Source organism: Gymnoscopelus microlampas (genome assembly GCF_963454915.1).
Source record: "Gymnoscopelus microlampas genome assembly, chromosome: 7".
In the NCBI taxonomy this organism is placed as follows: Eukaryota; Metazoa; Chordata; class Actinopteri; order Myctophiformes; family Myctophidae; genus Gymnoscopelus; species Gymnoscopelus microlampas.
Window position 1 is genome coordinate 24,221,809 of NC_139944.1, and position 122,997 is coordinate 24,344,805.

General features: G+C 41.9%; 4 protein-coding genes across 5 annotated transcripts; 3 read left to right on the forward strand and 1 right to left on the reverse strand.

Annotated features, from left to right (window-relative positions):
• Positions 1-16,020: 16,020 nt before the first annotated feature.
• pax7a (paired box 7a) lies at positions 16,021-70,111 on the reverse strand (the record flags this gene model as incomplete). 2 transcript variants are annotated; one of them, XM_084063575.1, is made up of 9 exons in its annotated part: positions 16,021-16,136; positions 18,889-19,138; positions 33,593-33,789; positions 34,352-34,514; positions 44,035-44,234; positions 66,690-66,818; positions 67,361-67,490; positions 68,246-68,481; positions 70,027-70,111. In XM_084063575.1, 9 exons carry the CDS (start codon positions 70,109-70,111, stop codon positions 16,021-16,023), a joined length of 1,506 nt encoding a protein of 501 aa, XP_083919701.1. The 2 variants fall into 2 exon arrangements, with proteins under 2 accessions (XP_083919701.1, XP_083919700.1); XM_084063574.1 differs by having other exon boundaries at positions 67,346-67,490.
• A 15,434-nt stretch (positions 70,112-85,545) lies between these two features.
• On the forward strand, positions 85,546-90,805 carry mrps16 (mitochondrial ribosomal protein S16). The gene is made up of 4 exons (XM_084063583.1): positions 85,546-85,684; positions 87,215-87,247; positions 88,243-88,509; positions 89,327-90,805. The coding sequence occupies exons 2-4, from the start codon at positions 87,235-87,237 to the stop codon at positions 89,458-89,460; spliced, it is 414 nt and encodes a 137-aa protein (XP_083919709.1). The 5' UTR covers positions 85,546-85,684; positions 87,215-87,234; the 3' UTR covers positions 89,461-90,805.
• Positions 90,806-98,273: 7,468 nt separating this feature from the next.
• shisa4 (shisa family member 4) lies at positions 98,274-108,787 on the forward strand. The gene is made up of 5 exons (XM_084063581.1): positions 98,274-98,485; positions 102,205-102,382; positions 104,537-104,673; positions 105,584-105,778; positions 105,962-108,787. The coding sequence occupies exons 1-5, from the start codon at positions 98,404-98,406 to the stop codon at positions 106,000-106,002; spliced, it is 633 nt and encodes a 210-aa protein (XP_083919707.1). The 5' UTR covers positions 98,274-98,403; the 3' UTR covers positions 106,003-108,787.
• Positions 108,788-109,486: 699 nt separating this feature from the next.
• Positions 109,487-120,933, forward strand: lmod1b (leiomodin 1b (smooth muscle)). The gene is made up of 6 exons (XM_084061768.1): positions 109,487-110,035; positions 111,881-113,620; positions 115,387-115,411; positions 115,742-116,052; positions 118,237-119,688; positions 119,790-120,933. The coding sequence occupies exons 1-6, from the start codon at positions 109,748-109,750 to the stop codon at positions 119,814-119,816; spliced, it is 3,843 nt and encodes a 1,280-aa protein (XP_083917894.1). The 5' UTR covers positions 109,487-109,747; the 3' UTR covers positions 119,817-120,933.
• Positions 120,934-122,997: the final 2,064 nt, after the last annotated feature.

A 122,997-nucleotide genomic window follows, 5' to 3' on the forward strand; every position in this document is an offset into this window, starting at 1 on the left:
GGTGCAGGGACTCAGGTGTGTGTTATCTCCTTTTGTGCCCCTGGGAACTTTCCACAGATATGCCAGTCAGCCGGGGCTGAACTGCTCTTGTAAATTACTCACTAAACAGCCCTGCCCTGGATTCTGCATTCGGGGGAAAAATCAATTATTTGACCCCCCCCCCCCCCTACCCTTACATTTCACAGTCCATTTTCTGCATGCTGGGGCCAATTACACCCCAGCAGAAAGACCACTCTTTAAGTCATTCCCACGATGACCTCCATCTTGCAGCTCCACACGGAGCACTGTTACTGCACTGGCTACAAGCACTTATGCCACAAACTCACGAAGGAGCGTATTAATGCACTGGTTACCCACACTTTAGCCACAGAGAGAACGCAAATGAAGTAGCTCAGAGTCAGGACCATAGCAGCCGCACATGGGCGGTTTGCGGCATCTTTCCGACTTGGGATGTGATCCTCCTGTGTCCGGTGCAGTAAAAGTGCTCCACCGCTGATGGCTTGACAGCCCTAATGAAAGCTGATTACCAGGAGGCGTCTATTAATTTGTCCTTAATCACGACAAAGAGGGTCTGTGGCTAACAGCTGTGAAATGGCAGCCGCCGCGCGGAAATGAGGCTCGGGGAGAGGCCGGGGACGAGGGGTTAGGGCCTCCACTGTCATTAACTGCCTGCTATTGTGTGTGCTTGCTCAGAGCTTAGCTACAGGTAACTCAATAAGTGAACACGGAAAGGGCTCTGGCCCGGCCTTTGTGAAGGGACTTCGGCTGAGGATCCTGGGGTGGCTGGTTGAAGAATAGAAGGATATTGGTTTGCATGCGTTGAGCAGGAGTCGTTTTGATCCAGGTGAGAAGCTGACAGTAACAAGGTTAAAGCCCTCTTCTTTTATCTGTTGAGAGGGAGGGATTGGTCATGGAATCTCTCTCGACTGCCTGCTAAGCGGAAGTCAATCATTGGACAGGTCAGTGAATACGCAATTCAGCTTGAGGAAAGGGAGGCCGAGTGCAACAGCTACAGTAGCCCAATCTCTAAAATGAAAAAAATATAAACGTTTAAAATGTGTAATGTACATGACATTTTAACTACATAAAAAAGGAAATACACAGATGTCCTGCAGAGATGTCACGTTGTTAATACAGTCATCACATTTGGAAATATCTGTATTTGTGTCAAATCCAAGTCATTGTGTCTTCTTCAATCTCAGAATAAATCCATGCACAACCTCGAACCATCACTCACTCTGCCTTGGTGGATTGGCAGTGGTGTTCAGGGGAAGCCCCTCTCATAAGCCAAATGAACTGCCTGGCTAGAGTGGTTAATGTGGTTTATAGGGCCCAAGGGAAGCACTGGGAGGGAAGACGATTATTGTGGCTGTCACAAGGTCTGTGATCTAACAACACCATGGAGTATTTAACCAATGCAAATAATGTATCATACCACTAAATAGCACACACACATGCATGCACGAACACACACACAGACACACACAATTTCAACATTTTTGGAAACAGTTTGTAAATAATTACAACAATTATTTGCAGAGTGGATAATGGCCTTGAATAGTACCAATGTACTATGTCAACTCAATGTTAGGTAGAACTAATCCTCCAGGACTGTATTGGCAAGAATGGCTATGGAATGCATTTACATTTCTGCTATGGAATATAATGCACAGATCTTATGAATATTTTAAGCCAGAACAGTTTTAGTAGCTTTTGTAGCTTCTGTGTGGAATATGAACGTTACAGAATATCACTACCTATTTGATAAACCCCAGCCCAGTCTCATATTGGACTTGACATAAATTTAAAATATATATATTTTAATTATAATTATTACTTTTAATCAAATAATAAAAAAAGGAATATATATATATATATTTTATCAAATGTAACAAAATTATAACATAATACTCAAACATTAAAAACATTATAATATTCAGAGATGACAATACTGATTTACTCTTTATATCTGGATGTAAATATATGCTAATATTTTATTATCACAATATTGATAATCAACACAATGTAATCTTTCTCAGGACTTTCTGCCTCTCTGTCTCTCTTTTTTCACTTTTGACCTCGAATAGTCATAGAGGGCGTCAGCGTAGTGTATATTGTGGGGAAAAGACATCTGAATATTGCCATATATTAGAACATAATTATTAAACAATATAATTATTGACATACGTATTTTAGAGCAGCAAAATGAAGCTCACTTGTGTCAAATGCTGTAAGGCACAATGTTCTTACATTTTGGACATATTTAGGGACCTGAGGGGTCAGGAGAAAGAAGCTTTTGACGTTGTTCCTTTTGGCTGTATCAAAATTGGGTTGGGGAGATAATTTAAGAAGGGAACCTTATAATCAGAAAAGTACCAAAATTATATTTTTTTCTTTTAAATGTGAGAAAACCAAAACCCTAGTATAATGATTTAATTTAACTTGATGTGTGTCTTGATAATACAGACACCTGACAAAGACCGTTGTGTTGTATAATAATACATTTTTCTGAGCTTTAAAGTACGGTAAGAGGATATCTTTTCTCAAGTCTCTTTTTTATCCAGCACCCGTCGCAAATTTTGGAATATGCGTGCAGTGCACCACCTGCTTTGTGTCTTGTACATAGTACATAGACTACTTTGCTTTTGCAAAGATTTTACTTCTTTACACACTTTATTTCCTCCTTTCAAATTGTTTGCAAAAGTTTAGGCTATAAATGATTGGTAAAGAAATTAAATCTCTCCTTTTTGAACAAGCATTGTCAAAAACTGAAAGTACGAGCTCCCTCTCATTTGTGATCTGGGCTGGTGAATTGAACTCTAAAATTAATTAAATGTAGTTTGTTTTATACAAAATGTGTTCTAGTTAAATAATATACTGTATACATGCATGGAAGCAACAGGTAAACAACAGGGATTAAACATAATTGACATGAAAACATTTAAATAAAGAAAATCACTGAATTGCTGCATTCTAGAGCCTTGTTTTGCCTAATAATATAAAAGCATTGCTACATCCTGTCACTTTATAGGTAAACACTCTGTTTGAATTTAAGAAGTTGCCTTGTAAACAATATAACACTGACCATGAGATAATGGAAAGCATTACTTTTCTGTGTTGACAAAACTTGACATGTGGGAAACCAGAATCTGGGCCATTTGTAGGCCTACTGCTGACTGTCTACAGTATGAGGGAATGATTGCCACAGAAGCTTTTCAACAATGGGAATTCAGTCAGTCAGTCAGTCAGTCAGTCAGTCAGTCAGTCAGTCAGTCAGTCAGTCAGTCAGATATTGTCAATTAGGCTTGCCCAAAGATCCAGTAGAAATATTACAAATATTAGTGTTATTTATGGGATGTGGTTGTTGTTGTTGTTGTTGTTGTTGTTTTGTTATTATTAGAAACATAATTCTGATTTGGGTGGCATGTTGTGTATTTGCATTTCACGACTCCAATTGCCCGGTAGCTTTCATAGATGCTGAATGTGAGATGCTGAGTAACTTTTTGAGCCAATTTGAAAATTCTTCGAGGTAGTGTACCATTGATAAGGCATTAGCCCGAGAACATTCAATTTGGAGGCAGGGCATGGGAAGGAGTGTCGAGCCGGGATGTAGTAATATGACAAACAAGGCAGAACATTTCGTTTGGCTTCATGTGAATTAATCAGTCAAAATGAGCAGACATGTTGAGCAAACAGTCATTTAAGTCTCTGTTGAGACACTGATGGGAGCTATGATTCAATTAGATACTCTCTCTCACTCCTCCTGAAGACAGTCTTTTAACACGCAGCACGTCTTTTAGCCTGAGAAGGAGGACAACGATCACTGCCGGCTTTCAGCAGAAACCCAGTGCTTACTGTCACTGACAGCCAGCCACGCTTCAGAGCACTCTTTAAATGTACTGGCTGATGAGTAGCATTAACAGTAGGAATCAATAGGAACAGAAAATGTGGTAATGTGTTGAAAAGAAGAAATGAAGCCTTTATAGATTTGCTTATGTAGAATATGTCTTGGATTTATTATTCCAAGGATTCGTAAACTAAATTGCTCAGTCAGGATATTACAGTCTTTAGCATAAGACGTTATCAGTCAGGGAATCATTTTGTGCTGCATTTGACAGAGGGGTCTTCTCACTGCCAAAGTTTAGTGCTAATTAGATTTTCACTGAATTGCAGAACATATTGAAGTAATTATGGGTTTCAGGGAATTGCAATCAAAATCTGTGGAATCGGTGAGGAGGACGTTTTATTTTTAATTTTTATTGAATGTTATTCTTGCTGACGGATGCACCATTTCACCCAAGGGCAGAGACCTTGTCAGTGCAATTGTGTTGCCAGGTAACAGCGTGGGTCTTGAGTTTAATTCCTGTCAGCTATTGACATTCTCAAACACTGCAAGGAAATAAACATAGACCCATGTTGATGTTGTCCAGTGTGAAAAGGTCTAGAGCCAAAGAGTCCTGTTATTACCATGAGAGCCTTATTCACCCAGACCCAATTTTAACTGAAATTTGAGCACACATTTAACTTTATTAATCAGATCATTTCCAAAGCAAACTTGTTAATATAGTGTTACTGTAAAGCCTATTTACATAACTGTCTGAATGTACGTGATCAAGTGGCATATCATTTACTCAGTGTAACTTTTGAAATTGGAATAAGCAATACATACTTTTAGTGATTTAGCAATCAATTTAAGCATTATTGCATGAGAGGGAGTGCTATTATACTGTATTAGCACGCCTGTGATTCAACTGTTCACCCTGATGATAACAAGGTCAAATTGAAACTCCACAATTGGAATCCACTGAATTTCCACAATGTATAATGATGATAAGCCACTGATATGCTAGGTTTAGGTTAGCAACTAACGTTTTTTAGTTCAAATAGAAGGTGAATCTTGTTGCTAATTGCTGGTAACTGTATAGCGATAATACACTCAAGGCCGCTATATTGTCTCATACCACGCATTGTGCCAACAACACCCATAGCTGTGACATTATCACGATACCATGGCCTGTGCCGGTGGTATTGATTAAATATGATATCTTTCTGAGGAATCTACTAATGAATTGGCTAATAAGGGTTTCATTAAATCATTACAGAATTGGAACGTTTGGAAAGTCGGCTGGGATAACGAAATGCAGGTTCAGGTTCTATTGCTGTTTGATGTTGGGCGAGTGTTGTCAATTTGAGGTTGAGACCAGCGGGGGGAGGGAGACAGTGATGCCGAGTGCCTCATGCTGAGACCCCCCCCCCATACCCCCCCGGTGATGCCCCCTCTCATCTACGAGAAGAGGCTCTTCTCCCCTGCTAAGTTCGCAAAGTCCAATTTTCAGGCTAATACGGAGGTCGTAACAGTGGGCGCAGAGGGCGTAGTAGGACATAATGGCTACGGGATTGTAAATATTGGTTTTAGAGAGACACAATTGGAGGGCAGGCGAGGAAGAAATTTCCATAAGAGTACGCTCTAGCACCACTGGAGGCCTTCGGAGCGGCGGAATAGATTTTCCATTCCAGTGTGTCACATTAGATTTTCGGAGGTGCTCGGTGGCAGGTACATGTCATTAGTAACACTTTAGCGCAGTAATGAACCTTTTTATTTATCCGGTGTGCCTCTCATGAATGAATAAGGAGCCGCTCTCCAGCTGTGCCCAGCCGTGAGGAGCAGACAGAGGGAAAAGGGGTTTGGGGGCATGGAGCGCCGTGGAGGGGCTAGGGGGGCCCGGGGCCCCGGGGAATGCTGAGGAGGGTTAAACAGTCATTATTGTGACACTCACGTGTGCACACACCAGTACACACATAAACATATGCATGGGTGAACTAAACAGCGCGCACATTCACGTGCACAAAATACACATAAACATTCTTGGACAAACAGACATACAAACACAGACGTGCACGTGCACACGCATACACACACACACACACACACACACACACACACACACACACACACACAAACACACACACACACACACACACACACACACACACACACACACACACACACACACTCCCCACCTCCGTTCCCTGGGGTCCTGATCTGACACTCTATTTACACACACATTTACACAGTCTACACCCTCCTTTATAAAGCTGACAGGTACTTAAGCGGTACATTACTCTGAGGAGCTCAAGCCTCACGGCGGTGGAACCAAAATGTCCATTCATAGCCATCATTGTCTCAGTGCTCATTCAATAATGGCCTTCCTTTCCAGAAAGGCAGCGGTTCACATGGGTGGAACTTGTGTGTGTGTAGACCTGATGTTCTGACGTTAAACATTCACAGCCCTTTAAAGGTGGACCAACTTAATTTACGGGGGGTTAAAAAAATAAATTTGTCAGCGTTCAATGCCGCACAGATCGCTCCACATTCTCTCTCTCTCTCTCTCTCTCTCTCTCTCTCTCTCTCTCTCTCTCTCTCTCTCTTTCTCTCTCTCTCTTTCTCTCTCTCTCTCTCTTTCTCTCTCTCTCTTTCTCTCACTCTCTCTCTCTCTCAGCCTGCCATTGCTGATGCACCAGAGCAGTGGGCTGAACTGATGTGTTCGAACTCGGTTGTGAAATTGGCTGTGCAATTTATCATAGTGGTATCCATGCAGCAAAGCAGTCATGACATGTCAGCGTTTTGGTCAGCCAACGTGTCGTATGACGTGTCGCATGCTGGAAAATAGCCGATCTACAAGCTTGCAACGCGCCGCGGTTCGGTGCGTTGCAAGCTTGTAGATCAGCTATTTTCGCTGCGCAACACCGTCGTACGACGGAGTTGCATTACTCCCTCCTCCTCGGCTCATCTCAGGTCCGAGCTCGGTGCAGTGAAGCGGTTAGCGTGGCGATGGCCAGCATGGTCAGGGCCCCCATGTCACCCCCAGCATCCTCAGTGTTCATTTCCCTTTCATCTTGAGTGTGAAATCGCTGCCGGTGCAACGCTGACCCCAGCATTAAGAGGTCAACTATTGAAATCTGATGTGCACCTCTCTGGCTGAGGGACTCCAACAGATGGAGGGAAAGAGAGGGAAAGTATGGAATGGTAGGAGAAGGGGGAGAGAGAGGTTTACAAGACATCACTGTCTGAGCTTGAACTGCTCTCGACTGGACTGGAAACAATTGTGGTGACGGGATGAATTGACCATTATAGCCTGAGCATTCGAAAGTTATTGTCATTGTAAATCTCCTTTAGTTTATCAACGACATTGGGCGTGCCAGGTTTACTTCTCTCTTTTTTGCTTATTTTGAATCTTTTTGTATTTGAATACAAATTCATAAACATGAATTAAAATCAATAGTTTGTTTTTTTTCTCCATCAAGACACTAATTTACCATATTTCATTTATCTCATTCTAACCTGAAACTTTGCAGCTTTTGGCAGCTTTCCTTCAAATTACATGAGCGAGTTTCCTCCTGCCATATGTTTCGGACACAAGGTTCTGCATTTAAAGTCAATTCAACACCTCTTCTCAGGATGAACCCCAGCAAGCAAGCACATGTGATATAAAGCTCCAGTGAAGTTTGAGGTCTTGTCTCATATATTTCCCATGGGCTACACTTTCATCCCTCTTTCCCTAGCAGACCACCCCCAGCACTGCTGGCCAAACACAGTGCTCTGGCTTCAATGCACGCCTCTCTAAAGAATCTCAAGAGTTCAGAATCTGCCCAAACTTTGGACCTCAAACACAAACATCTTTTATTCAAAGGGTGTCTGTAATCACAAATAAATAGCATTCTGGCGATGAGCACAGGGCTGGGGGAAAGAAAGAGAGGGAAGGGAAGCCTATCTCAGGAGTAGATAACCAGTAGATATGATTTCCTAGATAAGGAGCAGTAATTTGGCTTTTAGAGATAGCTCCGGGGGTCGCTGTGCTGAGCTGCGCTGATTTACTGTGTGTACGGGAGGTTGTTTTTTCCCCACATTTTTATCTCTCCTGTTGAAGAGCTTTTCATCTCTGATGATTCTCTCTCTCTTTTTTATGTATTTCCCCCCAGAAGGTGAGATCACAAACCCACAGAAGGCAAGAGTGGCATGTTTTAAAGCGATGGACAAAATACAAATATTTGAAAATGTATTTCATGGTAATTATGTCAAGTTTCATGGCCCTGGCACAGTACTGAGGCACAGCCTGGATGCCTTAATTTGTATAGAAATTGTAATCATTTGTTCATTTCAAGGTGAAAATTGCATTTTTTAATTTAAATTGTATCCTGCATGATAGGCTATTATCTAGAAAAATTGTCTCTGTGTATGGCAGTCTATGCCCTGGCGTCACGCCTGTTTGAGAGCCCACTTCTCCTGAGAAAGGGCTTATGTATGTATCTCCTGACTGAATGCACCCAGTTTGTTCTTCACTTAGGGCCGCCACTGTGCTCATTTCCATTTTTGTTATTAATATTAATTAGTTGGAGAGCGCAGCTCAGATTTTAAATGTAAATCAAGCCAGGCTTCACAGCGATTTTTATCTCACTCCAATCTCTTAGATTTACAACTTCACTTGGCTTTTTTCCTCTCGCCCCTTTATCCTTCAGGGGAGGTGTGTAATGATGTGTGTGTGTGTGTGTGTGTGTGTGTGTGTGTGTGTGTGTGTGTGTGTGTGTGTGTGTGTGTGTGTGTGTGTGTGTGTGTGTGTGTGTGTGTGTGCGTGCGTGCGTGCGTGCGTGCGTGCGTGCGTGCGTGCGTGCGTGCGTGCGTGCGTGCGTGCGTGCGTGCGTGCGTGCGTGTGCGTGTGTGCGTGCGTGCGTGCATGAATGTGTGTGCGTGCGCATCGTGAAATCCTCAGTGTTCATTTAACTCGAGTGTAAAAAATGGACCCTCCATTTGAGTCAATGTTTACACTTACAAAAACTTTAAGAATTTCATTCTGTAGGTATACAGTATAAATAATATAATAATATATTATGAGCTAAGACTAAATATAGGTGAACTTGAGCGTGTTTATTTAACATCTGAGATACTGATTCTGGCACATCACAGTTTTTTAAGCTATGACAATACCCTATTTCAGACTTAGCATTTTTGCTTATACGTGACAGATTAGCTATCTACAGTATAATACCCGAGAGGGGCAACCGTGAAATTCAAAGTATCCAAAATATTCCTAAAATACGTTTTCTTTCCTCCCCAGTCCCCATGCAAAACACAAAGTTGAGTGGGAGATAATACATGTGTGTTCCCAGCTGTGTGTGTGTGTGTGTGTGTGTGTGTGTGTGTGTGTGTGTGTGTGTGTGTGTGTGTGTGTGTGTGTGTGTGCGAGCGCGTGTCCGTGCGTGTGCTTGTGTACTGTGCTTGCGTGTGTGTGTGTGTGTGTGTGTGTGTGTGTGTGTGTGTGTGTGTGTGTGTGTGTGTGTGTGTGTGTGTGTGTGTGTGTGTGTGTGTGTGTGTGTGTGTGTGTGTGTGTGTGTGTGTGTGTGTGCGTGCGTGCCTGTGTGCATGTGTGCATGTGTGTCAGTGGGATCCTTGAGGTGGTGAGTACAAAGCTGAGGCTCAGGTACATGGCGTATGTTGGCATAATTACCGGATTTGGGGGATTATTATACTGTAAGGGCTTTCATGGCGACAGCTGGGAGCTTTTTAGGCCCAGTGACACGTAATCTGGAAGAATAAAACCAAGACCCCCAGAGCGTCACTTAATCAATCCGCAGCATACCTGCACACGTCTCCCAACTCTCTCTGAGGACAGAATTATAACATTGAAATACAATTACCATATCTTTTATAAATCATCAACCATTTCTAGACTTTTTTTTCTTCTTGTATTTAAATACAAACTGATATTTTAGCAAAAATTCTGACATTGAAATTTAGGCCCAGCAGCCACCTAGACTGAGAGCTCATTGTGGCTGTTGGCCGACGTCCTACCTTCTCATTCTCCATGGCTGCACTGGCTCTTCAATAGCAGGTTATTTATGACGGCATGGCTAGCTTCAGGGTCCCTGGTCCTAAATGAGATCTGAATCAGAGCTTCTATTCCATGGATGATTGTGTGCAGTGAATATGAGCAGGCTGAGGCAGGGACTCCTCCATCCCTGCCTCGTGAGCGATACGGAGGCCTCCTGGTCTCAACAAGCGAGGCTCAGGAGTTCCATTTCCATCCCTGTGATCTAAACAAACCCATTACCGCCAGCCACGTATATGCACAGGGGCAGGACGCGGGGCCCTGGGCCCGGGGACACAGCCCCACAGCTAAGCTACCGTGGCACACAGCCACCTTCAATGACCGTACGTCCATTCAGTGCGGGGGTGGCGGTGGGGGATGGGTGCCCGGGCCTCTGCACTTTATCTAAACCACTCCAGAGAGGCGAGTGGAATCGGCTCTTGTGGGTTCTGTTTATCCTCCGCTCCTGTAGTCAATCAATTAGGGGATCAAAGGGGGAGAAGAGTGAAGTGTCACAAATGCTCTCCCACATTGCGCCGTACTGTCTGAGTGACGGGGAGTGCTGAGGAGGACCTGCTGGACCTCTGGGAGAAGAAGTGGTGCAGAGAGGGCACAACCAGAGCCCATGGCCCAGGTCTAATCTGGACAACCAGAACACATGACCCAGCTCTAATCTGGATAGGAACAAAAAACTTTTAGCAGAGTATTAAGACATACACCAAGCAGAGAAACACATACTTTTAAAATGTACAGTGCTACTATTTTACTGGACAGAGCTACTGTATGAACAACACATAGCCTACTACACATTCACATGAACAACAGTCTCTTTCCATTGGAATTGGTTTTCTAATTGACCATATTTTCTCCTCATTGATATTCGTCTCCTGACCACAAAAAAAACTCCTTTTAATGTTTGGTTTTGTAATTGGGCGCTGAATAAAAATCTACATTAGCATTTTCCATTAAATTGAAATGAGCCTTGATATAATGTAGTGATTACCGTATGTTGTTTTCGGAGCTGACTGGAATCGGTAATAGGCCTAGAATACACTTTGTTCTGTATCTTTTAGTTTAAAGATTCTTCAAAGATCACCAAGTTTATACAGACAAGTATTTATTGTATGTCATAAATGTATTTATTATTACAATGTGAGGCTAATTAGTTAGTGACACACAGTTAGGGTCTGCAGGGCTCAGGAATCGAACTTGGGACTCACTGTCAGGCTGCATCAGAGCCTACAGTATGTGGTATGTGCCTTAACCAAGCTCGTCTAAAGATGCTCATTTGTTGTTAGACAAAACATCACAATACTGGCAGCATAGTGATGCTTGAAAAAGAGAGGAAGGCGGGCGCTCGTCAATTGAGTGGTTAACAGTTCATCGGGTGTATCGGGTGCGCGGTTCTGGCAGAAACAGTATCTTTTCAAAGTTTAACGATACTTAACAGCACTCAGCACTGAATGACTATAATAACTGCTTCACATACCTCTGACCCAGCACTGACGCCGTGCTCATCACACCTTCCTGTTCTACACTGAGCAGCTGATGCCTCCAAAGCCACACTGGATACTTCCCCTGCATTCACAGCATACCACTGAGATCTGCTGTGAGTGCGTGTGCAACCATTAACACCCACACACACACACCATTCCAAAAGTCCATGGATGTGGGCCCCAGCCAGGTCCTAGCTGGCCCAGCCGGCGGTGGAGAGGAGAGCCTCGCTGGACACCGGACACAATGAATGACTTCCTACAGCTGTGCTCAGCCGAAGTCCAGTCCAACAACCCCCCCCCACACACACACACACACACACACACACACACACACACACACACACACACACACACACACACACACATACACACAGTCAGACAGACTCTCACTCTCTCCAGAGTGTGTCTGGGACGCCTTAGCTCTCATAATGCCCTAGTCTCGAGACACACTCTTGGCTCGCACAATTTTCAAATGCTTCCGCCTGACAGTCTGTGCATCGGAAGTGCTGAAATTAGTAGAAAATGAAGTGGATGACCCCCCCCCCCCCCCCCAACCCCCCACAGTTCTGTTTTTGCCTTTGCAGTCGCGTAAATATGTCCTACTGGAAACCAAATTCAAAGCCTATACCTACTGTACGTACCTTCCTGGCAGACATGGAGATTCAAGAATATACTTTACGAGGTGGAGCTACAGACTGTCTGTAGGGTCCCTTGAAATAGCCTACGGAATCGTCCCTTATTTGGAAACTAAAATATGTGTTTTGGGAATCAATCAATGACACACATTGTTCAAGTTCAAGCAGCTTGTATACTGTACTAGCTATAATACAGGTTGTTTTCCACTTAAACCCTCTAGACTTAGTAAACTGGACCCGAGTTTGTCTCTGTACTTTGACCACTTTTTTCTGTCTACACCATCTCTTTGCCAAAAATAGCAGATCTACTAGCTCACAACGCACTGTGAGCTTGTAGATCTTACATTTTTGGCTAATGTTCCCCCCAGAATATGGATGCTCAAGTTCAAGTGGTTAATATAATATACAAAAACTGTACATACAGTATATATAGTGAGGTATCTTTTTCTGGACGTCGCTTATTTTTGTTGGAAATAAGGGACGCGCACATCTGCACATGCACATCTAAAACATTCATTAGGTATGCTCACATCCAAACGTACACACAAGCATAGCCACTGTAAGGTCGGCACACACCAGGGGCGTTTGTTTCGTGTGATTAATTCGCCCCAAAACAACACAAAGTTGTTTGTGTCATGAGTACATTCACACAGAACGTGTATATTACACTGTAATAAAGTGACACAATTTGTATTCTGAATAAAGTTGAATATTCTGAGCTTCCACATCACAAATAAAAACCTTCATTAAATGTCCGGAAAGTGTCAGATGAAAGATTTTTTTTAGCATATGCTATGTATTTGCTAAGCAAGTTGAGACTTCAATTTTGCGTTAAAAATGCATATGAAAACGTCACGATGAAAGAGACAAGCAGCAGGATCAGTTTTAGATCTTTAATTGATAACAGTTACGCCAGTGTTACAGTAAACACACCAACAGGCTGAAGGTAGTAAATACCAATACAAGTTTCCCACTACTCTAATACTTCATACAGCAGAATAAATTATACCATGATAATATACACACATGCGGAACAGAAAGGGAATAAAGCAAAACACAGATGTCAGAAAAGCAAGTAAACAGGTTAGGGGGTCAGAGGGAAGGGGTGGGGTTGGGTGAGGGGTGTAGGGTGGACGGGATAAGCAGTCATATGCTTTAAATATCCAAATGTTGTTTGACGCAAGTGTTAGAAATGGATTTGATACACTAGAGGCAATTCTAAAATTCTTTCTTTTTTTTAAATATACACAAGAGGGAGGCTTTTAAAGCAGGGCATTTGGAACCGCTCTAATTCAGTGCAGAGTCAGCGGTACTTTTAAGCAAGACTTTCTCCCAAAGTCTGCGGGAGTTGTATTGGTCCTTTGAATCAAATGTGACTGTATTCAATTTCCCAGAGGAGAAAGGCTGGTCTTCACTGGCATCAACAAACAGCTGAATTTCCAGCAGCATCCAACACTCAGCGACCCAGAGGTTAGGGTGTGAATATTATGGTTCACAGTCTGTACGAGTTATCAGTCTAAGTGCTTGTTGCTCAAAACACCCTCAAATGCTCTGACACTTGAACATGCTTCCTCCGGTCACCTTTCAAATATACAACAGTCCGAGAAGAAAGCTCTGTCAGCTAGCCTTAATATTCCTTTTTTTATACAGTTTTAAGTTGAGTAATTCAACGGAATGAATCCATTTTTCTTTTCCTAATTTGTACAAATTTTCCATACTTCACCGGGCCCAAAACACACACTTCTGTAAAAAAAGGAAAAAAAAGCCAAAGCCAAAAAAGTCAAAAAATAAAATATAGTACAACAAAAACCAGTTAAGGAAACTCAAATAAAACATTTACTTCTGATCTCTTGCTTATCTACCACTCAATGTTGTTTTGTTTTAGTATAAAACATACTCTTTATAAACAAACAATACACATTCTGCCCAGTCCAATGTACAGTTTTCATTTAAAGGTGACTGAGAACCAAGTCCGGTCTTAAGATATATGTTTGTGTAACAAACCTTTATGTGTAATACGTCATTGCCACTGGAAGTCACCCAAGAATGAAAATCACACATATTTCAAGCTAACAGTTGGCCAAAAAATTTAATTAAAATGAAAAAAATCAACTACGAATGCTACACAAATGTCTCATTATTCTCTATAAAAAAAGGTTTTCTTTTTTTTCTTTTCTTTTTTTTACATTTCAGTCAATGCGTCATAACAGGAGATTAGAGGGGAGGGCTTCAGCCTAAACCCGAGAGGGGGGCTGATCAGTGCTGTTACCTGCTGATCAGTGCTGTTACCTGTGGCCTTTCACAAATGACTGGATTATATGATTTACCAAAGTGCATGACAATGGCACAGCTTGCCTACTTTTAATCTCACAACAGAAAGAGCGGGAATGCTTATATATATATATTGTGTGTGTGTGTGTGTGTGTGTGTGTGTGTGTGTGTGTGTGTGTGTGTGTGTGTGTGTGTGTGTGTGTGTGTGTGTGTGTGTGTGTGTGTGTGTGTGTGTGTGTGTGTGTGTGTGTGTGTGTGTGTGTGTGTGTGTGTGTGTGTGTGTCAGTTTTAATGTTTTGACCAAGTACACATTCCTTTGACACATTCCACAGCCAATTTATACATATATATATATATATATATATACACACACACACACATATACATATACACATATATATATATATATATATATATATATATATATATATATATATATATATATATATATATATATATATATATATATATATATAGTTAAAGGAATGGAATGTGTCAAAGGAATGTGTACTTGGTCAAAACATTAAAAGAGAATGTGCCTCTAGAAAATGTGTTAATTACGCCAGGAAAATAGAAAATGCTGGCTGGCAGCGGGAAGGGTCACTGTGAATTAGCTTTGACATTATGTTTGTGTGATTTAATCTGCTTTACCCTGTTTAAGTCACACAGGAGCTCCCCAGCAGATGGGATTTGGGAGGGGTGGACGGGGGGGGGGGAGAAGCTAGTCCTACTTGGCAAGGTCCATATTTCTAAACAAAATACATTAATTTCCCCAATCCTGTTTTTACAAACAATGCTCCCCTCCCCATGGACCGCGGCTAAGGATGGGATGGAGGTTAGGAAGGGAAGCTATTGGCCGCTAAAACCGTTGCTTTAATTCCCTGTAGAATCCACCCAGCCAGACTTCCCACAGAGTGGCCAAGATCTTTAGGAATGTCAAGTCGAATATGAAAGTGGGAAGGTCAAATCGCTCATGAACATTAGCGCTCAGGGAACAGACACGGGAACAGCAGCCTGGAAAACAATCATCCTCCCTGGTCTGACCGGGCCGACGCACGCGCATGCAGGCACACGCGCACACTTTATTCCCAGGTTGCCTCAGTCGTCCCGTTGTGTTTTACACCCTGACACCTAACGGAGGGAGGAGCTACAAATGGAATCGAAGATCAACATAAAACCACATTAACAGCAACAATAATCTTAACAATATCAAAAATGGAACAAGGTTGAGATCATTCAAATGACAATGGCTTTGTTAACTACTATAAACAGCAACGGTCAAAGTACATGTTGTTGATGGCTCTAAATGCATGCTGGACCACAGCCATGACAAAGTAGAAGCCGGGCCATCCTGTCTGGACCCCCCTGTGTGTTCTGGAGTTCGGAGGTGCAGGGTTCGGGGGGCATAAGCAGTGGGCAAAGCCACCGATTGAGCCACCGATTGAGAACAGAGGGCAGAGGTACCAGGCAGTTCATAATGGCAATGAAGAAAAAAGAAGGGAGAGAAAAAAAAAGCTCAGTTCCATTGAGAGCATTGTCCCAATCAGGGAGTGCGCTCTTGCACACTTTCTTGGACGTGGCCCACGGAGAAAGTGTGCATGTGCTTGTGTGCTGGTGTCATGGTCGGGCTGCTGCGGAGGAGGAGAGCATGAGAGAGTTTGAGTCCCGACTCTTCGGAGCATGGCGGTGCACTGGTGGTGGAGGTGGAGGCGAAGGAGGGAGGTGAGCGGAGGAGGAGGGCGGTGGAGGGCTGGCTCAGTAGGCCTGTCCTGTCTCCACCTGCAGCAGCCCCAGCACCGCTGAGTGGTCCCCCAGTTTCATCCTCCTCTGGGTGGACAAGCTCACGTTCTTAGCCAGGTAGTCCACGGCGGCTGGAGCGGAACGGAAAAGAAAGAAATATGTCAGACGCACGGACAAATGCACATTCACAAATAAGAAATATATGTCAGGCACACGGACATTCACAAACATTCATCATTTAAATGTTCGATGACAAGATACCTGTATAGCATTAAAATAACAACCTGTGGGAAACATCTACCTTTCCCTTTAAGAACATCTGCAATCAGGGTCTTCCTAAAAAGTGTTACCGGCACCTTTAACTGGAGGTAAGGTTTTGTAAGGTTCTATGTTGTGGTTGCCCAATATGAAAAGTTTACCAGTCGTGTAAACAACCCTGGGAACTTTTAAAAGTAGCAGCCTGCTGGAATTTGTTTGGCAACTACTAACTGTAAAGTTAAGGAGGGTAACGGTAACTGGGCAATTTGCACAGGATCGCCTTGTAAATAATAACTGGAAGCTAGAGAAGGCCATTCCTCCGCCAACTACAACGATGGGTGGATGATCTGGCATTTGTGATAAAGCGCAACACTGCATGATAGACGCATGAATACTGTATGCACTCACACACTTGCACACCCACTCACAGGGGCACATGCACACATACACGGCGCATGCGCGCACACACACACACACACACACACACACACACACACACACACACACACACACACACACACACACACACACACACACACACACACACACACACACACACACACACACACACACACACTCCTGAAACATATCCCATATCCATCCAATTCACTCACATTTCATTCCTCTGACTGAGGCTGAAACAAGTTGTGGCAGAGAGGTGACTGAGCCAAACAAACAAAAAAAAATCTGAGAGAGAGAGAGAGCTGCACTGTTACAATCCTGAGTATCAATTTAACCCAGGGATTGTAAACAGACCCTTTCAGGTCCATTTCTACGTGTGATTTTACTATGTGAGGAACCAAACCCTCCCCTGTCTCTTTGTCTGAGGTTGGCACGCTTCTGGCATGGAGCACGTTCGCCCTGGTGAAGTCCCCATGCTGTCACTCAGACGGGCCCGTGTGTGCGCTCGATGTGCCAGTCTTCATTACACTTGGCATCTCTGATTTCATGCCCTCCACGCGCCACACTCCCCATGGCCGATCATTTTCATCTACAGACAGCGGCTCTCTCTCTTCTCTCCTCCATTCATTACCCATCAGCCACTGTGCTCAATCAGCAGCTTAATTAACCTCACATCAGCTCACATCCGGACTGCCGTCAGTCTCCGGCTGCTGACAAAACACTCGCACACACGCACATGCACATGCGCACACATGCACACGTGCACACACCCACACCCACACACACACACACACACACACACACACACACAGTACATTGTAGGCCTACATACTCCACACACAAAATATAGAAATGGCCAAATGCAACAAACGCTAAACACACCACGCTTCCACTTCAAACTGCCATATAAATAGACACAAATGATGGCTGGATCATGGGGGAAGTGTGCATCAGTTTGCTTCTTGTGAGCGGTTGTGACAGCATCAGTCAACAATTATGCTAATCTAATAAAGCTAACTCTTTCCTGCCCTGTGGTGTGTGTGTGCGCGCAAGTGTGTGTGTGTGTGTGTGTGTGTGTGTGTGTGTGTGTGTGTGTGTGTGTGTGTGTGTGTGTGTGTGTGTGTGTGTGTGTGTGTGTGTGTGTGCGAGCGCGCACGCATGCGTGCGCACACAAGAGCGAGTGTGTGTGTGTGTGTGATAGAAAATAGGGTAAGAAAGAGAGAGGTGGGCGAGGGGACACTGTGGCCCCCGGGGGTGTGCCGATGCCTTTGAAGTAGCCCTCTCCTCTTTCCCATCCAAGTGGAGTGGGGTGTGACTAAGCCAGCTCTAGACAAGGATGTTGGGGGTGGGGGTGAGGGGCTGGGGGGGGCTTTATCAGGAGCACGTGTATTTGCTTCAACCAACTGGGGGGGCCTAAGGGTCAGAGGGCTCTCTGTCCGGGGACTTGGGCATCACTTCCTCTTGTGTCACCTCCATCTTTCAAATTAGAGTCAACCCGAGAGATGTTAGCCTGCAGGCGGTGCCATTTCCACAAACAGTGGCTCACACAAACACACGTTTGTATTGCTATACGCCTGAGGACATCAGCCTTTTAGGATGGCGATTGTTTTACATTTTTGGCCATTTTTCATCCTAACTCTAAAGACCGGCAAGCTTGAGCTTATAGATGAGCTATTTTTGGTGTGTGACACTACTAGAAAGTACAAGTTTAAAGTATAAATCAGGCATAGCTGCTGCACTAATCTCTAAACCTATAACCTCTAAATGTCTAATCTTAATATTAACCCTAACCTGAATCTTTTCCTAATTGTAAGCCTATATAACACCCTACATATTTTTGGGGTGTTTAGTCATAAAAAAACAAAATGTTCTCTTGTGACGATCAGGAAAATGATCCTCATTATGTCTATTTCTCGAATTCTACTATACTTGTGGGGACATTTGGCCCTCACATGTACAGTAAGTACGCACGCACACGCACACACATGCAGGTTCCAGGCTCCACATCCTTTTGACCTCCAACCTCATTGTCAGCTTGGAGGTCCATTCAGCTGTTCTTATCAGCCCTAACCTACTAACTCCACATTTTGTTCTGTTTCTTCATTTCCTGAAAAATTAACATTTTGGAGTTAACTGGTTTCTGCCCGACAGCAGCGATATATATATTTTTAAAGCGAACATTTGTAACTCTAATCTTTGCTTCTGGGGTGTGTGTGTACTCACTCTGTCCATACTGGCTGTACTGGTAGCCTGCAGTGACGGGGTCCACACTGTAGCTGGTAGCGCTGTAGGTGGGAGGGCAGTAAGACTGGGAGGAAGCCAGGCTGTCCACACCCTTGATGGGGTCAGAGCGCTGGCTGCAGCTGGCTGAGATGGGGTTGGAGCCCTCTAGGCTGCCGTGCAGCGGGGAGATGGAGAAGTCATGCTGGGACTGGGAGGGGACAGCGCTGGGGTTACTCAGGATGCTCATCACCTAGGGGAGGGCAGAGGGCAAAAGAGATGTAGAAAAATGCAGGGATTGAAACAGTGACGCACCAAAAAAATACCTCCAACCTATTTTGGGCAAATGTTCAAGTTTTTCTGGAATTCAAAAGTTCGAAAAATGCTGAGAAAAAGCTAATCTACAGCAGTGGTTCTCAAACATTTTCATGTCAAGGACCCCCAAAATGATATGTATTTGGCTGCGGACCCCCTATCTCAAAAATATTTTGTGCCAGGGACACCCAGAAGAAAAGATTTGAGTTGAAAATGTAAAAGTATATATATATTGATTTAGATAACTCATTTTGCTGGGGACCCCCTGGTACCCCTCCACGGACCCCTGGGGGTCCCCGGACCCCACTTTGAGAACCAATGATCTTCAGTACAAGCTCACAACGAGTCGTAATGGGACATGTTCTGAGTCATCATACAATGAAGGTTGAACTTGAGATTAGGTGAAAAATGCTATTTGACCATTTTAGTTCATATCCCCGGTCATGTTGTGCTATTTAACAATATATGCCAAAAAAACATCAAAACATCTAGTTCTTTGTATTCTTACAGTATATCAAAAGCGAATCATGTTTTTTCCTGTAAAACTAAATAAAATAATAAACCTTATACAGGTTTGAGCCAACAAATTCAACCGATAATATAATGATGATATCCAACCCATCAATCAACCTTCAACTTCAAACTGTAATTCTCCACGTTTGTTATGACACGCCCACTTTTCAATGCTCATATCAAATTCCTCCTAAGGTTGTGTCCCGCCTGCCTATCCTGTTTCACTCAGAAATAGAGAAATATGGCACGATACGGAAGATAGAGACTCTTGAAATACCATTTCGCTTTTGCTAAAAGAAGCCATACAATACAGCAATACAAGCACAATTTAACCTCTGTAAAAGGAAGGAAAAAAGGAAAAAGAAAATTGAAAAGTAAGGGGAAGGATACAAGGAGGGTGATGAGGTTAAAGAAGTAGAAAGGGGAAAAAGACTGTTTCCATTAGCTGGCACTGCCAGTAAGTGTTCTGCGGTGGGACAGAAGGGTCCCAGGGTGATAATAGACCCACCATCAATGCCAGACAGACCCTGTCCCAGAGCCTGAGGCCTGAGCCTCTACAGCCTACAGCACAACAAGCACCGAGGGAGTCCCTAATCCTCTGCCCCGAGCCTACCCATCTCATGAATAGTAATGCAGTTGGAACTGGTAAATGATCCCTCAGATCCCCACACAAAGTAGGCTCCACAAGCCTTACTGAGGGGGCCCCCGCTGATATTGCAGGTTGGGGGCTCGTCTGAATATTACAGTGTGTACATTATTCATATCTCATAAAAGCATTCCGTTTCAATATTCTAGATGAATGTAATAGCATGTGACATTGGCATACCTGCCAACATTATAGACAGTGAAATCGGGAGATTTTCAGGTGTCTCACCCCCAGACACTTTTTTTAACACAGTAGATGTAAGTTCTTGTATTCTGGTGCATTTTAACAGGGAGTTTGATTGCCCATAAATCAGGAGAAATTCTGGATGAATTTCAATTCAGGAGTCAAGAAGGAGACAGGGTAAAAATGCAGGAGTCTCTTGCTAAAATCAGGGGTATTGGCAGGTATGGACATTGGGCAGAAGGAGGCCTTGTGAATGTTAGGAAGAGACCATATTGGAACTCTGTGGGTATATCGCTACTAGAATCTGAATCACTGGGCCCAACAACATGGTGCACAACTGTTTTGTGTTGCGATATCGCCACTGTCGGGTGGAAACCTTGTATGTCCAAAGCAGTTACTTTTCAGGATATGGAAAAAAAATCCTGTGTTCCAATCGATCCAATGTACTTATTATTTAGCCACACGCTCTCATTAATGTTTTCATTGGTTACATTTTTGTAAAACCCACAAACTTAACTACTTTCACTCGATCTGCTATTTTTGGCGAAGAGATCTGGTGTAGTCGGAAAAAGTGGTCAAAGTACAGTTGTAACTCAAGTCCAGTTCTCTAAGACTATACAGGGGTTTAAGTGGATTGGGGGAAAAGGCTGCAGTGCAGTGTGTGGGGGTGAGAAAAGGGGAATGGTCCCACACATGCTTCCCTACAGGAGGAGAAGACTCCTTCCCAACATCAGGTTCACGTTGAGATTGGTTACGCTGGGCTGGCCTTTGGCCTCCAGGCTGCTAAACCAATTAGCCCATCATGGAGGTGGTTATACAGAAGTGACATGCACGCACGCACGCACGCACGCACGCACGCACGCATACACGCACATGCGCTCACTCGCTCGCTCACTCACTCACTCACTCACTGCGTGCGTGCGTATGTGCGTGGATTTCCTTTGGGCTGTCTCTCTCTCTCACACACACACACAATCTCAATGCAAACACCATACACCGAGACAACATGAACCATATTCTGAAAATGTATCATATTGTCATAAAAATATATATTTTTAAAAACTCTCCCATGAAATATGAAGGTTGGCAGTTTCCTTGTGTTAATTCTATCAGTATGGAAATCCCCCATGTCCTGTCCTGTCCAGACGGAACATGTGACATGTATCCATAAGAGGGAGATTCATGGAATTCTCCATGCAGGACACATGTGATGGGTGATGAAGGGTGGGGGTTTGGGGGGTGTCAGGGGTCCAGAGAGAGAGAGAGAGAGAGAGAGAGAGGGGGGGGGGGGGGGGGGGGTGGGGGGGGAGAGAGATAGCTGGAGGGCATGAGTCCCATTTAGTCACTGGTTAATTGAAGCTTGATTACATTGCCTCCTTATGAAAATGAATAGCCAACAATCAGCCCTGTTGCTATTCCTGGACGGTACAAGTTCTTCAAAAGACTTCTTATCACTGACGATGGTGGGGTTTTCCTCATTTAGAAAGTGAGGATAAAAGTTGGCTTCTCTGGAGCAGATCGCTGTTATCCGTGAGTTTGTGCGCTTTGGCTGTCCTTCCCATGAGGCAGTTGCTATGGTGATGGTTGGACATTGGGCAGAAGGAGGCCTTGTGAATGTTAGGAAGAGACCATATTGGAACTCTGTGGGTATGTCGCTACTAGAATCTGAACCACTGGGCCCAACAACATGGTGCACAACTGTTTTGTGTTGCGATATCGCCACTGTCGGGTGGAAACCTTGTATGACATTGAGTTTGTATTTATACAAAATGAGTTATACTAAAAAGGCATTGCTTAAAAGTATGAATGAAGAAGTTAATGAATAAAATGGAAACTGTTTGCATGATGTACAGCACTATGGATTATGGATTATGGTTTATGGGTTGTCAAAGAAGCCTGGTATGTTTGATTGACTATGCCTGAATTGGAACATATTCAGCACAAGGTGCCAGAACTTTGAATTACACATATCTCATAACACACACATGTGCGTTAACATTAAATAGTCTGAAGGTGAAAGTACACTGTGAAATCCTGAGTATTCATTTAAATCTGAGAGTGCAAGAAAACATACCCGTAACGGTGTTAGATTAGCACTCAAGGTTTTGAATTAACCACATTTTAGGACATGAAGCTTGAGATAACAGCGTTTCCTTAAACAGACTCTTCATACCTTTACAGAGTTCTCCACTAAACCTCTTCCGCCATGTACGTCACCTCTCTCTCTCTCTCTCTCTCTCTCTCTCTCTCTCTCTCTCTCTCTCTCTCTCTCTCTCTCTCTCTCTCTCTCTCTCTCTCTCTCTCTCTCTCTACTTTGTCATTTCATTCTATCTCTTTCCTCACCTCCTCTCTCTCTCTGACTCTCATTTCATTCTGTCTCTTTCCCGACATAAAGTGTCCTCAGCAGCCCAGAGTTCGTTTGTTGTTTGACTTTGTGTGAGTGCTGGTTAGGGAGATAATGGGAGCCAGGACCCAGTTTAAAGGACAATGCTCCAGGGCGTTCCCTGCCTCCCTCTCTCCGCCTATTCCCTCTCTCTCTCCCTCTCCACAGATAGATTACTTTATAAATAATAATAAAAAAAAGTAATTAATTCTCTCAACTTCTGAGCCTCCAGCCTGCGGCGAAGTGAATGGGGGAGTGTAAATTGATACAATGTGCATCCTTTCAGATAAATAAATACCGCATTTGAAACACAAAAAGAGGTTTCTTTTATACCTTGCTAATTTCTTCAACAGTAAAATTAGTTTTTTTTTGTCTGTGCCAATGTTTGACGAGTTGCTCTTTGTTGGTATTCTTCCAGAATAAAATATATTGACTCCTGCAGAGCTGAGAGAAGTGCACTACATAATAATGCAATTATTAGGACAAATAAAAATCTGCTTACAAATACACAAACAAAATTTGTCAAACTGTATTTCATTGCCACCCATGTATTTAAATGTCATATTGCAACCCACACTAAATACACAGTACTACACAGCAGTTGGGAATGAACGCACTTCAATTCCACCAATCTCAAAAAACATTTTTAACGCCTTGGCACCTTTGAGCATCAACGCAATGTAGCTATTGTATGACATTACAACAATGACAAATACAGAAGTATTAATGGCGGAAATAAATAGCGCAGTGAAAAAATATGACAGTCGATAGGACGGGACTATAGTGGGGATTGAGAAGGGCAGAGGAGAGAAGGAAAAGTGAGAGAGCGAGAGAGAGAGGAGAGTGATGGAGGCTTTGGGAAGTACAAAGACTCCTGTAGAAGTGTGTTGGCCTGAGGGCTAGCCTGCCTGGAGAGCTGATAGGAGTCCCCTCTGTTCCGTTCCCAGAGCTAGAGCCAAACACACCCCACTCCACAAACACTCTTAATCTGCGCAAGACTGGATTAGTTCCTCTGTCACCGATAGCTCCCCTGTTATGCCCAAATCAAATGCCCCCAAGATGTACCTTTAAGTTAGGCAGAGGTCATCGGGGCACAGACATACTCCATATGTCTGTAAGTTATCTGAGTGCTGCAGAATTGCATGTTGCACATTAGCAGATCTGCCTGGCTGATACTCGCGTTGGGCTTAGAGTGATTAAAGATCCACAGTGTGATGACACAGAATTTCAGATCAATATTTGAGGACCAGCGCCTGAGGGCATGATTACAGGAGGAGAGAGTCTGGTGTCTGCGAACCCGGAGTCAAACTGTGTCTGGAAACTGTCTGACTTTAAGCGCAGCATCAATACGATTTTTGTTTTACAAATTATGTGGAGAAAACACAACATTTCAAGGATTTTAAGAATATGTCTTTAACTATATATAACTTTAACTAAAAAATATATATTATTAATATATAATTAACAAATCAAACACAGATGTAACCTAAAAACAACTATGCCTCTACCAAGGTAGAAAATGTCAAATGATAGAATCAGAGTCTGTTCCTCCTAAAGAGTCAATAGACTCCTGCTCCCCCCCCCCCACCCCCCCACCCCACCACCCCACCCCACCCACCATCCCTCACATGAGAGGGCCGGCCCAGCGGGCAGTAAGGCCTCTCATCTGAGCAGACAAAATGACTATTTAAAAATAACAGTGATTGCATAAATTGAATTAGAGCGTTTTGGTCACGGTGGAGGTGGTGGCAGGGGGTGGGCGGTGCGGCAGAGGGGTGGGTGTGTGTGTGTGGGTGTGTGGGAGGGAGGGGGGGCCCGGCACGGGGACCAGAGCAGACAGCCTGGGCTGGTGGCAGGCAGCAGATGACGGGCCCTGGCCTGCGTGTCACTGCGTTAATTGGCCGCGGCGCGTTAATAAAAACTGAAAAGTGTCTTCTGCCAGCGCCATAGGATGAGTAGACAGGGGCAGGGTGAGAGCTAGAATGACGAAGGGGGGAAAGGGGGGACGGAGGGAGGGGTGGCGAAGTTGGAGGGAGTGAAATGGTCCTTTGAAGCATTGGGGGGCATGGGGTGGGGGAGGGGGGGGGGGGGCTAATTGTGTTCAATTAAGGGCCTGATTGGCACTGACAGAATCTGGGCATTGACAAGCTAGGCACAGATGAGGACGATTAGCGGGCACGGGAACAAGCTGTCACTCCTCACACCATGTTAGATAGCCGTCCCAATTTCTAACCCCCCCCCCCCCCCCGCTCTCTCGCCACCTTCGGTCCAAACGAGGAGAACAAACCCACACATGAAGAAACCAACACTTGCGACGATGGAATGAAATTTGTGTTATACTAAGGGGGTTGATTATTCTTAGTTGCGTGCCGTGTCGCGCACCGAATATAGCTAATCTACAAGCTCATAACGCGCTGCATCAGAACTGCTATTTTATTGCGCAAGGCAGGTGCGCAACAAAGTATAAATTAGGGTTTTAAGTGTTCCCGGAAGGGAACCATTTTCAGTGGACAGTTACTGGTTTGTGTGACCCCACCGGCCTGCTTCTCCCCCCACCAACCTTTGTGTTCAGCAGAGCACAGCTGCAGCTCCAGCCAGGGGAAGGCCTGGCTGGCTCCCTCCTAAATGTCCCCCAGTATGAGCGTGGCCCCTCACTAACCAGAGGTTAATATGCCGTCTATTGGGCTGCAATTGGAGAACGTGTGGGGAGCAATCCTCTATTCTCTGCTAGTGATATGCTTGAGTAACTAGGGATGGATTCAGCCATTGGGAACAAGACAACCTCCTCCAACAGACACATGCACACGCACGAGCACGCACACGCGCACACACACACACACACACACACACACACACACACACACACACACACACACACACACACACACACACACACACACACACACACACACACACACACACACACACACACACACACACAATCTTCACAAGCCTCGCACCAATGCTTCTGCTAAATTAAACGGCAGATTTTCTGATTCCAGGAGAGTGGGTTTCAGTCAGGCAGAGCCTGTGTGTGTGTGTATGTGTGTGTGTGTGTGTGTGTGTGTGTGTGTGTGTGTGTGTGTGTGTGTGTGTGTGTGTGTGTGTGTGTGTGTGTGTGTGTGTGTGTGTGTGTGTGTGTGTGTGTGTGTGTGTCTGTGTGCACGTGCGTGCGTGTGTGCGTGCGTGTGCATGTGTGTGTGTGTGTGTGTGTGTGTGTGTGTGTGTGTGTGTGTGTGTGTGTGTGTGTGTGTGTGTGTGTGTGTGTGTGTGTGTGTGTGTGTGTGTGAGGGAGAGCCGCGCTACACAGAAGAAGCGAGGCAGATTGGTGAGCTGGGGTATGAGACGCGTGGGGAGGGGGTTTGTTTGCTAAAAACAGCAGGGGCCGGGCCCAGTGAAAAATGTCAGGTCAAATTGTTCTTGACAGTGTTAATATCTGCACCTCATAGCCATAATTACATGTAAATAAATAGTGAAATAGCTCTCAGCTGGAGACTGAGTGGGAAGCACTGCAGCAGCAGGAGACAAGCAGCTGGGGACCCAGCCACCTCTCATTTTACTGACACAGAGAGCGAGAGAGAGAGAGAGAGAGAGAGAGAGAGAGAGAGAGAGAGAGAGCAAGCAAGCAAGAAGAGTGAGAGCGTGAGCGGGAAAGCGAGGGAGAGCGGGAAAGAGACCAAGAAAAAAGACTGTACAAGAGAAAAGCAGAGAGAGAGAAAAACATGTTATGAACTGCCCTTGTAAACGTAATATCCAACATTTTTGAATACCAAGAAGTCATAACGCTCTCTCGTAGAGCTCTGCCTTTTTTACACGAGACTATGAAAATAGGTCAGAGACTCCAAAGTGAATCATATAGCCTACCACTTGCAGGGTTGGGGGGGGCGGGTGGAGGGTTGAATTGGGACCCAGAGACATGCACTGCCAATGAGGGACATAGACAACGAGAAAAAGGGAGAGGCTTGAAGGGGGGGGGGGGTGAGAGAGATAGTCCGAGGGAGTATTAATCACGTCTATGCACCTGTCAGATTGGCATCTGGAACTAACAGGAACCACATGCAGCCAGACAACATCCCAAACCTCCAGGCCAGCAGCAGGGCAGGTTCACAGCAGCCCAAGGCCTCCTCTCTCTCCCCACAGTCCCATAACCCTGTGAACCCTGAACCATGGCCCCCCGAAGATGACGGGTTCCACCACACATATGCCTCCTGTCCGTGCACACTTCACCTGCAGTTACAAGTGGTCTTGGAGTTTGAAACCATAAAGTATTTTATTATTACTATTATTATAAACTACTTAAACCCCTGTTGTCTTAGAGAACTGGACTTACAACTGTACTTTGACCACTTTTCAGTCTACGCCAAATCTCTTCGCCAAAAATAGCCGATCTACAAGCTCACAATGCGTCTCAATGTGACGTATTGTGAGCTTGTAGATTGTGAGCTATAATGTTCCCCTCAGAATGTGGACGCTGGGGTTCCGCCCTATTTTATACTTTCTAAACAACAAAATGAACAGCAAAAACAGCTCACGGTGCAATGCATCGTGAGTCGTGACGCATTGAGCTTGTAGATCTTATACATGTAGAGCTGTGAGCTTGTAGATCTGCTACCTATAATGACATGCCCATAATGGCATGTCCAAAATAGGGACACCGGGTTGAAAGTGGTTAAATAAAATGCACGCTCAAATGTTATGTGTGCAATATAAAGCCCGGAAACCTTTTGCAATGGAAACTTCTCGAGCGCGAGTGTCTGTAATTGGTATTTAAGATAGGATCAATGATGTCTGTGCCTATACTTTAATAAAGGCAATACCACTATCCATCCCATAGGCACTTCAACTGCGTGGGACACCACAGCGCCTGTGAATCAGTCTCAGTCGTCTCCTGCTTAAATCCCAATCTTCTAGGATTTACTGAAATTCATATTGGCTGCCTCTGCAAGATAAATGTAAATCACATTCCCTTATATTTACTATTTATCAGGATGCAGCAGCTTCTCACTTTCTGCAGGAAATATCTCTCACCCGCATACAAACACCCTTGCATTTAAATAGCATTTTTATTGTCCGCCATAGCCTTTCATCTGGGTGTAGGGAGAAGAGCTGGCTCTCCAGGGGAGAGAGAGGTGGAGCAAGAGGGAGAGATGGAGACAGAGAGAGAGAGAGAGAGAGAGAGAGAATGAGAAAGAGGAGAAGGAGGGAGGAAGGGAAACAGAGAGAAAAGCACTATTGGCAAGGCATCCTGGCGTGACAAAAAGCCAAATAGAGGGTAGGAAGGTTGGTAGGTGAAAATAGATTATGAATACATGAAGCTGCATCCAAATATTTTTGGAATGGACTGAATGCGGCTTCACTTGGCTCCTACAAAGAATTGGAAGATGAAGCACAAGCAACAAATGATCCAGGTACATAAATTCCTAATAAGCTCCCTCTAAGTCACTACCAAATTGTTGATTATAGCAAGAGACAAATCAGCTCATCGCCTACCTGGGATCATCATTAATGAGTGGCACTGTACTATGAACCAGTTTCATGTAATATGGATGGATTTTCTTACTGACAAATAGGATTTCATTAGGAATGGGTCTACCTGACAAATGAACAGAAATCACACAGAGTTGCATACATGCAATTCAGACAAAGCAGGATGTGTACTGTACTGTCGAAGAACACTAGTACTGTAGTCAAACCAAGAGGACTATTCTGTGCTTGTATGAATTTTCGGGTGTCACACATGGGGTGTCCCCCCCCCCCCGCCCCCCGTCCCGCTCCCCGCCCCCCCAAGAGTTCAAAAGTGTTGCAAAACAACAGAGCAACACTAATAATCTACGCAAAAACAGTATAGCCAGTGGATATGATTTACAGTCCCTTGATTCTCTTGGCAGCTGCCAACAGCAGGTCTCTCTCTCTCTCTCTTTTTTTCTAAAAGCCTCTTACATCTTTTTTTATACTTGCCAAATTGAAACAGTATTTGTTTTAATGGGAGTTCTAATTAAGCAGTATGTATTCCCCCTCTTGCTCTGCGAGTGGCTGAGCTATGAATGCAGGCTATGTGCTCATCCGCTTTGATTTGTTGTCAGTAGAGCTTGCCAGCTGACACGGTGCCCAGTGAGAGGCTTAATGCCCAAGTTTTAATAATGTGGGGGACTACATGAATCTCCCCCTCTCATTGGTATTCAGGTGCAGAATGTCTTGTTAGAAGTCACAAGGCAGAGGGAGGAGGAATGAAGCCAGAGCTCCAGCAGATTGTTCTGTACATTTCCCGTTTATTTATTATTTATTTATTGGCAAACGACAGAGCTTGCTTCTTAAATATAATTCATCCCAGGGTTTTTTTTTTCCCCTCTCTTTTTTTAAGAAGCGTCTGTGCTCACTAATGGAAGAGCGGCAGCACAGTTAGGAGTCTCCCCTGGCTTATCTCTCTCAGACAGTTGTGGGGAGTCGCTGGCGAGCGTGGTGTCAGTGTGCGCGGTGCGGAGCGGTGCAGTGCGGCACGGGCAGGCAGGCCCGGGGACACAGATCAAAGGGAGGCAGGGGTGAGAGCCACTCCGCCTCTGATCCCACGTGTTTCTGTGTGTGTGCGTGTGTGTGTGCGCGTGCGTGCGTGTGAGAGAGAGTGTGTGCGTGTAAAAGAGAGAGAGAAAGAGAGGGAGAGAGTGGAGGCCCGGCCCACTCACACAGCCCAAAGGCCATCCACGCACACACACACACACACACACACACACACACACAGACACACACACACACACACACACACACACACACACACACACACACAGTGAAACTGTAAGCAAACAAAGTTTTTCAAAAAAGTTCCAAAGCCACCTTCGCCGCCACGGTGATAAAATGTGTATTTGTGATACCTACTGAGTAACCTCGGTACTGCTTGTCATGCATACCGAGCAGAGTGCTAAAATTCAACAGTGTATTTCTCTTCTTTAATCTACAAGACACAACAGCTGTGTTCTTCACAGTCCATCATTTTAATCACGCAGAGAGAAAGAAATGTCACGACCCAATGTTGGCATGTGTCTGCAGCCGAATGCTGTTTGCCTTTTAAGTTTGCACTTAGTTGCAACCCAGACTCTGTCACTCAGTAATTTGCATCTCTGGGATTCAGCAGAAGGGTTATTCTCATAGTACCTTGTATCTCTGGGATTCAGCAGAAGGGTTATTCTCAGTACCTTGTATCTCTGGGATTCAGCAGAAGGGTTATTCTCAGTACCTTGTATCTCTGGGATTCAGCAGAAGGGTTATTTTCTTCCTTCTCCCAGCAGGTGTCCCTCTCATGCAATAATGAGGAATTTCAGCCCCCAAACGTCTGCCAAACAACAAGGCTCCCAACAACAGTGCTTCAGAGAACACTATCAAACCAATGGTTCTCAATGTGGGGTCCGGGGACCTCCAGGGGTCCTTGAGGGGGTTCCAGGGGGTCCCATGCTAAATGACTGATAGTTTGGAACCAAATGGACCGTTTATGGGTCTGTGTACAATTGAATTTAAGACTCTCACACTTCAATGAACACTGAGGATTTACAGTAGATTGGGGCAAGAGCCCCAATTCTACTCTAGATCCTTGAAATTAAAAGGTTGAGAATCACTAATCTATCTGGTGTTGTAAAAAATTAAAAAAAATTTAAAGCAAAGAAAGGGAACTATATATTGCTTAACTGCCAAGAAAGGTTATCCACCAAATTCCCTCAGTTAGGGAAGGGGAGGAATGGTCTCTCCATGCCAGATAAGATCATTTACAAATGTTCTGCTTAGTTAAGAGGTTAAGAAGCAATATCAACAAAGTCATGAATTCAGTCAGTTGGATGACGATCAAAACACAATCAACCTTCCCAAGATGCTATTACAGTTTCAAGTACAGTCAAATAGAAATAAAATAGAATAAACTGGTGTGCCCTTGCCCGTCTCTCTTTGCATCCTGCTGTGCCACCAAATGAAACAAGGCCGGCAATAACACACTCTCCTCCTGGCCTTACACCTTCTGACCAGCCAAGTACAGGCACACTCAAACCAGCCAAAACTTATATCCTACAATGACAACAATCACTGTAAGTTCAGATGGCTTTTCCACCGCAGCCGTAATGGGAAAATGTGTGCTGTCGGGATGGGTTATAGGATTGGGATGGACGTGAGCACCTGTCGGGAATGCTGAACGCTGCAGGATTCCATTACAGACTTGGCACCTTGCCACCACAACCCATTTACTGGGAATCAGAGAATTTTTTGTCAATCTTTACCAGTAACTGCTAGGCCATCAACGCCAGACACTGCAGAAAATAGCTCACACATACCAATGCACAAGCATATCTCCCCCAAACAGATGCTGTCTTGACACCTACAATATCAAATTCTCATTTCCATCTCGATGGAGAGTCTGTTTGTATTGCTTTTTCCATTACATGGAGGAGTAGAGAGGAGAGTAAAATATATACAATGTATGACATAAAAAAACACATCTCCGTCAATGACATATTTCAAAGACTGAAAATGAGTTGCCAGTGAGGACACTGTAAGGTGACATTTGCGTAACTCCAGGCAAGGTGAAGACAGTGATGTATTAGCTGGAATTGAGTGCTTGAGTGCTGTATGTGGTGAGTGCTACGCTATATACGTTACAGCTACCATATTTGTGGCTCTTTGCTTAGTGAAAACGAGAGTGAGTGAGTGAGTGAGTGAGTGAGTGAGTGAGTGAGTGAGTGAGTGAGTGAGTGAGCGAGATTGAGTTGACCCACAGCAGGGCTCTGGGGTGTGAACCCTGATTCCACTGTCAGGACACCATTCATCTCCATGTTGAGAGATTGATAGGAATGCCACATGGCATTCTACATACATTCTATTTTCTCCCCACATCCCCTGCTCCCAGAGCCAAGTAAGCATGCCCCGCAACAGCATGCCCCCCCCCCCTCACCCCCCAAAGCATAATATGAAGCCCTTCCATAACTTAGTTATGATACTGATATAAGAGTTATTATAGTGGAGTGAGTAAATAGATAAACCCGTGCGAAATAATCTAAAAGCTCAATAAAAACTTGCTTGACAGAATATTGGGAGAAAAGGAAAAAAGAAAGCCCTTCTGTAAAGTTGCCCAGAGGCAGCCTTGTCCTAATCCAGAATACTAAACAGGAAATATTTATTATCAAAACGCATTCTTGAGAAGAGAGAGTCAGACACACACAGAGAGAGAGAGAGAGAGAGAGAGAGAGAGAGAGAGAGAGAGAGAATATAGTACTATATAGTCAGTACTATATTATATACCAAAGCAAGCATTAAGGAAACCCGTTAATGAAAGAAAAAAGAGGAGTCGATATTCCTGTTGTGTTTTTTCTGCAGGTTTGCAGTGAGAGCATTAGCGGTTAAAGCCCCTGTGCCGCGTTGAACAATCAAACACGCTGGGAGTCTCCATGTTATCCGCCGTCACTCCAGCAGGAGCGAAAATCTCTTTTTTGTCACAAAATCCTTAATTCTTTCTTCTCTGAAGAAAGAGGGTAATACCAAGAATGTTTCCAATCTGCTTTGAGAAATATTTGAAGAAGGAGAGGGAGAAAAAAAAACCTCTCCCAATAAAACACGTGTGAACGAGGGGGTAATTGTGGACAAATGCAGCATTGAAATTCATTTTCAACTCTTTACACACCATTTCAATCTTATTTTCTGCCTGTTAACCACATCTTGTTGGTGAGGGTGGGCAAGACTGGCCAGTATTGATGGGTAATTGTGTATAATTCACTCCGCACACATGATTTGCATCAATACAAATCATTTTTCATTCAGTGCTACTTAAGGCTCAACCCTTAGCATAGAGTCGCATTTTAAACGCTCGTTAATAGAGGTGCCCAAAGAGGATAACATGTGGAATCCCCAGCTTTGCGGAAAAGGCACACACATGCACACATACATGCACTTACAGTGTCACATAGTAATGTGACAAAGGAAAGGCATTTTCTTTGACAGAGGAGAATGGATAGGTTAGGTATAGAGACATCTCAAACCTGCTATAGATTTATCCTCCAATATGATAATGTAATTACTGAACCCTGCAGGAGGCTTGGCTTTACTAAGAGCATAGAGTAGGTGTGAGGGTAAAGTGGATAGGAGAGGTGACAGGATACTATGCCGCATGTGTAACGTGCACAACCCTAAGCTACTATATATACAGTAGTGCAGTGGGTTGGCTAAAAGATGAGTGAAATCACATATAGTAATGGAGTCTTCCAACTGCAAACAATGACTTGAGGAAGATTAGTGGTCTACATTTATAAGCTTTAGCTAATTATTTCATCCGCATGTGTGCAGGATTTTGACGTCCCAGGAAAGTTGAAACCACTGTTTGGAGCAACGTGAGCAGTTGCAGTGCTATCAAGATGAATTTTAATTTGTTGATGATAATCCAATTGTTTTACAAATGTAGCAATTTAGAATAACTAAAGGAAATCCTGGGGTTTAGAAGCAAGCACAAAAGCCCGCACTGAGCACGCTTTTCCCGATTTTTAATTTCACTCAATTACAGCTGCATATTCTGAACATCAGCAGCTTTTGGGAGGAGGGGGAGGAGGAGGGGGAGGGGGAGGGTTTTGAAGAGGAGAGAGGAGTCACACTCTCCCCACTGAACATTATAGATCATGAAATTGTCAAAGTATTACTCTGGGACTGACCTGCGGGGAGAGCCCATTGCCGACTGAGTTCATGTGGTTGCTGGATGCTGAGGGGCTCATGAAGGTATCAGAGTAGCTGGAGAAGCCATGGCGATTGGACGAGAGGCCATATGCGGAGCTGCCGTCAGCCGTCAGACCTCCCTGGTGCATGGAAGACGGGGGCAGGGGTTGGGGTCTGTGTAATGTGCTGCTGCCATCTGACACCAAAACAACAAACACACAGAATTGGTGAAAACGCAAATATGGGAAATACATCACAACATGGCGAATCAAAATCACAACATTACGCAAGGACCTTCATGTTGTGACTCGAGCCAAATACTACAGCCTCGAACAGTGATAATAATGCTTAATCGCTGGAAAAAGGCATTGACAAACAGTACTGGGAACACCGTGTACTGTGGATTGGTAACATTAATTAATCCTAAACATGGAGCATCAGAGAAGACGTATCCTGCTCTTGTAGACCACAAGAACTTAAGTGAAAGCTTGTGTCCACTCCCCTGTAACAAAAGAGTGGTTGTATACATAACGACTTGGTGCATGGATCCTATATGTGGCAGCACATGGGTTTATACATGATCTGAAATGTCGTTAGCATACCATTACCATTACATATGACATACCACAAATAGCCCTATCTTAAGATCTAGTCTGATTAGATTAAACCTATTTAGTATAGAACATAAGAGTTTCAGATGACAGCATGCTCTAATAGTCACCCCACATAAAGGACTTTTACATGGCCGTCTGTCTTACCCTGTGATAATGCGGTACTGCCATAGCTGGACTCTGGTAGCTGGTATGTGGGTAAAGTTGGCATCCCCTGCGGGAATCCTCCGGGCAGCAGGTGGTTGAAGGCTGCTAACTGATTGGCACCGGCCTGCTTGCGCCACCTGGCTCGTCTGTTGCTGAACCACACCTGTGGAGGGAAAAATGGAACACGTCCATAAAAGTAGAAGAAAACAGAAGAAGAAGAAGAAGAAGAAAGAACATCCGACCCCCCCCCCCTCTATGATTTTTTTATAGAATTTTTAAAGTATTTTACAATCTGGATCTAGGAGTGCAAAAGTTAATAAAAATAATGTATTTCATTAATTATCTAAAAGAATGTTCAATTTTAATCAAATACATTTTCAAAATTAGCGAAAATATCAGACCTACAAGCTTACAAACGCGGCTTGATGCGTTGTGAGTTTGTCGATCTTCTTCTTTCGCAATTTCTGTACACAAAGTATAAAATAGGCCATAAGTAGTTAATTAGGCTAATCGATTTAGTAATTTGATTCCAATTTTGTCTTCTTTTTTTAACACACTTCTCAATCATTTGATAAATCGAGAAAGTAATCGATAGAATAATCGCTAAGAAAATAACCGATGGCTGGAGCCCTATCTGGACCAATAGACTAGAGTGTACTTGCTGCTGCCACCTGTGAACAATCTGTTGGTCAGTATGAGTGAGCGGTGGTAGTGATGGTGGTTGAGAGGCTAGTCCCTGTGGGAGCCATTCTAGGCTATAGAGGCTCAGTGGTCCAGCCCTGTTGTTCTTCTTAAGTGGCTGAGGCTGTGATCTGTGTAAACAGGCTGCCCTGAGCCCCCTTCAGAGGGAAGAAGTCATTAAGGGGTCAGAGGTAGGCCACTAGCCTGCACATCAGACATCTCAAGTATGTTTGTGAGCCTATAGGTACTTTGAGGGAGGCCCGGGAAGGACTACCACCACTGTGCATGTACTCGTGCGCCACACACACACACACACACACACACACACACACACACACACACACACACACACACACACACACACACACACACACACACACACACACACACACACACACACACACACACAGTGCAGTTCTTTTAGAGGGGGGCTGCTGACACAAAAATGGCACAGACAGACAGTAACGTCGCAGGTTATTAGTTTGTATATTCAGCGTTCAAGATTCAGGCACGTAGATGGCTTAAATCCACACAAAATATGCAGTAGCGTATCTGATGTGCAACCACAGACGCACAATGTCAACACTCTGAATGAAACAGACAAAATAGGGGCCTTTTTAAACCACAGCGATTTACACATAAAAAAAGGCCTCTCCTTCAACAAACCATAGGAATATAATCAGGCCTTTTGAAAAGCGAGGCCATACAGCCAAGCAACCTGTTCCATTTAACCAAGACAAGGCCTGGGCTCAGTATGTGCTAAAGGTTGAAGGACATTGATCTATGCCTCGCACAGGCAATTCATCAGAGTTTAATACACTGTCAGCGCAGTTCATCTACTGTTGTGTTTCAAACGGCTCGGGCCATTGTGAGAGCACATGAAAGAGGGGGACAAAAGCGCTTCCATACGCCACAGAGAACACTGGACACAAAGAGGGGGCGTCCCTTTTAAACAGGTCTTAAAGAGGGACACTTTCAGAGGGACTTTACACAGAAGCACAGAGACACAGAGACACACTCTCGCTGCTATTGGGGCTGACACTTTTTTCAACACACAAACATACATATAAACTTGCATAGGACTACAAGGGATCTTAACCCAACAGATATCTTAATTTGAATGTGGTTCTTTTTTGGCACCCAGTCAAAGCCTCTGCACAGGCCCAGTGGTTGTTGCTCATACAGTAGTTCAGTTAAGTCAACAGAGAGAAAGTGACGTTCAAAAGGCTACACAGCAGAGGTTGACGATTACGACCAGCAACATCCTCAATTGCGCCTCTTAAAAAGCGACAGGAGGCCTTCGTCTCAATCCCCATCACTGCTAAAGACCTTGTTTCAGTTCTTCATTCAACAACACGCTGCAAGTTGGCTACAGTGAAATCGCTGCTATTGGGACGTAGTGGAGCGTGGTTCTTGGAGGGAGCTAAGCTCCTATACCGGGCCAGACAAACCAGCTGCCTGGCTCAGGGGAGGGGCACGGACGCACACCCCTTTCCTTCCACACACCGCCCATCACCCCGCCCCGCCGTGCCACTTCACCTCCGACCTCTGAACCTCATCCACTCACCCCACCCCTCTTTTATGTTCACTTTAACTTCCTTCCCCCTTTGTCATCCAAGCTTAGGAAGGAGGTGTTCCATCATGGCAAACAAAAAGACACTTAAATGTTAGATGCATTCTTTCTGCCCATACCTTTTTTTTCTTCTTTTTTTGTGGCTACTCTTGTTCTTCTTGCGCTTTCGGTTTCTTTCCATACCTTTTTTTTCTTCTTTTTTTGTGGCTTCTTCTTGCGCTTTCGGTTTCTTTCTTTACATTTCACAGTTCCTGTTCCCATATGTAGATGTTTGGCTGGCGGCTACACTAATGAAGCTGTGTTCCTTGTGTTCGTGCACGGGACCTCTTACAGCAATAATTCTCAACCTTTTTAATTTCAAGAACCCCCGGCTTAACATGCATTATGCCACGGACCCCCATTTGATATGGTTTTTAGCTCTGGGACCCCAATCAACACCGTAAAATCGTCCATGTCAATTTAACTGTGAGAGTGTACAAATGGAACCAAATTGACCTGTAAGGGTCCATTTGCTTCCATTTGTACAGTCCTGTAAGGGTCCATCAATTAGCTGGGGACCACCAGGAAACCCCTCAAGGATCGTTGGGGGTCCCCGAACCCCAAGTTGAGAACCAATGTCTTACAGTATTATATGTTGTATCTTCCCAGACTCACTCCAGCCTGCCACCACATACCGCATGACAATTTACCTTCCAGAAAACCTAAATGATTGCACACTTTCTCCACAAGATCTTAGTAGGAAGACCTACACAAGATCTGGAATAACATGTAATGCATTATCCATTGCTCATAAGCGGTCCCCATTCCAATTTTCAGCCTACTGCAGATTGCCTTTTTGAGTCTTGAAAGCAACGATGTTTCAACGTCTCTTTAAAGTCGCCGTGTTGTCAGCATAGACACCCACCCATCAACATTAATCAGAATGGAGCCTGTGAAAAGTATCTGCCTAACTGAATTTAGTCTGAGGCTTTGAACAGGCTTGCTGCGACGCCAATACACTAAACGCGGCTAGAATGCCAAGGGCTGCTGCCCTATTGAGTTAGAGCAGACAAACATTGGGCCCAATGTGCCAGGTCAATACTGTATTGTTAGGCAAGAGGGGGGCATGCGTCACTGCCTCTGAGGAGCTTGAATGACTTACTGTGACAATTATGGGCTTTCAGCAGACACCGGGATAAACACACGTACACAAGAATGCATGGACATGCGCAGAGGCGCACATGCGTTAACACATGTCATGTATGCATGCACTCGCATGCAAGCACATTCATGCATGTAAGCAAAAAGACACACGCACGTACACACGCACGCAAGCGCACTCAAGCGTGCACGCACGCACGCACACACGCGCACACACGCGCACGCACACACACACACACACACACACACACACACACACACACACAGATACTCACGCTCGGTCTCACACAGAGTGACACACAGCCTGAAGCTGAGGATTTGAGGCTGCGCTCTGGAACATGATCACAAAGTCACCTTGGACCACATATTCTCCTCTGCTCTCCCCAATCCGGTTTAATTCCCCTGCAATACAGAGAGCTGCTTCGCTCCTCCATGTCTCCATATCTACCTATGAGTGTGCTGCAGACTCCATGTTCCTCACTCAGAGGCTTGCAGGTTGCTTTGCATCCAATACACTTGGACAAGACTTTGTATGGTGCATCTTTGAATCATTCTAGAGGGAGTTTTCAGAGGGGATGCAAAATTAGGCAGCACTGAGAGAATGTCTGTGAATACAGACATTGTGGGACCGGCTGTTCAAGAGTACAAGTGAGAGAGAGTTGTCTGAAGAGACCACACTGTAAAATCCTGAGTGTTAATTTAATTCTGAGAATGTAAAAAATGGACCAGTGAGTGTCCATGATTTTGCACTGCACACACAAAAATAAGATACAGTACAGTACAGTACAGTACAGCAGCATCAACCAGCCATGACATTCACTACAGTAGCACAATTTTAACGCTTTATCTCAAATTTGGCTGGCGATGAACAGAGCACACCATTGACATACATCCCAGCCTTGCTTGCTTCCACTCGAACCACAACTCTGTTCTAACCACAGCGCCTCACATGTTCTTATCACTTATCAATCGTAATGCGATCACAATATCGCCATGCATGATGACACTATACGACAATGCTCATCTTTAACCTAAGTAGGATCATTCGCATTTCAGTGCAGACAATCCTCCGTGAAATATTTTTGTCAAAGAGTAGTGTTTGAATGGGTGATGCATTTCCGGAGCCAATTTTCAAATATTGTAAAGGAATAGGCCTATATGCCATACCGATATGTGCTCTCAACCACATATTCACATAAAAACGAAATACACAGCAGTGATGCAATCTGTTTCAACATAGAAATCATCATCTGTCTTATACCACGCAATACCCCCCCCCCCACACACACACACATGCACGCACACACATGCACGCATGCATGCACGAACACGAACACACACACACACACACACACACACACACACACACACACACACACACACACACACACACACACACACACACACACACACACACACACACACACACACACACACACACACACACACACACAGCTCCCTTTCTCTCGCTGATTCCCTCCCTCCTTGCCTTCCAGTCTGGCACTATGCTAATTAAAGAGCTGGGAGTCTGAATTTGAGAGGAGAGTGGGATTAACTTGATAAGTATCAGGAATACAGAGGCACTGTACCAAAGTCATTTAAATTCTAATAATAAGAAACTGTTAGAACATTCACACTGATGCATTGCAACAATTTCTTCTCCACAATCTACATAAATCCTATTTATTGCTTTATGAAACATAAAACCATACTGGCGGGAATAGTTCAGTTGCCTGTTGGGTTTGGTTGTCACCACTCAGCTCCATTGTGCTTTTTTTGTATTCTCGCTGCGGGTGAATAACAAGCTATAAGTGGTGCATGATCTTACAATACCCATACGAGGATGATTAACTATATACCATAAACCTGGAAAAGACGTACATCTGCATGTAGCCAGAATGGTTTCAATGATATTCCCACATGAAAATATCTTTGACAATATAGAATTTTATGAAAAGGATTCTGCACTATAATGCAGCAGGAGCAACAGCACAACCTCTGAAACATAGAAAGAGTGCAATACATCCCAAAACACCATGAGGCCAGGGTATAGTGTAATACCTAACCTGAGCTAAAATGGTCCTCCTCTCTTTGCATGCCATGCATCAACACCAGAACAGAACAAGCCTGAGATAAAGAGAGAGACTTCTTTCCAAATTGATTTGTACGCTTCATAAAAGCCAATGCTTATACCTTATTAGATTCTACTAACTATAATAGCTACATGCAGAATGTTTATTGGTGATGAAAGGGGATCTATGTGACAGATTCAGTAAGCGAGCCGGCAGCGTGCTCAGATCAGATGATGAGCTTGGGCTGAGGCGGAGCCGTCCGACTCTTAAAAAACTCCTAAATAGGGGAGAATGTAATTCACTTCATGTGTGAGAGTTGATTTACAGCGGCCCACAATCTCGCGCCTGCTCCCTCCCTCCGTTCTGTGGCCCGGGCTGATAGCGGCCCCCACCTGGCCCACACTTCAGAGGGAACAGACACAAATGATGCTCTATTCTCTTAATAGCTTGTGGAATGACTTTGCTGCCTGCTTCTGTTAGCGGTGAGGGTTTATCAGATGGAAAGTGGCAGCTCACTTTGCCTCTGAAGAGGGAGAGGTAAGACTCTAGCAGTCGAGCCCTCCTGTTGAGACAGCCTGGAACTAATTGTTGAGAGATCTGGATCATATCCTACAATTTGTCAGTTGGGGTGATAAAACCATTGCGGGGGCCAGCAGTGTTTTTTAGGAGTGCTGGTAGCCCTGTTGAAAGGGGCAGTGGGTCTGATGAAGATGGATGGTCAGTGTGCCTCGGAACGGCAGGGGAGGAAAGACACAGGGAATTAGCTGTGTTTATGAGGCGGTGAGTTTGGGCAGCGGGTCAGCTCTAAGCCAAACACTCATCGCTTATGCAACAAAATTAGTGGCTTCGTTCACACGCTGTAGTGCTGTACTCTGACTGAGGTGCACCAATGGCCATCGTGGTGTTAAACTGTGTAAGCTCACATCACATGTGCCATCCGCCACAGAAAAACACTGCATGCTTTACAGATTATCACCAGTGCTAGCAATAACAAATGGACAACGGAGATCCGTGTCCACAGCTACACATTGTGTGGAAAATAGGGATCTATATGACCTTCCGACACCCCGTGCTTATGGTTTCTCCCTCAATCCCAAACACAGACTCCCCTCTGACTGACATCTGGAAGATGCGTCATTGCAGCTGTGTCCGAGCAGCTTTGCTCTCGGGCCAAAGGGTCTCCTTTCCCCTGGACTGTGATGGGATGATGGGCCATTTGGGCACCTAGGTGAAAGCCCAGCTGGTGGATATTGTCAGAAATGCTCTCTTTCTCACACACAGGTTTCTGAAACCACATAACCCAACGTCCCTATACTGGGCATGTCATAATAGGTGAACATTGAGCAAACATAGCAGAACTTCAAGCGCACAACACGTCGCAATTGACGTGTTGTGAGTCTGTCTCTACACCGGCTATTTTCAGCTAAGAGATTTGGTGTGAAGAGGAAATAAGGATGGTGCCAAGTACAGAGCCTTGGGTGACCCCAGTCAGCAAATTACTGTATATAGGGTTTAAGAGGTATTGTTTTTTACTTTGCCCATGTATTCTTTAGAAATGTTTTCAGTAACGGCCTCAGCTTACTGTCGTACCGTGGTGTACAGTATGACTCCAATTAATCAAGTATTCTGTTCATATTATCATTAAGACAAAGGCAAAACTTTTAATTGAATAATTCTACAATGGCTGCCACAGCACATGGCTTCAAATCCTCTCTTGAAATACCCTTACCACACTGCCTGGCAACACTGGTCATTATTTACTTTGGTAACCAGGGACCCTTTCTTGCATGACCTTCTCAGAAAATTAAGTTTGAGTTGACCTTTGGAGACTTTCAAAGCCTTTCAGAATTAGATTATGAGGGAAACAGCATTAACAAATTATAGCCATGACTCAAATACCTTAGGTTCTCACATGACATCATTTAGCTCTATTATCTAGCAGAAGAGTAAAGTGGTCTCTCAGTTTTTCAATCTTCTTTCATTTTCATATTTGGATATTTTTGTCAGTAGCCATTAATACGCAGACACAAATTACGACATATAAGCCCTTGAGTTGGACAAAAAAGGAGACAGAGGCCCTGCTCTGTGCATTTTTGTGACCACATACATTGCTGAGCAATTCATTGATTAGTTGTTACTTACCAAGGCCAATTTCAAACTTACCCACATGAGACCTAAAGTGTCCCTATTCTGCGGCAAACATTCACAGAAACTAGCAGATCTACAAGCTCTCAACACATCACAGTGCGACACATTGTGAGCTTATACACTGGCTATTTTTTGGCAAATAGGTTTGAAGTGTTAAGGAAAAAACTGAAGAAATATACTTGGGGGACTCTGGTCAGTGAAGTATAAAGTGTAAAGAAAACAACAGCTGTTCTTAGGATTTTGATACAACATGAAAACGTATTTAAAAAAACCTTCATAAGACTGTCATAATCCATAATCAAGGAACTCCTGCAGGAGTCTTCTCTCCAGATGTATCATTCATTAGAATATATTGGACAGTCAAGACTCTCTCTGTTAATTCAGATTAATCTGACCTGTCCACGCTTGCCCCTTGTGTGCATCTCAAAAACATTAAGAAAGCTAATTTATTGTGTTATAATAAGCCGTGAGATAAGAAAGGAAATTTGGCGTTCTCCCTTGAGTAAGGCATTAACCACTTAGACATACATCTTTTGCGTGTTGGGGGGTTTCAGGATGGACAAAGACATGTGTGGAATCAGTTACCCCCAAAAGCATGTTTGTAGTGTGTGGAACATTTAGCATGCGGCGAGTGAGTTTGGGGGGGGTTCAGGAGGAGCGTGAACGACTGTGGTAAGAGGAGAGGGGGTGCCCCGGACCTTTCCTTTACTACAGCCTGATTGATTAATGTTGTTGTCGGGCCATGGGGTCCCAGGAGAGGATGATGGACCCTCTGTGATATGTGGAGGGGTTTACAAGCAGCGGCAGGCTTGAAAGTGATGGGGAGAGAGATCCTGGCCAAAGGCCGAAATGAGAAATCCATCAGGAATGCACTCTCTCGCTCTCTCTCTCTCTCTCTCTCTCTCTCTCTCTCTCTCTGTCTCTCACAGCTGCTGCTATAACTCTACTGTACGTATGTTCTCTCGGTCTTGCATACAAACATATGGCACACACAAGCTGTCAGGCAGGTTGGAAGGCCTGGGGTGTGAACTGTGAAGATGAGGTTCATGTCAGAGCCTTCTTAGGGCTGAGCTGAAGGTCTGCGGTAAGCAGGGACCCCTCTGACATGAAGAAATGGGGGGATAGGTGATATCTTTCTGACAAATTAATACATCATTTCATAAAAGAGGGCATCGTTATTTCAAAGCAATGGAAACATAGGGAATAATGTGATTGAGAACATTTTTATGGGTGTGTGGACGCGTGCGTGTGTGTTTGCTTGTGCATACATATAAAGAGTAAACACAACCCGCATACATTGTGTGCGTGCGTGCGTGCGTGCGTGCGTGCGTGCGTGCGTGCGTGCGTGCGTGCGTGCGTGTGTGCACGCCAAGTGTGCATGTATATATGCAAATACAGGTCCGTTTTTGCGTTCTCAGAGTTACATGAGCTTTATCATTGGATCATGTATCATCTAATCCACAGGTTCACAACGTGGGGTCCGGGGACCCCCAGGGGTCCTTGAGGGGGTCCATAGCTAAATGATTGATAGTTAGGAACCAATCGGACCCTTAACGGGCGAGAGCTATAAGTGGTAGTGGCTCAGGAGGTAGAGCGGCTACTTGCGAAACAGAAGGTTCCCGGTTCGATCGCCGTGTCCTTGAGCAAGACAATGACTTCTGCGCCATCAGTGTGTGAATGGGTGAGTGTAATACAGTGTAATGCTTTGGATAAAGTGCTATATAATTATGCTATATAAATGTACCTTTCTTTTTACAGGCAGAATATTACAGTGTAGATTTGGTTACCAGAGATTAAAAAAAAAAAAAAAAAAGATTCTGTGGCCTAATGCAGTGGTTCTCAAAGTAGGGTCCGGGGACCCCCACGGAGTCCATGAGGGGGTTCCAAAATGTGTTAATATAGAATCAAAATCAATGTAATAACTTTAACCATACAGTGGCTAAAGTCTGCAGCCAAATCCAAACCAATTTTGGGGTCCTTGACCTGAAAGACTTTGAGAACCATAATGCATATCAAACTGGGGGTCGTTGACATGAACAGAAAAAGGTTGAGAGAATCACTTATCTAACCTGTACTCTGGCTTCAGTGAGCTTGGTCCTCTGTGCCAGTTCTTCTCTAGTGTAGATGTCTGGGTAGTGTGTCCTCTCAAATGCCTTCTCCAGCTCCTCCAGTTGCTCTGCAGTGAAGGTTGTGCGACTGCGCCTCTGCTTCCTCTTCAGGGGCAAGTCCGGCTCTGAATCCACATCCGAGCCGTCGTCTGTGCGATTACCTACAGAGGAAAATCGAGAGGAAACATCCGGGTCATTATGGATCGTTACAGTGAGAGAGAACCTGCTGATGTACCGTGAGATTTTGCCTCATCCTATATTCACTTTACACAAAACAAAACAAAAATGTGCTAAACAGATCTAAAAGTGCTTCTTTGGCTCGTGATCATAGGGGAACCTCATTTGGTTATTTGTACAGCAGCGGTGCTATTTAGCACCTCAACCATTCCAAAGAACCGCCGAAGAACCCTCATTTCTTCTTTGAGTGTAAAATTCAGTTTGAAATGTCTACAAAACAGTGTGAAATGTGGTTTGAAGCTGATGAAGCATCAGCTCTAAAGACACTAACTGTATTTGGCCCTCTTTAGTTACTGTGATGCCTGCTGTATATATGCAACTGGGAGGTAGGGGGGGGGGGGCTGCAAAGACGATTCAAATGACAGCTACTCCTCTCTCAAAGCACAACAGAGCAAATATTATCTTAATCTGTGGATATTTATACAATACAGGGGAGGCCTGATACCCAATCCCATCTCTGAGCGGCGCCCCAGCGGCCGTTAATGCAGAGGGCCGCGGGCAGTGAGAGGGGAGGCTGTGGGGGTGGGGTTAATCTACACAGGCCACCTTGCTGCTCCTCGCCCCACTATTCTCCCTCACTGGCCCAGGGCACACCGCTCCACAACAGCATAGAGCCCCGAGTTTACAAAATTCAACACAATATTACACCCAAACCATTCATCCCCATATGTTTCCTGTGTATGCTGTCATTAAATGAATTAGAACATATCTTATGTTACTTTTTAGGCATTCAACTAAGCCGCGTATACTTTAGCTCGAGGAACATACGGTGGATAGATACAGCACAAAGCTGCACAATCCAGGCCGACAGGGACATTTCTGACAGCCAGCAAATGTGCATTTCCATTGCACATTACCATTATAACTGAATTTAGAAAAAATGCATCATTCTCACCTCCTCTGCATGTCTATTCAGACTATGTGGCCCTTTTCATTCCATGTCATAAAATTTATACTTTCATAATTTCCTCATTGAGACACTGACAAGGCAGTGTGTGGCGTGCCAGTGTTGCTCTAGGCCTGGTTGCATTGCATCATGCACAGTCCAGAAAAGAGTGGGAAGCCTGATTTATACTTTGTCGTGTGACGGGGTATCACATGCCAGTTGATGCGACGCGCTGTGCGCTTGTAGATCTGCTATATTTAGTATAAATGATGCAGGAGCAGGGAAATAAAGGAAGACATTGAAGGGGGTAGTGCATTAAGCATCTTGGTACCAACCTTCTGTGCTCAACCAAAATGCACACTGAGCCCAGACAAGCATTTAATTCATCGTGTCCACTTAGCTCACATTACAATTCTCTTCTCTAGGAAATGTTTTTAAGTGGACGAGTTTTTTAAGCCCAAACAGTCCACAAATAACAACTGTGAGAACAAAAGAGTATTACAACTGGCCGAGTCTCAAGGCCAGCACAGGAGTTTAATTAAACAAGGAATTATGGGATTATATGGAGACTATCATTACAGGCCACTTCACGAGTCTCCTGCGAACATCTTTTTGTCCCCCTGAGCTCACGCTCAGTGATTCTCTGCGGATTACACGTGGCCGCAGGACATGAGGCCGCATTCATTAAATCAATTCTTCAGTCTTATCCTTTTTAATAAAGATTGATTCTTGAAACCGGGGGTGGGGGTCTTCGCTACACGGCAGAACACCCTTGAACATACAAAGTTGAATATGTACATATACCACATATCCCTTTGTTGGTTTTCATGAGGACGCGTACATCCATTTGCCCGGTAACTTGCCATGACGACACTTGAGACCAGCACGGCGGTGTGCGGATCGCTTTCCATCCAAAGTCACCTCTCCGTCCTACGGGCTCCAGATAGCACATAGCCTCAAGAGGTTGTGAACACAGAAACCCAAGAACTCTCCCCAGATTGTTTTCTTTTCCTCATGTTTCCTTCACACTTTGTTTGACCACTTATGCCTGCACTTCATCATACGACATACAGCGACAATAGCTAATATACAAGTTCACAATGCATTTCATCTTGTATAATGGCATGCCCAAAGTAGGGACACCAGGTTGAAAGTGTTAATTTAAGAAACATGGAAATCCAAGTCATTCTGTGTCTGCAATATTTCCATGTCATTAGCAACATGCTGTCCAGCTAATGATGACTGATGAAGTAGATGGAAAACAAGACAGCATGTACTATTGCTCACAATTAAGCCCTTGTAGCACCATGTGTGTTGTGCAAGCCAACACGTCTGCTCTTGAGCATGAACTGCAAGCACGCTCAGGGCTGAAGGTCAACAGCCCTGCCTGTAATGAGCAAAGATGTATGGGAAATGGTGCACCCTGCTACCAGTAGATATGGCAGAGGCAAGAACCTGTCTATATGATGACCGGATTTGGAAAGATTAGGCAATTAAGATGCAATAATGTATACAACACACTAGTCTAATTAAACATGCCACTTCTTTTGTTTCTGAGATAAATGAAAACAGTGGAAAAGCATAATTTCTTCCAGTCTTGGGGAAGCAGGCAGGTATCTTGATAATCTGTGTGACTGTGAGAGGAATGAAACAATCTCCACTCACACTAATCCTCTTCAAAAGACAGAAAAATAAGATTTACATTCTGTAAAGTGGTCTGTAAACATAATAACCGCTTTCAACTTGACGTCACTGTGGGCATATAATTACAGTTGAAAACGTTTACAGATTTTCAAAATGCCACAAGTAAAAATAGCTATTTTACCATCATATGACAAAGTATAAATTGGAGGTACTAACGGACACCAGCCTACTCAGGAATGATGAAAGTCAGGAATGATACAAGTTGGAAATGCATGCAGATGTGGATATTTCTGTATCTGTCTGCTGTGTTCCTTTTATGCCCATATATGGAGTTCCGTACAAGCATACCCAAATATGGAGCCTTGGCCAGTCTATGACGTCAAATTGATGACATCAAGGTACTCCATTAGGGGATTTGTAGATTTATCAATAATTGTTGGGAGATCCGCTGATCCGACCGACTTCGCCAAAGCGTGCACCGAAATTGAAGTCACATACTGTATGTGCATGCCCATATGGGCATAGCGGTTGGATCGGCTGTTCTGGACAACCGGATCTCCATAAATGCCTATATATGGGCACAATCGGTCGGATGAGCGGTTCTGGACACACCGCTTATCCGACCGACTCGTCGCCGGGCACAGCACTCCCTCAGGTCCTCGGCAACGCACGTACCAAGTTTTAAGTCAGATGATCGGATGGTTCACGAGATACGTGAACTTCAGACAGATTCGGACACACAGGCATTTATAGTAGGATAAAAGAAGACATATAGGACCTTGTGTCATGGTTGCCAATAGTAAGACAATGTAATGAACTATTTTTATTTTAATCTGTTAGCCAGGAAAAAAAAGGAACCCATTCGTCTTTCTTTCTTTACATGTCTATCAGGTTTGGCTAAAGACCAATCGGAGAACAACCTAAATCCCTGGGGGCTAAGGTCAATTCTCCCACAGTAATACCACTCAGAGAATGTAGAAGTGCGACAATACGGTAGATTCTGATTAGACCTTCACATAATACCGTTGGTGTAATTCCATTTAAAGGTTCACAGGTTATTGATAAAGCACTTATGCCTTTCCTCATCAGTTATCTTCCAATTAGAGCCCAATTATGTGCCATCCACAGGGCATGATTACTGCCATGTACCTTGCTGCAGGGCCGCTCTGAGGGTGTTTGTTCATGATATTGATTTTAAAACACTGGCAATTTAAATAGGAATTAATGTGGTGTAATTGTGCAAATAAGCAGTTGGTGGAGATTCAGGCTAACATTTATAGGGAGGGATCATCCAAACAGGCATTTTGTTCAACTTCATTTCTTAAGGAGACATCCTCTTTTAAACACAAGAACATGTGATTTTGCATAAGAAATAGTATCAGTAATTGGTTTAATTCCATATGCATCTTAACCACTTTAATCCTATGTACTGAACTTTGAATACGTAGGGTTAACCATGATCCCCAGGGGTTTACAGTTCCCCTCCACACAATCTCCTGGAGGGGAATAGTCGATCTACAAGCTCACAATGCGTCACGTTGATATGCCCAGAATACTCTAGGGTTCATGTGGTTAATGTTTGTTCCACGTGTATCTATTAAAGTAATAGCAAATGATGATCGCCCTCTGAAAAAAATATACAAAACAATGATAATCAATACCGACTCCCGAGTGTTATCAGTCAATTCATCGCAACAATAGAAAACACTGTTTTGGGATCAGACTAACATTTTACAGTAAAACTATATAGTACGATTAAATAAATGGTCCCTGGTAGTATACAGTTTATTGCACTTCAAATCACTCAATATTTGCTGACACCCTGCTGATTTGGTTATCACTGTTTAAGCTAACTGGATGGATTCCCTATATGGACTCATACTCCACATAAGCACAGAATCACCAGCATCTTTCACTGTGTGCTGTGTGGTCTAGCTTTGCCCGAAGGATTCTTTTCATTTTGACTGCACCGGTGCACCCTGTAGAAAAAAACTCCAGATCAGTGTTTTATCTACTGTATATATGTATATGTTTATGTTGAGGACCTGGGTAATAGTTTTATGGTTAGTGTAAGTGTTCAAGTAAGTTTAAAGGCTGTTCCGTCCCCTGCTGGTCCTCCACTGACCCTTCAGTCAGACAGTTCAGACTATAGGCAGATGGAATTCTCATCACCCCATTTCCTCGAACCCTTCTCCTCCCCCACCTAGTTGGGTCCTCTCCCTCCTGGCCTGTGGACTCACTCACAATGGTCCTCCCCCTGAAGGAGGCCCCTGTCCTTTGCTCCTAACACACTGAGGTAATGCTACTTGAACGGACAGCTGTCCAGTCAATAAAGGCCATTAGCAATGTAATCTGTTAGGACACAGATTTATGACAACATCAGTAATATCAATGTCTTACCATCTACTCTGATGACAGAACCTCCCACAACAGCACTTTTTTTTATCAATATCAAAGTATGTCAATAATAGTCAGTGGATAAAAACAAAAAATGCATTAAAAGTAGATCAAAGGAAGGTGCTTTCTTATTATCTCCCTGAATGAAAATGTATCTCAGATCAGTTATAGAGAAGCTGTGTGTGGGGGTGACGGGGCAGCCATCTTCACCCTCCTCCACACACAAGCAGCGTACTCGTGAGTCAGTATCATCCACAACCCTGAACTGCACTTGCCATGCATTCACAGCATCTCACGCTACAAACCGTGGCCTCGATATCAGCCGTACCTTTGCAAACTATCCAAGACAGAGGGACAAAAAACACAGCTTTGGCAGTGCAGCATTAGCTCATAATGGCTCATTTTGAAAAGCATATTAGTTCCAGCATAATTACAATCGGGCCTTACGCTCGGTGTTTTGCAGGCATTCACACAGGACCAGCCTCTGAGCACCGAGTCACACCAGTTGACTGTGACTGACAGCAGATTTAGTTTAAAAAAACGGTGCGCTTTTCTCCCCCAGCTCCCCTCTCCATCACCCCCATCCCACAGGACAAAAATAACACCACGTCTTTTCTCCCTATTTATGTTGACTTGTTTATTTTGTGCATACCTTTTGTCGTACTTGATATTGCAATTATACTTTTTGTCACTCAGGGGCTGAATATCCAAGGGCCTAATTATGCAAACAGGGCTGTGATAAGAGGCATCCGTCGGAGATGGGATCTGTTATCTCTGACATCCATCTGTCTCAGTGCTGCTGTCTCTGCCGCTGCAGGCCTGCATATAAACAGCCTCGTCTGTCCCCGGGACTGCATGCAATTGAACCACCAACACTTGGGGTGGAGGAATGGTTCGGGGGCGGTGAGCTGGATCACGCAGCAACATCAAATAGCTATAACAACTTCCAAATTTGCATTTTTCAGAGAATAGCATCTCTCTTGAATGCCTGTGTTTCCCAAAGGGGATGCCAAGTTAAGGGAGGCATCGTGTGATTCAAAGTAGAGCATGTAGCTGAGATAGGGACCTTGCATGAGTACAAGATAGACTGCAGTGATAACCACAATGGTTAGTGTTTGAAGACGAATTCCCAACAAATAATCACTATAGTTACATCCCTTCAAGCGAAAATGAAAGAACATATAGAAAAGTGTAGGCCATCACCATCACAAAGGCATTATCACTTTATGTACTGTATATATGAATACACCATTGCTGATGCGCTGGCACTATCACGTATATGTACACTTACATGTTACTGCTTCTAAGTGTTGTCTCTACTACAAGAGACTGTAATTCTGCCTCATTTGATTACTATTTTGTCCACCTTGTGTATTATTTGACATAGTGTCCTGTTATCTGAATTTGTTCTCTACTCTTGCCTATTTTTGAAATTGCAAAACATTGAGAACTGAGAAAAACTATTTCACCCACTCTTTTACACCTCTAAACTTGTGATGTGACAGTAAAGATGAAGTAAAACTGAGCACGGCTCACAGCATGTTTACACTGTAGCTGATGATCCATGGGAAAGTTCACATTATGAAGGGCAATATTTATATGGAGCAAAATGACGTACAGTATTTGCCTTGCATGGTAGCATTCCGAATTCCATATCCATCATCATCTACCCTGTTGCCAATGACCTTCTCTGAGACGTGATTTGACATTTAGCTGAAATTGCATCTGGAATGTGTTCTATAACTACAGCGAAACCAACTGTATAAATAAGATCGGATAACACCTTTTGGGATGGATGCCATATTGGATTGAGTCTATATTGGGTCTATCTATTCCAATGACCTGCTTAGCAGGTGGCAGCGCCTTAAGGGGTCAAGGGCGGGCGTCCTAAAGTCGAGATAGGGGGGGCAGGGGGGTTATACAAGTTATTTAACATTTCTCTAACTTATATAACAAGGAGTCAATAACCTATACAAACTAGAAAAAGGGAGCATTTTCTGGTCTCCAGGGGGAGGGGAGATTGTTTTACAGCTTCACCCAGCTGATGGCTGCTTGGATGACTATGATGAGTGCACAGGGGGAGCGAAGTGCTCAGGGATACGTCGCCACGTATACTGGCCGAGCCGCTGCGACCACCCCAGCCTTGCTTTTACTACCAAAATTCAGAAGAAGCCCGTCTCATTGCCAATGTCAAAGTTAGACTCTTCAACATTCCACAGGAAAATACCAATACTTTTTCTACTCTTTGTCTCAGGGGTGGAATCACATTCTTTAGAAAAGGAGAAGGGTGCTTGAAAAAGACCAGGGGGAAAAAAGGGCAAAGGACTGAGGAAGGATGGGAGGCTCTATAATCTTTGGCTCTCACAACAAACAATTAGCCCCCTTTTCTTTCTTTGAGGTGGGTAGAAAATGGAAGGGAGGGGGGGGGGGGGGTAAGAGAAAGAAGAGAAGACAGAGAGAGAAGCGGCAAAAGCGATGCTCTTTTATGGCTCTTGTCATGTGGATGAAGGCACAGCGCGTCCATGAGAGCGCACGCTCACCTTCAACAACAGGGCGTCCACTGGGCCTCCCGGCCCTTTCAGCCTGGAGAGACGGGCTCCTCGGGGGGCCATTAGAGCATGAATAGGGGCCTGACAGCCCTGTGCAGCTCCGCGGGGCATCCATAAACGCTGACATATTGACTCCCCATGCATCTACTCTGCCTGAGTGTGAAAGCGTGAAGGGCTTGAAGGGTGGGATTCTTTTTCTTTAATATACTACCACTGGCTGGAACGAGGATATTACTGACATAATATGATTGTTTGCGTTTTCATTTTCGCATCATGCTCTCATGGTCCACGAATGAAATACTGCTGTTCTGAGAGTTATAGAAACAGTGTGCTGTGTATTACATGTACACATACAGTGTGTGTGTGTGTGTGTGTGTGTGTGTGTGTGTGAGTGTGTGTGTGTGTGTGTGTGTGTGTGTGTGTGTGTGTGTGTGTGTGTGTGTGTGTGTGTGTGTGTGTGTGTGTGTGTGTAAAATGTTAACTTTATTTATACTTTGTTATTCTTTAGACTAAAGACTTCATTTATTGTATATGTGGGCTGCAATAAATCAATACCAAGCTATTACATACACAGTATGCGATTTACCATATTGCATTTTGCTGTGGGATTCTTCAGAACAAACTCAGATTACAGAGCAATCAGAGCCACGAAAAGACATACAGTATATCCCATGAAAACCCGAGTGTTTGATTTAATTCTTAAAAGTGTAAAATTGTTGCGGTGTACACAGTAAAATTCCCAGCATTCATTTATAACCCTGAGAAGGTACGAATAGAAACCAAATGGACCCAGATGTGTACCCGCTGAGTTAAATAAACACTCAGGATTTGACAGAGGCTGTAAACTGTACACCTTGTTAGGAGGTCTGGTGGCACCTCTCAGTCCCTGAAATTCTCACCAGGTCTCTTCTGTCAAACAGAATGTCACTCCCTGGGCTTAAGTCTTTGCTAATTGAGGTCACAGTGAAAGTAATGAAATTAACAGAGAGCACAAAAAAGTAAAAAAAGAAGCCCATGGGGGTCTCTGCCAACTGGCACATTCAGAGACCCAGTCCCCCAGAAGAAGAAAAAAAGCTCCAAAACCTACGCAGGAAATCAAACAGTAACGTCTCAGGGCTATGAGCCGAGGTCTCCTGGAGGAACAAATCATTTTCCCAACAAAGCCAAAGAGAGATTACTGGGCACAGTATAGGAATGCATCGCCGACATGTTTTTGTGCCCCAGGGAAGGTTCCTAATTTTCTGGACAAAGCTACAAGCCTGCAAATATGGTGGAAAAGTTTGTGAGAAACGGAGAGTAGTGGAAAGTATAGAGGAACATCTAAGGAAAACCGTGGAATAATAACAAAATTACATAAAAATAAATTAATTTATGAATGGAATTTATTAAGTTTTGGAGAAGTGTGCAGTTGTCTTAGCCCTATAATGGACCCATGGAGACTGACCTCTCAGTATTAATTATGGCCTCACTACTATTGAGCACCTGGGACTTGGTTAAGTCAAGTCATAAAAACCCCTATGCAGAAATATCAGTATGTTAAGTCCAAGGACATTCAATTAATTCTTATTTAACAAGATCTACTACCAAAGGGTTGCTGTGATTCCACAATTGACTATTTCCTGTAAGGGAATGTTTTGCTAGAGTCATTGGGGAGGCATTACAGTGCTTGGTATTAATTTTTGAGAGAGCTTCTCCATAGTGAGGGGTTAAAATGTAACACAAAAAGAAAAGCTTTTAATATTGAAAGGACATTTTCCCCAAGGAGAAGATGACTGAGGATGCAGAAATAAGCCCATTAGTTGAAAATAGAGGACAACATTTGAAGTTGTTGTTTTGCCGACTAGGACAGCAGCTCCACCCCACTGCTTGGACAACCCTAGCTTTCACATTTTAAATTGGTGTAGAAAAACACATTTCTGATTTGCAACACTGTAGCCAGACTTATACTGTGTCGTACGACAGTGTTGTGGAGTGAAAATAGCTAATCTATAAGCTCACAATTCATCATGGACGTGAATTGTTGTGAGCTTATAAATCTGCTGTTCTCAATCCGCAACACCGTTCTACGACGAAGCATAAATTAGGCATTGGGGAACATGTTTATTGTCTTTGTGAATGTAATAAAAAAAACATGCACAATTAAAACAAATGAAGATTGCAGTGGCAAGGCACATCAAAAGCATAAAATGTGAAATGTTCTGGCCCTAAGTAGCATAGGCTAATGGTGATTTTTAAACTAGCAGACCATGGTCAATGTCTCTCATTCATCAGTGTGAGAGCATGGGCACACTGTGCTAAACGTAATTACTGTTGCACATTATGTGGGCTATTCCTGTATTGTAATAAAATTAGCCAGAAATGCTTTTTCTCTTTTCTAATGCAGCTCCGTGGTAACTGGTGGATCGGCGCAGGCTAATGCGACACACTGTCCTGATCAGTGCCAGTTGTCAGAGTTTGACAACCCTGGCTGGCAAGGCGAATCAGCAGAAATAAAGTTTTTTTTTTTCTTTTCAGTAAATTCAGAAGATCTGACCTGCTCACCCATTACACAATTTAACATGGGCATAATAAAACCCTGAACTGTCCGTATTACTGCTCTCACTCATATCCTCATTTTTTGCACTCTTTAAATTGTATTGTTTGTCATAATGATGACTTTATAATAATGACCAGGAAAGATACATTTTTGCCATTAGTTCAAGTTATTACATTGTCCATATTGATATTTTGCTGAGTTTATTTGAGAAAGGCGTGGAATTTGATTGGAACGATGGAAAAATGTGAATACTAAGCAGCTCAATGCATCTAAATACAAACCACAAAACAGCATCCAGATCTTTCAAAAACAAATATGAGATGCTATGATCGGAAAGAAATAAACGGAATGAGAAATTACACAATATATCGATCAATTTATCAACAATTATATAACTAAAACAATTGGTGCTAAATAGCACTCAACTTGTTTTTTTGTTTGGCAATGATGGGCGAATCCCTTTTGGTGCTATAGGGCCCTATCTTAAAGGTGCTATATACTGTAGCACCTTTGTGAAATTGCACCATATAGAACAATTGGAGGTGCCTAATCTAAGCTGAAGAACCAGTAGAGAAGAACCCACAATTGGAATCAAATTAACACAGAGAATTCTACTGTGTACACATATTATGCAAATGGTTTGAGCAACAGTCAAAAGACAGGTGTTTAGTCTAATGGACCATAAATAATAATTACGAAAAATCTCTCTGTCATTTATCCTCTGGAAAATTGTACTTGTGTGAAATCAAAGAGGCCATAGTATGGCTCAGCTCGGCTTAAGATGTGATCTGTAATGCCAACTAATGCCAACAGAGATGCATGCTATACAGACAATACAATGAACGTTCAGATTCATCATTCACAGGGCTTCTTCTTTCCTGGTCAACTGTGACTACTTGGCACACTTGTATGGCATTCCCTATCTATCTAGCAAAGACCTAAGTGTTGATTTAAGAACATGAACCTTAGGGTCCCATTCTGGGCATGTCATTATAGGCAAACATTTGGCGAAAATATGACAACATTCCCTGAAGAAGGCAGTTAGCTGCCGAAATGTTGTTTTCCATTTCTCTGCGCCCAGAATACAAAATTGGCACTTTGGCTACCAGTGTGTGCGGCCACCTTTATTGTCTCTTAAAGACTATCTTTTGGAAATAGGAGAACAGTCTGTGAAAATAGCCAATGTACAAGCTCCAATGCGCTGTGTTGTGACGTGTTAAGATAAGACTTGTACATCAGCTATTTTGGCAAGTAGAGGGCCAAGTACGAACACCTGGGAGACCCTGGTCACCTTAGTATATAGATGGGGGTTAAGTGGTTAAGTAGTCCTACCCTGTCTACAGATTTTTTTTATTTACTTCTTAATATTTAATACTTTATATTAAAATAATATAAAGTATCATTATCAGATATAAATTTACCCTTCAAGTTCTTGTTTATCCCCATAATGACTAATGCTACAGGTTTTGTAGCGATTTGTAGCATTTAGAGGTATTGGGGCTTAATTGTAATAACTAATATAGTATATTGAGTAGGCTATTTGGTGCCTTATTTGTAAAAATAAATGTATATATAAAATCAAATATAAAATGTAAAAATTAAACATTTAAATGGTGCCCAGTGTTCTCAATGTTCCGCTTACCTTGAATTATACAAGATATTCTCACTGAACTTCTGAAGTGCTTTTACATACCTCTTTAGAGCTCATCCCTAATGTTTAACAGAGTACAAATGTCATGAATTCAATGAATCATTTTATTGCTAGCTAACATTATTATGGACACTTTTAAACAACCACCACCATTGTCTGAATGTCTGAGAAGGTCATAAAGTGAGTTAATTATGTTTGTCTGTTGTGGCAAAATGATGACGGCTTACTTTAATGATGTGAGCAGCAACTGCTCAAAGGGGTTTATTTTAGGGGCTGTTACATGACAACATTTTGTCTTATAAGAAAGAAATATGTTGTAGCATATATAAAGTTATCAGTGTGGTGACCATTCAGGTAGTTGTGAGATCATCCCTTTTCTACAAAAGCTACAAACCACTTTTTATCTGTGCTTGTATATTTTATTCTACATCAAAATTGGTCAAGAGAGCCTGGGTGAGGAAGCAAAGAGGATATTTCAAACCAATTAGATAAGAGTTTTTTTTTTCTTTCCCAAGATAACTAATACACATTTCCCCCATTAAAACCTTCGAAACAAATCTTCTCCACTGAGAACACTTCTCTCACGTCTCTCCTTGTGGCATGGCCTTGAATAAGCAGTGAGAGATAAATAAATGGCCTTTGCAAAAACATTGGCCTTCGTGTCAAGACAGATACCCACTCAAGAGCAGCAACCCATTCTTTTCTCATTTCCTCTGCTCTGTTTGGAACGATACTTCTGTCTAATAAAGAAGAGAGACTGCAATCCCACAGGGCCAAGCAGCGCTCTGTCAGCCATGAGTTCTGCTTCCCCTCTGGACAGCCCATGATTGTCCACTATACAGAGATAATTCTCACCGACCAGGATTCATTACAACAGCAAATCTATGAGTGATCTGCCCACCACAGGCTGAGCGAACGTACTGGCAACTGCAGAGAACTACCCAGAAAAGAAAACAAGAAACAGGCCTTCCAGGACTGCAAACCCCCCCCCCCCAAATTGGATTGTCAATAACGGCCCACAGACGTTTGTGAGAAGAGGAGAATAAAACAATGGAGCTGAAAATAAATACTCCAAAGCCACGATGATGACTCCACTTGGTAAACTAACACAGTATTGATCGCCTTCTCTCTTTTTTTTGTGTTTGTTTGTTTAGAAAAGCCTCATCCCTGCTAATAGCTGTCTGAGAGTGTAATCTCTCCCCTTGTCCTCCCCCATCTCTCCTCCCCTCCTCATTCCCTATTATGTGCCTCCTTTCAGCGCGCCTCAAATAGTTTAGGTTCAGTGTCGCACTGGGGTACAGAGCATGGGACTGGGGACCAATTGTGTTGCTAATGTTGACACCTGCCAGAGCGGGCTCGGTCTATGTGGGGCCCGGCGAGCTGCGAGCTGGATGCTCCCCCTCTTTAGCGAGATTAAGTGTGGGTTGCTGGGGGTCACAAATCACTGGACTCCCTCTGATGTTGTGAGGCACCGAGCCAGAGACGAAAAGGGACTAAAAAGGGAGCTGAGGAGAGCGAGAGAGAGGGACAGGGGAGGGAAGCAAGAGGAAGAGTGACAGTCTATTGTCTACTGAAAGGGAAGGGAATAATGTATCTTCTTGGCTGCATAACTAGTGTGCCCCATTCAAAAAATAAAATTAAATAAAATAAGTAATGTAATAAATAAATAAATAACTGTGACTGGATATAGCTCTTCCATGAAAAGCATGAAGCAAAATCTACCTTGCCAGCTCTGTTAAATTACAATAAATATGAATATTTGAAGACATCAACAAGTCAGAGAATAGCTGCTTCAGATGATGATTTGGTCCAAAGTCAAATTGTCAATAGGAAATAGGGGGTAGTCCACTGGTTCACCTCATGAAGATTCACAAGTGTAGGCTTTGAATTTTGTTCGACTAATGACATAACTGGTGCACTTATCCGTGGCCACTGCAGTGTGCATAAAGAAGGGTGAAACACACACACAATTGCAATGTTCTGGTAGACACAGCTGAAACAGCAAATAATGTGAGTCTAAAACTCCATATGAGCACACGGCTTATTGTGTTTTACTCACCTATAACATAACTGTTCATGCGAGGTCAACTAAATTGCTGTCAACCACTTAAGCTTTTGAAAATGCTCACCTATAATGATATGCCCAAAACGGGGATGCCAGGGTGAAAGTGGTTAAGTGTTGCAGTGTTAAAAACCCAAGATAGAAAAACCACCATGGCCACGAAAGATGTCCACCTCCACACCCCCCCCCCCTCTCTCTCTCTCTCTCTCTCTCTCTCTCTCTCTCTCTCTCTCTTTGCAGATGTACATTAATGCAGAGAGGCAGAGATGTGATTTGCAGCAGAAGCACCCTCTCCCTTTAAAGCTGCTGCTGTCCAGGCTGATCGTGTCAGTTTGAAGGCCCTATTCAAAAGTATTCATGCATCTGCCTTTGAGGCACAATGGCAGCTAGTTTATAAACTGTCTGCCCAGGCACCCAAAGGCTTTAGTTCTCATTGTTTTCGTACCCTTAATAAACTTTTTGGAGGAGTTCATCAACTCGCCTGAATAGACTATGCAGCCCAGTCTCAAGACAGAAAATAACAGAAGGGGTCTTTTCTCCTCCCTCCTTCTTCTCTTCCTTTTCTAGTGGCTCTGGGGTTCAACAATGGCGAGAGAAGGCCGTCAGACATCACAGGGCTTTTTGTACCAATACAACAAGAAAATTATTCAATAAAACAGAAAGTGCTTTCTCTCTCTAAAAAAAATAGGGATTTTGACAATTGATTGGAACAACATGAAGGGATGTGCTAATTCAAGCAGCATGATATGGTAAAAGAACGTTTACAAATAAAACACAAGCAAACAAAACGATTTGCTTTGTGAGTGACTTTGGCATTCTTAGTTGTCATTCCTAAATGCTGCACATTATATTTTATTATCAGCCATTGGTATTTTATAGCATGAGTAGCCTATAGTGTTCAGTCAAAATGGCAATTGAAAACGAATTGGCAAGTCAGCTGAAATGAGGTAATACGAAAATGTTTTTTTTTCTGCATTAAAAAATATATGATTGTTTAATACCTGTTAGACAGGCAGTTTAAATGACCAGGATCCAATAAAACGTCATATTGGCTGTAAGCCTTTAATCCACTGTCATATAAGCTACCTTTAAACTCTAAGGAAAAAAATATATAGCCAAAGACTCTAATAGATGTCCACTCTAATTAATTTCATACCTAATTAAAACACGACTAGAGTCCATGCTACCCTGTTTAGCCCGCTGGATGGCCATAATTGGAGTAATAGCGGAAAAGCCTGCTTAGAAATAAAAGCCCACAGCACAACATCACCACATCACCGTCAAAAACATGCGCTCATCAGTGTTGCCAGGTTTTGTGAGAGAAACAAGCAACCGGGTCTAGGAAAACAAGCCCAAAAGAAGCAACTGCAGGCCACATCACAGGAGCACTTTATCGTACAAGCAACTACGAGCTTATCTACTATTTTGAAATAAAATGTGTAATATTTGGAATATAAATTATTTTTTTGGGAAGCAAGCCTAAATAAGCAACTAGGACCTACAACACTTTAGAAACAAGCCCCAAAAAACGCAACCACCAATTTTTACAAGCAACTTTACAGAAAAATAAGCCCAAAGTGAGGTCGCTTATAAAAAGCCAACATGGCAACACTGGCGTTCATCCCCCCATCTGACCGAAAAGCGCTGGAAAGTCTTATTGGCCCCTGACCGACCGCCTACTGTTTCCCACCGACACACATGGCGCGTTTTAACACCCTAATTAGATCTGACAAGTTCAACGAGCTGGTTGGAGAAAAAGGAAAAGCTGGTCAGGTTATGATTTCCGAGTCAGGCTCCGTCACAGGGGAGCATCAGGACAGCTGATCCCTGTCAAGCTCGTTCATCTTCTTCCAGACAATTAAGCATCGCTGCTAACCTAAACCAACCCGTGGCTTAACACGTACATTTATGTAATAAATATAATAATAAATAATAAATAATAAATAATAAATAATAAATAATAAATAATAAATAATAAATAATAAATAATAAATAATAAATAATAAATCATTTCAAACACTATTTGGTAAAATTCCTCAACGATCCATACAGGCAAATGGGCTATGAGATTACAAACACGACACTCAAGATACATTTACTGGACACCAGTAAAACATACAAAGGCTATAAAACACCATAATGCCGCTTTAAAAAGTAGGGTCAAGTTAATAGGTCAACTAACCTATCAATCTAAAACACTTAAGCAATAGGCCTACTGATGATAATTGTTATAGGCCTACTCCCACCCCACCTGTTGACATGAATTATGGCGTGTGCTGCATGTCACGTGCATGTGTGTGTGTGTGTGTGTGTGTGTGTGTGTGTGTGTGTGTGTGTGTGTGTGTGTGTGTGTGTGTGTGTGTGTGTGTGTGTGTGTGTGTGTGTGTGTGTGTGTGTGTGTGTGTGTGTGTGTGTCAACCGGAGAGAGAGAGAGAGAGAGAGAGAGAGAGAGAGAGAGAGAGAGAGAGAGAGAGAGAGAGAGAGAGAGAGAAACTTTCAGGCAATATATGAAAATGGACATTCTTGTATTTTCAGCTATAAGCCTGCGGGCGCGCACGCACGCACACACACACACACACACACACACACACACACACACACACACACACACACACACACACACACACACACACACACACACACACACACACACACACACACACACACACACACACACACACACGGTGAAAATTTGCGGAATAAAACACGGGCAGAAATGAGAGCAACATCCTGCATTGACACATTGAAACACCCTTCTGTTGTGACAGGAAACCTGGAGGCCAAAGCTTCCTCTTAATGTGTCTCATATGGTTTGAGACCCCACCAGACATAAGCTCTTCTGGGTCTTTATAAAGCTAGCCTACTGAATTCAATTCTCGATGGTGAAATGATAGGCTGTAATTAAATAGCCTATCATTAGAAATGTTTAGTGGAATGGAGTACCTTTAATACCAACTTTCTTTTATTTAAAATCGTATAGGTAAAAAATGGACAAAATCCACCTAATAGGCCTATACCTAATATCAGGCCTATGATGTTTTCCGCGTGAAATGTTAACCTTGAAATGCTGCTATCTGGCCCTTACAATGTGTGATCGTATAACCCTATAAATGAGGGAGGGGGGAATTGAATCCTTTTAAGTTATTAAGCAGGAAAGGATTATAATAAACTCGTCTTCATAAATGAGCTAGAAATCCCCATGTCTTCCCAGCCGTACACTTTAGAATTTCCCACAAGAAGCTGGAGAGGGAAGATTGTCCCCTATTTCACGAGACGAGCCCCCACAAGAGATCGAGAGAAAGAACATTTTTCGAGTGCAGCCCAGATAGGGACACGTCCCACCGCCCCACGTGAGGAGCTGCTGCACTTTAATTAATATAGAACAGTGGTTCTCAACCTGTGGGTCGGGACCCCCAGGGGTCCCCACGTGATTTCTTGGGGGGGGGGGGGGGTCCCCAGATGACAGTGAGTGATGAGTGGAGTGACATTTTAAGGACTTTTAAGACCTTTTTATACCCTAAAAAAAGAAAGAAAAAGGAAAAGAAAAGGACAATTCTACTGTATCAAAAGTAATCAACAAACTATGGGCCTACTATAAAACTGGAAAACATTGGCCAAATAATATAAGATAGAGGCAAACATTGTGAAAATAGCAGATCTACAAGCTCACAAGCTTTGCAACTCCTACAATTCCAAGTGCTTGCTGGGGGCGGGTCCCTATAGTTCAAATATGGTTATTTTGGGGGGTCACGGCCTGAAAAGGTTGAGAACCACTGATATAGAAGGGCTTCGGAGCGCGGCTGTCAAGTTTGAAAAATGGTGCACCAACTGTTTAGTGCCATGAATGTTTTTTTTACGCTATCGGAATTGAAAGTACTGTCTGGTTGAATTTTTGTTGAACTTGTTTTTTAAAGGTGCCTTGTTGCCTGCTGAATGCTGCTCATGATCTGTACAGTAGCCTATGTCGTATAGGCTACCCCTGAAGTTACAGAACACACATATATATAGAGAGAGAACACTTGAGAACACTTGCACATACATAAAACTTGTATTGCTATACCATAACTAACCATATAGCTGTCAAAGTAATTTATTTGACCATTAAGTTTAATGATTTTCTGTCTTTCAGTTGCATACCAAATATTTATCTATGTTTAATTGTTATAGCCTACATTTGTCTTGTCTATAGCATATTGTAATCATTTGCACAGAAAGGTTCATTTTTACACTCACCGATAATTAATTGTATTGTGAAGTATTCATGGTGAGTTTTTTCTATATAATTATTATTATTACTATTATTATTATTATTATTATTAGGCTATTTGCAGTCATTTCCAACCCACGCCCCTTCATGGGAGAGGCCTATAGGCCTACCGATGTAAATTCCAGTGAAATGTGGGGACAGAGGGGAGGTTAATCCCAGTTTAATGCAGGGTCTGGGCTGTGATGATGGAAGTATGTTATCTCTGCCCAACATTTGGGTCTCCCTCAATTTCCACCCAGCCAAATAGCTGCAAGAAAGCAGTGCAGATGGAGTCACTCTCAATGCCTGAGGAAAAAACGTTATTAATAGCTAAATAACTTCCCCATATACTTTCACTAAATCTCTCTCACACACACTATATTCCAGATGGATTTGTTTGAAGTGGTCTCTCTCTTCATTCCCCTGTCCTTCTCATTCAGTTCGGCTTTATAGACCCGAAATATAGCTGCATTTTATATTTCCATATATAGAAACGCTCTCTGCGCGTCGGTATGGCTGTATACCTGCATGGAAACGGAGGCGGTTGCCTTATAAAACAGTGATTCTCAACCTGTGGGTCGGGATCCCCATGCACATGATTTTGGGAGGCGGTCCCCAGATGACAGTAAAGTGACAATTTAAGGACTTTTTTATACCTCAAAAAGAAAGGGGAAAAAAGACCATTACTGCATCAAAAGTAAATCAACAAACTAATTTGTAAAACTGGTCAAACATTGGCCAAAGGAGGAGTTGTGAGCTTGTAGATCTGCTATTTTCACAATTTGTATCTGTGGAATTGAAAATGTAATGCCTCAACTCCTACAATTCCAAGTGCTTATCAGGGTGGGGGGTCCCTAGTTCAAATATGATTATTTTGGGGGGCCGGTCACGGCCTGGAAAGGTTGAGCACCACTGCCTAATAACAGGGGGCTTGGCTGGCCTTTAATTATCATTACTATTATCACTTTATCATTCATAACCAACAACCGAACAATGCTTCTTTTGTGTTGTGTTGTTTTGTTTTTGTCAGAAACATGCTTGGATTTTCTAAATCTATACATCCGTGGTCATTTAATTGAATGTATGCATGCGGAACCCTAACCTGGAGCTTTGTAGCCCATTGTCTGACTTCATTATCTCATCCCAAATGCTCAGAAATCCCGCCTGCATGGCCGCTGTTTGATTAGATTAAGAACCTCAGGTAATCCGGCGATTTGCTGAAGTGTCCGTCGTCTGTCGCCATGCATGCAGCTCATAATGACAGTTTGTTGGAACAGATTCACAAATATGTGCAGCCTGCTTGGGTAAACCAAAATATCTAAACAAAAAATTGTAATATTTAAAATATATATTTTTTGTTTTACCCGGGCGCAACCTTTTGCTTCGTTGCCTATAAATGCAGTAGTTCTCAATGTGTGGTCCGGGGACCCCGAGGGTCCTTGAGAGGGGGTTCCAGGGGGTCCTCACTCCTCAGCAAAATGTGTTAATAGGCCGCCTATAGCATCAGAATCACTTTAACCTTATATTAACTATTTGAAAATAGCACATCCAGCAACTATTTTCAAACAACATCTGGAAATATAGCCAATAATATATATTTTTTTTAAAACATTTTAACAACATAGGCTAAATCTTGTATGGGGGTCCCTGTCACAAAATATGTTCAGATGGGGTCAGTGGCCGAATACATATTTATTTGGAGGTTTGAGAACTACTGCTACAAATAAACTTGGCATTGGCAATCAGCTCCAGCTAAGGCTACAGCACCACGGTGTGTGTGTGTGTGTGTGTGTGTGTGTGTGTGTGTGTGTGTGTGTGTGTGTGTGTGTGTGTGTGTGTGTGTGTGTGTGTGTGTGTGTGTGTGCGCGCGCGTGCGTGTGCGCGTGTGTGCAGGAATGATAGCATGTTTCCTGAACATGTGCTTTTTTTCCTGCTTCATGTAGCGACGTCGCATGTTGACAAAACTATGCCTAAAACCTAAAACCTAACCCAAACCCTAACCCTAACCTCATAAAAAATATATACAAACCTAACCCTAATCCTAACCCTAACCTCACAAAAATATGCCTAAACCTAACCTTAATCCTAACCTCACAAAAACTACGCGGAGAGAGAAAAAAGATCCCCACACAGTGGGATTCGATCACGAGAGGATGCGGCTACTAGCCAAGTGCTGCTACCAGGTTAACAACCGACGCATTAGAGTGAAACGACAGAGCGGCAATAACTGACGCCTATCTGTGAGAATGTGTTGCTACCACACTGTTCACCTTTAATAAAGCAAAGATTATATTGGGGGGGGGTACGTGATGTAACCTCTGAAAAAAATGAAATAAATCCATAATACACACAAATAAACAAATAGATAAATAAATAAAGTCTTAAAATCTGGATAAGTAAACCAAAAAAATCTCATGAATTTTGTGCCCAGGGCGAAGCCACTGAGCTCCGCACTGAGATGAAAGTGAAAAGAAATAAAGGGCTCTATTTAATCTGCTTTAAAACCCCTTTCCACACATAAGGGCTGTGCTTGAAACTCTGAGCGAGGGGCTGATTGGGGATAAATACATTTTTTTACCAATGCCTGCGAGCTATTACACCCTATAACACAGCCACCTATTCACCAGACATCGTTTCCACTACTTACTCTAATAAGTATTAACATTATTAAATGCCATCCGGATGGCAGTCTATAAACTGCATTACGGGGGGAAACGCGTCTCTTTCAAGAATGTAATTTTGTTCCATTTTTAAACACAAGCAAAGCACTAAAAATGGAAACGCGATTAATAGCCTAACGACAGGCATTATGGGCATTTCATATCGACATTAGAAAATCAATAATGATAATGCAATGACAGGCTAGTTAGCGTTTCAACTCATCAATTAAACTTGAATTAGTTCAAGATTTCTCGCCTACTGTTCCATACATTTTAACCCACAATTCTATAGCCTAATATTTGTTAAGCAGGAAAGGAAAGAAAGTTTGCAAAAGGTAAATATTTCATAAACAGTAGATATAGCATAAATATTTTTGGCTCATAGTTGCATGGTGGGACAGGAGAATGGACCGTTTCGCACTATTAAACGCCTTCTACTCCAACAGGCTATTATTTAATATTACAAAACTATCTACCAGCGGGGTGCACTGAATAATTCATGTCCTTTTATGTCCATCCTTGCCCTTTGTCCAAAGTTCTCTCTCTCTTCTCTTTGCGATATTTTTGAATGAGAATAGACGGGCCTATATTCCCCTTTTACCCGCTGCCCTGCTTTCCAGGATTTTGCTTTTGAACCTTTGAGTCTTCACTTTAGAAAAGCATCAATGAAGTGAGGTTCATCTTCAAGTTTGGAAAAAGTTTGGCAGTGTCGTTTTAAAGAAGAAGGAGCCTTTGTGGAGTCTTATCTAAACCCAATTCACACCATGTTTGATGATCTAAAGGGCGACCTTTGTATCGTTTTGGAAACGCATGGTGCATGCATTCTTTTTCCATTAGCTCAAAAATATGCATAGAATGCTAGGCCTACACAAAAATGTGCATAGTATAAATACAATTATATAAATATATCATTAATTCATTCATATATATATATATATATATAATTATTATTTATTTTTCTTATGTCAAAGCAACTGCCATATTTGACTGGATTAAAAAGGATGATATTTGTTCTCAACTTTTCCCATATTCCCATGGGCTGACTGTAGGTCTATAGTGAAATAATTTGCCCCGCCTATAAGCGGACGTAGATCTTTACGTTAACTGACAAGTGGTGATCTGTCACTGACACTGATTGTGAAATGGGTCAACTGTCAGCTGTCGTTTAGAGCTCGTTAAATCAGTGAAAGGGGAATTTGTTACACAAATTAATTTTCTGCCGTTAAATGCCCAGGCTCTCATAAATAAATAATTAAGTGATCGGGTAACTGTTGGCTTGGAGTTAAAGGTAAGCAGGGATACATTCGCCAGCTATTAGCCCACCGTGGATGTGAGAGAATCTCCCAAGAGGATGAGAAGTATATATCCATCTTAATATGTACAGCTTTTGAGAGCTGGATTTGTGCTGCCATTAAATACCTTCAACTATAACTAATAATAATAATAATAAAACTGAAACTATATAATGATAATATTAGACCTATTATCATTATTATTATACAATCCACGAAATTATGATGACTTTAATTCAATTAATGTAATTGTATTATTGATTGTTAATATTACACCTGTTATTAACTATAATATACATTAATTAATAACTGATTATATAATAAAGCTAATTGTATAATAATATTAGTTACTTACTAATACTAATAATACTAATAATTATTATAACTATAAATATTATTATTAGCCTATTATTACAGCTGACTTATAGCCCAGTACTGCTGTTGTTATAAACTTACCTTTATCACCGAGGATGCCATCGATGCTATGCTTCGTTTTCTTTTCTCCATCGTCATCCTTTTTATCACAGTCATCGTCGTCATCTTTTTTGCCAAACCGGGCCCTCAAAACGCGACTGATGGAACTCACTAATGATGACGAAAATAAATAAATAAATAAATCGATGATTAGGCCTGAAAAGGCATATTATGAAGTAAAACTGTAGTTTATATGTTTTAAATTATTTTTTCATAATGGCCTATCGAACAAAGGTACCCGATATCAAACATGTTTGTGACAGTGGGGTCATAATATCTAATTGATTTAGTTATATGCTTATTATATGAATCAATTGAAAGGTGCATGGCCACATTGCTCGCCTATACTGTTCCGTACATTTTACCCACAATTCTATGATATTTGTTAGGATATCGAAATGGCTACTACAGGAAAGGAAAGAAAGTTTGCAAAAGGTAAAAAAAAATTAAAAAAAAGAATCTAAAACTTTTTAGATTTATTTGGCTATTCAAAAATAGCAGATATACACGCTCATAGCGCGGCACCGAGTGCCGTGATATGAGCTTGTAGATCTGCAATTTTTTTTAAATCGTGAAAATTTATGCAAATCTTGAATATATATATTTGTTTCACTGATAATAAGAAATGGAGTGCTTACCAGAGGGAGCCTCACCTGAAGGAACCGTGCTTCTGTCGCACACCCCGTCCTTCAGCAGCTTGTCTCGGATCTCCCAGCTGAACATGCCGGGGTTCTCTCGCTTGTACTCCTCGATCCGCTTTTCAACGTCCGGAGTTGCCACCTGCTTTAGTTTGGAAATTGTACGATGGAAAATAAAATGAAATAAAAAAAATAACCAAGAAGGGCAGGGGAGTGGATGGATGGGACATCGAAACACATTTTAATATAAAGGATCACTTCAGGTGAGCATTGCAATAATTTGACACATTTGAAGAGAATTGCGTGTGTTTTGTTCACTTAAAGTAGCCTATTGTCTGCATTCGAGCGCATAAAAAAACAAGAAGTAAATCCTCATATATTATAGCCTACCATGTGTGCGACGTTGTAGCTTGCTTTAGGCAAGGGACACTGTCGTACGGTGAAAATTAAGCTAGTCTGTCAGCCTACTACAAAGTTTGTTGCATAGCCTATAGCACTGTTTCTCAAACAGTGGTCGGGACCTTTTTATGGGTCACAAGTAAATATCTCTTGTTTTTAGTTATTTCAAAACATTAAAAAAAAGAAATCCCCAAAAATGAAAATTCAAAGATTTTTCTAAAGAATCTCATGAATAAATAAAACAATTCCATAAATTAGAAAACAAATGTTCAATAAGTAGTGAAAATAGCCGATCTACAAGCTCACAACCCCTCGATTGCAATGCCATGGGAGCTTGTAGATCTGCTATTTTCAGCTAGCTTGGGTCGTGAGAGTCTCAAAAGTTTGGGAACCAGTGGCCTCTATAGCCATAGATTATGCTACAGGTATAAAGCCTATATGCTACATGTCATGATGCCAGAGGCCAACGGGTGGCATCCTGCCTTCCCTGGGTCCACTCACCCTGGGTTTACTGCCTCCGATGGCCCCGGGCCGGATCGAACCGGTCTCCTGATACCGACAGAGGATCTTGGAGACACAACCGTGAGAAACGCGTAGCTGTCGCGAGATTACGCAGGGTCGGATGCCGTGGTGGGCCATCTCTACTATCTTATGTCGGATATGGTTGGGCAGAGGCCTCCCGTTGATGAACACTCCGCCGAGCTGGTTGACCCGACCTTGGCCCAGGGGGGTTGACACTGTTCCACAATAAACAATGCAAGTCTCATCAAAACTGTCATATCCTGAAATGTCAAGGCAGAGTAGTCAAGTTAGGTGTTCACTGTCTGGAGAGAAAGATGAAACAGTGTTTATTATTAGGCCAGTGGTTCTCAACCTGTGGGTCCCCACATGATTTGTTATCTGGGGGATAACAGTGAAGTGACAATTTAAGGACATTTTAATACAAAAAAAAAAGTAAAATAAAAAAGACCATTACTGCATCAAAAGTAGGCTAATCAACAAAATATATCATAAGTTGTGAAAAAATTGGCCAAATTGTCAAATAATATAAGAACGAGGCACAACTTGCAATAGCCTACAAGCTCACAATGCCAGTGAGCTTGTAGATCTGCTATTTTCACAATATTTTCACAATTTAAAAAATGTTATGCCTCAACTCCTACAATTCCAAGTGCTGTCAGGGTGGGTGGGGGTTCAAATAGGATTATTTTGGGGGGTCACGGCCTGAAAAGGTTGAGAACCACTGTATTAGGCTGTAGAATTGACCAATAATATTGCATGGCTCTTTTGGGCAGGCCTACTCTTAATTGTTTCACAAAAGTGGTATGACTATTTGATAACATGGCCTCACGTTGTGTAAAAAACAACAATTATAATTGTAGGCTATACAAGTCATGTGAGATCAACCATCATAGAACTGGGCCCATTAATTGGGCTATAGAATGAGTCACTTCAACATTATCATCTTATACATTTTCAGAGGAGCATATCATGCTAAATTCGTTCGCGGTCAGTCTGGCTGACAGGATGCATCAAAGCACTTCACTATCCAATTTCACATTCAAGAGACACTAAAGAGTGTGCCACTTGGCACCTTGATTATTCCTAGGCATGCTGTACAAATATTGATGTGATCCTTTGAGTCCTCTCGACGCTGTGTTGTATTATTGCCATTTCCAGCAGCCGGACACTTCAACAAATCCCAGAGCTTGAGCAACTTGCGAGCTACGTGGTTTTTGTGCGTTTTAGTTCGGAGCTCTTGAGCACGAACTGGATGTAATGGGAAAACTGCTCCCATAAATGCATGCAAATACAAATTGATCTTTTTTTCCGCGCATGTGTTTAGACATCTCGAACGTCTGGCAGCGAACCGCGTACGAAATTAACGATTTGGTTAATGTAATTTGTAGCTATAACAGATTATAGGCTATAACAATGTGCACTAAATGCAGCATTCAGACAGTATAGGCTATAACAATGTGTTCTAAAAATGCAGCATTCAGACAGTTTCCCTATCCGTTTTAACAAGCACAATTTCACTACAATTTAAAAAGTGACTATGTTAAAAACGATGCTCATTCGTTTTCATGTTAACACTGCTGTCAAAATAGCTCAACTTCTGTAAAGAGACTATCGTCTACTTAGCATAACAATTGGTTATGGTCGTCATTTAGCCTAATGGTTGAATACACACCTTGGATAAGTATCAAATAGGCTGATAATATAGCTGATGGGTATGGATGGTGGTATAATTAATTAAAAGTGATTGATTGATTGCTTACCTTCCAGAGGGAAGCCAGTGCGCGGATAGTTCTGGCCTGGCGCAGGGCGCATCATTCGAGGCATTGTTCCCTGTAAAGTAGCCATTCTAGCTACTCAGAAAAACAGCGATCTATAGTTCTACAAAGTCCAGTCAAAAAAATCCGCGTGGAAGTGGAAACAGAATATCTTCAAATGCAAAAAAAAAAAAAAAAAAAAAAAAAGAACAGGAAAAAAACAAGTCTCAACAGTTATCGAAACATATAATCCCAAACGGAGAGAAAGTTGTGGATGAAGCCTGCTTCCACGGGGGGAAAAGTGATGATGCTCGTCAGTGAATTGCCAAATTAAAACCTCGATCAGGGAAGAGTGTGTGTAGCAGGCTATATGCAGAAGGGAGGGGGTGCAGCCTATACCTACACTTTTGGGACTGAATAGTGTGTTTTTTATTCTTTGTCTTCTTGATATGGTTTGTGGTCAGTATAGTTTTGATATTAAACGTCTTCTTGCTGGGGTGGAAGTTTAAGGGGCCAACTTTAGAGGCACGTTGGAGGAGGAGACATGCAGCTCTCCCATAGGCTCACCAGCCTTTCTTTTATGTACGATAGAGAGAGAGAGAGGGTTTAGCCAGCGCTCTGCCCACCAATCAGCACACAGCAACAGCATCCAGAGAGCACATTCCACTTTTAATTCATCGCTACCTCCCAAGTAAGACGACCTGGCTATACAGAAACATTCCAAATATATTATATCACAATAACATACAGACATTTGGCTTTTAGTGTGTTCTCTCTGCTTTCTGGTTTTGTTTTGTTTTGTTTATTTGCACAATATAAAACAGTACAAAGGTATAACATTATTAAAAGACAGAAATAAGTGCAGGTGAGAAAGGAAACCCATATAGGGCTTAGGCCTACAAGGTTCTCTCCTAAAATAATACACTGTAAGTTAAACATAGTAATCAAACGTTCTCTATATATGCTTTCTGCAATTGTCATGATATTTCCTGATGTAGTCTATTTCACATGCAGTTTCGAAAAACACTGACAACTATACTGAGTTAAAATAATTTAGTTCCAGCCAACGTTATTATTTTATTAATTATTTTCAGATTTGACTTTTGCGACATTGATGCAGGTCTGCCAACTCAAAGAGTAACTAACAATCATGGGTGCCTCACCTTTTGTTCTATATTCAAATGAATACCGATGTGTTTCCTAATTTGTATAGGTAAGAAAACAAATTATGATTTTTAAGACTAGTGCTAAATCATATTGTAAAGATATCTCATACCAAATATCACAATCTCATAACCTATATATTTTTATAACCTTAACATGTTGGCTACAGCCTAAATCTTGAGCCACCTTCCGTCTCCTCTGATAAATTTCCCACCCAGCAACCTGCTGCAATTTTGTCCCCATGCAAAATGTCTTGTGAATGAAACATGCTGCCCATTAAGTTCATCGCCTGTGATGTGATTTCTGAATGGGGCAAGACTTGCACAAAAACTACCAGGCTTAACCCAGACAGAAGATGGCTTTTGGCTTCTTAACCCCTCAATTAACTCAATTTGCGTATCAAGAATGCTAAAATCGTTTCTAGCCGCTTTTGTGGTAATTACAAGACTTGCATCGACCCGCCTATTGATGACAACAGGTTGCCATGCCCTGGATTATTCCACGGGATTATATATTGAAGAGTAATTGCTTAAAGGTAATTGTTCTAAAATAACGTGCAACTATTAAACTCGAATAAAAGAAAACAGGTAATAAAAAAAAGGAGGGAAAAAAGTGCATGTGTCAACTCTGTGGGCCCACCGTGCATACAAAATTGTGTGACAATTGCCGTGGCAAACACTCCTGGTGGAAGGCAATTTCACAAATAATTTTAGCAACAATTAGGGAGTGTGGAGGGGTGAAATGGCGATTTCACATGCAGATGTGCCGGTGGGGAGGACCTGGTACCCTGCCGAATAGCTATGACCCTCACTCTCCCAGCTTTGGTTTGCTTCACATGGGATAGAATAGCACAAAGAGACCGCCTCAGCCTCCTGGGAAGGCTCAACGAGCATTGGATTAAGTCAAGCATCAATCAATGTGAAATCCAAACAAAAGCAAATTTCAGAAACTCTTATATGGAAAGCTCACCATGACCTTTTTTTTTTTTTTTTTAGGAATATATCTCTCTCTCCCTTACCCTCATCCCCCTGTTTGGGTTAGTGGTCATATCTTCCACAGGTATAGCCTATCACAGGTTCTCAACCTTTTCAGGTCGTGACCCCCCAACATAATCATATTTGAACAGGGGACCCCCCAGATACATATTGTGAAAATAGCCGATCTACAAGATCACAATGCCTTGCAACATTGTAAACTTGTAGATCGGCAATTTTCATTTTTGCCTCGTTCTTATTTGACAAGTTGGCCAATGTTTGACCAGTTTTTATAGTATAGTTTGTTGACGGCTGTTGATGGCTAAAAAAGAAAAAGGTATTAAAAAGGTCTTAAAAGTCCTTAAATTGTCACTTCATTGTCATCTGAAGACCCTCACTTCACTGTCATCTGGGGACCCCCCCCCAAAAAAAAAGAAATCATGTGGGGAGTCTGGGGACCCCGACCCACAGGTTGAGAACCACTGCTTCTATCACATGAAAACCACACATGTCCAACAGCTAAGCTAATATCCCTGCAAGCTTGGATACGTTATTGTCTGACCATTATAAGTTGTGTAAACCATTATGAAATTGGTAGCATAATATTAATTTGCTACAGCCGTTAGGCTATGGATAATTAAGCCCAACCCATGCCTTAATCGCATTTTTTAGGGATAGTAGCCTACAATAATAATTTACTAAGCCATTATTGATTATCGAGTAAATTAAATTAAATGAATCATTATTATACATACTATTTACACCAGTGCCTTTTGGAATGTCCTAATATTTGTCAATGCTATTCAAAAAATGTGTTACATGTTAAGTCTATAATTACATTCTTCTGTAAGAAATATGTGCAGAAATGTAAAAAATAGTTTAGATACATTCTAGAGTAGACTTAGTCAAATTCAAGTTCCACTGAATTCAATTCAATTTGAAGTCACATTTTAAATCAAATTTAACTGAAATGATAATGTGCCTATTATAGCCCATTTATTCCAGCCTAGAACTATCAGAACATTTGCATTTACTAAACCAAAACGATAAGATCACACATGACAATAAAAATAATTAATTTGGTCTTAGAGTTATATTTTATCACTAGCCTATACTACTAGCTCCAATAATCACTCTAAACACACTGGTCCAGTGTCCACTAGTGGATGACTACATTTCATTCTGTCCATCAATTTGTTTGTGTCGGGAATAGCAAAAACAGCATAATGTGACCATACACAGAGCTATTCCACACAGACCTTTCCTTTAGTGAAGGATTTCCTGACTGAACCTGCCCTGTGGCGTTTACTTCACACCCTAACCCAGTTACGAACCTGTGGGCCAGGGCCCCTGATGGGCAGTGAGGGTTTTGGAAGTGGGCCCCCAAATAGGCTAATTGGCAAAAATATTTTAATGATAATAATATAACATTAAAACATTTTAATGTTTCTTTAAACCTTGAAAAATGGGTTTTCTTTATTACACCGATGAATTGGAACTTCAAGTATTCCACATTGGTTCCATGAATCCAACCCAGAACACAATCGGTTGATTGAACATTAAAAAAAAAGCTCTGAGAATGCACAGGGCCCACCCATCTGTCCACTCTTAAGTGGTCAGATGGGTGGGCCGAGAACGCTCTCAAGATTCTCAAGTGGGCCCTGATACAGAAAGGGTTGGGAACCACTGTCCTAACCTGAATTCATCCTACATCTGACTCAAATGGAACTCTGTCACTTACACTTCTTTTTCAGTTCTTGCAGACAGAGATGAGCTGAGTACACGTTCTCTTTTAGGATATTGTCTGCAATCTTATCTTGATCAGGGCTGCTCTTCAAACACTATCATAGCCTCTCATTATTTGTGCCATGGCAATTATACCCAAGTTTTCATTTTTGCTTGTAGGTGCAATACTGCCATTTCCCCCCCATCTATTTTCATTTAATCAGTTTATACACAATGTTTAGCTATTCATATGGAGGTGCACAGACAGAAAACACCTTTGATGAAAGGCATTGCCAATTTAGACCTTATCTTTCACTAAGCTGAACAAAGGCAAGAAACATGGGGATTAAACGTGTTTAATATGATGAAAACTTTCATTTTAGTTTCCATTTAACAAATAGCATGAAGTAGTAACCAAATTATTAACAATCATTAGATATTTTCCAGATTATATTTAGGCCCAAATACTGAAATATTATCAAAATTAACCAAAAACCAAATCACACCTTTTCCATGCACTCAGAAATTCTCAATTTCACTGATATAGAACATATCAATTCATGTAAAGCTTATTGATTAACTACAATTCCCATTTACTACTCACTACACTATGCTTATAGCAAACTGGGTTCATTTTACCACAGGCAGACAGAATACCACAAGCTCTCATTCTCATGTGTGCTCTGTTTGCAATAGAGAGAAACAATAGAATAGAAAAAATAGAAAAAATACAAAAAAATAGAAAATAATGTACACCTTAAATCATAAAGAAACACCTACATGCTGCAGATACAGTATGAAAGACAACATCCTGGGTGTTTATTTGACTCTGAGAGAGTGAAAAGTGACCCTTATGGGTATATTTTAAATGTATACGTTTGAATCAATACTTTTCTAGTGAATGAATGGAAATGTGATCAATTGAACTTTGTTCCATTTGGTAGGCATGCACATGCTTAAGGCAAATTCGCCCAGTTTTGTTGCGGACATGCTGACCACCCATAACTAAATAGTCTTGTGGTTGAGCTTGGTAATTCATTGTTCAGCACACTGACGTATATGTGAGTTAGTGTGGTAATATCTGCACCAGTGCTTAATAGTTGAAAACCAAGCGAAAACAAACCTAACTTCTGACAAAGATCATAGGGTTGATGCAACACACGGTATGTCTCACTGATATAAATCAATGGTCACTAGGGGTTTTGAGATTCAAGAGGTTTTATTCATAACATGCTCATATACAAGTACAGTACTGTGCAATGAAATGTTGGGCAGACTATACCAGACTGTCCAAATAAAAACAAGGTATGATAAAAAGGTACAAGGGTTCTAAGTAGTAATATAAGTTTATAAAGTGTTGTCAAGTTTAGACATTTTAAATAACCTCTAAAACTTGGAATGGCACCTTCCCTGGATTACTGATATGTAACTATGTTGCAACATAAGAAAAAAGCTTTAAAGATTTACACAATTAACTACCATTAATCCAGATTGTCTTTTTCCCCCTTTTTTAACAGTACTTATTCAAATCACCTCCCCCGTCAAATCAAACTCAGCTTTTTCTATGCAACGGTAGAGTCGGTTCTCCTCTATGGCAGTGAATGCTGGACCCTGAAACCAACCCTGCAGAAGTCTCTAGACGGATGCTACAGCCAGGAGAATGAGACTAGCACGACACTGCCAAAGGCATCAAGAGCTGCCAGCCAACAAATTGGTGCTGTGGGAACCAACACACGGGCATCGGTCACGAGGACGTCCCACACTAACATACGTGGATGTACTCAAGATGCAGGAGCACAAAGTACCAATGAACTGGCCAGATGTATGGAGAACCGGGATGACTGGAAGCGACGATGGAGGGCTCGTCTGAGGACGACCTAGAGAGAGATTCAAATCAGACTTCTGAAAGAGTACAAATATCCAGATGACTGGATGTCCTTAGAGCAAAAACAGTACACTCAACTTTTCTTAAATGAATAATGATCTGTTAATAATAATGAGTACAATGGGACTGTCTGCAGAGCATGGATCAAATGCTGAAACCCTGCAGGCAATCCTGTGCGATATGAAAAAAAATCAACTGCATCCCATATACTATATAGCTACCCTCCCGCCTTTCAAACCGTTTGATGCCAGTTGCAGATCTGCTGATCAAAACCACACAAAACGACTTTAAAAAAATCTATATAAATGTAGGAAAATCATTTTTGTTGTCTAGTGTATTCATACTATCATAAAACATATACCAGAGATGGTGTATGACAACACATGGTTTAGCTGTAACCTTCTTTGTTCTGGCAGAGCTATGGTAATCTTTTGCCACACCAAAGGCTCTGCATGGAGAGACTGCCCTCAGTGGTTCTCAAACTTTTTCATGTCAAGAACCCCCAAATGATTATGTATTTGGCCGCGGACCCCATCTGGTAATATTTTGTGCCAGGAATCCCCATACAAGTAAAAATGCTGTTGCTGATAAAATGTTTCAAAATGTGAAAATTGTTGATCTACAAGCTCGCCAACATGTCATATTGTTGTGATGCGCTGTGCGCTTGTAGATCGGCTATTTTCAAATAGCCGTCGTAGGGTTAAACGTTGGTAAACAGATTTTTATGCTATATTAACTAATTTGGCTGGGGACCTCCTGGAACCCCCCCCCCCCCCCGCCCCGGACCCCATCTTGAGAACCACTGCCTTAGTCCATGGCATATTGTAAAAATCCTGAGTGTTAATATAATTCTGGGGGTGTACAAATGAACCCTTACCGGTCATGATTTTGCAAGTGGCAGGCAGCTCCCAGAGTGACGGTGTCTCCACTTCCACCGGAATCTTGTTAACGTGCTGAAGCATGTTCACATCTGCTCAGAATTATCCAAATGGGTAATCGCTTCCTTATGGGAATTATTTTATCAGGATGCAGAGGGAGAGCACACATACACTGTGTTCTTAGGGAGAGCCTGCTGAACTGCTTACTTTGTGTTATAAGTTTAATTAGAGGAAACTGATTTGAGATATTCCTCTCATTAGGAGTAACACTTTAAACAGGCAATTGAGGCATGACATGGTGATTTCTATACTAATAGGGGAGTGCAAGGTGGCTGTCATTCTATCCAAAGCTTTGGATAAAAAAGACCTACAGCACAGTTTGAACTGGCTTTGTGAACTCACACTGTCGAGTTTCCTTTTTGCTGGATAATAGCAAATGGGGAACCATGTGTAATTCTTAGAACAATGCATATGAAACAACACGGGAGGAAAATCAAACAAGAGAAACTGAAGGTCTGCTATGAACACTAGAAATCAAAACCATCAACAATCCTAAACAAAACATTGTCTGGAAATGTTCATACATTCTAAAATAACTTCTGTTTAAACAGTAGAACATTTTTTTAAAGTTTATTTCATGCTATAAATCCTGCATAAGTTCAGACAATTTCAGACATTTAAGGCTTACCCATTAAATCTATACAGTTCCCCAATAACTCTTCCCTAGAGTTGATTAGAAAAGAAAATATTTCTCAATTCTTTTCAAAGCTCTAATGCAAAAAGAAACCTAAGAAAGTCTTACCCACATTCACTTTGCACATAATGTGTGGCAGGAGAAAGGAACAACAGCATATGTTGTGATGACATCTGAGTCTGGTGTTTGAGCTACGAGTCATGGAGACATCCATAACTCAACCAGTGATCAAACGCAGCCAAAAGGCCACTTCAAGAGGGCAGCTCTCTCTGGATTTCCACAGAGGTCAGTAAGAGGTAGTACCAGAGACACGATCAACTGGACAAGGACACCTGGGATAATTCAGACAGATACTTAAAACTAGGCCAAAGAAATCAGCTCATCCCTCGAGTGTCACTTGCCAGAAATAATAGATTAGCAAACTAACAATGCGGCTCATCAGCTTTACACCCATGTTAGCTCACCATTAGCCTACCAATTCTATTGAGGGTTAAACCTGTTTTATACTTAGTTAAGCATCAATGTGCGACACCGGCGCACAACAAAGTATAAATTAAACATTACGTGGAAGAGAGTGTATCGTGACAGTGACATGAAGCAAACAAGCAGCCCCAGCTGGATGGGTGCAGGTGGGTGCAAGGGGTGGCAGCAGTGGGGTGGGGGTGGTTCAGTTGATCTAGGGCAAAGTGGTTGACATCCTGTCACTGCTCATTATGGTGTGAATTCTGTATATTCAGAACAACAGGTTCACTTGGCACAGGCGGTAAAAGATACCGATGTGACACTCAAGACAAAGGCCTGAGTGGGAAAGAAAGAGGCTGAAAAATCATATGAGCATATGAGAACAATAAATCATACCTAGAGATCTGCAGCACAGCACACAACATTAAAAGGGGAATGAAACCCTCGGCCGATTTTGTTTTCCTGCACAGGTTAAAAACTACAGGAGGGTAAAAACATGGCAGGCAGACCTTTAGCACACTGTCTGATGTAAACACACTTGCAACTAATAACGTAACAGGCGAGTTAGATTTAGGCATGTCATTAATGTTTAAGCATTGACAATAATGTTGATTACTGTCATTGCTTGCACACTGGCACAAATCTAATTAATGTATTAGCTGCAGCTTCTTACATCACAGTGTATTAAAGATAAGCCTACTATGTTTTTGTCCTCCTGTACAGGAAAGCAAACCCCTTTGAGCATTGAAAACAGTCCCTAACACTTGATGTCCTTTTGAAGTACATGTAAATAAACAACTGGACATGTTGAGGATATGGCTTGATGGGTTTTAACCACATGAACCCTAGCGTACCTATTCTGTTCAGCAAAAATAACCGATCTACAAGCTCACAACAAGTTATGAGCTTGTAGATCGGCTATTTTCGGCAAAGATTTTTTGTGTAGAGGGGGGAAAAAGAGGGTGCCTACTAGTATAGACCCCTGGGGGACTCCGGTCAATATGAATATAGGGTTAAAGACTTTTTAAGTGGTTCAAGTGTGAAAGGAGAAGACATTCACGATACACAGCACAGCCCCGGTGATTAAGTGTTGGGTGCAGGGGAGTGAGGTAGAAGGAACCTAAAGCCAAGCCGCTGGGGCAGAGCTACAGCGTTCCTTCGCTCTGAGTAAATAAGCCACGAACACATAAACAACCAGGTCCCCGTGTACCCCGAGGCTCTTATCGCCCTGTGGCAGAGCTCACCTGTCCTTTTCTATTAAATGCTACAGCAGCAGTCCCAATAACGGACACTTTTCCATTTCACCGTCACATGAAATCACGGAAGGCCAACCTAACTTCCACTTTAAAACACTGGGTTGTCTCCGTTTTGTTTATGCGAGGATGGCGTTGGACACTGGTGAGAGTTATCACTATGCCTCTGCTTCATAGTTCTGCAAACAACAAGGTATCACAGCATTGCCATGGTGTTTCGTTTTATTCAAGCTGTGGATCTCACAACGTCTTTGAGGATTCGCTTCACGCCGTCACACAAACGCACTGAGATAATGGAATGGAACATAATGGAACATTTTAAATGGTGTAGAACCAGTCATCATGGCTTTGCAAGCTGTGTTTTGAAGAGGGAAGACGCCTACTACGCTATCCCTGAGACAAGAGTGGGTGTCAATGTCCTCAGACAAGGGCACCCTCTCACAGAGTAAAATCTTCAGTGTAACTTTAACCACATGAACCCTAACGTTCTTATGGGCGTGTCATAATAGGTGAAATGTTGGCGAAAATAAGCAAACAGTCAACAAAAGTAGTTGAACACTCGTTGAAAATGGCAGATTTGGTGTAGAGGGGAAAAAGTAGGGGACCATATAGAGAGATAGATGCCTGGGGGGCCCCAGTGAATGATGTATATAGGGTTTAAGTGGAATGAAATTGACCCTTGGGGGAGGTGTCCACCAAGAGGTTTTTTTCCAATGGAGCGTAGGCCTACGTTTTTAATTGTTTACAATCGGAGCGCCATGTTTTTGCTAACGCCAGCAGCGGGACAAGGCGCTGAAAGTTTATTTTGCGCTGCGTGTTCACATCTGACATTTTTATCTGGGTGCCCAGAGTTGAAATGTTTCCAACTCTGGGGTGCTTGGAAGCGTTTTTTTAGCAGAGCACCTTGCACTTTCAGCTGGGATAAAATGCTTTGGTGGTCACACAGCCTTACGTATCTGTCCATTTAGTTCACACATCACAGTTCTACAAGGAGTAGCCTCATTTTCACTGCTGGATTAGTTCCATTACGTTCACTGGATTACCCATCAATAAATTGTTATTGTTATCTTGTCTTCTTTGGGAATGTTGTGTAGATATTTCAATGTCGGACGGAGCACACACACGAGGTTCCCTTCAGAAAGCCTGAACATTTTGAGTCCGAAGAATATTTTCTAGGCGTTTGTCTTATAGTTATCAAAATGCTTTTTTTATATTACAAAAATAAATAAAATCCCCTCTATACCTCAATAAAAACAGACATTGATGGCACCTTGAAACATTTTGTGAATTATTTGTAAAGAATGGGTTGCTGGCATCATTTCATTACAGTGGCCAGTGTTGCAATCAAGTTAGCTCGACCAAGAATGGTGTGGGGTGTGGGGTGTGTGTGTGTGTGTGTGTGTGTGTGTGTGTGTGTGTGTGTGTGTGTGTGTGTGTGTGTGTGTGTGTGTGTGTGTGTGTGTGTGTGTGTGTGTGTGTGTGTGTGTGTGTGTGTGTGTGTGTGTGTGTGTGTGTGTGTGTGTGTGTGTGTGTGTGTGTGTGTGTGTGTGTGTGTGTCATGTGATACCACCAGCATGCTTGGGTATCACGCTCTGATGTGCATGTCAAATCCACTTGTACTCTCTCACAACCTATATCAGTCTGACTTTGTGGCTTCAGCTCTACTTGCACAGGTCTGTGGGACAGTAAGGTAGAGAGCAGGTCCTGACCCCCAATGAGAGATTACAATGAAATGCCTCCATAAACTATCTGGCTCATTGATTCATAAGGTAAAAGAAGTTCTACTTCATAGATTGTATGATTTGCAAACACATTTGCAAACATATATGAAGTGGTTTGCCAGATATAGGGATAGGGACAAATTATTAAGGCTTCCTGAAACAGTATGTGTGAAAGCTGAACTTAAAGTATTGTTACTTATTTTCACTGACTATTTGAGATTTTCAAATAGCTCACATCTTGTCTACACAAGTCATCAGCCTGCTGGACATCAGATTGCAGCTATGCTTTCCATCACCAAATCAGTGACTGCAGACAAATCTTGGGGGAAAAAGAGAAAAGGAACAGAAAAAGAAAACGTCTCTTTGTTAAAGTAGATAAACGGCTGCATTTTGCATGCTACCACAATTAGTCTCACCACAACCATCTTTAAGATCCTTGTGTTAAAAAGGAGATCACTTGACCCCTCATGTGTGTGACCAAGCCCCCTCTTCCATTAGATCGCATACTCTGCTGCAGCTGGACACAGTCACTTAAACCAGTGGCTCTCTAAGTGGGGTCCAGGGACCCCCAGGGGTCCTTAAGGGGGTTCCAAGGGGTCCCCAGAAAGGAATATCTTAAACATTAAGCACTATTGTAAACTTCATCCAAAATATTAAAAATAGCAGAGCTACAAGCTCACAACGCTCATTCATTCATGAAAAGTTTTCCCTATAACAACTTATTCAACAACTTAACAACAATCCTCTTCGTCCCAAATGGACATAAGTCTTTGACGATCTGTCTCCATTTTCCTACATGCCCACAATAATGCCTGATTGAAAGTGGTTAATTTGACCATTATTTCACCAGAAGAAGTTAAAGGTTAGTTAGTCCAATGTATAAAGATCCCTATTCAGATCATACAGGTTTCACTCTCTCCACCCACATAATAGACAGTGCTAAATGGCTAAATTGTCATTATAAGGCAACTACCAACTAGCCTGGCATGGCCAGACTAATATCACTGCCGAGGGTTCTTTCTTTTTGCAGATTCATCTGGTTTCAAGGCTAACCACAAACCACCTTTACAATAACCATGTTATCACTGTGATGTGCAGTCAAGAAAACAACAAGCACTAATGCACTACTCAGTGGGATTAGCTTTGTGCATGTTTTACTTTGTCTAGTTTGTCAAATATCTGTATTGTGAATTCTATGCACTGTACTTCCCTCTCTCCTATTTTGATCTCTGCACATTCCAATTCAGTTACTGTCTGAGATCATGGGAAATAAACTTAAACAATAAAAGTAAAAAACATACTATATGGTAGAAGAATGTGTACACATCAAATGTTATGTAAATGTGTGTGCAACTGCTCTCTGAACGTCAGGTTGATCCACTATTAATTGAATCAGTTGGCTAGTCCTGTCTAATAGCCCTGTCTAATAGCTTTATTCTAGTCTAATAAAAGTCTGTTTATACCTCTACCAAACCTTACGTCCACTATGACAACAGTGTGACAATATGAACGTTTAGGTAAGGTGTGATATGTAACTATCTATACTAGTTTTGTTATTGTCCTAGGATCAAAGTCATCTGAGAAGACATCAGAGAGAGGCCTCATCTTGACACCGTGGCCCAATCTCTGCTTGACAATCTGCCTGATTTATTTGATTTTGCTACAGAAATTGTATAGTTAAATCAATCATGTACTTTATATGGTTAGGGTTAGGATTAGGGAAAACAAATATTTCCATTTCCAATTATCTCAGAGGTAATGTGTTTATACAATAAACTTAACTTTAATGGTTAAATTCTTCCACATCAAATATGAACCATTATGATTCTACATTCCAGTGGATGAAAACAAAAAAACATTAGGTCTTTCTTGCTCTAAATGTAAATTGGTGAATTGAAGAAATAGTTTAACTTTCACTATCAGAGCTACTGATAAACTATACTGGTACACACACACACACACACACACACACACACACACACACACACACACACACACACACACACACACACACACACACACACACACACACACACACACACACACACACACACACACACACACACACACACACACACACACACACACACACACACACACACACACACACACACACACACACACACACACACACACACACACACACAATAATACATCCCATCATTCCAAAATGCCTCAAAGCAACACAGTGTTTGCTGTAACCTCATGCATTTCATATTTTGTCTTAAAGAAAAGAATACGTAGCATCTGTATAATCACATTAAAAGACAACAATTAGACAACAAGCACAAGGTTTGAAGCAGGCCTTCAAACCTTGGTCTAAATGTGGGCCCCGCTTTCTGCCTTTTCCTTGTATATTATCTGGTCATCTGAGCGTCTCTAAGTGAACTGTCACAGATGATTAGAGCAGGAACAACTTGTCTTGCTGTCCCAAAGACCATGGGGTCCTCACGAGAGAGTGAGCCGCAACTGGAATCAATGTCAGCCTTCAGATAATCACGCATTACAGATTCACCATGTAAGATGCATTTTGTTTGCTGTGTGAGTATGTAAAGCCGCTATTCATTTGCTGATTCTTTCCACCGAAAAGTGGTCAGCACACAGTAACGAGGTGCTTCCCTTGAATTGCATCTCAATTGAGGAAAAAAAGTGTTTTATCTCACAGAATATTATTCAAAAGTTCCTTGAGTACAAGTCATGTCGTGAAAATGTGTTATTGTCTTCAATTACAAATGTGTAAACAGCAAAAACACACAATATAAATTGATTTGTGTTGATAATGTGAAGAATTCCATATTGTTCAATTTTACCCATTGTTGACGTTCTCATATTTTCAAGAATGCTTAAATAACTATGGTGAAAAATAGGTACACTCCATCACAACTGACATACAGTATTAGGGGACATTTTGATTTGTATTTCTTGAGAGCATTAAAATGACAAATTACATTACAAATACAGACAGTCAGGGATGGTATAAGATATACTGGTATGATACAAATGGAAACTCCTCTACTTTTCATGTCTTCACTGACCTCTCCTCACAGACAACCACGTGTTTATCACATCAGAGTGTGAAATCACCATGTTCTAGGACAGGAGGACGAGGGCTCTCCAAAGGTCGGACATCCAGAGCTAATCAGACAAAGCACTGACCCCTCCATCCACGGGGTCACTTTCAGGAAATCAATGTTTTTGTCTTATAAGGGTCAGCAGTAGAAACTGGTTGAAACCAGCTGTAGGCCTATTAAGCCTAATTATAAAGATATTATCAATAGGTATTGTACTGTCCATATCTCTGGACAGTCCATAGCTCAGCCAATAGGAAACAATTGTGTAGGCTAATAATGTGTCATACAGTCCCGTTATGTGTGTTGTTTAGTTTGACATTACAGTGAAAATGTCATTAAATGTTTTTTTTTTTTTTTCTTCAAATAATGTCATTTCCAAATATCCAGCTTGAGTCAGACTCAACTACTATTTCATAACTTTGTAAACTGGATCATTTTATGTCTGTACGGCTCAAACAGCCAGCGCAGAGTGCAGTACAACGTCGCCATCTAGCGGCCATAACAAATTGAGAGTGGGACACACAGACGTAATGCAGTGGTGGAATATTTGAAGGAGATATCTAATATATACACACCATAATCTAGTGATTTCTCCTCCCTTTCTTCGTTTAACTATTATTATATAATCGTTGGAAGTATTATTCCTCTATTTGCAGTGGTGGAAAGTAACTAAGTACATTTACCCAAGTAGCCTACTGTACTTAAGTACAATTTTGAGGTATTTTTACTTTTCAGAGGAAAATATTGTACTTTTACTCCACTACAATTATATGCAAACTTTAGTTTACTAGTTACTTTGTAGATTTTGATTATTATTACAAAACACACTAACCACTTCAGCCTTTTTTTTGGCCATTTGAAAATAGCAGATCTACAAGGTCACAATGTGACGCATTGTGAGCTTGTAGATCGGCTATTTTCAAAATACTTTTTAGACATTTTGAACATCGGACATTCTGGATAATGAGTACTTTCTACTTTTTGTACTGCAAGTACATTTTGATGCCGATATACTTTTGTACTCAAGTACATTTTGAATTCCGGACTTTTACTTGCAGAGTATGTCTACATTGCAGTATTGATAGTTTTACTTAAGTAAGACGTGTGAGTGAGTACTTTTTCCACCACTGTAGCCTAATTGTCTAACGATGTGTGAAGTAATCCAGGGACTTGGTACTACATATTCCGGTACAGTAGGTGGCGACACGCACCTGAAAGCAATATCCCGCCATAAAACTAAAAGAAGAAAAAAATGAAGACGCATATGACGTGACTTCCAGTGTTGCCATGTCGGCTTATTATAAGCGATGTTGGGCTTGTCTTTCTGTAAAGTTGCTTGTAAATATTGGTCGTTGCGGGTTGCAGTTTTTGGAATCTGGTTTCTAAAGTGTAGTTGCTTATTTGGGCTTTTCCTAATGTTGTTTGAACCAGTGTTTCTCAAATAATTCGTGGCAAGTACCCCATATACAATATTTGAGTTGTTTCAAAAATATAATTTTTCATATTTTCGTCCAAGATCCTTTGGAAACTAGCATCATAATGCGTCGCATTGCAACGCGTTGTGAGCAAGCGTTCATGTGGCTTCTTGTAGTCGCTTCTTTTGGGCTGGTTTTCACCGACCTGGTTGCTTATTTCTCTCACAAAGCCTGGCAACACTGGACGTCACTTCCTGCGTACAGTAAACATGGCTGCGTCCTGAAGAAAGTCACATTATTCCCAGACAGACAGACGGTGCTAACATTAAGTCTATACTGTTACCGCAACCAAACGACATAATATTATAGCTACCAAGCTGTAACAACAGATATAGTTGAGCTTCCCTCTTACAGCGGCAAAGGTATTTAAATCAACCCAATGTTGTGTGACGTGTTAATCTAGCTGTCGTCTATGGCAATGCCAGTTATGTAGCCGTTTAGCCTAGATGGCTGCATACATCTCATGTATTCAAAAGAATACAGGATAGGTGGGCATAGGGACATCTGGGCACCTCGATGTAAAATTGGCTATTTTGTCCAATGTTAAAAAATTAAATATTTGAAAAATGGTCTAGTAATGTAAAGTATACATGATGTGAATATGCATGGTACATAATTATCAGACGTAATTTTATCCTTAAACCTCTTGTTTGTGCCACAAAATGACAGGATATAAAGGTTTTGTAGCCATTTGTAGGACATGTACACGTTCTAATCACGTATACTTCACTTATAAACATTTTCCAATGTATTTTTACATACTGGAAAAGATTTAGCACCTATAGGTGCCTACCTATCCTGTTACCATTCCAAATACACAGCCATAGATCACTCCTATGCCCACCTGGGTAACAGACTGATCTTGGCGGTGTTTCACTTGTTCGCTCTGTGTGTCTACTCACCCAATAATGAATTCCTGCGACTTGCAGTCAGATATTGTCCTTTAGTTTGATATCCATTTGAAAGTTCTGACAGAAAACGTGTTTTTAGTTAAATATCTCCACTTTTCCACGAGCTGCACACGGACAACATTCTCTGTACTGAATAAATGAAAACGTCTTTGGGGAGCACATGTGTATGGGACACACAATTAACAGGTGCGTTGCGATTGGTGTGTGGGGTAATTAATCACACCTGTTAATTGTGCGCCCCATACATATGTGTTCCCCAACCAAAGGAAGTTTTTATTTGTTCAGTCCAGCAATCATTTTGGGCCTGTCACTGACAGAGAATGTTGGCCATGTGCAGCGTGTGGAAATGTCAATGTGGAGTTATTTTTACTAAACACAATACAATAACACATGTTTTCTGCCAGAACTTTCAAATGGATATGAAACTAGAGCAGGGGTCTTCAACAGGTGTTCCGGGACCCCTAGGGGGTCCTCAGAGTTACTACAGGGGGTCCGCCAAATCTTTGTGTGATAAGAGTTTTTTTTCAAGAGGGAAAAAAGAGCAGTAAACAAAAAAAGTTGAATCTAAAACACAATTTTATACAATATAGAGGGGGTCCCTGCTTCATCTCTCTCTCAGCTAGGGGGTCCTTGGGCTGAAAACGTTGACGACCCCTGCAATAACACATGTTTTCTGCCAGAACTTTCAAATGGATATGAAACTAGAGCACAATATCTGACTCCCCCAGTCGCAGGAATTCATTTTTGGTTGAGTAGTACACACGCAGCGCAAACATGTTAAACACTGCCAAGATCAGTCTGCCACCTGGTCGGGCATAGGAGTGATCTATGGCTGTGCATGTGGAATACATGAAATGTATGTAATATCACAGCCATTCTAGGGCTAGTAGTTATTCATGTGTTTAGTATAATATATTATACGATACAAGTCTGCTTGTTAACACCGCTAAATTATCGCATTTGTTTTTATTTCTGTTGCAGGATATAATTCAACAAGCAACATGGTACATCTTTGTAAGTAATTTAAAGTCTATTATTTGATGGCGATGTCAATGTGCTATTTGCAAGGGCGGCTCACCTAGTCCTAGAATTCTGATATTCCATTCATTACAATACATTACATTTATGACATTCACAGCCATAGAACATTCGATGCATTTTCAGGGAGGGAGGGATTTGTTTTCTCAGGCATTCTAATTTGTAGTGCTCCATGTGTACTCACCCACTAATTAATTGCTGTGACTGGTCAGTTATTGTCATCTAGTGTCATAACATTTGAAAGTTCTGGCCAAAAACGTGTTGTGTACGTCAAATTTCTCCACACACAAGGACCACAATGACAGTGACGCTGACGGGATAACATTCACGGTGTACTTTACGGCAGCACTGAACACATGTAAACTATTAGCACAGGTATGCGTAACACATGGCAGTTTGTGTGCCTCATACTCGTGTTCATTTTGAAGGAAGTTTACATGTGTTTAGTGCTGCTCTGAATGTCATCCTGTCATATACAGAGATTGTGGTGCGTGTGTATCTTGTGGAAAAGTGAATCAGCTGAAATGAAAAATATGTTTTCACACTTTTAGAGCATATCTGTGCGTGGTATTAATGGAGGTATAATTAACAATAGAAAAAAGAAAACTTTTGTGTATTTCTATGTCAGAATGTCACAAAGTCCCTAATGGTCCAATCTTAATTACTTCCTGTCAAAAAAAGAATGGTGACTAATAGGTTGCAATATACTACTACCAAAATGCAACGCAAACATCTTGTTAGTCGCTTGCAGCTTTCTGTAAACTAATGTGTACAGATGTACTTCCTTACTTGCTTATATCACATTCTAAAGTTTCATGTCCTATCTGGGATTTGGACCCAAGGTTTTTGCACTCAGTCAGGACATAATAATTATGTAATCAGAACATTCATTGCCAGATCCACCATGGAGTCAGTGAAAACAACTGCATGATGTCTCCCCGCCTGTTTATTGTGTCCATTTCTCCCTGCAGCGTCCATCCTCCTAAAGAAATACCATGGGGGGTATGTTGTCATCAGGTTTGCTCTGGCTGGCCATAAACAGGCCAACAGACCTTTCTACAGAATCGTGGCAGCGTACAACAAAAGGGCACGAGACGGCAAATATATAGAGCAACTGGGTTCCTACGACCCCCTCCCGAACATCTACAACGAGAAGCTTGTCAGCTTCAACTATGACAGAATTAAGTACTGGATGGGATGTGGGGCGCACACGACAAAGCCGGTGGCAAAACTTCTAGGTGTGTATGCACTGCACTCCATTCATATATGAATGGAATATCATTCATTTCAGGGTGGAACAATATTGCTCAATCTTAACATATTTCTTTTAAGTGTGATGTGTTTTATCAAGGAGGTCCTGTAATGACAGCCTACAGTACACCCTGTCAGCAATTGTCCCCAATAGAAACACATTTCATATTTACTGTTCCCTGAAATACTTTATTTTTAGCTTTCCATATGAACGTGCAGTATATCATGACAGGAATCATTCGTTCAGTGTAGCCTTTATGGAACTCTGCCACACCCAGTGAGTCGAAGAAAGCTACGGTAAAGCCCATTATGTTGTCACACAATAATAGTCCTTTTGTGGTCTAGCCATGGAACAGGACATTTGTGTTGGCTTCTTAACAAGGAAAGACAAGGAAAGAAGAAAAAACATGAACATCCCAGAAACGATTAGAGCAGAAAGGTCTGCACAACAACTAGCTCCCATAAAAAAGGATTTTATTTAATGCAACGAAGTGACGTTTTGAGCAACAAGTTCTTCCTCAGACTAAACAGAAAGTAACCATCTTAAGTTACCATAGTCCCTACTACAAAACCATGAGATGAAACCACATCTGTTGCATGTTGCCATCAGTCAAATATATATATAATATATAAATATAATATTGCTATTCATATTTCACATATACAGAATCTATACACAAGGTACATCTAGACTTCTTTACCCCCATAAAGTGCTTGCCCCATCTGGGCAACATTGGACAGCTCTTCAGCAGTTACCCCTGAAATTGTGTAGTGAACCTTGGGATTTATTTTTCTTCTTTGCAGGATTGGCTGGGTTCTTCCCTCTGCATCCCATGACTGTGACAGACGCAGAGCGTCAGCGTGAAGCACAGCAGGCAGCAATAGTGACAGAAACAGAGGAAGGACCAGAGGATGGAGAAAAGCAGAACGAACTATGAGTGGCAGCTGGGAAGAGTGTGTGTGTGTGTGTGTGTGTGTATGTGTGTGTGTGTGTGTGTGTGTGTGTGTGTGTGTATGTGTGTATGTGTGTGCACTGTCTGAAGCGGACTTGAGCCACGAGAGGCACCGCCGAGTGAGCTTAGGCGAGCGAGTCGCCTTGCCGAAAGTTGCGAAGTCCGCTTCAGCCGACTCAGCGCCGTCCGAGTTATGTCATGGGACAGAATCGTAAATTACCCCCCCCCCCCCCCAAACAGTTTCGGTACCTCCGAGACATCTACACCACCTCTTGCGCAGCCCAAGTGAACACTGCCGAACGCCCCCTACCCCCGTTTCAGCCGATCACAAGCCATCTCGCCTTCTCGCATCCTACGAAAACAATAATCCTGTGCAGTAGAGCTGCAACTATTGTTTATTTACTTAGCAATTATTAGTTTTGCTTACTTTTTCAATTAATCAAATAATTGAGAAGGATTTGTATTGATAAAAAAAAAGCCACACGTCGATCAGCTTGTCAGATTGTTGGTACCCAGCATTGCCCAGGTTATTGCGTGGGTGATGTAGGCTCTCTCCCTACCCCTACCCCTCTTACTCTACCTCCCTCCCTCTCACTCTCTACATCTGTATCTCTGTCTCTCTCTTTCTTGCTGATTGAGCTCTGGCCTAATGTCATACACAACAGAAACCGATGGCTAACCAGTAACCACTGATGTGAGCTAACAATGCAATTTTTGCTGAAGTCGGGGATCTCCATATGAGGGCATATTTGTACAGACTCAGTGATGGACAACTTGAACTTCATATAGATAGATACATTTCAATGAATGAAGCAGCACTTCTAATAGATTTTAAAAAAAGTATCTATTACATTGATTAGTTTGATTAATTGTTGCAGCCCTAGTGTACAGTAGTTCATGTGTTCATGAATCCATCCATAATCATACAGTATCACACAGAACCATTAACATGCCAGTACCACCACAGACGTATGTTTGTACATAACTGTTTTGTGTGACTTCATAAAATGAGAACGATACTGTATTTTTGTGTTTTTTTCCCCACCCCTAATCATTATCCATGCAATGACAAGTAAGAATTGTATTTACTTTGGATCCAACATAGCATTATCCCCTTTCCCCTTTTTTGTTTCTTTTTCAGTCTCCTGCACACATGAAACAATACTACATTATGTGACTCCTTCAAACGGGAACATAATGGAAATGTGTGACAGGAATGTATTCAAAATTCGACTTGAGTAAAAGTATTGGCATTAACATATATTTAATATACTTATGTAGTGGAGTAGAATGCATTCTGGGCAAACCGTCAATGAAGTAGTTGTGTTAATCAGCTGTTTTATTTATGGATATGACCGCTTGATAGCGTTTTCTTAAGTCAACAGTATATTGTTTTTCTATAATGAGCTAACGTAAAGCTGTTTGATTTTGGCTGAGGGTAACGGGTCAATGGGACACGACATAACTTTAACTTAACTTTAAAATACCAGAGTTGGTGTAATTGAAGTTTGCATGTTGGGCCATTCATAATTAAATGGAATTGCTCCAGTGGTGCTATTAGTGGCCAGCATAGAGAAATATGGGTGTGCTGTAGGCCTACTTGAAGTGTGATTGTTTGATAATTCTCAATACACAGACTTGTAACAGCTAAAGGTCCCCAGGACAAGGCTTGTAACAGAAGGCAATAGAGAATTTTCTGCAAGGGCTCCACGTTTGTGGAATAAACTTCCATTGGACAGGCTACTTCAGTGGCCACTTTTAAAACTCTTTTAAACACTTATTCCTATAAAATGGCTTTAACTAGAGGAATGGACAACTAGACTGTTCATTCTTGAATTTCGGTTTTATTGCCCCTTCCATGTTCTTATTGTTTGAACTTTTGAAAATGTTCTGTTTTTCCACACTTTGCTTGGCTGTGGTTTTTATGTATGTGAAGCACTTTGTAAACATAGTTTTTAAAAGTGCTATACAAATAAAGTTTATTATTAATATTTGCCTGCCTACTGTATAGAGTAGCGTTAAAATGCAACAGACACCAACAGACAGCAACATAGAAGCCTATATAATCCAGCTGCAGCATATTTTGTTAAGTAGCTTAGATTTTTACCTACAAAGAATTCACTTTGTTAGGCTATAGATGTGATTACATGTTTCTTCACTAGATGGCGTGCATACTCTTTACACATAGAGTAGAGTTATAGGTTAGGTCCACGAGTAGGTCTACATCTATAATAATAGTAATACTAATAATGTTGTAAGAATATAATGCATTCTGAATGATCAGTAACTACTCAAAAGGTTTCTTCAGCCTTCTGTTGATCTGTTTAGGCTTTTTATTTAAATGTTATCATAGTATAGTCAAATGCTAAATAATTCTGTGAGTCATCCCTAATTTATTATTGATAGCAGGGCCTATTATTTGATTCTGTCATGTCTTCTTCATAGCCGAGTGCGCTGACATTATTTAGCCCGCCCCACTATAAGTCAAGGTATTGTTTGACCTAACCTTGAACCAAGGCTATGTTTGACCATCCATTACAGATGGTTGCTATTGCTTGCATCGTCGGGCCATATTTTATTTCTGTCCAAGTAGGTTAAATTAGTTAAAATCATCGTTGTTTTTGCTGCTGACATTGTTGCTTTTCCAGACTATATTTCAGTCTGAAACAGCACTATTGCAGGTGAAAACAGCAGAGATTATTATAACAATTCACTAACCATAATTCTTCTCATGAAAATAATTGTATTCCACTTGGTGAGCCTTCTGCTGTCCATAGATGGACCTTTGGTTGATTATTATACCAAAACATATCTTGCACTAGAGTCACAAAATGTGTCCTCAGTGTTCAAGTTCAAAATAATTACTTGAATGATGTTTGCAAAACCTCAGATGCATAAACGTCAAACCAGCCAGGATGCTTTCTGCTTGCTTTCTTATGGGGTAAGCTAGACAGAAAGATAAAAACAAAGAAGAGGAATAAGTCAGCAATAATATTATTATTAATTTATTAATATTATAATTAACAATTAGCAAATAGGGTTATTAATATAATGGTATGGATCCCTCAAATCAGATATAGAATTTCTCTGTGTTGTGCTCATTGAGCCACCGCTTGATCTTTCTCTGACTACTAGACCACAGTTTAAATGATTAGCCCTTGTCCCAGTTGCCATAGACACCACATACTGTACATGCTGTCACCTAGCAGCTCACCCGAGAGTGTGCTAGGTGAATGGGTTTGCAGGTGGCCTAAATCAGTTGTTACCAAACAGTGTGCTGAGGCACACTGTTGTGCTGTGAGGCAAGAGGTGTGCCTTAGGATTTTGTAATTACAACACACAATTATTTTTGCAATACACACAATATACATATATCATTATTATTATTATAATTATTTTATCAATACAGTCAAATCTTAATATATGTTGAAAGCAAAAAAGTTACTTTAACCACTTTCAACCTGTGTCACTGTTTTATTTACTTTGATTAAAAAAAACAATAGCAATAATAATAGCAGATGTAAACGCTCACAACAAGTTGCATTTTAGCGCATTATGAGATTGTAGATCTGAATGATCTGCTATGAATCTGCTATGAATTCAAGATTGCCTTGAGATTTTGACTTGCCCATTGATGTGCCTTGGGCACAAAAAGTTTTAAAACCACTGGCCTAGATAGATCACAATGTTGCCTTTTGCCCTATAGAATCAGAATCAGTTTTATTGTCACATCACAGGTTTACAAGGTAAAAAAGTGGGTGAAATTCGTATAGATCACACTGTCGTGTTACCTTTTGTTCAATAAAATCACAATAAGATTGTGTACATGCCTATTAAACACACATTTCCAGAAATAACATAATACACAAGCATACATCTTACTTACAGCATTGCATAGAAGGGAAGGGAAGAGAGATAATGTGTACCAATTTGGGTGAGGTTTGGACAAAATCGGTAGGAGTAGCATCAAAAGCTTTTTTGCAAAGAAAACGCAACATGACCTCTGCCCCTGCTAATTAAGGATGTGACACTGGGCACTAGTTAAAATGGTGGGTATGAAATAAGGGAGGTAGTATTTGAGTTAAATTAGTTCCAAGTAATGACTCACAGCTTGACTAAAAATGAGCTCCAACTGTTTGACATAGTTCACACTAAGAACAGCATTATACATTCACATACTATATGTACAATACAACAGGGCATTTTCTGTGCAACAAAACACACATGAGCATTGAAATAAATAAATGAATACAATTGTGCACTTTAGAAGGATGTACTTAAAAAATAGTTATTTATATTTAAGACCCAGAGAACCCTCTGAATTCAGGCGCGTCCAGTAAGCGGAAAACAGAGAGTAATGTAATAAATGTATGGTGCTGGCGTTCCTGCCATTCTCCATAACAGGCAGGGTGACCGCTCACTGTTCTGTATGCCTTGGAAGCTTAGATAAATAGTATCCCGGGCAAAGATTGGGGCATGCTGTAAGTAGGGATGCTCTTACTGGGTAAACTGCCTGTAGGCAATGGCTCCGTGGCGTAGAGGGTACTTTACACCCCAAGGTACCCCCTAGGGAGCCATTGTCTAGAAACCCCCTAGAAATCCGGGATTTGTCCTCATTGCTGTAAGCCAACCTCTGCTGACCAGTGGTGGCAGTCTGAGTCTACAGTCAGTCTAATGATGACTGGCAGTGGATGGGATGGGGGGAGGTTTGGAACTTCAGCCTGGCATCTGCAGCGGACTGCTGTGATGGTACACAGACAGCCAGGCTTGATAGGTAGGCATGATAGGTAGATAGACGGGAGGGCCTGGATTTCTTTGGGGCAGTGTGTGTGTGTGTATGTGTCTGTCCTGTCAGAGAAAAGAGAAATAAAGATACAGAGGTAACTGTATGACTTGCACAGATCAAGATTGTTCAAAGTTAATAATGATATATCATTGAAACCATATTGTATCATTAATTATGTATCCTTTACTACCTAGTCAGTTTTCAGTCTGTTTGGAGGTCAACAAAAAACAATATACAGACATATGCAGACACACATAAGTCCTTTTCTTTTTATCAAAACGTTCATAATGCTAGAACTGAGTATGGGGAAAAGAACAAAAAAAATACATTCAGCAACCTTCTTCAAATACATTTCAATGATTCACAAAACACATGACGCTATATATGCAATCAATCATCAGTTGAGTTATTTCACTAAATTAAGCTCAAAACATCCTTTCTCTATTACAATGTTTCTAAACATAGCTATTAATCACACAGTACCTACAAACACAAACGTTTCGCGACGCTTAAGGGGAAAAATGTGTTTTATCACGCAGCCACTACTCTGTGGAATGCCCTCCCTTCAGCCATCATGGCTCCATCTTAACACTAACTGTTCATAGTTAGATCCCTACCCCGGATAGCCCACTCTGCATTGGAATCTTCTCTTATAGGGTACCTCTTGTCCTATATGTATTGCTCCCGGCTTTATATATAAGGATTTATGTTTCTATATTTCATGGTTGTTTGTACAGTTTGTTGCGTGTTGTTCTATGTCTCAAGGTGGACCAAAATGCAAACAAGCCTCTGCTTCTTTGTGTATCATCCGCGTAGGCGTTTTCCTAAATAATGACATTGTTGTGATTATTTTTAAACTGCCAATAAAGTATTCTATCTATCTATAACATAAACAATTCGTTTTACACCTCAGACGGTGCATTTTACTACTAGCTTGCCCCTGCAGAGCTCATGTCTTTCATTTCATAGTGTTGCACTATAGCAACCACTCTAGATGTCAGAGGAACTGGATGTTCATGTCATGTCAAATGCGTGTCAGGGCAACAATTCCTTCACATGTTCACAGGGGAGGAAATAAGCAATAGGCTACTGAGGCTAGACATGTCACTAATTAGGATTGCCTAGTCATGAATTAGTTATTAACTTTGCACTGCCAGGTGGAATACTTTGGAATGAGTAGTCTAAAGTTTCAGAGAGCAAAACCTAAATATTTCCAGAAAAGAACAGAGATCTGAATTACTCAGATTCATCCCTCCTCCTCGGCTGAGTCGGCTCCCTTGGCCAGTCCTTGACCCACTTGTACTGTACTACCAGGATGTACAGTAGGCCTACTGTTCACTGCCAACATTTTACAGATGCCTGTTAAGGATAACTGTTTATGGATAATTGTTGAGAGACTGTATACTTGCACTCATCATAGATTGTGCATACTGTATATTCATCCATATAAAGTACTCACTGTTGAAGGTGTCATAGAATAATTATATTTTCTACACAAGGTGAAAATATAAGATTTCATTCTTGAAAAAGACAAATGACAGCAAGTCATCTTCGTTCAGATCTCCTCTGGTCTGCTTCCCTGTGCTGTCAGTACTTGGAGGCCAGTCTGGAGCTGTGTAGAACTCCATATTTGGGGTGGCTGACCCCTTCGGTGCCGAGCTGTAAAAACAAAAGTGGGTTAGAGAGTCCTGCAGTACTATGGTGTCAGTCATCTACAAACACACAGAAATTTAGGGGACATACATACAGGGGATATACAGACAAACGCTCTTCTAGACGGCTTACCCCTTAGGCACGCACAACAACGTAAAAACTAGGCATAGGCCTATTAAGTATAATAACGGTTGTTATAATACATGGATATTCATACATATACATTCATTCATAAATTAATTGTGATAGATGTGCTGTAGTGGTAGATGTGCATGTAGATATCTTAGATTTTTGCCTATCTTTGACATGTTTCTCCTTGCCATTACATCTTTTTCCCTCTTTGTTCTCCCTGCCCTCCCTCTCTTTTCTTTTCTATTCCTGAAAACATCAAAGATTATGGAGCTTGCACAAAAACATTTTTTAAGTCAACTTCTTTACGCCAGTAAACCTGTGATGTGACAACAAAGTTTATTCTGATTCCGATGTATGTTCACTAATATACTCACTGTACATTTATATTGATAGACAGTAGCCTACCTACATACAGTATAGTATGGTACAGATATCTAGGGCCAGCAGCACAGTATTTTCTTATTATTCTTATTGTTTATATTGGTTTGATTCTAGACTTTACCTGCTACTATGACTGGATTTCACAGCAGGAATTCTTGACAGAATACTGTATGCAATTGTGACACCAACTGTGCAGCACTGCATCACACACCCCAGACTGTTCACAAGAAGTTCACAAACAATGTTTTCATGATTAATCCATAGAGTTAAAAATAAGGATTAATCCCATTGTTCAAAAAGAAGGAAAATTTGTGCTCCAATAATATATATAAATGCACTTTTTACTCCACTATGTTTATTTGACAGCTTAGGTTACTAGTTACCTTGCAGATTTTGATTATTAATAATTTATCAAATAGTTCAAAAATCTAAATATTTTGAAAATACCAGATCTACAAGTGAGTCTAATTAGCCTGGTAGCCAGACTGAGGGCAATTCTTTTTTTGCACTGGCAGATTCGTCTGGTCCCAGGCTAGAATAACATGATACATTGGGAAATTGTGCATAGGCTAAAGAGCTAGACTACATTGATACTTGCTTAAGTGTTTTTTGTTCAAAACGTGCTTTTCAATGATTCAATTAATTGTAAAAGCAATCGATAGCTAAAATATCTGATATATACAAATAAATATTGACTCGGGAAATGAATGTTTCGCGTTTCTTCAACATTTTATCACCAAATTGTTCCGTCAGATATATTATTATTTAGTAATGAACTAACCCTCGTGTCAGGCTTTCCGCAGTACCTGAGGAAAGCCCATAGAGGGAAAGCCTGGCACTGTTTACTGCAGGGGTCTTCAACAGGGGGTCCGGGACCCTAGGGGGTCCTCAGAGTGACTACAGGGGGTCCCCCAAATCTTTGTGTGATATGATTATTTTGTTTTACATTAACCACTTGAACCCTAGTATCCCTTTTCTGAGGAGAACTTTAGCCAAAAATAGCAGATCTACAAGCTCACAACGCCTATCGGCTATTTTTTATAGGTGTGCAGAGGGAAAAAAGAGCAGCAAAAGTTTATCTGAAACCCAATTTTATACAATATAGAGGGGGTCCCTGCTTCATCTCTCTCTCAGCTAGGGGGTCCTTGGCCTGAAAACGTTGAAGACCCCTAGTTTACTGTTCAGTGCTCAGATCTGGTTTAGAGCCCGCCTACTATATCCGGTCATTTGTACAACCACATACATTGACGCAACTTTTCCGTATCCGTTCTAGACCCAGACCGGAACATAAACCTGCAAAGTGAATTGTCTAGTAGTTATTAATATCATCGGGTTGTCTAGCGTCAGTGGTTGCTAGATAACCAAACTAGCCAATCACAGCGCAACCCTCCCCCCGGCCTATGGGACCGAAAGGCTCCACTGATTACATTATTATACTTACCAGGGTTGCCATGTCCGCTTATTATAAGCGACTTGTTTTTCTGTTTTTTGGCCTTGTTTCTAAAGTGTAGTTGCTTATTTGGGCTTGTTTCCTAATGCTGATTAAAGCTGTGTTTCTCAAACATTTTCATGTAAAGGACCCCCATTAATTGTCAGTAATTGTCTGTGGACCCCCATCTGAAAATATTTCATGCCAGGGCCCAGGGACCCCCATAGAAGATTTGTGTTGTTAAAATGTTTCAAAAAATATCCCACATTTTTTTTCAGGATTTTCAAATAGCCAATGTAGGCCTATTATGTTTAAAGGGCGAAGGGCTCGCTTCTTTTGGGCTTGTTTTCCAAGGCCCCGCTGCTTGTTTCTCTCGCAAAACCTGGCAACACGTATACTAACTATTCAGTACAGAAACACGTCCCGCTCCCGCTAGGCGTGCAATATTCTTACATCTGGGAATAACATCATCCAGGGACCCTGCACTGTTCTAAACTGTGATCTACAGAGCTACGTTTTCTACCGGATTGCAACGTTGTGGAGGAGGATGTTGTGTATAACGGGCAACAACATGTCCCTGGTCGCTGTGGCTTTAGCGGTTCTCGTGGTCGTCCTCTCCACTTCTCAGGGTAAGAAAGAACACTGGATGCGTCCACCGTCCATATCCAGGCCGATCCGAGCCGTGCCACACACCATACTGGGTCTAGATGACTGTCAAGTTGACACGTTCCGCATCATATGGTTCCCAAACTTTTTAGCCCGAGACCCAAAGGAGAAATTTGATGTCTGCCCAGGACCCAAGCTAGTGAAAATAGCAGCGACGCGTTGTGAGCTTGTAGAGATTGTTTTGCGAGAGCTTGTAGATCAACATTTTATTTTCTAATTTATGGGATTTCTTAGATTTTTATTTATTTATTCAAAAATCATTGAATTTGTTCTCAATTTTTGATTATTTTATTTTTTTTTGGGGGGGGGGGTTTGAAATGATATTAATGAAATCAAAACGTAGGAAACAAAAAATAAAGGGATATTTACTCGTGACCCATGAAAATGTGTCCGCAGCCCACAGATGGGTCCCGAACCAGTGTTTGGGGAACAGTGCTATAGAAGCATCCATCAGGGCCATCAGAGCCGTGGTGCCCATCCGTGCACGGGACTCCCTCTTTCTTTGGTGTTTCGATCAGGTGGGCGTGGTTGCGTCCTAAAGCGTGCAGCACTGCTGCGTCCTGTACAACCACGCCCACCTGGTCGAAACACCAAAGGAAACGGGAGTCCTATCCCATCCAACCGTGACGTCACCGTCCTTTCTTGCTGTTTACTTTTTGTTTACCTACCACTACCAGCGTCAGACGTTTATTTTAGGCCCGTTAACAGGTTATTGTGCATTCATAAGCCAGGTGTGTGTGTGTGTGTGTGTGTGTGTGTGTGTGTGTGTGTGTGTGTGTGTGTGTGTGTGTGTGTGTGTGTGTGTGTGTGTGTGTGTGTGTGAATTAGTATATCAGCACATATGTGACGTGGTTATTACTGACAAATGTTGGCTGCATTTACATCTATGTTTAGCTGAGTGGCTCATTATTTTGTATGCGTGCGTGTGCGTGTGCGTGTGCGTGTGCGTGTGTGTGTGTGTGTGTGTGTGTGTGTGTGTGAGAGAGACATAATACCCCTCTTTAAGAGACACACACTTGGCCATGATAAGCTGAATAAGCAACAAATACATTTGAAAACAGGCGACAAATATGTGCAAAATAGGTATTTGCAATTAATGGCACCCAAAGGCAGCATTCCGAAAGTATTCCCAACAAGAGCAAGTGTTGAGATCCTGATTAAGTCAGCAGAGCTGCTTATGTAGCTTATCTCCTCAAGGATGCCTCAAAAATACTAAATACACAAATAAACACAGACCAGATCTTTTCAAAGCAGGTTTAACTTATTATCATTATTGAAGTCAATGTTTTATCACAAAGTCAAAGACATAATGTGGTATTCTCTTGTGGGCTACAGATGAATTCTCATTGCATGAACACTGCAGTGTCAATTTTAGCACCCTATATGCAGGTGGCTGGTGTGACCTATTTAAGTACATGTGGCAGTTAAGATGTTTTAGCATGCCTTCCATTCAGTATTGGGGAATGTAAAGAAAATGGTGATACCAGGTGCATTTAAACTGTAAACGTTTTAGACAGCAGTTGCTTTTAAAGAGGAGGATATTTATTTCAATAGTCTGTTATTCATTTGGTCTAGGCCCACTTGATGAATGTATGAGAATGTAAAATATCTGGGATTCTTTAGTAGAGAATGATTTTTAAAAGGTGACTGATGATGGAAGTCTTGTGATACTAACACATCCTGGCTCAGAACTCATACATATAGGTCAAAGATTAACCCTAATATTCTGTGGGTCCACAATAAGATCCTCCTAAGTTCAACTGGTGGTCCGAGGACCACTGGTGGTCTGTGAAGGTATTGCATGTGTTCCCTGACCCTGCATTCGGTAATATAAGAAAGTGATCAGGCAGAATTCAGAGCTTACAGCAAAAGCAATGCAGTGTTTGTTACCATTTGCAACTATGTATTTATTTATTGTTGATGCCAAGCGTCCTTGGGTCTCTTGAAAGGTGCTTTATATACATTTAAGTTGTTATTGTTATTATTATAATTATGTATCCCTGAGAGAGATGCATTCTATTTCACACTGGCATAATGTGCAACTAAAGAAAAACAAAACTATGTCATTTCATATCTCCACCGAACATAACAGTGGTCACCAGCACCACCAGGTTGTTTTTAGTCAGGATGGTGGTGGTCCCTGGCTCATAATCAGTTGAAAATCTGTGTAGCATGTTCGAGTGCTGCTCTCTGGGTGGCTGGTTTAGAGAAAGAAAAGAGATGCTCAAGGCTAGCTGTACTCTTTTGTCAAAGAATATTTGAGTTGTTAAATTGTCTGGTATTTCCATCTAAGTGGCAACGTCCTTTTAAACCAGCGAGTGCCCTGCCTGAGGCCTAACTGGCTTTCAACCACCACTCAATTCAGCACTCAATTGCAACTTCACTTTACTATCACATCACAAGTTTGGGGCTGTGAAAGAGTAGGTGAAATACTTTTTTTGTACAAGCTAAAGTACCCACAATAAATCATAATAAGGGAGGGGATCAAATTTCAGAACAAAACAAATGTATCGAATCACATGAACCTAACCTTCCGTCCCTATTCTGAGGGCAAACATTCTGCAAAAATAGGAGCTCTACAAGCTCACAACACATCATAACGCGTTGTGAGCTTGTAGATCGGTGATTTTCGGCAAATACATTTGGTGTAGACTAGAGGGGTAAAAGGAGTGTAACATAAAGTGATGGTGCCATGACTTAAGTTTGTGTATAATGCGTTCTGATTGTATTTGGCAAGAGAAGAAGAAAGTTGGTCATAAAGTAATGTTGCACGTTCCTACTCGCAGCTATTTTGCTTGTGATGCCTGTGAATTCCTGATGTTGCCCCTTAGGCTTTAAGCCATACACCAGTGTTTCCTAACCTGGGGTCCGGGCCTCCCTTAGGGGGACACCAAAGATCCCTGGGGGGTGGCGTGAGACCTTATCTATTTGGAGGTATTCCAAAATGTGGCACAAAATCATGACTTGCTTTCATCCACTCAATGTGATATCATTCCAACTCATATACCTTAGGAACAAATAATCAAAACGTTTCAAAAATAGCAAAGATACTTTATAGAAGATCTACAAGTTCATGTCACGATGCGACATGTTGTGAGCTTGTTGATAAGAAGTATATAGTGCTTACACGTCTGAAGAACACAGTGTGAGCTCCAAGGAAAAATGGTTGAGAACCACTGCTTTATACCAGTGGTTCTCAACCTTTTCAGCTTGTGACCCCCCAAAATAATCATATTTGAACTGGGGACCCCCCCCCCCACCCTGACAAGCACTTGAAATGTAGGAGTTGAGGCATTGACTCTGTTCCACAGATAAATATTGTGAAAATAACCGATCTAAAAGCTCACAACGTCTCGCAATAGCGTTGTGCTTGTAGATCGGCTATTTTCACAATCTTTTCCTCTTTCTTATATTATTTGACAATTTGGCTAATGTTTGACCAGTTTTTATAGTATAGTTTGTTAATTACTTTTGACGCAGTAATGGATCTGTTTCTTTTTTCTTTTTTCTTTTGTCTTTTTGAGGTATTAAAAACATCTTAAAAGTCCTTAAATTGTCACTTCAGTCACTGTCATCTGACTTGACCAAAATCAGGGGGTCCCGACCCACAGGTCGAGAACCACTGCTTTGTATGCAATGCCACTTCGTTCACCTTGTCATTTTTTGTTCACTCATCATCTAGTGAGTGCCAACGAGGACTGCCTGTGGTATGTGGATAAGAATGGCACCTGGCACAACGGCTTTGACTGTCCCCTAATCACATTCTGCTGTGGGAACTGCCACCGTCGTTACTGCTGTCTGGACGCTTTCAAGATGATCACAGAACGGGAGCAGAAACGCTGCATGCTCTTCCAGTTCAGGTGGGGGGCACTGTCGGGAGCATGGACACATAATAGGGATGATATTCAGAACAAATAACCAACATAATCTAGCTCATGTGTTCCATATTTTTCATGTGGATTCATTGATATTTATAATCGAATGAATTGATTTGTCTGATTAACCACTACTTTGCTCCACAATGGTGGCGTACAATTGTGAAAATAGCTGATGTACAAACTCACAAGGCGCTGCATCACGTTGCCTTATGAGCTTGTAGATATGCTATATTTACAAAAAAATAATAATCGTTTATAAATCGATTAAAAACACTCGGTGCCGCGCTATGAGCTTGTATATCTGCTATTTTTGAATAGCCCAAAGTGTAAAATAATGCATTTTTAGCTCAAATCTAAAAATGACACTCTTCCAGGTCTTAATGGGTTAAGTTTAGATCTTTACCGTAGTTGAGTAATACAAAGTCTAATTGAATTACAATACCAAATGTATAGCAATGAAAATAAAATCTCAATCTCATTATGGCCAAAGTATCATAATAGTTCAATATGCAACAACTGTCCATCAAAGAGATCATATTGCCAATCAGGACAGATGTTCATAGGTTTAATTTAAAGAATTTAATTGACGTCATCATGCCTTCCATGAGTGGGACTCATTCCCATTAGATTCCCATCAGACTAATAGACCCTGCTCACGTCCCCACAGCACAGCATGTTCTCATTAGTTCTTCCAATACATCAGCTTAACTCTGCTTTTAATGGTGGATTACGCTGAAGTCCCCTGTGAGCGATTGTGATAACGCTGGACTAAGCAAACTCGTACCTTGAGAGGTTGCAACTTTGCAGTTTCCTCCACAGCACTGGAAACCATCCATCACTTTAACAGCATTGACCAGGCTACCTGGCGCTTATTAACCCCAAAGGGAGATAAGATTTATGTGCAGTAGGGTCTGAAATGAAGTGACGAGGTAGTGGGCTTTGTTGTGCTAGAGGGGCTGAAATGTAGTGACGATATAGTGGACTTTGTTGTTTTGATAAGTATACACGTCGATGAGTACTGATTTAGAGAAATAGAGAGGGCAGAAGAGACAGAGACAACGAAAAATAGATGTTTTTTTAATCACATTGGGCCTCATTCACAAAGCTCTTCTTAAATTTCTACATATTTTAGTGTAGGTTTGCTACTAAGTATATAGGCCAACGTCTGATCCATGAGACAATGTGTAAAGCCTTGATTTGTGTCCAACTCAGATGCAGACGAAGAATTTCACCTGTTCATAAATCAAATGCGCGTCCATGTGTGCACCATTTACATTATTCTGCACCCTGTTTAACACCATAAAAGGCAACAGGAATGTCCAATGTAAAACCAACTTGCCACGCGATGAAAGCACTCATTAGTGCAAGTTCAATGGTGTCGCTCGTCAAAAAGAAAAGCTCACTTTTGATTGATTGATTGAATACTCAACATGTTCGAAAACAGTATGACAGTAGGCCTACAGTTAAGAAAAGGTTATCCTAAAAGGATAACACAAAAAGACCCGGGGGGGGGCTTGTGTCCATTGTGGTCCATTACAAGCTACAACGCTTTGCATCGCAATGCCTTGACAGCTTGTAGATCTGGTTCAATTGGCAAGCAGGTCCCTCGCACGATGGAACTTGAAAAAAGTATTGCTCTCATGTAAATGAGAAGAAGAAAGTTTAACGTCCCAGGACCAAATAATTGGCTAATAAAGCATGGCAGGATACTAGCTATATCATATGGACATTCTAATAACATAAGGCATTCTAATAACAGCCACGCATGGATTCTGCCACCTACGAGTGCCAGACATGAGTTTTGGTGTACGTAATGAAATAATGATGAATTAGACTATGCTTGTTGAAATACTTGTATAAGCGCTTTAGTATCAAATCTAAGTGAAGGCATGCTTTGTGACTGAGGCCCATTAACTTTTTTTCTGAATAAAAGTCTGCTCCTTGAGCAAAGAATTTTCTCAAGAGATATGAAGATAATTAATAATGAAAAAAATTAGCCCGTATTTAACCACTTTAAACCTGGTGTCTCTATTTTAGGGCATAAGTGGTTGAGACTGAAGTCTGAGCTTACCTCTTTACCTTTTCTCACTGTCTCTAATGTTTCTTTCTTTCTCTTTCTCTCTCTCTCTCTCTCAGCCCCACCAATATAGCTGGCATCGCCTCATCCATTCTGCTGTTTGTAGCTATCATTGCTACCATGGTGTGCTGCTTCATGTGCTCCTGCTGTTACCTCTACCAGAGAAGACAGCAGAGGGGCAGGACACCTTACGATGGTAAGACACACACACACACACACACACACACACACACACACACACACACACACACACACACACACACACACACACACACACACACACACACACACACACACACACACACACACACACACATATACACACACACACACACACACACACACACACACACACACACACACACACACACACACACACACACACACACACACACACACACACACACACACAAACACACAAACACACACAAACACACAAACACACAAACAAAACCCATGCATTGTATAACACCCAGAGGATTCAAACATGGGTTTCCGCTTTGCCTCTCAGTCAAAGGGGAGTCCCTCATGGCCAGGGGAGATATTAGGACTTTGACCTTGTGCAGGGCTATTCTGTTGCACACATGCATACACACACTTACACAGAGCTTGATTATACTCTCCATCTCCCCTCCCTGTCTTAATCCACCACTCTAACTATTCTCTCTCGCTCTCGCCAGGGCCGGCCGCTGCCATAAGCAACATAAGCGGTCGCTTAGGGCCACAACCACTAGGGGGCCACAAAAAAAAAAAAGTTTTTTTTTTTTTTTTTTTTTACTTTTATATTGTAATTACGTCATGTATCTCCTATCCAACAACTAGTGTTATTATTTTAGTATGCAATAAAAAATGACAATGATTTTATAATGGGGGCGTTTGGGGAGGGGGGCCACCAAAAAATGTTTTGCTTAGGGCCACGAAAGTCCTAGGGCCGGCCCTGGCTCTCGCGCTAACTGTCTGTCTGTCTTTCTCTCTCTCTCTCTCTCACATGTGTGCATCAAACACAAGCACTGTTTGGTTTTGCTTGCAACAATGGTCACCCCACCCTGATGTTTTCTCCCACTGATGTATTTCTTTACAACAATATGTGTCTTGTTGACCTCTAGCCCAGCAGATCCCTATGACCAGCTATCCAGTGGAGCCCATGTATGATGCCTATGGAAAACCACTGGGACCCTCTGACTACCCACACCAAGGCTATCCAATGGCACCCCTGTACCCTGGCATGCCCCCGCAGTATCCAATGATGCAGCCTGGGCCCTATTCTGCGTATCCGATGGCAGATCCTGGATACAGCCAGGGTAAGAGTAGCAAGGCTGCATGAATAACGTTCTTTGTGCCAAAAGATCAAATGTGATTTGTTGGCAATACGTTTTACATATAATAAACCATTAATCCTAAAGGAAATAATATTTAAATATGTTTTCAGGAGACAGCATAAAGGATATTGAAATGAACTGACTTTTTATCTGTTCCTTTTTCAGCTCCTCCACCTTACTCGCCGCCACAGTATCCCGGCCATTGATGGGCTATTGTACACACACACACACACACACACACACACACACACACACACACACACACACACACACACACACACACACACACACACACACACACACACACACACACACACACACACACACACACATTCACACAATGGGACATAACAGGAAAAGCAGAGGTGACTGTATTAAAAGGAGAAGGCGAGAACACACACACACACACACACACACACAGCTTGACTAGCAGTGGTTTGCTTGTGAAAGATAACCAGAAGCACTTTAAGGTGTTTTGTTTATTTATAACGTTGTCCTGCTTTTATGGCGTACTCGAGTGAGTCAAATTTTGGTTACCGAAACCTGATGCCTGATTCCCTCTGGTGGTTTCGCAGAGGGAATGTCACACCATCCCCAAAGTGAGGTCATCAACCAGCGCCACCAGTGCAGCATCACTGCATGCTCACTGTATGCGTTGGTGCACAGTGAGCTCAATGGCAGAGTGTTCTCTAAGGGAAGGGGGATGGCGCTCCACTTGTTAACAAGTCCCTCTTTCTTTTTTTTAAGGGAAACTTTAAATAGAACAATACCTTACCTCCTTGCCCTCATTGAATTGAAACTACTCAATTACTTTCTATGGTTTACATTCCAGGTCATCGGTCTGCATTCGTTCTGTGATATGAGATTAAATTATGTCTTTATTTCCACATTATGTTTATTTTTCGGAATCCAATGATGAGAAAAGGGAAAACCGGCGTGTGGAGATAAGGGATTTGTGAGGTCTGTTTGACTTGATACGCTGGAAGGTGTTCAGCTCACAGACAGTGCTGTGTTAATGTGTTGCTTTTGTAACATGGTACTTCTGATTCTGTGTCCAAAATCTTCTGTGAACCTTCACTGTAAGTCAACGCACTGATGTATTTTTATCTGGCAGCTCAGTCTCATCTTGTCTTCCTTACCTGACTGACATTTATTTCCCATGGAGCATGTTACCTACACTGGTCTAATGTACCATCACATGCATGTTAGTTATGAAAAATAAGGTAAACTAGAATAATCCAATATTGCCATTTCTTTTTATTAGTGGAGCTCATGTTAAATGTTTATTTTCAGTAACTAGTATCGGGTCAATGGAGGTGCAGGTCACATTGCTTGATTTCAATATAGGTCCCGCCTTAACAGAGCGTCACAAAATGAGATTACTACTATTTCACTGCATATTTTGTAAATGAATACAGCTGAATATTTTATGATATTGTAACAAGTTGTTAAAGTCTTATCATTGTAACATAAGCTATCATGTTTTACTACTTAATTTTGACATCTCTTTATTCCATTACATTTAACATTATGATATAATATGTATCATCTCTTACTGTGAATGGGTTTCACCTTCTGGCCAAGCCAAAGAGCCAAGTCATTTTAGCATAAATTATTTATCTTTACTTGAGTTTGAGATAATAAGGTTTCCTCTATTGAGGTCCAAGTCTGTGATCAACCTTCTAAGTGAAAATCATTATAGGTTATACTGTATGTCCTGCTTGGCCAGAAAGTAACAACCCTGTTAATGATGCAGTTTGCGCTGATATTGTCCCCCTTGTAAAATGCTTGAATTGTAGAACATTGTCTCAAGCATGTGCTGTACAGTAAACAATGTACTACTTATGTAAGTGATGCCTGGGTTATATTTATTCAGGTACAATGTTTTTAATTGGATGAGTGTTTCTGCTCTCTTACAGACATGAGCTATGTTTTCAGTTGAAAATTGGATGTTTCAGTTGAGTTGGCTCTCTCCCTCTCTGTCTGTCTCTCTTTCTTCCTCACTAATCAGCCGACAGCAAGGGCTATCTAATTATGGATTGGAATCTTGCTCTACTAATTTGTTGGTACTTATCAGTTGGTACTTACCAGTGGTGGATTTATGTTGATTTACTCAAGTACTGTACTTGAGTAATTTTTTTGTAGGTATTTTAACTTTACTTGAGTATTTCCTTTTGATACTTTATACTTTTACTCCACTTACATCTCAGAGGCAAATATTGCACTAAAATGATTTGACTTTGTTAATTACTAGTAACTTTGCAGATTTAGATTAATACAAAACATGCATGAACAGATACATGATGATGTATTACATATATATATATATATATATGTTAAGCTGTCCAGCAGCACATTAAGTCATTCAAATCAGTCCCTTCTTTACAATCTGCAACATTCAAGTGATGAACATGTTAATGCACTAATGGGCCATTCTGTATTAGGAATATTTTTATGTTTGGTACTGTACGTGTATTTTGATTCCAATACTTTTGTAATTTTTTGTATATTTACTCAAGTAAAGAAATGTAATGCAGGACCTTTACTTGTAGAGTATTTCTGCATTGTGGTATTGCTACTTTTACTTAAGTAAAAAAAAAAGGTACTTTTTCCACCACTGGTACTTACTGCCTGTGTCTCCCTTCAGTACAAACCCATACAATAGATGCACATTTCTGTCATTAGTTTACAGCCTTAATTAGTTGCCCAGTGTTTGTTTGTATGCACAGATGTATTGAGCCTTTGTAAAGCACAAGTAGAACACTGGAATTTTGTTTTTAAGTCACTGGTATAGTTTGACATACTTTTGCTTAAAAGTGTTTCTGTTTATTTGTGCTTCTGACCAACTCTATGAGTGTGTTAATGAAAATGACTGGTTGCAATATAACTGTCTCTAGATACAGCTTTTTGTCTATTGTAAAATGGATGGTATGATATTGTAATATAAACTCAGTGAAACATTTTTATTTCTATTAACATAAAAGTTTAACTTTGGAACGTAACATTAAATGGTCTGCTGTCTTTTGCTGTTTCCACATATTATGACACTGGAAAAGGGGGCCATTCTGTGTTTACGTTATTTTGACCACTAGATGTCCTTAAATAGTCAGAGTCTTGTTAAGTTGAGTTTACATAGATGATGTATGAATGCCCCGCAGGCATTTTAATGGCAACACATCACCATCACATTGCTTCTGAAACTGTTTAAAACACCAGCAGTTGTCAACAAATGATTGATTTATTTTCCACAATATCTTGAGCCTATTAATACTATTTATAGTTCCTGTGTAAAATAATGTTATTCTGTCTTGCATTGTACATTCCACAAATGTTGGGAATATGTTTGTTCGGGGAGATTAGTTAAATAGGCAACACTCCTAAAGAAAGCTGACATATCTGACTTGGCAGCAAATGTAGTTTAGAATTCTTAACTGTTGCCGTCGACAGAGTCATTATCAATTAAATAATTGGCAACTGGTCCCAAGAAAATAATATGATTTGTGGGATAGGAAGTCTCACTGTGTAGTACCACTCTCTGGCGTCTGTGTAAACTTCAGCCCTTCCCATTGCCTTTAAAGGACTGTAGACCCTGAACTAAATATGGACATGCACTTTCACAGGATTTTAAAGAATGTCCCAGACTCACAGTCCACTTTGATGATGTGAGACTAGTGCAGTCCGTCACTGGTACCCCTAACACAAGGTAGCCCTGTGAGCCCAGCCTCTTGGTGCCAGGATTGATGCCTCCGGTGGCTTTTTGGTGAGCAGGACAGGACAGAAGGACACCATCTGCTTTGGCCTATGGGAATATTCCTCAGCTTGCACCAAGAGGGAGAGAGATAACACAATTTTCCAATTAAAAGGGGGAATTTACAACCACTAACGCAGAAATCCAACTTCTATTATTTCCCCCCACGGGTGTCATCTTTACCATAGCTTTTAAAGACAACCATGTCCAGGAGGAAGGTGAGGGGTTTGACCCGTACGGGTCGCCAGGTGAGCGAGGACCCAGACCTGGACAACCTGCTGTCTAATCTCTCCCCCGAGGAAGTGGAGGAGTTGGAACAGGACATGCTGAAAGTCCCAGACCTTGACCAGAAGGACGGAATCATCCTCGCACAGGGAGAGAGCCTGTCCACACAGCCGCCTGCAGCCAACAATGTCCAGGACACTAGACTGGGTACTCGTCGAGATAGTGACCCTAAAGGGTGGCACAGTCAGAGGGAACAGTCATTTGAGGTATGGTTTCAACATCGCCACTAAACACCTCTCACACCTTTTGTAAGCAAATGTGTTAATGTTACCTCATACAAGGAGAAGCATTTTAATTTGCTTCTTATACATGGATTATTACTTTTTATGAACACCACACTTGCCATTGTTTATATGCAGAGCTCTCACAGTAGTCATTTGTAATTTGACTTGATTAAGACAATGTATGTAATTGTTTGCTTTTATCAATTGATTGATTGATGCAGTACTACACAACATCCAGTCTCCCCAGATATTCCATTGATAACTTTCATGTGATATACATCTGCCAACTAGACCTCATGCACACTGAGTCCATCAGCTCATATAGTGGTCCACCACAGTTCGTCTCTGTGCCAGGAAAAACAAGGCTTACTTGCAGCCTTTTCACATCCTTATTCATTCTCTCACAAGAGGAGAAACAGCCTCTCAGAAACACACAGGGTATTATTTTGACATCCTAATGTCGCATTATAAAAGATTTTTCAAATGGAGAGCCATCCCTGGTACAAGTTTGATTGCAGAATGGCTTTAGCAGTTTGCTGCTGGATAGTGTTTAAAGGAAAGGCACTTCAGTCGATCGCGCTGAGGTCCTATGGAGCTTCTTAATCCCAGCCTGATGGAATTCCTTGGTTGATTGCTCCCACGCTTACTGCCTTTTAAGGATACATCTGCCAGGACCCTGGCCTTCCACAGCAAAACAGATGGAGGGCTCACAAATCAAACACTTAGCTATATTCTCTGCAAATATATCCCTGCACTATACACTGTTTCCCTGACCGTTTACTTACTGTAAACACATATAGTATATCTTGTCTAGTGGATTACAGTTGCAGTAAGCGGTGTTTACAGTAAGCATACGATAGGGAGCCTTTCATTGTATACATGTGCGGGTTAGGCTTTATATATCACATGGGTTATGTCATCATGATTTCTGCAGATGTCTGAGAGAGCAGGTTTTGTTTTATTTGACTTTGATGGCTTGGGAAATTCATTGATGAGATTGTTATGCTGAGCATGGAGTGACCCATTAAAGTTAATTTCCCATTTCATTCTGCAGTGCCTGACTACCTGCTAGGGTTTTTTTCTTCCCCAAATTAAATAATATATTTTCTTTGCATCAAGTGCTCACTTTCATGGTGGTGCAGTTGGAGGCCCTTGGGGCCAGTGGTGGAAAGTAACTAAGTACATTTACTCAAGTACTGTACTTAAGTACAATGTTGAGGTATTTTTACTTTACTGGAGTATTTCCAGTTTTCAGTACTTTTACTTCTCCTCCACTACATCTCAGAGACAAATATTGTACTTTTACTCCACTACAATTATTTGAAAACTTTAGTTACTTTGTAGATTTTGATTATTATTACTAAACATATTACCCACTTCAGCCCTATACATTTCGGCCATTTGAAAATAGCCGATCTACAAGCTCACAAAACGCGTGTGAGCTTGTAGATATGCTATTTTCAAAAGATTTTTATACATTTGAAAACTTGTGAAATGGTACATTCTGCAGACTGAGTACTTTCTACTTTTGGTACTTTAAGTATATTTTGATACCAACACTTTTGTACTTTTACTCAAGTAGATTTTGAATTCCGGACTTTTACTTGTAAAAGAGTACTTGCACATTGCAATACTGATACTTTTACTTCAGTAAAAAATGTGAGTACTTTTTCCACCACTGCTTGTGGCCAATACCCCCCTTGTCCCAAGTGCTTGATTTTCCTGTCCTGTGAGAGTAAAGCATAAATGCTAAAAAAAAAACAGAAAAAACAATGATAATGTTTAGAAAATGTGCTAATTTATTCCAATATTCCTTTTGACCTGCAGGGCGAGCCAAAGAGGGAGACCAGGAAGCAGGAGTACCTGAGGAAGATGGGCTTGAGTCAGGAGGGAGATGATCACAAGAAAGGAGCACTACAGAGACAAGCCAGTGTTGCAAGTGAACAGCAGAACAGGCTGGAGGAAAGAAACAACAAAGGACCTGACAGCTCCAAAGAGGAGCGAGCTGGTCTTTCCAGATATAGGAAGTGGGGGAGCAGAGATGGTGACACAAAAGAGGAGACCAAAGTAAAAGACAAATGTGAGGACAGCAAGCTAAATGATAAGCAAGAAAGCAGGGAGAGCACAGGTAACAAGACAAGAGACATGATCTCCAAGTTACAAGAGAAGAAGGTTGACAGCAGGGAGAAGGAGAGAAAAGAAGACAGCAGGAAAAGTTATGACAGCAAGACCAAAGATATTATCTCCAAGCTACGAGAAAAAAGCGAAAAGGAGGGAGGCAAGGAGAAGGACAGGAAAGAAGACATCAGGACAAGGGGTCTTGTCTCCAAGATGGTGGGGAAACAGAGCAAGGCTCAAGAAGGTCAGGATCAAGAGAGTAAATTAGAAGAGAGGAAGGCTAAAGGGGAGGAGAAGAAAGATGTAGACAAGGAGAAGCCAGATGGGAAACTTGAGCGACAGAGGTCAGCGAAAGGAGATGGTGATGTGCATGTGAGAGACAACAAGGCAGAAGAAATAAAAGCAAATGAAGAGGAAGTAAAACATAACGACCACGTGAAAGAGGAGGACAGTAAGAGCGGTGAAGAGAAGAGAGCAGAGCAGAAAAACGAAAAACCGGACAGTAAGGGAAACGTCACAAACGACGAAGGGTCAAAGCCCAACAAGGCAGGGGAATCCAAGCATGTGGGCAACTGTATTGATGGAAAGAACTCCAATAGCAAGACAAAAGAGGAAGAGGTGGAGGACGAAGACTCCAGCATGTTTGATGAGCTGATGGAGCAGGTTCGGAGCAACGACCCGTCGCTCAGCGAACTCAATGTCAACAACTCAGAGGTCATTAAGGTCAAAACCCTCATTCAGTTTGCTGAGACCTTACACAGCAACACCCACGTTAAGACGTTTGCCCTGGCCAACTGTCGGGCTGATGACCACGTGGCGTACGCCATAGCAGGCACCCTGCGCAATAACAAGACCATTACCAGCGTCAACCTGGACTCTAACCATCTCACCGGGAAGGGCATCCTGTCCCTCATCCAGGCACTGCAGTACAACGCCACCCTCACCGAGCTGCGCTTCCATAACCAGCGTCACATCTGCGGTGGCAAGACAGAGATGGAGATGACCAAAATTCTTAAGGACAACACCACCCTGATTAAGCTGGGTTACCACTTTGAATTGGCCGGGCCCAGGATGACCATGACCAACATCCTGAGCCGCAACATGGACCGCCAGAGACAGAAGCGTCTGCTGGAACAGAAGCAAGCGCAGGCCAACGGGGAGAAGAAGGGGCCACTGGACGTTCCCAAGAGCTTTGGCAGTGGCTCTCTGAGAGGCTCACCCAGGGCTTCCCCCAAACCCTCCCCCATGGCCTCGCCCATGCCATCGCCAAAACTGAAGCGAGTATCTGGGGGCCTGGTCCCTCCACCACCCCCTCCTCCACCTGGAGGCGGACCTCCTCCTCCTCCTCCACCTCCTCCCATGGATAACAAAGGACCAGACTCCAGCAAGAGCTCAAGGGACCAACTGCTTTCCTCCATCAGGGGGAGCACTAAGCATCAACTCAAGAAGGTAATGGATATAAGATAAATATATAGGATGATTAAGTATATCTGCAGTATACTCTCATACATACAGTTCTTTATATTCCTGTTCATATCTTCAACAGGTTCCTGTGCCAAAGTGGTTGCAGTAATAGTGCCATTGGAATGGAGGGCGAAACAGGAGAGAGAAAGAACAGCCACCTCACCACAGGTCTACAGAGGATTAACAAACCTTATAATGTATATCCCAATGTGCTGTTCTTAAACACTGTCACAGTGCCATGTGGTGACATAGACGGATTAAGGGGAAGCAAAAAGTGAAACACAAAATGTCCATTGGTTGGATGCATGGCCCTCACTATGATTTCTCCCCTAAAACACTGGACCAAAAGGAGATTGTGGAGAATGAGTGATGCAGGGGGCTTCTGATAGCCAACTGCAGAAAAGGCCATGAGTTTTTCGTGGTTGTTTGTCTTCATTTCTTATGACACATAGCCTGTTACAGTATTTGCACTAGATTATATGAAGCGGTTCATGTGATGTCAGCTTGTGTATGTGGTTGGATGTGAGTGTGGTTGGAGTGCATGCCACAGTGAGCTTAGTAAGAGGTTCAAATAACTATAAATGCTTATATACAAATCTAGCATTGATATATTGAACAATAATTTGACCAGTTATTTATTTGTGGAGAGAGTCCACTTTATTTTGTCATTTGGAATGTTAGATGAACAGGGGAAATCTGAAATGACACAAATATCAGGGAATTAATAAAAATGGGGTGTCAACTTCATAAATTCACACTGTGTGGATAAGTAGAAGAAAAAGAAATGAGTGATTCAAGTCAAATTATAATATGTGTGTCTCGTTGCCAAATCTCAAGACAATCTCAGGCAAAGTTCAACACATTGGAACGTTTATTTATCTGTTTATTTGTGCTTCTGACCAACTCTATAAGTGTGTTAATGAAAATGACATTGGTTGCAATTTAACTCTTTCTAGATAAGGCTTTTTGTCTATTGTCAAATTAATGGATGCTATGATATTGTAATATAAACTCAGTGAAACATTTTTATTTCTATAACATAAAAGTTTAACTTTGGAACATAACATAAAATGGTCTGCTGTCTTTTGCTGTTTCCTCATATGACATTGGAAAACAGAGCCATCCTGCGTTTACGTTATTTTGACCACTAGATGTCCATAAATTGTCACTTCTAAAGAGAGCCAGCTGTGTTACATTTATTTAACAGATGATGTATGAGTGCACTGCAAGCGTTTCATAGCAACATATCTTCATATCTTCATATCATTGCTTCTGAAACTCTGTTTAAAACACCAGCATTTGTTAACAAATTATTTATTTACCACAATCTCATGGGCCTATTGACACTACTTATAGTTCCTGTGTAACATAATGTTATTCTATCTTGCCTTGTACATTCCACAAATGTTGGGAATGTGTTCGTTCGATTGATTGATTGATTTATTGAATACTTTATTAGACAAAAATGTAGACGGAACGAGGTACAGTCAGACATTTAGGAACACAAAAAAGTCTGGGGGACTTGTTTCCATTGTGGTCGAGGATATTATTAAATAGGAAACACTCCTATGACAGCTGACTTATCTGTCTTGGCAGTAAATGCAGTTTAAAATTCTTAACTGTTGCTGTTGACAGAGACATTATCAATTAAATAATTGCCAACTGGTCCCAAGAAAATAACAATATGATTTGTGGGATAGGAAGTCTCACTGTGTATTAATACCAGTCTCTGGCATCTGTGTAAACCTCAGCCCTTCCCATTGCCTTTAAAGGACTGTAGACCCTGAACTAAATATGGACATGCACTTTCACAGGATTTTAAAGAATGTCCCAGACTCACAGTCCAATTTGATCATTCGTGTGAGACTATTGCAGTCCATCACTGGTACCCCTAACACAAGGTAGCCCTACATGTGAGCCCAGCCTCTTGGTGCCAGGATTGATGCCTCCGATGGCTTTTTGGGGAGCAGGACAGGACAGCAGGACGCCATCTTTGGCCTATGGGAATATTCCTCAGCTTGCTCCAGGAGAGAGAGGGAGAGATATAACACAATTTTAATTAAAAGGGGGAATTTACAACCACCACCACCACTACCGCATGAAAAGTTTCTATTATTTTCTCCCACGGGTGTCACCTTTACCATAGCTTTCAGGCAACCATGCCCAGGCCTACTATGGCCACACAGGTGAGCGAGGACCCAGACCTGGACAGCCTACTGTCCAACCTCTCCCCAGAGGAAATGGAGGAGTTGGAAAAGGACATGATGAAAATCCCAGACCTTGACCTGGAGGGTGGAATGATCCTCGTACAGAGAGAGAGCCTGCCTGCAGCCAACAATGCCCAACACTCCAGACTGTGTACTCATCGAGAGACTGATCCTAAAAGGTTGCACAGTCAGAGGAAACTGTCATTTGAGGTATGATCTCAACATCACCACTAAACCCTTACACTTTTCACACCCTTTGTTAGTATAATGTGTTCATGTTGGCTCAAAGGAGATTAATACATGGGGGAAACCTTTCCTTTGCCTCTATACATGATTACTAATTTGAAGACCCCATTGTATTTGTTACTTTCTATTGTCTAAATGCAGAGCTCTTAGTTTGTATTAGTTTGCAGTTTGACTTTTTAATGAAAATAATGACTCGTGAATTTATAAAAGCATCCATAAACAAATGAGAATTTATACAAATGTTTGCTTATATCGATTGACTGATGCAGTACCACAAAACATCCTGTGTCCCCAGATATTCTAATGATAGCTTTCATTTGATTTTTTTGTTAGTTGCTATCTGCGAACTGAACCTCATACACACTGAGTCCATCAGCACATAAATAGTGGTCCACCACAGTTAGTGTCTGTGCCAGGAAAAACATTGTCCCCCCAAGGCATACTTGCAGCCTTTTCACATCCTTATTCAATTTTTCTCAAGAGGCGAAACAGCCTCTCAGAAACACACAGGGTACTATTTTGCCATCCTAATATCACATTATAAAAGATTTTACAGATCGAGAGCCATCCCTGGTACAGGTTTGATTGCGGAAGGGCTCTAGCAGTTTGCTGCTGGCTAGTGTTTAAAAGAAAAAGTCAATAGAGACGCAGTCTTCGCAGTTTCTTAATCCCAGCCTGATGGAATTCCTTGGTTGATTGCTCCTACGCTCACTGCCTTTTAAGGATACATCTGCCTGGACCCTGGTCTTGCACAGCACAGATGGAGAGCATACACAACACTTAGCTAGCTACTCTCTGCAAATATATCCCTGCACTATAAAATGTTTCCCAGTCAGTTTACTTACTGTAAACACATATAGAATATAATGTCTAGTGTGTTACAATTACCATAAGCAGAGTTTACATCAAGCATAATAGGGAGCCTTTTTTATTGTGCAGATACATGTGCAGGACAGGTCTGGCATTATCATAGGTTATGCCATCCTGATATCTGTAGATGTCTAATATGTTGATGACACGAGAAATTCATGGGTGACATTTTCATGCTGAGCATGGAGTGGCCCATTTCCCCCCATTAAATTGACGTCCCACTTATGTTCTGCAGTGCCTGACAAGGCTTGGTTCATAGTATACAGTTACTGGTGGTTTTACCAGTAACTGACTATTGTTTTGACCAGATAATCATCATGTCCCTGTCCCAAGCCATTGATTTGTCTGTCCTGCTGTAACACTTACTGTGAATGCCTAGGCTGGGTGGCCTATCCAAGGACGGATTATGGATTGAGCCAATGGGGCCAGTGCCCCGGGGCCCTTAGTACCCAGGGCCCCTGGGCCATGAGGCCCATTGGCAATTTACTTAAATGTAAACATATGAATATATTTTAATTAATTTAAATAAGCTTTAGGTTCACACTAAAATATGTGGACCCTCACCTTACAGTACACGTCTCCTGCTGCTATATAGCCATCTAACAGGACAAACGTTAGACGTTAAACATATTTTTTTTACATGCAAATAAATATCATGTAAATAATGCAGGTTGTAGACTGTAAATCCTGTACAATAAGCCTTACAACTCAAGGAGTGTGTTTGCGTGCCCGCCCGATTGCCTATTCTGGGTAGGGGGGTCTAAAAGATAAATGGCCCAAGGGATGTCAGACCGTCAGACGTTAGTTTATTATGTTAGTTTAATGTGAAGTTAGGTTTAGGCATAGTTTTTGTGAGGTTAAGGTTAGGCTTAAGGTTAGGTTTAGGCATAGTTTTTTGTGAGGTTAATGCTTAATTAGGGTTGGGCTTAGTTATAATGTCTGCCATTGGACCAATGGTACTTCGTGATAATGGACCGTTGGAGTAATACCACGGCACTACGAGAGAGTTGTGGGGAAATTAGGCTTTTTATGACATGGTTTAACTTTTCACATTTGGCAGAAGAAAAAGCGCGTTTGGTGGTGTGCTTTATAGAGGCTCAACATGCAATACAAATTCTGGGTTGATTGGATGTTGCATGATAAATAGTAATACTTGTAAGAAATAGGCACTCACACACACGCGCACGCACCCACGCACGCACGCACGCACGCACGCACGCACACAATAGTCTTTAGCAAAAACTCTGAATTTTTTACAATATTCCTTTTGTCTTGCAGGGTGAGCCAAAGAGGGAGACCCGGAAGCAGGAGTACCTGAGGAAGATGGGCTTGAGTCAGGAGGGAGATGATCACAAGAAAGGAGCACTACAGAGACAAGCCAGTGTTGCAAGTGAACAGCAGAACAGACTGGAGGAAAGAAACAACAAAGGACCTGACAGCTCCAAAGAGGAGCGAGCTGGTCTTTCCAGTAGATATAGGAAGTGGGAGAGCAGAGATAGTGACATAAAAGAGGAGACCAAAGAAAAAGAAAAATGTGAGGACAGCAAGCTAAAGGATAAGAAAGAAAACAGGGAGAGCACAGGTAACAAGACAAGAGACATGATTTCCAAGATACAAGAGAAGAAGGATGACAGCAGGGAGAAGGAGAGTAAAGAAGACAGGAAAAGAGATGACAACAAGACCAAAGATGTTATCTCCAAGCTACAAGAGAAAGGCAAAAAGGAGGGAGGCAAGGAGAAGGACAGGAAAGGAGACATCAGGACACAATATTTAAAAGAGGACAGTAAGGGAAATGTCACAAACAATGAAGGGTCAAAGCTCAACAAGGTGAAGGAATCTGAGTATGTGGGCATCTGTATAGCTGGAAAGAACTCCAATAGCAAGACAACAGAGGAAGAAGAGGAGGACGAAGACTCCAGCATGTTTGATGAGCTGATGGAGCAGGTTCGGAGCGACAACCCGTCCCTCAACGAACTCAATGTCAACAACTCAGAGGTCATTAAGGTCAAAACCCTCATTCAGTTTGCAGAGGTCTTGCACAGCAACACCCACGTTAAGACGTTTGCCCTGGCCAACTGTCGGGCTGATGACCACGTGGCGTACGCCATAGCAGGCACCCTGCGCAATAACAAGACCCTCACCAGCGTCAACCTGGACTCTAACCATCTCACCGGGAAGGGCATCCTGTCCCTCATCCAGGCACTGCAGTACAACGCCACCCTCACCGAGCTGCGTTTCCATAACCAGCGTCACATCTGCGGTGGCAAGACAGAGATGGAGATGACCAAAATTCTTAAGGACAACACCACCCTGATTAAGCTGGGTTACCACTTTGAATTGGCCGGGCCCAGGATGACCATGACCAACATCCTGAGCCGCAACATGGACCGCCAGAGACAGAAGCGTCTGCTGGAACAGAAGCAAGCGCAGGCCAACGGGGAGAAAAAGGGGACACTAGACGTTCCCAAGAGCTTTGGCAGTGGCTCTCTGAGAGGCTCGCCGAGGGCTTCCCCCAAACCCTCCCCCATGGCCTCGCCCATGCCATCGCCAAAACTGAAGCGGGTATCTGGGGGCCTGGTCCCTCCTCCACCTCCTCCTCCACCTGGAGGCGGACCTCCTCCTCCTCCTCCACCTCCTCCCATGGATAACAAAGGACCTGCCTCCAGCAAGAGCTCAAGGGACCAACTGCTTTCCTCCATCAGGGGGAGCACTAAGCACCAACTCAAGAAGGTAATGGATATATAAGATAAATAGGATGATTAAGTATATCTGCAGTATATTCTCACACATACAGTACTTTATATTCCTGTTCATATCTATATCTTCAACAGGTTCCTGTGCCAAAGTGGTTGCAGTAATAGTGCCATTGGAATGGAGAGCGAAACAGGAGACAGGTAGAGAATAGACATCTCACCTCAGGTTTACATAAGGGATAACAGACCCCTCAATGTATCCCCATGTGCAGTTCTTAAACACTGTTTGTCACAGAGCCATGTAGTGACATAGACAGATTAAAGGGAAGGAAACAGTGAGTCAATTAGTTGGATGAGTGATTACTATCATGTATCCCTTCAAACACTGGACCAAAAGGACATTGTGGAGAATGTGTGATGCAGAGGGCCTGTGATTGCAAACTTCAGAAAATGCCATGAGTTTTTTTTTGTGGTTGTTTGTCTTAATTTTATTTAGACGCTCAGCCTGTTATTTGCACTAGATTATATGAAGCGATTCATCATGTGATGTCAGCTTGTGTATGTGGTTGAATGTGAGTGTGGTTAGAGTGCGCAGTGAGCTTATAAGAGGTTCAAATAACTATAATTTCTTGTAGAAGAATCTAGCGTTGATATATTGAACAATAATTTGACCGGTTATTTATTTGTGGACATAGAATCCACTTTATTTTGTTATTTAGAATTCTGCATGAACTGTGGAAATCTAAAATGATATAAATATCAGGGAATGAATAAAAGTGGGCTGTCAACTTTAGAAATTCACACTGTGTTGTTAAGCAGAAGGAAAAGAAACGAGTGAAACAAGTTAGTTGTTAGTTGCAAAGTGTGTGTCTCATTGCCAAATCTCAAGACAATCTCAGGCAAGAGTTTACACACATTGATAACACACATTGGAAAGCAGCCGAATGAAATCCTGGTCTATTATGAAAGACTGTAATATGGAAGCTGCCAGAAGGAAGGAATGGCTGGCCTTTAGTATCTTAGCTGATATTCTGTATTATTCTAGGCTGGATGTTTGAATATCTTAGATACCCTTACATAATGAATCTACAAGCCTTATCGTTGGGGATTTATAAAGTAACTAATGGCTTCTATCAGCAATATACAACTTTTTTGTTGACTTATTCCATACTTTAAAATGAATGTAATTTCTAAAGCACTCTAATGTGATAGGATTTTCCAAGTGGCACTCTGCTGATGACTGTTATGTAATATGTAATGAAGGGTAATTTGTCATATTTGATTACCTTACAGCAGTGGTTCTCAAACTGTGGGTCCTGTTTTCTTTTCTTTTTTTAATTTTCTTTTTCTGGGCCAGATGACAATAAAGTGACAATTTAAGACCTTTTTAATACCTACAAAAAACTGAATGAAATGAAAAGAGACCATTACTGCATCAAAAGTAATCAACAAACTATACTATAAAAACTGGTCAAATAATATGAAAATAGCTGATTGTAGATCGGCTATTTTCACAAAATGTATCTGTGGAACAGAGTCAAACTAAATGTAATGCCTCAACTCCTACAATTCCAAGTTGCTTATCAGGGTGGGGGGTCCCCAGTTCAAATATGATTATTTTGGGGGGTCACGGCCTGAAAAGGTTGAGGACCACTGCCTTACAGAGCCTGTTTGTCTTCAATATAAAGTTCACATTGGCAAGTCACAATTGTAATGCTGTAAGCTTAAATGAAATGTCACAAGTGATAATATCTGCACAACTATTTACAATTATGGGATGTGACAGAAAAATCTATACATTGTTGGACTTATCCATCACTGTTAACTAACCTTTTTCACTGAGCTGTCAATGGCTTTTTTCACATTCTACCACTTACTGTAGCTACTTTGTATATCAGATTGTGCAGTATGTAGTGCAGGCCCTCAATACATACTTTATTTTGTATTGTATTGATAATTATGAATATGACAATATGATGTGATCATGTATGAAAGCCATACCTCTCTAGTTTTAAAGCTGTTTTATAATACTACTTGTGAATCATTATAACTTCATATAATCACGTTGCATCAGTACAAAAATACACAACATTTGCATTTTTTTATATTCCTTTAACTATGTTTTAATTATAGCTCTACTCTGACATTCAATACTCAGTGCAACAAAACAAAAATATTATATTGTAGAACCTCATGGGGAGAAGTTAATTATGAGGCAATACTGAACAAAATGTAATATTGACAGAAATAAATGTATTTAGGCTACAATTGCTGAGCACAGAAGTACACCGTGAAGATGAATGCATTGTATCATTGGTGTAAGTGTTGGCCTGACTTCACAACACTAAATGAGCTGTAACCTTTTTATCTGGCAGTGTGTAATGTACAGGATTGCTCCATCATCACACATGTAGCTCTCCTCCAGCAGCCGGGAGCTTAGTAACTGTCTGCTGCTGCTGCTGTCAAAGCACTGACCCTCTCCTTCACTCCACAAGAATGGCCCTCATGCAGAGAAGCTGCCAGCCAACCAGCAAACCATCCAACCATCCCGCATACTGGGGATTCAAAGAGAGAGAGAGAGAGAGAGAGAGAGAGAGAGAGAGAGAAGAACACTCAACAGTCCAGTTTATGTATCTATTGCTCTGCCTCAGCCTCTGCATCCATGAAATGCCTATATTTGGTCATTTCTCCATGTTGACTTGGTCTGCAGTTCATTCCTTCCCCGTTCCTAATAATGGGCTGTGCTCCAGTGGTCTGTCTTTCGGCTACAGCTCCTCTGGCCAACGGTACTGAACACAGGAGGAGGAAAAAATGGGAAGGAATTTGATAATGGCGAGGTTATCAGTTTGTTAGATCAATTCTTAGAGCAAACAAAAAAACATGTTGCGAACAACAGACTAAAGCAATCATACAACTATGTATGCCTAATCTGTAATTGTGTTATAGTGGATGGAATCAAGTGAATCTATTATATCAATGTTAACTCCTTCCTGCAGAGATTAAAAAAAAAACACTAGCCAGAAGGTAATCCAATGAGAGAATGTATAAGAATGTATAATCAGAGCCTAAGTTTCTTTCTCCCCACCTACAGTATACTGTAGAATTCTGTCCTTCAGTGGATCTCAAATATTTTCATGTCAAGGACCCTCGAAACTGCGGACCCCCATCTGAAAACATTTTGTCCCAGCTGTCATGATTTATGACCTTCATCTGCTTGACCATCAAGTACTTTAATGATCAACAACAGAAGCATTCCCTCACCACCCTTAGTTAGAAGGAGACTCTTAGGGACCATATGGTTGGTCAACTGAAATCACAACAATTTGGTGTCAGAACGTGCAAACTG

Coding starts and splice junctions, on each gene's coding strand:
- mrps16 (XM_084063583.1), top strand. Junction 88,510..89,326: donor GCCGGTGGCAAAACTTCTAG/GTGTGTATGCAC, acceptor TCTTCTTTGCAG/GATTGGCTGGGTTCTTCCCT.
- shisa4 (XM_084063581.1), top strand. CDS start 98,404: ATGTTGTGTATAACGGGCAACAACATGTCCCTGGTCGCTGTGGCTTTA. Junction 98,486..102,204: donor CGTCCTCTCCACTTCTCAGG/GTAAGAAAGAAC, acceptor CTCATCATCTAG/TGAGTGCCAACGAGGACTGC. Junction 104,674..105,583: donor GGGCAGGACACCTTACGATG/GTAAGACACACA, acceptor GTTGACCTCTAG/CCCAGCAGATCCCTATGACC.
- lmod1b (XM_084061768.1), top strand. CDS start 109,748: ATGTCCAGGAGGAAGGTGAGGGGTTTGACCCGTACGGGTCGCCAGGTG. Junction 115,412..115,741: donor CCCATTGCCTTTAAAGGACT/GTAGACCCTGAA, acceptor CCGCATGAAAAG/TTTCTATTATTTTCTCCCAC. Junction 119,689..119,789: donor CTAAGCACCAACTCAAGAAG/GTAATGGATATA, acceptor TATCTTCAACAG/GTTCCTGTGCCAAAGTGGTT.